General features: G+C 41.3%; 5 protein-coding genes and 1 long non-coding RNA gene across 12 annotated transcripts in view; 5 read left to right on the forward strand and 1 right to left on the reverse strand.

The window, feature by feature from the left end:
* The first annotated feature begins 34,076 nt into the window (after positions 1 to 34,076).
* Positions 34,077 to 39,005, forward strand: LOC125301237 (N-acetyllactosaminide beta-1,3-N-acetylglucosaminyltransferase 3-like). The gene is made up of 2 exons (XM_048253655.1): positions 34,077 to 34,285; positions 37,291 to 39,005. The coding sequence occupies exon 2, from the start codon at positions 37,295 to 37,297 to the stop codon at positions 38,471 to 38,473; it is 1,179 nt and encodes a 392-aa protein (XP_048109612.1). The 5' UTR covers positions 34,077 to 34,285; positions 37,291 to 37,294; the 3' UTR covers positions 38,474 to 39,005.
* Positions 39,006 to 43,169: 4,164 nt separating this feature from the next.
* Positions 43,170 to 80,695, reverse strand: jak3 (Janus kinase 3 (a protein tyrosine kinase, leukocyte)). Of its 2 annotated transcripts, none has more exons than XM_048253226.1 (24): positions 80,644 to 80,695; positions 79,756 to 79,963; positions 79,253 to 79,370; positions 78,731 to 78,848; positions 75,642 to 75,787; positions 74,980 to 75,277; positions 74,624 to 74,746; positions 73,984 to 74,141; positions 73,587 to 73,698; positions 73,062 to 73,242; positions 72,691 to 72,815; positions 71,429 to 71,560; positions 71,112 to 71,199; positions 70,572 to 70,696; positions 70,250 to 70,373; positions 69,896 to 70,047; positions 69,622 to 69,772; positions 69,339 to 69,475; positions 66,993 to 67,182; positions 45,069 to 45,193; positions 44,791 to 44,963; positions 44,382 to 44,499; positions 44,140 to 44,253; positions 43,170 to 43,719 (listed from the first exon to the last, which is right to left on the reverse strand). In XM_048253226.1, the coding sequence occupies exons 1-24, from the start codon at positions 80,647 to 80,649 to the stop codon at positions 43,600 to 43,602; spliced, it is 3,342 nt and encodes a 1,113-aa protein (XP_048109183.1). In that variant the 5' UTR covers positions 80,650 to 80,695; the 3' UTR covers positions 43,170 to 43,599. The 2 variants fall into 2 exon arrangements, with proteins under 2 accessions (XP_048109183.1, XP_048109182.1); XM_048253225.1 differs by having other exon boundaries at positions 71,112 to 71,202.
* A 5,942-nt stretch (positions 80,696 to 86,637) lies between these two features.
* slc5a5 (solute carrier family 5 member 5) lies at positions 86,638 to 110,310 on the forward strand. Of its 3 annotated transcripts, none has more exons than XM_048253042.1 (16): positions 86,638 to 87,140; positions 93,138 to 93,560; positions 93,833 to 93,898; positions 96,633 to 96,684; positions 96,847 to 96,914; positions 106,321 to 106,475; positions 106,975 to 107,115; positions 107,280 to 107,409; positions 107,633 to 107,721; positions 107,817 to 107,929; positions 108,088 to 108,158; positions 108,329 to 108,415; positions 108,667 to 108,869; positions 109,214 to 109,317; positions 109,512 to 109,579; positions 109,800 to 110,310. In XM_048253042.1, exons 2-16 carry the CDS (start codon positions 93,192 to 93,194, stop codon positions 109,881 to 109,883), a joined length of 1,800 nt encoding a protein of 599 aa, XP_048108999.1. In that variant the 5' UTR covers positions 86,638 to 87,140; positions 93,138 to 93,191; the 3' UTR covers positions 109,884 to 110,310. The 3 variants fall into 3 exon arrangements, with proteins under 3 accessions (XP_048108999.1, XP_048109001.1, XP_048109000.1); XM_048253044.1 differs by having other exon boundaries at positions 93,352 to 93,560; XM_048253043.1 differs by lacking the exon at positions 86,638 to 87,140 and having other exon boundaries at positions 93,008 to 93,560.
* LOC125300881 lies at positions 98,172 to 99,728 on the forward strand. Its single transcript, XR_007194626.1, has 3 exons — positions 98,172 to 98,721; positions 99,110 to 99,233; positions 99,511 to 99,728. It is a non-coding gene; the product is annotated as an uncharacterized LOC125300881 (long non-coding RNA).
* Positions 110,311 to 115,221: 4,911 nt separating the features above from the next.
* Positions 115,222 to 127,024, forward strand: ccdc124 (coiled-coil domain containing 124). Its single transcript, XM_048252845.1, has 5 exons — positions 115,222 to 115,347; positions 117,160 to 117,347; positions 122,688 to 122,898; positions 123,894 to 123,999; positions 124,329 to 127,024. The coding sequence occupies exons 2-5, from the start codon at positions 117,189 to 117,191 to the stop codon at positions 124,528 to 124,530; spliced, it is 678 nt and encodes a 225-aa protein (XP_048108802.1). The 5' UTR covers positions 115,222 to 115,347; positions 117,160 to 117,188; the 3' UTR covers positions 124,531 to 127,024.
* Positions 127,025 to 138,318: 11,294 nt separating this feature from the next.
* kcnn1b (potassium intermediate/small conductance calcium-activated channel, subfamily N, member 1b) overlaps positions 138,319 to 144,179 on the forward strand; it is a 42,565-nt gene continuing 36,704 nt past the window's right edge. For all 4 annotated transcript variants that reach the window (XM_048252642.1, XM_048252644.1, XM_048252643.1 and 1 more), the window contains exon 1: positions 138,319 to 139,551. In XM_048252642.1, the coding sequence (XP_048108599.1) occupies positions 138,445 to 139,551 (1,107 nt within the window). In that variant the 5' untranslated portion in view covers positions 138,319 to 138,444. The remainder of the gene's footprint in view (positions 139,552 to 144,179) is intronic.

The raw sequence follows: 144,179 nt of genomic DNA on the forward strand, positions 1-144,179 counted from the left end.
ACATCTGCACAGTGCCTAGGGCTAGCTCTCCCAAGTTACCTGTAGCTCTCCACTGTTGTGCTGTAGAAGTAAATGGGCGGGAGGTTGGGGCCCTGTTAGACACAGGAATCATGCAGTCTTTAGTCTCCTCTGACTTAGTGCCATTAAACCTTAGGAACTATTCGGTGATAACGCAACTGCGGTGTGTACATGGGGAGGAAAGGCAGTATCCAACCGCTAGTGTACATGTACAGGTATTGGGGCAGACTTATCTGTTAGAGGTTGGGGTGGTGGATAATTTGCCATATTGTATGATTTTGGGCCAAGATTTTCCAATTTTGTTTGATCTGATAGCTGCTAGGAATGATTGTAACATGGCGTACATGTACTATAGACATAGCCATAGTCAATAAACATTAAATTAAAGTGCAAGACTGAAATATAGAACATGTATGTATCAAAATAGAAATATAGGACATATATAAAAAAAAATAGAGGTAGTTGTGTTGTATATTTATATAGTCTTAACAGTTACATGAAGTTTAAACTTGTGCTTGTGTGACCTGTATATTTACATTGATATGCAGTATGCAGTAATTTCAAGTATATCAGGCTTGATGTGAAGCAGCAACACGTTAGGCTGCGCAGTCACAGTGCAGTTCCACAGGGCGGTGTTGGGGGTTAGGGTATGATGGTGGCAGTTTTGAAAAGTGATGGGATGACTACTTGCTCCAGAGAGGTGTTGAAAATGTCTGTAAAACATCCTTCAGCTCTTCTGCACAGTCCTTCAACACTCGTCCTGGTATGTTGTCTGGGCCTGCTGCTTTGCGTGGGTTCATGGTGGCTAGTGTCCTCTTCACGCTGGCAGAGGACAGGTACAGGGTTGGGTGGGGGGAGGTGGGGTTTTCTGTGGGTGAGTGTCATTTTGTGCTTCAAAGCGGTGAAAAACTGTTCAGGTCATTTAGCAGAGAGGTGTTGTTCTCACAGCTCCGTGGCACAGGCTTGTAGTCAGTGATGGCCTGTATGCCCTGCCATAGGCTCTGTGCATCTCTGCTGTCTTTGAAGTGTGTTGTTATTTTGTCTGTAAAATCCTTTTTTGCCTTCCTGATGCCCTGGGACAGGTTAGCCCTCGCTGTTCTTAGGCCAGCTACATCTCCAGCTCTGAAGGCTTTGTCTCTGGCCCTCAGCAGTCTGTGGGCGTCTCCTGTCAGCCATGGCTTCTGGTTGGCCCAGTGGTGATGTGTTTTATTTCTGTAACATCATCGATGCATTTGGTGATGTAGGAGGTCACAGTGTCTGTGTATTCCTCAATGTCAATGTGGTTGTTGTGGGTGGCAGCTGTTTTGAAGATATCCCAGTCTGTTGTTTCAAAGCAGTCATGAAGTTGTGAGACGGCCCCCTCCGGCCACATTCTCACCTCCTTCAGAACCGGTTTGGTGACTTTTGCTCTTTGTCTGTATTGGGGCAGCAGCAGGATGCTAATGTCGTCTGATTGCCCGATGTGGGGGAGGGGTTTGGCTTTGTAGGCTTCTTTCTGTGGGGTGTAAACAAGGTCCAGGGTGTTTTGTCCTCTTGTTGGGAAGTTTACATGTTGGTGAAATTTTGGTAGTACAGTTTTGAGATTGGCGTGATTGAAGTCTCCAGCGATGATTGCGAAGGCATCCGGATGTTCACTTTGTTGTTCACTGACGGCCCGATACAGCTCATTCAGTGCCATGCTCCTGTCACTGTTTTTGTTGCTGGGGGGGATGTACACCGCGACCAGCAGAATTGCGGTGAATTCCCTGGGGAGGTAGAAGGGTCGGCACTTAATTATCATAAACTCCGCCAGTGGAGAGCAGTGTCTGTGTACTACCATAGCGTCTCGGCACCAAGCATCATGTGTGTAAACACAAACTCCTCCACCACGTCTTTTGTCTGCTAGGGCTCGGTCAGCTCGATAGCACGTTAGCTGCTCCAGGTGTATAGCAGAGTCGGGGATGTTATCGTTGAGCCATGACTCAGTGATAACAGTCACGCAGCAGTTACTCACTGTCTTGTTTGCTGATCTTAGCAACCGAATGTCGTCCATCTTATTGTCCAGTGATCTTACGTTTGCCAGGAATATGGATGGTATTGCTGGGCGAGTTGGGTTGGCTGCTAGCCTTGTTCCGACGCCAGCTCGCTTGCCTCTCTTCCTTGTCCTGGCACACCGCTTGCGGTGACACCGGCCAGGTGAAGCAGATGGGACCGATGTTGTGGTAGGCAGGCGAAGTATTCCCAGTTCAGCCAGCGTCTCTGTTTTTATGTCCAAAACATCGATACTGTTGTTTTCCTTCCGTATCTGCAACAGTTGCTGTCGGCTGTACATGCGTTCCGACGTAGTTTCATGCGATAAACATTCCGAAAAACACATTTTAACAAAAAAACACTGCACGTTCAGGAGAAGCAAGGAGTCGCTGCATCTACATGCGCCACTCAACCGGAAGAAGAGTTGTCCCCAGAACAGTTGGAGGGGCCTCTAGAGATACCCCACGATATTGGTAGTATGCAGCAGCAAGATCCAGACATTGGGCCATTATACCAGCAAGCTCAGGAGGGGGCACAGTGCAGGGGTGATAACAGTGGGGAGGCAGGACATGGGTTTTACCTCAGGAAGGGGGTGTTATATAAAGGGGGTGGATCAGAGGCAAGGATGGTAGTCCCTCAGAAGGTTAGAGGATTAGTCCTTGAGTTAAGCCATTCTATCCCCTGGGCAGGTCATCTAGGCAGGCAAAAGACCAGTGCCCGTGTTGGCCGCCATTTCTATTGGCCGAATATGACCAAAGACATTGCTGAGTTCTGTAGGGTATGTCCAGAGTGCCAGAAAACCACTAGCAGATGTCCCCCTAAGGTTCCCTTAGAGCCTCTGCCCATAGTAGGAACACCCTTTGAGCAACTAGGAATGGATGTGGTAGGACCCCTTGAGCGTAGTAAAGCTGGGAACCGCTATATGTTGGTCATCACTGATTATGCCACAAGGTATCCCGAGGTTTTTGCTTTGAAGGCAGTGAAAGCTAGAACTGTAGCCACCTGTCTCATTCAGCTGTTCTCTAGAGTGGGTTTCCCTAGGGCCATAATCACAGACCAGGGAACTAACTTTATGTCAAGGCTCCTTAAGCAGGTCTATATGCTGTTAGGGATAAAGGGCATACGGACTACACCTTATCATCCACAAACGGACGGCTTGACTGAACGGTTCAATCAGACCCTCAAACAGATGTTACGCAAGTTTGTGAGTGAATCCGGCGCTGACTGGGACAACTGGATCCCCTTAGCCTGGCGGGCCATCCTATATCATTGAAATGTATAGTCTGGAATCGAACCATTCACCTCGCTTAATCCAAGGGGCGGGCAGAGAATTGTCTTTCAAACTGCCTAGGCATGCAATAGGCCAGCGCTAAGACCATATCTGTATCCGGTCGGCAAAACGGCAAATACGTCCTTCTTTCAAAGTAATGACTTAAGTGCATTGTGTTGCTCAACTTTCAAAGAAAAGCACAAGTCCAACTCCTCTAAAGTTGACGCCAATGCCGATTCAAACAACCGCTCTTTGTTCGCCATAGCCACCTTCCTTGTTGTTCACAGTCGCAGGAAAGCCCTGTTAAGCCCGCCTTAAGACTCTCTAACAAAATAGAGCGCTGTGATTGGATGAAGTACACGGCGTCAGCCAATAGAAATCCCTATGGTTTGGTACTAGACGTACAGGTTGAGCAAATTAATTTGCCGCCGCTAGGGTGCGTCTAGATTTCTAGGCTAGGATCCCCTACCTTCTCTTTGCATATCGCGAGGTCCCGCAAGCTTCCACAGGGTTTTCACCTTTTCAGTTACTTTATGGCCGGGAGGTGCGAGGACCCCTGTCTCTGCTGAAAGAAGCCTGGATGGGAGACGAGGAGGCCCCCGGGCTCATGTTAGGGATGAGGAAGAGGTGGAGGAGCAGTACCTACCTATATCATCAGAGGGCGCCCTTGATCTTAACCATTTTTCTCCTGCCCAGCGAGCTGACATCCATCATCTCAGCAGTTCAGCCTCGTTCAGTAAGAAGCCAGGACACACCAGATTGGTATAGCACCACATCACACTGTGTGCGAGGGCAGTTCCCCGTCGCATGAGCTACCACATCCCAGAGCGTCTCTTGGTCGCGTTGAAGGAGGAGGTTGACCAGATGTTGACTATGGGCGTCATTGAACCGTCTAAAAGTGAATGGTGTAGTCCTGTTGTATTGGTGCCCAAGAAAGATGGGAGTCTACGTTTTTGCATTGATTTCAGGTATTTGAATTCAGTTTTAAAGTTCGATTCATACCCGACACCAAGAATTGACAATATCATTGACTGTCTAGGCTCCGCAAGATGGCTGACTACCCTAGATCTGGCAAAAGGCTACTGGCAGGTCCCTCTAAGTGATACTGCCAGAGAACTAACAGCCTTCCGGACCCCCTGGGGCCTTTTCCATTTTGCTGTAATGCCGTTTGGCCTACATGGAGCTCCAGCGACGTTCCAGAGATTGATGGACAAGGTGCTCGCTGGCACCGATGGCTACGCAGCGGCATATTTGGACGATGTCATTGTGTACAGTGGAACGTGGGAGGGGCATCTCCAGCATCTGGACGATGTGCTGGGGCGGATCAAGGCGGCCGGCCTTACCATCAACTCGACCAAGTGTGCCATTGCTACGAGAGAGACGACGTATCTGGGTTATGTCATTGGTGGAGGAGTGATCAAGCCACAGGTACAAAAGCTGGATGCAGTTCGGCGATGTCCCTTTCCCAAGACTAAGACCCAGGTGCGATCCTTCTTAGGTATGGCTGGGTGGTACCGAAGATTTGTACCCAATTTCTCTGTCAGGGCAGCTGCTCTTACAGACTTGACACGTAAAAGCTGTCCCGTCCAAGTCCAGTGGTCTGAGGAGGCCAGGAAGGCCTTTCAAGACATCCAGAATGCCTTGTGTAATGAGCCTGTTCTATACTGTCCTAACTTTGAACAGAGTTTTGTGTTGCAGACAGATGCTTCTGATAGAGGCGGTGCTTCTCCAAGGTGAACCTGGTCAGCGGCACCCGGTGGCCTACATCAGCCGGAAACTGTATCCAAGGGAGGTGCGATACTCTACAGTCGAGAAGGAGTGCCTGGCGGTGAAGTGGGCCCTTGATCCCTTCAGGTACTACCTCTTGGGCCGTGAGTTCCTCCTCGAAACTGATCACCGGCCACTGCAATGGATGGACCGCATGCGAGACTCAAATGCACGGATTACATGCTGGTATCTATCCATGCAGCCCTACCGGTTTACCATCAGCCATGTTCCGGGACGGAGTAATGCCACTGCTGACATCCTCTCCCGCCTGCCGGCGTGAGACCAGAGGAGGGGGGGTGTGTGACGGTCCCAAATGTGACCGCACATATCTAGCGCCCTGTCGGCATAGACTATGGGTTAGGATACGTTTGATACACGCACGCACACACAAACAAATTCATGAACTCTTTAAACAATGTCACTCGCGCCAAATACATGGAATTTACGGCTATACAAAGACTATTTACTATGCATAACATTTTATTTATACAAAGTTGGTGCACAAACTTTTGTGTAAGGTGTTTGCATGTTGGGTTACCGGCGGCTGCTGCTGCATTCTGTTCCGTCTGACTGTCCGGCAGCAAAAGGGTGCCGCCGGGAAACAATGGACCGTTTATTATGTTGGCCACGTTGAAGTGGGTAGCGCTAAGGGGGAGCAGGGCAATCCTGATCACGTTGCTCTGTATGTTTGTCCCTGTATGTACTCATTTGAATGTGTTTATTATGCCATGTTTGTTTGAATCTGTTATTAGTTTATAGAGGAATATTATCATTTTGTCTCAGAGTCTGTCTTGTGAATAATTGTTTGTTATGTGTTCACCTGTAATTAAGAATGGTGCTGGTCACCTGTATATATGTTCACCTTTTTGTCAGTCTTGGTCAGTGCTAGTCTAGTCCAGTCCTGTTTGTTTGACGTGTAGGCCTAGTGACTCTGAGATTGTTAAACAGAACTGTTTATTCCATATCTAAGTTTTTTTTTGCATAGCTATTTAGAACTATTTTCATTTTTGTTTAGTATATTCCCCTTAATCACCTGTAATTGCTTGCTGTGATTTGGTAAGCCTTAAAATTAAATTAACATTTTACACCGCATCGCTGCTGTTCCTCTGACTCTGTGGCCAAAACCCAAAAAGAAGACGAAACTCAAAACAGTTCCGTCACACCTGTATTAACAAGTAATAGAAGACAAGTGCATCAAGCTTACAGGGTAAACCAGTCAAATCTCCTACCCATACCACAACAACCCAGATTTCCCTGTGGATAATATTTCCACTAATATAACACTTACAGCAAAACTAACACTCTTAAATATCAGATCTCTTTCAAACAGATCATTCTTAATTAATGATTTGATTTGCACACACAACCTGGATTTCTTACTTTTAACTGAGACATGGTTAGATCAAGCAAACAGTGCCACTACTCTCATCGAATCAGCTCCCCCAAATTTCAGTTTTTTTGAGTGCTACCAGAGCAAATAAAGGAGGTGGGTGGATAGCCTAGCTAAATTTAGAGACTCGTGACTTGACTTGGACTTGAGCACTGAATGACTCGAACTTGGACTCGGACTCGTACATTCAGGCCATTCAGACTCGGAAATTGAGACAAGGACTCGACCTTTTTTTTTTCATTAGAATATTATTTGGTATATGATTTTAATGTCTACATTATTTTTAATATTAATATTAGTGCAATGGAATGTTACTGCTTCATGTCTATCAAAAGGAAAAAAGGGTGGAATGTCTGCACACTTGCTCCCATCAGGAATTTTGATTTACTTTTACCAGTGTGTAACGTTTCGAGCTGGCTTCATGTCATACATCACACGTCAAACCAATTCCTACAATAACGGACGTTAACTTTAACAGCGCCAAATGCCTGGAGACATGAATGCCCCGAAGGTCGTCCGTTTTGCATTTAATAGTGACTGGACTCGGAATTGACTCGGATGAGTAGTGGACTCGACTCAGACTTGACTTGGAATTTTTTTTAATGACTTGGACTTGACTCGGACTTGAACACTGGAGACTAGAACCTGGACTCGGACTTGAAGCATAGTGACTTGACTACAACACTGCCTTGTCATCACAAAGGGTCTCAATGTCACTACAGCTGTTAAAGACCTGGCGTTATTCCATCATTTCTGCATGTTCTTTGATGTGTCTATGTCACCACACACTCAGAACAGATCAGGGGCGGAGTGGGGCACTAAAATCCACCGGGAAAATTCTGACGGCACCACCCCCCCCACCACCACCACCCAAACATGCACACACATCAATAGCACAAACAAAATATTTAGTGCTAATGCAATACAACAAGCCAATCAACCACAAACCAGGCACTTTCAATAAATGTGTAAGGAACTAGATATGCAGTGCAGTATAAAAACAGCTTTGTGGGTGGATGGAAATTTCAAGCATCATGCAAGGACATATCTGGGTATCATAGCACTCCAATAGTTGCCTGTATACATTTAAAAAAGGCCTAGCCTACAGACAATGTCAACCTAAAAACACAGGTAATTGAATAATTGAAGAAAAAAAACAGGCACCACTTTGAATAGGTTTGTACGAGAACGATTAATGTAGGCCTATATAGGCTTACATATAGACAGTTCCAACGAGTTCCACAAACCATTTACCAGCCTGAGTGGCCCACTAATTAGTCATTAGGCTAGGCCTAGGCTACATATCAACATAAGACTAGCTTGTGCTAGTTTCAATAACGTCAATGCTTTAGCTCCGCTAACCTTTCTCTCTGCCTTCCATCCATATGTAAAACAGCAAGCAACCACGCAAATCCGTCGACTGTCAAAACTCCTGTAGTTTTCCTCGAATTTGATTGTTTGTAGGGTCATGGCATTAGAGGGGCCGCTCATTTATCCCCCTACATTTCTGTAAATAGACTTGACCTGCAATCGGTTCATTGGATAAACCAGAAACACATTCGCCATTCCCAGGAGGCTTTGCTCCATTCTAGCCTAGGCTTACGTTAATTTAACCCTCTATGGCATGACTTTTACTTTTTGGTGAAAAAAAATGTTTTACCCTACTTTTAGAGAGCTTGGGAGCTCTATTGACATAAAACAAAAACAAAAAATTGACCCCCACCCCCCACCGCCAGATAGTTTGTTGCCTCAAGGCAACAATGTGCCACTAATGGTAGTAAAACGCCTAGCTTTTCTATATATGGCTGTGTTGTGAAACTGATAAAAAAAAACACAGATTAATGAAAAATTAATGGAAAAAGTTCATTTATTCATTCAGTTTATTCAGCCTTCACTAAAACAAGTGAATTCTAACTTTTATCTTGTCACAGAAAACAACGACCAACTGATTGTAAGTGTGTTTGCACAAACAAGTGTGTGTATCATTTGTGGATGAGCAACATAATGTATGTATGATTTGTTTCAACATCTCTTTTTGAAATGCTGATATCTATTCAGTGTGGAACCGCAGAAAGCAGTTGCTTGATGCTGTGAGCAGAGATGGACATTACATTTCTGGCACTTTACTTTCGGAGTACCACTGCATCCTGGGATGTTTCATCGGCCTTTCTTCTCCGTCATCACCATCCAGTGGGCTGTGGCATCCAGACGTACATTGACAACAGGGATGGGTGCAGTTGGGCCTCTTTTCTTTTCTGCCTCATATTCTGCAGCAACAGAGGAACTGGCAGTTACCATTGCCATGTCCAAGAAGTGGAAATGAGGCGATGATACCATTTCTTGGAATGGACTTTTGTTCTGTAGAGAGCTATGAGTGAATCAAGGAGGTCCACTCCACCCATGTTCTTATTGTATTCACTCACAACAGCAGGACAGGGAACTTTGAGGAAGACCTTTTTCTTGCGATCCCATCTCTGAACCTCAGTCAACGGGGATGCTCCGATGTAATTGCTCAACAGTGTAACTGAGCGGTTATCAAACCACCGCACAACATTCAGGGTGGTTTCACCAACAACAGCTGACTTCTGGTCACAAGACCCATGTCCTGTTTCCTTTAGTTCAGAATCCGACTCAGGTTTGCCCCAGGTAGCATATTGCCGCTAACAGTTCCAGTGCAGGGGATTCCCTGCTCAGCGAGTGTCAGAACAAGGGGTACGCTGGTGAACCAATTGTCAAAGAAGAGCTTATAATTCTGGTGCACAGGCACAGGTTGGGCCAGGCGGAGGACCACATTCCACTTTGCTCCAATATCCCTCAGTGTAGGGGGCTGTATAACTTTCCCAGTGTACACCTCAAAGTTGTGAGGGAGACCATCAGAACCAGCTAAAACAAAAATTTTGTATTTTGTTTTTTTGGCAGGTATTGCTTTAATTTACTCTTCCCTTTGAATGGCACCATCTGCTCATCCACCGCCAGCTTCTCAACCATGGGAATGGACATCAGATCTTGAAGTATTCAAGAGGTGACATGAGGTCATTTGGCCTTGGTAGGTTGCCTTGCCATTCTGGGTAAGCAATGGGATTGGGATTGTAGAGAGTTCTCCAACGGGGTAAGATTGGACCATCATCTTCAACAACTTCATCAGGTTGCTCTTCCTCAACCGGTGCAGGCTCAAGGCCATCTCCTTAAATCAACAGGAAAAAGTGTCAAACCTAACTTCACTGTACCGACACCGCTTCAAAGCAATGAACACATATAATCCCTTATAAACACTTACACACTCACAAATGCATGCGCAGTCGCGCACACAAACACCACATAACTCACTGACCCTTGACCCCTGATCTGCTAACTGTTTCAAACCTGTTTCTGGAGTCCATTCTTCCTCACTGTCATTCTCCTCAATTTCACTGTCCTCAGGAATGACCCTGCACTGCAGCCTTTCTCCCATAAAAATTGTTTTGCATCCATTTCCTGTAAGTTAATTCAAGTTTCTGGTAATACATGAACAATAACAATCTTGGCTAAATTCAGAAATAGATCTATGTAAATATCTATCTGCTATATCTGTGTATCTATCTATCTATCGATCAATCTGTCTGTCTGTCTGTCTATTGTTGCATCTGTATATGTGAGGATATCTAAAACATGAGTTATAAAGACCAGAATTAAGAAGCACCATTTGTCTTCATTTGTCTGAAAATCTATTCCCTGGCTGCATATTGTTGCCCCCAGGCAACGTAAGGAAAAATAGCTGATTTAATACATTAATTTTATAAATATATGTTTTTAGACAACAAAAAATGCGTCTTTATGTGTTTATACACATGCAAATATTTTTTAATTGAAGATATTTCATATTAAACATGTTTAAATATGTTTTATATCTTACCTCTTGTCAGTGCTGCATACCATGCGGCTGCATTTCCTGGAAAGACTGTCCCACCCCCTAGTCAAGGGTCAAACCCCCTTTTCCCCATAATTTTATTGGATAGGAACATGTCTTGTGTTGATGTAATGAAAGAAATGTTAAAAAAGTTTTAAATGGCCAATGCATTCACTCAAAAAGTGGTTTGTTGCCTGAGGGCAACACCATGCCATAGAGGGTTAAGTACAAACAAACAAATTAAATTGTCGTTTTTTTTAATTTGTGATGAAAGTTCTGTAACGCCTGAATAAGACAAAAATGAATTAAGATAAAAAAATTAAGGCTAGCCTACACAAAAATCAGCATGGGAGAGATGAGCGTGCAGGGTAACCATGAATGACATATAGGCAGTGAGCGAGTGGCATAAATATTGGTTGGACTTCAAAAACATTAAAGTGTAGATCTCGGAGATTTTCGCGGAACATTCTTAATGCATCTCTCAGGTCGATGGCTGCGTACGACTCACGGCCGCGATAAAAGCTCTATAGGCCGGCCCACACCGCGCAGACTCATCGGCCGGCCCACCGGGAAAACTCCCGATCGTCCCGATTGCCACTCCGCCCCTGGAACAGATCTATGATGGTAAAAAGAATAATAATAAACGATCAGAAAAATGCTCTCTTTGAGCAAGCACTTTCACAGACGTCAAGTCAACTGTCAGACTCGGTAGAAGACTTATTTGATCACTTTAATGCAAAAATGGCAAACATTATGGATGACATTGCTCCATTACAATTCAAGTAAGTTAAGGACAAACAGAAAGCACCATGGAAGCAAAATCCAGCAGTTAAACTCCTAAAAAGAGGAAAAAAGGAAGACCGAAAGAAAATACTAACTTCAGATCCACTATGAAATCCATAAAGAGATGCTCCGCACATATAACTCCGAAATATGCAAAGATAAGTTAACAAATTTCCCCTCACAATTAGCGCCTGAACTTCTCTCAACTAATAAATGCAATGAGTTCTCATCTTTTTTCAAAGGTAAAATTGACAAAATCAGACTCAAAATATCTGCTCAATTACTAATGCAACATCCAGCTTCCAGCTACAAATATAAGGAAACTTAACTTGATGTCAGAGTTCAGCTTGATAGACCACGGCACACTTGAAAAAACGGTACAGAATCTCAGCTCTTCCACATGTGGCTTAGACATTTTGCCAACCAATTTCTTTAAAACTGTTTTCACCTTATAGCAGCAGATGTCCTTCACATGGTAAATTCATCATTGCTGTCTGGCATTTTTCCTAAGTCACTGAAAACAGCTGTTGTAAAGCCACTTCTCAAGAAAAATAACCTGGACGCCTCCATGCTAAACAATTACAGGCCCATATCAAATCTACCTTTTTTGGCAAAATTATTGAAAAAGTAGTCTTTAATGAACTAACCACCTTCCTAACATCAAATGGGTATTTTGATTACTTTCAGTCGGGTTTTCGGGGAAATCACAGCACTGAAACAGGTTTTCAATTACATACGCCTCAATACAGATTAAGGTAAGACATCAGTCCTAGTGCTACAGGACCTTAGTGCAGCATTTGACACTGTATTGATCACAATATTTTATTACACAGACGAGAACACTGGGTTGGATTTAAAGGCATAGTTATCAACTGGCTGAAATCATATCCACAAGAAAGGTGTTTCTTTGTTGCCATTGGAAACTGTATCTCAACACCAACATCCTTGACCTGTGGTGTTCCCCACTTGGACAAATCATCCAAAATAATTTGATTTCATATCATAGCTATGGAGATGACCCACAAATTTACTTAGCTCTGTCACCATACGACTATGGTCCCCATGAATCTCTGTGTCAGTGTATAGAACAAATCAACACCTGGATGTCAGCTGAACAAAGACAAAACTGAAGTAATTATACTTAGTAAAAAAGGAGGACAGACTTAGGGTTGTCACTGTCCTTGACACAAAAGGGTTGAAAGCAAAGGATACTGTTAAAAGTATTGGTGTATTAATTTACAGTGATCTTAATTTCAACCAAATCAGCTTTTTACCACCTCAAAAATATTGCCAAACTTAGGGCTGGTGTCAAAAGATGATTTAAAAAAACTCATTCATGCATTTATCTCCAGCAGGGTTGATTACTGCAATGGAATTTTCACAGGCCTTCCTAAAAAGACTATCAAACAGCTTCAGGTGATACAAAATGCAGCAGCTAGGGTTCTCACAAAAAACTAAAGGAACTGACCACATTGCTCCAATTATTATGTCCCTGCACTGGCTTTCCAGTAAGTCACAGAATTGACTTTAAAGCACTACTGCTAATTTATAAATCACTAAATAGAGCAGGACCTAAATACCTCTCAAACATGCTTCAGCAGTACACACCCTCCAGACCTCTCAGGTCTCAGGAGATAAACCTGTTAGTACAACCTGCCGTTAGAACTAAACATGGTGAAGCAGCTTTTAGCTGCTATGCGGCTCAGCTCTGGAGCCAACTTTCGGATGACATTAAAAAGGCCCCAACTGTAGCCAGTTTTAAATCTAGACTTAAGACCAAACTGTTCTCAAATGCTTTCTGCTAACTGCACTGAGTTACAAATTCTGAATCTGCCTTGAAAATGATTCTACCTTGTGTCTTTTATGGGTTTTTATTTATTATTATTATTATTATTATTATTATTATTATTACTCTGATCTTTACCTTTTAAACTATTCTTTCACTATTGCCCTTTTATGCTTTTATTTGTTATTACGGTTTGCTTTTGTTTATGTAAAGCACATTGAATGACCTCTGTGTATGAAATGCTCTATATAAATACTGTAAACCTGACTTGACTTGACTTAAAATGAATTGTCTAAACATTGGGTACTAAACATGTTTTTCATTTACCTTTGTAAATGAAAAACATGTTTTAGAAGGACTGAAATGTTATTGCATATTATTTCAATGTAATAAATTACAAAAAAAACTAAAAAAACAATTCAAAATACAAGCCCAAAAATTAAACAGTAGCCTATTCTCTACAAACAACCATGATTGAATGCAAGCATCTTGAATAAAACTAATGTATAAGAAGAAAATAAAAGTTAAAAAATAAATACACTAGAAATGCAATTCCAAGGAATTACCAGTTTTACATTACGTTGTAATTGTAAAGATAATTTATTTATTTCAGCAGGGACAGTGCACAAAAACACATTTACCTTGTACAAAACTAGGAGAGATCCATGGTGCCATGCTGTAGCAAATATTGCTCATTGCCAAGTAGGTGGAACAATAAAATACTGACAAAGACTGGTGAGAAAATAAAGGGTACAGGTGCACCAGTCATAACATTTTACAAGCATTAACATTCCCATATCTCACCCCATCTAAAACTATAAACTGGATTGCCCCACTCCCGGCTCTCACAGATTGTGCAAATACTGTATGATGTACTGGTATTGTAGGCACATGAAATTCTGAATCAACATTATATTTGTTTGAGGGTTAACCCGGCACATCATGGCGCCAAGTGTGATGCACGTCTTGTTCCTATCTTACACCATCATTTTACTGCCAAGGGTTCAAGTTTACAAGTTGTCAAATGAACAATGCGCTCGCACAGGCGTGTCAATGAAAAAATAGGTATGTTATTATTTTATTTTAAAGGTTACTCAAAATGATAATGCCACTGACCAAAAAACACCTGGTCTAAAGTAAAGGCTCATGTAATACAGCTACATAAGATTCTGATGTCCAGGATGTTGCTAGGGGACTGTGTCCAGGATCAGTGTTGGGCAAGTTACTTTTAAAAAGTAATTAGTTACAGTTACTTGTTACTTCTTCCAAAAAGTAACTAAATTAGTTGCTCAGTTACAAATTATAAAAGTAACTACTTACTTCAGAAAGTAACTTTCAAGTACTGTACATTTTTAAATGCTCAAATGTGACCCCATGCACCTTGTTGGTAAATTTTCATGTACCAAAGTTAGCTGGAAACTCAGTTAAGATGAAGGTCAATCAAGAAGCAGGTTTATTCTTGTCAATGAGGCGTGTCAAGGGAGAATACAGCCTTCAGCTCAGGAGCATCGACTACCATTCTAAAGACTACAGGAAGAGGCTGGCCTTTTATGCTCAATTTGCAAGGGTGTGGTTCACGTGGTGGTCATAGGTACAACGTCCTCTGATTGGCTTTCTCTTCCCGCCGGTTCTGTCAGCCACACCCAGACACACCTACACACACCTACACACACCCACTTTCTATTAACATATTAGGCCGGCTCCTCAGGTAGAAATGTTATACAGGATGTTCTAAACATTCTTACACTTAATTCATTGTACTCCTTGTATTGAGACTATAAAAATGATACCAAACATGAATACATTTACAGTTAATAACACAAACATATAATTCAGCTAAAGTTTAACCCATGGTCTTTGTCTACTCAGACAGATTGTGGACAGATGATAGGAGCAAAAGGTATCCAGTCAGTGGGAAGCCTTTCACACCTACATTTGCATTGAATAGATCAAAGGGACAGGGATAGAATACACTCTCAATGTAAATGGGGCTAAGCCTCCACCAAGTCTCAAAGTCAAAGTCAAAGTCAGCTTTATTGTCAATTTCTTCACATGTTCCAGACATACAAAGAGATCGAAATTACGTTTCTCACTATCCCACGGTGAAGACAAGACATATTTTACCAATTTAGGTCCACAGACAAACATAACATTCAAGTAAACAAAAAAGTAAGTAAATAAGTAAATAAGAGGGCACATATAATAATGAAAAAAATAAGAGCAGCAAAATTTGGTTGAAATTGTGCATAGACAGTCAATAAAATACTAGTGCAAAGTCAGGCCAATAAAAGGCTTGGGTAGTTCTGTTTGACCTAAGTAAGAAAGAAAGTGGCATAGTGGTGCAAGTTATGTAAGAGCAGCAGAAGTGTTGTGTTTTCAGGACAACAACACCAAGTTGTAAAGTGTACAAGTGTGCAAGTGGAGTAGTGCAGGCGGCCATTGTGGGTCCAATGGATGTTATGTAGCTGAGGGGGGAGGGGGGAGAGGAGGGAGAGAGTTCAGCATCCTTACAGCTTGGTGTATGAAGCTGTTGGTGAGTCTGGTAGTGCGGGAGCGCAGGCTTCTGTACCTCTTCCCAGATGGCAGTAGATCAAACAGATTGTGAGCGGGTGACTTGCATCACTCACAATTTTGGTCGCCTTTATGGGTGAGGTGGGTGGTGTAAATGTCCTTCAGGGAGGGGAGTGAAGCACCAATAATCCTTCCAGCTGTGTTCACTATGCGCTGCAGGGCTTTCCTGTTGTATTCAGTGCAGCTTCCGCCCCACACTGTAGTAACTGTAACTAAGTCTGGGGCAATAAATGGTCATACAGAATTATTCCCTTCAACCTCCACCCCTCTTTAAATACATGTGCATGTTATGATAAATCTGAATATTATAATGAAATGGACACTTACAATATATTATGGACACTTATAATACATTATTAACAGAAACAATGTGCACAAATCTAAACTATTGTTGTTAACAAGTTAGTCTACTAAACAAAGTGAGACTAGCCTCCAATCAAATGACATGTAGATATTATGTTTAGGCCCTATATAGTGGATCGATACAAATAACACAATATATGTTTTGGAACTTTTGATATTTATTGCCCCTCAAGTATATTGGCTGTCTATATACCTCGAAAACATTAGGGCTACCCCTCCTCTGACCCTCTCCCTCTGAACGGTATTTTGGCAATATATAGTGCCCTGAATGAGTCCGACTCAACCGTAGATAATGACCACATATCTTCCACTACATTCGGTTTTTGTCATAAGAAGTTAGGGTTAGGATTAGGGTTAGAGTTAGGGTTAGGGTTCATGTGTCATGACAGTGTCATGTGTTAATGACTGTGTCATGTCACTCTTATGTTGATACTGTCAAGTAAAGAGTTACCCAAATTTGTCTGCCAGTGCATTAAGCAAATTTGACCTAAAAACAAGCAAAATTTTCTGCCAGTGCGGTGAGTAAATTTGTCTTGATAAGACTCCTTAAAATAAGTCAAAGTCTTCTTAAATTAAGTCAAAATGATTTTTCGAGAGAACGCTAAGTCTCTTAATACTAAAAACAATAGATTTCAATATAAGATTACTAACACTTGGTTAGATTTTATTTTTTGCAGCGTACCCTGTTTGTGTATTGTGTGTGTGGTGACCGCTACCCTTGTGTGTGCTTTGTAATGGTATCAAATGATGGTCTGTGTTCCCCGCTTCTGCTAAGCTAATAAAACCTTTGATTGGACAAAGGGTCTCATCAATCTTTACAATGTCATTAAACTCTTTGCATGATGAGCTACAGAGGAAAACGTGAGCAAATTTGTTTTGTTTTTTCAGTAGACTGCAATAGAATGCACTGAGTCAAGTAACAGTCCCTGTATGAGCATTTGTATGATGAACTGGGTTAGGGCAGAACAGTCTTGGTCCAGTATATGATTAGCATGTAATTAATATTTTTTAAATATATCATTTGTATTTCTTTGTACATGTGAGCTGAATGAACTAGGCTTACGATAATGCAGTTGGTAGGATAAGATTAAAAACAACATCAATAGTGAGTTAGCTAGAGTGGAGACTTTGTTGCCCGGCGTGTCACATGCTAGCTAACTCTTCAGCCTCCTTTAGTGGACATGCTACTTGTAATAACTAATAGCTAGCTTGGAGGCGAGGATAGATGAACTAGAGAATCGCATCCGCACGCTGGATCAGATTAGCAAACAGCTAGTGGCAGAACCCCCGATAAATTGTGTGGATGCATCAGTTGCCAGCACAGTTAGCACAACCATGACAGCCCCCTCGCAGCAAGGGGATAGCGAATGAAGCCCACTGCTAACCACCAACCTACTCACGTTTCTAATAGATTCTCCCCCCTAGCTAGCCCTGAGAAACCTGCTACTCTGGTCATTGGCGCTTCTACTATTCGAAACGTGAGGCTAGCGACTCCATCGGTTATAGTAAAATCGATATCTGGGGCCAGAGCAAATAACATCGAATCAAATTTGAAAGTGCTGGCTAAAGCTAATCTTAAATACTCGAAAATAGTCATCCACACCGGCACTAATGATGTCCGATTGCGTCAATCAGAGATCACCATACAAAACTTTATCTCCGTGTGCAGGTTCGCGCAACAGATGTCTGACTCTGTAACTTTCTCTGGACCCATACCTATTAGAAGAGGTGATGAAATGCTCAGCAGAATTTCAGACCTCAACCGATGGCTGTCAAAGTGGTGTGCCAATAACAATGTGGGCTTCATAACTTTAGCTCATTCTGGGGGAAACCTGGACTATTGAAAAGAGACGGTATCCATCCCAATCCGAGGGGTGCTTATCTCCTTTCAAGGAACATAGACCGTCACTTAACCGAGGCTAGTTCCTGACGAACCAGAGGTCCAGGCAGCAGAGATATTGTCTTATACAGATCTCTGCCGTCCTAACAGCCACCCAGATATACAGGATATATAGGGCATACATAGCCAATTAGAGAGGGTGTCTGTACCAAGACTGTCAACTCTTATTCGACCCACGAGGGGAATTATTCGTAGCAATCTTATTACGATAAAAACTTCTTCGGCTAAGCAAATTCCTCCACAGACGCAACTTGCACTTGCTTTACTCAACATCCGATCACTGTCAAATAAAACTGCCTTGGTTAATGAAATTATTACAGACAATCATATAGATGTTATGTACCTTACTGAAACCTGGCTTAAACCAGACGAATACCTTCCATTAAATGAGTCTACACCTCCCTCTCATCTTAATTATCATGTACCACGCCACACTGGCAGTAGTGTAAATAGTAAATAGTGCCTTTTTACATATGAATAAAATCGAAGAATTATATCAGTCTGGTTTCAGAGCTTACCACAGTACTGAATCAGCCTTAGTTAAAGTTTTTAATGACCTCCTCATTGCTGCCAATAATGGACATATATCAATTTTAGTCCTCCTGGACCTCAGTGCTGCCTTCGACACCATAAACCATGACATACTACTTCACAGGCTTGAACATTTGATAGGCATTAAAGAAGACTCAGCACTCGCTTGGTTTAGATCATACCTTTCTAACCGCAGACAATTTGTACAAGTCCACAATAAACCGTCTATCCAGACTATAGTAAAATATGGGGTGCCTCAAGGCTCAGTACTAGGGCCCCTGTTATTTTCTCTCTATATGCTTCCCCTAGGCTCTGAAATTAGGAAACATGCCATTAAATTTCATTCTTATGCAGACGATACACAACTATACCTCTCCGTAAAACCTGACGAATTAACTCTGTTAGCCAAACTTGACACATGTATAAGAGATATAAAGACATGGATGACAAATAATTTCCTGCTTTTGAACTCCGATAAAACAGAAGTCATGGTTGTAGGTCCTAAAAAGATGAGGGACATCCTATCCTCATCACAGGCTACATTTACTGATCTTCGACTATCCTTATCCACAAGTGTTAAAAATTTAGGAGTTACAATTGAACAAGACCTATCACTAAGTAATCACATAAAACAGATTACCAAAACTTCATTCTATCACATAAGGAACATTTCAAAGATAAGGAAGTCCTTATCCTTACCAGACGCTGAAAAATTAATCCATGCTTTTGTAACCTCAAGGATTGATTATTGCAACGCTTTGTATGCTGGCTGCAATAACACCTGTCTAAAGAGCTTACAGCTTATACAAAATGCAGCTGCTCGCACACTCACTAGAACTAAAAAATATGAACATATTTCCCCTATCCTGGCATCTCTACATTGGCTGCCTGTTAAAAGTCGCATTGACTTCAAAGTATTACTTCTAACGTACAAAGCCATTAATGGCCAGGCACCAGAATATATTAAAGATCTCCTAGTCTCATATAACCCACCCAGACCGTTACGATCACAGAATACTGGCCTTCTTGTAATTCCAAGAATCTCAAAAACGACAGTAGGTGGCAGAGCTTTTAGCTATAGCGCACCCCTCCTCTGGAATAATCTACCCTCCTCAATTTGATTAGCAGACACCCTCCCTATTTTTAAGTCCAGACTTAAAACATACCTCTTTACTGCCTCCCATAGTTAGGTATGGTGCGGTGTGGAACTTTGTGGAAATTTTGGAATGGACCACCCTGTTGAGTCCTCATGTGACTGGCACCTCAGTCGCGCGTGAGATGGTGGTCACTGACCATACCTGCGCTGGTGTTGACTACCCCTCACCATGCCTTAGTTATGCTGCTATAGCATAGTGCTGTCATGGACTTCTCATGTGCCATGCCGTACAACCCCCTCCCCTCCCCTCTCTCTCCTACCCTCTTTCTCTCAACTCTCCCTCTCATGCCAATTTTTGTAATCAGTAACGTAATCAGTTGGATTACCAAAAATATATAACGTAATCTGATTACTTTAGGATTACTTTTAGATTACTTCAATAAATATGTCCCTTAAGTAAAAGACACCACCACTGAATTGATGAAAGAATTCTCATTCTATTTTTCTCTTTATTATTTCATTACATCTAAGAAATCTCTTTGCTCTAAGTAAAACATTCCTGTGTGAATTAACTGATCTTGTTAATTCCCTTCTTATATTACAGGGGACCTGGTGACTTTCTCAAAGTAAACGGTAACACTAAAACAAGACCTGCCCCAATAGTAAATAAGTTAGTAAGTAAGTATAGATACTCTTTTGATCCTGTGAGGGAAATTTGGTCTCCCAATCCGTGAATTAGTGAACACACAGTGAGATGAAGCACACAATGAGCACACAGTGAGGTGAAGCACACACTAACCCGGAGCAGTGAGCTGTCTGCTACAGCGGCGCTCGGGGATCAGTGAGGGGTTAGGTGCCTTACTCAAGGGCACTTCAGCCGTGGATGTGGGCATGTGAGAGCCCACATTTTTTCTACTGGTCGGGGATCGAACCGGCAAGCCCGAAGCTTGTCAAATTAAAAGATAGCTAGGCTATCATAAAAAACGTTGCATTGTTTGCATGATAAAATGTAATCAGGTAATCCCCAACAATGTAACTGTAATCTGATTACACATTTTTTTTATTGTAATCTGGGCTGATTATAGTTACTTGATTTTTGCAATCTGATTACGTAATCTAGATTACATGTAATCCATTACTACCCAACCCTGGTTGTGGTGCACTGTAACTTTAAGGGCATTGAGTCTACATCAGTGGTCCCCAAACTACGGCCCGTGGGCCGAATACGGCCCGCCAACTAATTTTGGGTGGCCCCCCAAAACATGTCCGTGGTATATAGCATCTGGCCCGCATAGAAGTACGACATCGTCAAACTATAACCTCCGTAATTTCCCCATTCATTCTCTATGGTGAGTCTTAACAGTACACATGTAATACTCCTTTTGCCCACTGGTGGTTGTTTTGGCGCTGTTTCGCATTTGCCATCGAAAACGGAATGAAATATGTAGGCCTACCTGCAAACAATGTAAGAGGCCTATGCTGACTGCATCAGTGCTCAAAGTATTCTAAACGTTTATCAATTATTTGTTAATAACTAACTAACTTCTATTCAAGTCATATTTCTGGGACTTTCTGGGATAATTATTCCTATTTTTTATTCACACGTTCAAAGTTCTCATCAGGTAAGTGAAAGTTAGAATGGTGGTCATTTCAGATGTGTTTGCCAGCACTTCATAAAACTGTCATAGTTTGATAACTTTAAATTATTTGTAGGATATTGCTTGTTCACAACTTGAGCTATGTATGCAAAGAAACAGAGTCTTTTTATTAGTATTATTTCATTTGAGCTACATTTTACACTGATATGGCATGGTGGCAACATAAACACAGCTAGCAATGGTATTAAATTGCAGTAGCCTATGATTAAATGTAATGGAATATTCAACTAAGGTAGACTGCTGTTGTTCACAGCACTAAGCTATTTATGGTTGATATACTCCGAGTCTCTGGCCCTCTCTTAGAGCCAGGCATAGTGAGCTGGCCCTCGGAAGAAAAAGTTTGGGGACCACTGGTCTACATAATGACCTTTTTGCCAGCTCCATTCAAATATAGACTATGGCTGATTTAAACAAACTCTAGTATTGTTTGTGCCACATTTATAGCATAATATTAACAATGATATGCATAATATTAAGTTGGTTTAAACAGCCTTCATTGCTTTGGAAATGGAAGCATGTCATGACATGACATCTAGACATTTTCTGTTTGCAATTAAAAGTGAATTATGAGCCTGGTATCCACCTAGCCTGTGTCGTGGAAAAATCCACCTCCGAATCCTGTTAGCCAATTAGCACTCTGGAACCAAGCATCCAGAGGACAATGCAGTCCGACAATGCAGACAGAAGATTCCGAAGACTGTTGATCTTGTGTAATTCCAGTAGCCTACTATTCCAATCCGATGTGGAATTTTATCCCCAGTCTCATTCTGACCATTTCGCAAGAGATGGTCTCCACCTGCTAATTCCAGCAATTCCCGTACCGGCTAGTGTCATACCATTTCGCAAGAGATGGTCTCCACCTGCTAATTCCATCAATTCCCGTACCGGCTAGTGCCATACCATTTCGCAAGAGATGCTCTCCTAGGGTTGCCAACTTTCTGATATGAAAATAAGGAATGGGGGGGGGGTTACACTTCAGTCAGTACACCGGCTTAACGACTTCAGTTAGTAGAGGGGGGTATTGATATAGGCTGTGTGTGTGTGCAGGGGTGTTGGACTGGGGGGGAAAGTGGGACTGATTACTAGGGCCCAAGTGGAAAGAGGGCCCTTGAAAAGTCTGGAATATCTATTTTAATTTCCAAATTGAATGCCATAATGAATGTAAGACGAAATGTAAAGTTAATTTGTAATTGTAAAGTGTATTTGCTGCATAACTTGGTTGATTGACTGACTGAATTTTGTATATAAAAATAGTGAAGACTGTCTAAGGTGACTTACCCCTTGCTAAAGAGCAAAATGGTTTAGTTTGTCTGCAGGAGGATAGGTAGGCTATGCACTTTTTGTTGTCAAATTGATGGAGATATATTTTTAAGTTGCTTGTGTTTTGTCTAGCGTTTTGTCTATTTGCATGTGCTGTCATAAATCGCAGGTTGTTTGCATTCGTCAGCCACCGTACTGATTTGCTCTGATGAGAATGGCCCTTGTAAGTCGCTTTTGATGAAAACATCTGCAAAATGATTAAATGTAAATGTGGTGAGGATTATATATAATGTACTTATTTCCACACAAATAGGAAGGCTGTGGTTCTATGTCTACTTTTATTTGAATTTGTGCATGCAGTCACAGTCTCTGTATGTAGTCACGTAGTTGTAAGTTAGAGGAGTTAGAGGACTAGTGACAAGATATACAGTCTCTCTCTCTCTCTCACACACACACACACACAAATATAGGAAGGCTGTGGTACACCTGCTTTCATTTTGTGCATACTGTCACATAGTCTGTGCATGAAGTCACGTAGCTCTTACAGGTAGTTTCATGTCCCATCCTGTAATGGGTTTTCAGCTTTGGGTTTATATAAATTTTTTCACCTTCAGTAAATGTCATGCTGAGGTGAGTTTAACAGGTGTCACCTTTACATTATGCAAAGCTGCTAGACTAGTTGCTCCGGAGCTACTGTATTGATGTTGTCTATGTGAAAATCAAACTCCCAATGTGTGTAAAAAATCTGTTAGGAAATCAATGTGTTGAAAATTGTGTTAGGAAAACAATTGTTGAATGCTATAATCAATTAATGTAGTATATTTTAAGTCTTATTAATTGCGCCTGGACCCCCTTGCATTTCAGGGGACCCAGAATTATTTCTGTTATAGGGCCCACATTTTCTAGCAGCGCCCCTGTGTGTGTGTGTATTGGAAGATAGGCTATATATATTTTTTTACTAAATAATGCATCATTTTGCAAAGTTGTGGGCCCGCTTACTAAATTGTGTCAAACGAACGCACTAAAATGAGCGCATAATATACATTGTATTGAATTAATGTAGCCTACTAGCCTATCTGGTGCAAAACAAGAATCATTTTGATGCAATAACACTTAATAAAGACATAACTGTTTGTATCCTATACTCAAACCAAACAACTCTGAAATGTATACAACTGAACTGGCATATATTACAGAACAATATCTTGTGAACATCACAAACAGCTCCAGAAGCACAGCACTGAATTTGGTGAAGCCTTATATTATCTCTTTTTTCTGTCTCAGCAGCAAGTAGGCTAGCCTAGTTGTTTATCCTGCACAGATGCACTGTAAAACTCTGAGCAAGACATGTCGTCTCACACCACTATCAGCGTTATATAGGGTTGCAATATAGGCCTACGTGAGTCACAGTGGCTCAAACGAAAAGTGCATTCTCTCTTGGGATAGTGATGACACAAAAACCGAGAGGGATAAAAGATAGCAGCAAGGTTTATCTCATACAAATGCTTGCTTCGTGCATGCTTCGTTCATAGTCTAACTTATTATACTGATCTGTCATGGATTTGCACTGAGTTGATTCTCAATAATACGGAACAAAATGCGTTCCTTATCAGTTCAATACAGAACACATCTTTTTCCTTTCAAATATGGGATGATTCTGTATTTTACGGAACGGTTGGCAACCCTGGTAGCAGGTGTTTGAAAAAATGATGCCCACAGCTTTTTAGTTATCAATTTACTCTATTTATCTGAGTGATGGTTCAGACCGGTGGTTTTGTGCCTAATCACAGGTCAGCATCTCCACCGTGGGTTATGGCGACGTGGTGCCCGTGTCAGTACTGGGCCGGCTGGTGGCATTCGCCTGCATCTCCTTCGGCATCATCCTCAACGGCATGCCGATCTCAGTCCTCTTCAACAAGTTCTCGGACTACTATGCCAAGCTGAAGGCGCAAGAGTACACACAGGCGAGTGTGCAGCGCGGCCTGCAGCTGAAAGCTCGGTTGCGCTGTCGGCTCGACATATGCTTCCAACCCGAGCCAGACGTGAGCGGTGGCCCCAGCTGAGTTTGGATTGGCTTCTTTTCTGTCCACTGTGTGTTTTTTCCTTTGTCACAATACCACTCTTTTACCCTTCTTTCCTACCGTTTCTTTCTCTCCTCTCCTGCCGTGTCTTCATCTTTACCTTCTATCTTCTATTTTTTTTCCTGTCTGCCTTCATTCTGTCTCTCTGTTCTTTCACTGTGGCACAAGCCTTGAAGCAGGGTATCTAATAATAACAGACAGTTCAAAGCAAAGATCTTCTATAGGAGTGAAAAGGAGAACACAAACAGGAAACCCTTAGTAAACTTAGTCTTCTCCTCTCTGAACAGTAGAATGACACGCCCACTCCGGTTCACAGAAAAAACAACTTTTTTCTGGTCCAAGCTCCGAACCAAAGTGCCATGCTTTTTTTTAGCTCGAAATGTTCTGAACGGATTAAACCGGTTCTCTGTTGGTGGAAAAAGGCTACCACAAGAGAACCACAAGAATTGAAAAGATATACCCTAGCACACTGGCCTACTTTCAATATTATTCATCATGACTTTCATCATCAAACTTCACAAGAATATTCACCTGTGTCCAACCAACCTCATCTTAATAAAGATGTGATGATACAAGAAGCTCTGAATAAAAACCAGAACGCTTAGCCCATCCAGAAGACCTGAAAACCTTACCCTGTTAGTTTGAATGAGGCATATTCTCTCAAAGTATGCTATAATGTCTCATGATATTTTGCTTCCCTAATAAGTGTCTTTATATCTATGCATTTTCACAATACCTAAATGTACAGTAGGTACAGTACATTGTCAGCTTTACACAGCATTACAAAGTAACAGTTGTCTTAATATCCTTGCAATATTGTTCATATATTCTAATCCTTATCCCTTTTAATATCAGTAAGATGTATAGTTTATCCTGCACTCCTTGTTACTGCCTGAGGACAATCATTTTTTGGTCTCTTAGTTGCATCAGCTGTCTTTCAACATGGACTTTGCTTGCGCAAGGATTGGTGTGTGAAAGCTGATGGTTACATGACAGCCTGTGGGAAATTACGCTACCTTCTTCTGCGTGCACTGCAAAAAATAAAATCTAACCAAGTGTTATTAATCTTATATTAAGATCAAACAATCTACTGTATTTAGGATTGTTTTTAGTATGAAGACACTTACAGTACCTAGCGCTTTCTCGAAAGATCCTTTTGACTTAATTTAGGAAGACTTTGACTTATTTTAATAACGGTATTTATTGTTCCGATTAACCTTTGTTTGAATATTATTCAAAAGACCGGCTTGGAAAATCAACTGCCCACACAGTGTTCCCCAGACCCCATATAGGATGAATGTAGTCAGATTTTTCTTTTCAGACCCCATATAGGATGAATGTAGTCAGATTTTTCTTTTCTTTCTGAGGAGACTAAAGAAGGTCCACCTGTCTCCCTAGATCCTGGTGAACTACTGCTGCACCATCGAGAGCATCCTCGCCAACTGTGTCACAGTTTGGTACAGCAACTGCTCTGGCCACGACCGAAAAGCACTGCAGAGGGTGGTGAAAACATCATCAAAGACTGTTTTCTCACCCCAACCACAGACTGTTCTCCCCACTACCCTCCTGGGGGCGTTACAGGTCTCTCCACAACCGAACCAGCAGGTTCAGAGGAAGCTTCTTTCCTATGGCTGTCACTTTACTGGACTCTAACTCTGGATCCCGGTGACAACCAATCAACTAATCCTCCTTGCCTGTGCCTGTTGAGGTGTCCACGACTTGGCAACCTTGACAGGGACAACAAGGAGGCGGACATCAAGGAGCCCCCCACCCATAGTTTTCTATTTATTTACAAATGTAATTACACTTATACATAGCCTTATTCTACTGCTCTTCATACTCATAATAGATTCATTAACACAATTAATAACTCATTAATACACTGCATATATCTATATTATTCTTACCACTATTATATTGTTACTGCTACTACATTGCACATATCTGTACATGTTGTTCATACATTGTTCATATCACATAGCCATATTTATTCTGCTCTTATAAAGTAACTGCTAATACACTGCACATATTTATATCTAATATATATTACTCTAAACCACCTTCTGTAAACCAACTGCATACTACTGTCTACACGGCACTACATTTCTTGCCCTGCCTATGCACCACCTGTCTATACTTTGCATATCATATTGCACTTTTCTGCTTTTTTGCACTTCTGGTTATAGACGCAAACTGCATTTCGTTGGCTTTGTACTTGTACTCTTTACAGTGACAATAAAGTTGAATCTAATCTAATCTATAATTTTATGAATCAGTGTCTCCCCTGTATAATAGGCTAGAACTAGTTGATAAAAAGGATTTATCCAACACTGTCTATGCCTTTTCCAAGTATGTAGCCTAAATTACTGCAACATTCTGTGAAATAACATGTCATAGGATACCAGAGGCACTAGGAAATCTATAGGCCTATCATACAGTTGGTAGCACCACACATAGGTTAGGCTATTACAGGGCTTAAAGCAAGGACATACTTTCAAATGTCGGCCCACGCCTGAATTCAAGCACAGTGTTTTTAACAGTTAGCCTTCGCGTTGTTTCGCGTAGTTTCGCGTTGTGAGTCACTAGTAGTCGCTTCCATAGACATAATATACATAGACGCTGCATCGACCGCTACTCCTTACTAACGCTGACGAGATTTGGAGCCGCCATCTTGGACCGGTCATCCACTCCACTCAGTGTAATCTGTTTGGCCGGTGAGATGAGCTGTCAGCGCAGTTAATTAATCATATCTCACTGAATACCGAACAGATTCTCACACGTTTTTTTTTGCTGCAAAGGTCATACATGTAGCTATGATACAGGACAATAACGATTTAAGCGTATTTTAATATTCATAGTGGGTTTAACAGTGATAGAATATTCTGATATATGATAAAGTGACCTGACGTCCGATATCAAAACTGGGAACATAATCCATGTTTGACAGCATAGACAAAACTAGTTTGATACAAGTTTAATGAGTTAAATATAGTTCACAGTTGACAGCAAAGTTCCATCAACAGCATTATTCACAGTCCACAGAAAGGTTCCATAAACATTTAAGTGAGATCAGTGCCATTCAGACATCTGAGGGGTATTCCAAGTAGGCCTATGTGGTTTAGTGACAAACTTGGGTAAATTGACTCAGAATAAGTTGTAAACCTCCCAGTAGAAAAGCTGTATGATACAGGAAACATGGTTGTGTGTATTTTAATATTCATAGTGGGCTTAACAGTAATAGAATATTCTGATATATGATATATTATAAAGTGATGACATCCAATATAAAAATTCTGTTTCCTGTAGCCTAATTGTTGTCAGTCATTCTTAATATTCGCAATTGGTGCACTGGCATGTTTAACTGTTAGCTGCAGTATAATGTTAGAATATGTGTATAAGTTAAGTACAGAACTACGGAGCCCTAGAGGGGTCATCGCAAAATGTTTTGCATGTTGAGAGAATGTGCCCCTCGTTTTTACTACATTTGTGCCCTCGTTTAACTATATTGTACTTTCGTTTTACTAAAATCATGACGCTCGTTTTACTAAATTGTCTTTCGGTTTACTAAATCGTGTGCACAATTTACTATATTGTGCTCTCGTTTTAGTGTGAGCTCATTTTACTAAATTGAGCTCTCATTTTAAGCATAGTAAAACGAGGGCACAATTTATTAAACGAGTGCACTATTTACTAAAACGAGCGCATGATTTACTGAATCGAGGGCACGATTTATTAAAACGAGAGCACAATTTGTGAACATGGTTATAGAACATTGTGCACGATCTACTTAAACGTGGCCACAATTTGTAAAACGTGCACTCAATATTGTCTTGACACATGTAAACATGAGCACGTTATAGTATATTCGAGATCTCGATCTACTAAAACGCACCCACGAATAATTAAAACGTGAGCTCGAAGAAATTAAATTGTGTGCACAAAAACATAGTGTGGTGTCAAGTGGTATCCCCGAGGATTGACGTTGGGAGGTGTGTCGCTTGTAGTGACATAGAGGGAATCTCAATAGGCTTGTTCGACTTCGGCTGAGTCTGACTTGGTCTGGCTTTCTACGTAAACGTGATCTTCAGAGGCTAGCCGGGAGGAGCTACAACAGAGGGCAGCTCATCCCGGACAGGCATGACGTGACTCGCGGGAGATATCGCGGAATTTTGTTTGCAATAAACACAGCAGAACTTTCATTCTTACTCATTAAAATGAGCATGATGACTGACGATATAAATTCTTATGATGTATTTTAAATAAACCACTGTTGTCATACATAGTTGCTAACCAGTGGGCAGTTGTAGCCTACTGGTTAGCACTTCGGACCTGTAACCGGAGGGTTGCCGGTTCGAACCCCGACCAGTAGGCACGGCTGAAGTGCCCTTGAGCAAGGCACCTAACCACTCACAGCTCCCCGAGCGCCGCTGTTGATGCAGGCAGCTCACTGCGCCGGGATTAGTGTGTGCTTCACCTCACTGTGTACACTGTGTGCTGTGTGTGTTTCACTAATTCACGGATTGGGATAAATGCAGAGACCAAATTTCCCTCACAGGATCAAAAGAGTATATATACTTATACTTATATATACAGTTAACAGGCCTGCATTGTAGCACATAAATTCAATATCAAGTGTTTCCCCTATATGTGTGTCTATCTATTTAGCCAACAGCAAAAAATAACTATTTCAGTAGGCTAGCCTACCATTGTTGCAGAAAGTAGGCTAGCCTACCATTGTTGCAGAAATCACGTATAAGAAGGTATCCCTTCGATTTCTGTTTATTTTCGCATATTCCAACATAAGGAAGCAGCAAAAGCCTCTCGTCATAATTGTCATGAGGACATTCCTCCCAAATGGCCCTATCACGTCTTTGAACTGACGTCATGAGGGCGTGTTTCAGCTTGTGCAGCTCGTGGAAGACAACTGCAAGATCTGTCTGCAGGCTAAGACTCACGCGATATTTTAAGGCCATGTGACATGGTGTCACGGTGTTAAGTCCCTCCCCGGCTGACAGAAGTCGGACAGAATTTCTAACCAGCAAGCATTGCGTCCATCCCAGTATGCATTGTGTTCAACCCAGCATGCATCACATCAAGTCAGATCTGCACAGATCTGCCGCAAGTCGAACTCGCCTATTGATTGAGAGGGAGTTAAGTCATTTAGAGACGAATGACCGCGTCGCAGGAAGTGCATCATAATAAAGGGACGCCAGACCCTCTTGTAACAGCTGTACTCAGTGATACTGCAGACTCGTAAAATTAGTTAGAAAATAAGGCAGAAAAACGACAAGTTTCCTCATGCTGCTTCCTTATGTTGGAATGTGCAAAAATGTACAAACAATCAAGAGGATGCCTTCTTGTATGTGATTTCTGCAACAGTGATACCAAAGATCCTTGATTACTAGCAAGATAGAGCAAAGTAATTCGTTACTATGGGAGCACAACGGGACAGTTCCGGTCTGCATAAGTGGGAGTGTCACCTTACGTCACTAAATAAACTTTCTCTCTTAACAAGCAATAAAAACAGATAAACATAATTGTGTTCACATTATTATTGTCTATAATCATATATGATACCAATGAATCATTCTTTAGGACATGATATGAATAATTTAATTAGTCATGTGAACCGAGCTAGCTTGCTAGCTAACGCTAGCTTAAAAAGCTATACAAGTGGATGGCAATACAGCTATGCGCTAACAAGTGACTAGTAGTTGAAGGACTTCGCTTAAACTTAATATACTGTTGCAAATTCGCTTGAGTATAAACTATCCACTTCAACTAATGTCAGTAATGTTATTCAGCTAGTTGTCATTTCAAAGAAATTACACTTCTCCGTTTAAAATGTTACCTTAGCTAAGAGGCTAGCTAGCATGCTAACAACCGGACAGTAACTGGCAGCAGCATGGTTTGATATTAAGTTATTTTATTACAAATCCTAACACTAAAAAATTACACTTTTAGGCTTGAAATGATCCCAGACACTTACAGATTATGAAAAATTTCCAAAAAACCCTCAACAAATCCAGAAAGACATAATGACCAATGTATTGGTAAAATTCCACAAGTCTCCATTGACATTAGTGCAGCGAGGGTTTACTCTGGTCTGCATAAAGGGGGATTTCCCCCCCCTCCCACTTGCAATAATCGAACGCGGAAATTGTCGAACGTTTGCGCCTCTCGCTCCGCTTTAACCCTCTCTGGTGATACTGCAAACGTGTTGATAGCCTATTGTTGATTTATATCCTGTAGCCTAAAGCATGTCACACACTAGCGCCACCACTTCTCAATGAGACGTGGTCTGGGAACCAAATGTTCATTTTCTCGTATTTGAAAAAAATGCCCAGATCCGTTTATTGGGTGCCACGGATGTCTATCAAATGCGTCTGTGCATAGCTCATCATCGTCTTGCTTTCCCCCCTGTTCTGTGATTGGTTCCCTATCTCAGGCGAAAATTTGCTCCATGGTCTCCAGGCTGCCTGGCTCCAAATCGCGCGCAAGGCAACATGGGAACACCCAGGCTATCACACAGTAGCCTAGCCTACAGAAAACTAGGCTATGTGATGTGATATAATGATAACTTGTATGCCTACAATGGTTTATTAAACATCATAGTCATTTATTTAGTCAGTCATCATGTTCATGTTAATGAATAGGAAGGACACCTAAACGATAGCCATAAACCAAAATTTCGCGCAGTATCTGCCGTGAGTCCCTATGCGTGAATCACGAGCTCCTTCCAGCTGACTGGCAGATCTCGTGGACAGTCAGTCACGATCGATTATTTAATAAATAAATGTGAATTACGAACAATAATAAAAAGCTTCTACCTAATGTGACTATTTTTTCCATGAACTGTAAAAGAGTAAAGTAAATTATGTACTTATTTCCGGATTGACGTCACTTCCTGGACTCGTCTGAGGCTGGTCTAATAGGGAGGGAAAGTAATCTCATCGCCATCTAGTGGTTCCATTCCTAGAGTTTAGCGGAGTGGATGGTTTTTTTTTTTAGAAAAAATATATCTCGGTGCACATTGGGATCTTAATTTAATGCCTGCCATATGTTAGGCACGGGGTCACCTCTATTGCTTCAAGTGGTCTTACCTTATTTTTAGGATCAGTTGAATTGTTTTGAGTTTTTGTCGTAACATGGTGATAAGGAACTACAGCTGCATGTGACGTCACATGTTTGGGCGCTTAATCTCTAACTGATCAATACTCAATTTGCTTAACTGCCTTAACATATTTTTGTAATAACGGAACGTGATGTAAACCGCGTGGTGATAACCCTAATGTCAGGATAACTGGTGTTGTGCTTCTACTCACATGAAGAGCTAGCTCAAAGTGTTAAGTGTCAATGCTAACCAGGCTAATTAACAAACCATGCTACCGTGAGTAACGTTGAAGGGTAAAGTCACGTGACTTCTTTTGTAGTTCGTTTATGAAACAAAAGGAGCAATTTCGATGTTCTTAACCCTTAGAACCCGATTGACGCAAAGTGCGTCAAAAAACCCACCCTTTCTTCTCTGTTACATTGCTCCGCGACTGTTCATCACAACGAGATAAAACCTTTATTTTATGACAGAGAAGAAGTGGGGCTTTCCAAAGAGACTACGCACTTGCCTGTAGGATCAAGTATGAAAATTAAAAAAAATAAGGAAATTAAATAAAATTGCATCATATTTAAAGTCTATACTTCTCTGCATTCACCCACAAGCACCCATTACTCTCGTTTGAATTACTCTTGAACCCGCGGATCGCATAGATATGGCAAGCATATCAGATGAAAGAGGAGAAACAGGGCTATCCATTGGTACCATGGATATCGATCTTTCTGGCTTATAAAAACAGACGAAGTGACTGCAAAATATTAACGTCATGTACACAAAACCAACGCTGCACACCCATTACTCTTGGAGTAATTACTTTCGCCGGACCCGTGATCGGGATATATATGCCAATGTATGTTAGATGAAAGAGGAGACACAGAGCTATCATGTGATACCAAATACATCCTTCTGGGTTATAAAACAGACGAAGTGACAGCAAAATAATAACTTCATATAGCTGGACTTACCCCACGTTTTTGTGGCAAAGCATGTTTATAATCCAACGCTATCTTGTGTTTCTCTATGGCAAAACATGTTCATAATCCGGTTTTGAGATCCTAGCAAATTCCTGCATGGCATCCAATTCAAGGCTCACATTGCATCCCAATTTGTTCAACAAAGAAACACCTTTTTTTGCCTTTACTTTGTTCATGGCAATGCAGTAAAAAGTTGAGAATCATCACGAGTGCATACACCATAGTCACACATGCTAACAGGCAAACTTGGGTCAAGTCAGGTCAGATCAGTTCGTGTCACAGATATGGAGCGCAGAATGGTCATTTTTCATCGCTAAATAAAAAATGGCATTTATTTCTGTAAATCACACACCATATATTTCTGTAAATGGCTCAGCCCCAGAGTATCCCTCCAACATGGCAATTATATTGCCCATTTCAGGACAGCCTGCCCTACACACACATGAAATGCATGTAGAGCTATGAGCTTGCTGTGGTGAGATATAGGTCAAAATATAAGAATTTTTATAATATGATTTTAATATTTTAATTCTTTAAAAATCAAAACAAAATCAATGCTAGTACTAATACATGAAATTATCCGGATAGCCTAGACTCTGCTGAAAAAAACAATATATAATATGTGTGTGTGGCACTTACAATGACCAGAATAAATCCTTATGAATAAAGGTAGTGAAAATGCCCTAAAAACAGCTTAGGGTTCTAAGGGTTAAATAAGGCAAAATAGGGTCTGACATTTTCACAGTTAGAATATTATTACTGTATAGACACTGAAAAATATTTTTGGTGGATAACATCGCTGACTTGGCTTCACAATATTTTTTTTAAAAAAAAATAGGTCTATGGGACTTAACATTGGAGCTGCTCTTCGATAGGAACGCAACCACTTGGGGCGCTGGTTTTCACTTTCCCTCCCTATGGGTCTGAGGTCTCTCAATGACTTAACCCCTACTGGAGTTATCTCGGACTGCCTGCTCACTCAGTCAGTCGCTTGAGTTGATTTGTGGAGTTGTGGTTGCCTACGAAATTGTTACATTTTTGGCAGCTACGATGGCTAGGGCTAGGAGGCTAGCTAATGTTGCAAGAGGTTTGTGTGTGGCGCTGTTTATCGTTTTAGATTGAATTGTAGTAGGACTCAACTGATCCGAGTTAATAATACTAGAGACTCGCGACTCATGGGTTAATTTAGACACTTTTGCTTCCCGGTATCGATCAACCGTCATCGTCCATCGCCCCAATCCTATTTTCAGCCCTGAGTTTTGTTGTCTTCACACTACACAACATTATAAGAGAACGTTAGCCGAACGTTTACCTTCAGTGAATCTTTCCTTAATGTTGCATGTTTGTTGAGGCAGTCTGGTTAACCAGGCTAAATTAGAACTTGTTTGGCCTAGCCTACAACATCGCCTCTGTGATAAACTAAATAGCCTACTCTACCCTGTGTACATACTTATGCGGCATCGTCTGCAATTCAGGGAAAGTGGAAGTGTTCAGAATGTCACCCGAGCTTCACGACGAGGCTAGACATAGACATAGCACGCAATGGCTCCCGCCCCTGAGCGTGTAGGAGTGCGCCTGTAGGCGTTGCACTGCGTAACAACGCGCACTTGGGGATTGGGGTTGGCGACCACGAATATGACAACTTCGTTGGCAACCGGGATTAGGCTACAGGGATGGTACTAAAGATGATGGTTGGACGCGGGTAGCCTATATGAAGGATCAAACCAAGTCATTTTTTTAAACACAGATTTAATGGACAACGGATTATTTTAAACAGGGAATTATTTCTGGCGGAACTGCTTGGAGGTGGTCTTACCGTCGACAAAACAGGTAATCAGTCTCTGACATGTCGGAAATCAATCAGACATTAAGATAGTTGTCGTCTGTTTTTAACGAATGAATTGATATTTTTACTTAAGTCATATTCGGTTAACTGTTTGTCAGTCAGTGGCAGTGCATATGATACCCTACATAGATTAGTCACATCAATGCATTATGTAAACAGTTTCCATAAGACAAATCCGTCGGAGAAAAAACCCCTCAGAAAAGTAGGCTACTGGATAGGATAAGATATACTATTGTTGTGTGTTAATCTTAATCGTTAGTGAAGTGCAAGCGAAGAGGCATAGACTATTTTTACAGGAAATAAGAGGTTTCCAGTGCCTGTTGGCTTTGCTTAGATAATCGGACCTGTGATTGATCTCGAATTGTTGGCCTGCATGATTTAAATAAAATGTTTTTATTCAAATAGATTCACATAGGGCCTAAATGAAAGCGCAAACAAAATATCCAAGTCATATAAAAGTCATTTCTGAAAAAAAAAAAATAGTTTCTGAATTAGTTGACAGAAAAATAACCTACAAGCCGTAGCCTAATCGTAACTGCTGTAGAGTTGTAAAGACAATACATGTAATAAAGAAAAGGGTTCAGATGCAAAAGCCTCTAAATGCCACCTACGTCAAAAATGAGATAAAGATGGTGAGTGAATGCTCTCCTCACATAGTATACGTTAATCAAATAATTTAACTTCAAAACACACCAAATAACACTCTTCCTGGTCTGAAATGTCGATTTCTATGCAAAAACCTATAGGAACCGGATTTTAAATGCTCATTTAAAAGAAATGTGGTCAGACGGATTTAGAGGGTTTTGCATCTGAACTCTTCAATAAGGAAATGTAATGAGGAAATAGAGCACATATGAGGACCCCTAATATTTCCTGTGCCTTGATGAGTCACCGACACGCTTGGGGATGTAGGCTAGACTTTGGCCAATTTAATTAATTGCTTGGTCGTTTGCCGGTTTAAGGTTTAGACATATGTCTAAATTCACTCCTTTTCTTTAAAGTTTGATGTTGGCCAGCGCACAGCTGTATTCGTGTGCCCTCCAGCTGCAGCCAGACATTACTCCATCTGGTATAAGGGTAGAGAAATGGAATAACTTTCCATTCGTCACTTTTCTGATCCAATCCAGCGCCTCTACTGTCTCAAACTAATGTGATACTAAAGCGTGTGTTGAGCACAATCATAGACTACATAATATAGACATTTATCACCACACCTTAACCCTCCTGTTGTGTTCGCGGTCAAAACCGATTGACAATTATTTTCTCTCAAAAATATTGTTAACTTATTCTGACTACTACGAGGCTCAGTGACTTTGTTAGCACAGGGCATCTGAATACACAAAACAAATGTTGATCATTTTCATAACAATTTGAGTGTTTTATTTGGCAAATGGAAGTTAAAAACTGGTTATATCCAATAGAACATAAGTTGATACAAAGGTCTAACACCATTAGATGATAATATATGTGTTAGGCCTACTATGGATTTATAACCAGCTATAATGCAGCGGTCATTTCTTATACACAACAAAAATATATTTGAAATATCACACAATATATATATACAGTAGGCCTATGTTACCTCTTTAGCCTTTTTTACTGACTTCTCTGTGGCATGTTGCCGTACCAGTTTGCCCACACTACTTGGCATCCTGTTACTAGTCTACATGAAGTAGATGTAGTGGTAGACCTAGACATACAGAAAAACAATATTGAAATATATTTTTAAGTGTCAAAAAATATTTAAAAAATATATTGTGAAAATATATTTCAAATATATTTTTGTTGTGTATGGGCCCATACACAAAACATATTTGAAATATATGTTTTATATGAATACATAGCCTTATGGCTAATGCTATTTTAGGGTACACAAGAAATAATAAATTGAGTTGTTGCACCCAATGTGTCATAGTCTCTCTCTCTTTCTCTCTCTAGTATGTCATGTTCTAGAATGTAGATGATGAAATTTTAAGTTAGTAGGCTGTAGATGATTATGCCAAGAACTTCCTTTACAGATTTAAGTGTAAGTGCTTTGTTGACATCTTTGTTTGCCTTGGTTGGAGCTGCTGTTTGGTGTAACCTTGCTTATGATTTGTACTTTTTTATGATATGATTTTTTCGTAAAGGCCTAGTTATGATCTTGTTTGTGCGCTAGAATGGCACTGACGCTTTGGCCCTTGTAATTTTTGTTAAAGCCATTTGGATCTACCTGATACATTAGCAATAGTGATTTAGCAGTGATGTAAAGGCCAAGTTATCTTTAATAATGCCCAAATGTGGGAATGTACTCCATTCCCAGAGCAGTGAGCCATTACGAGCATGGGCATGGTTTCTGACTTGAGAGTCAGAGAGTTGTCTCACTTTTTAAACATCAAAACTTATTTATATATGTAAAGCCTGCTGCTTTGCCCCTTTTTTATAAGGGCCATTCATCATTCTCTGAATTGTTTGTACCAGTAACAAATAATCTTAAGTGGAAATACATTGGAACCCTAGAGTTTACCATTAAAGACTGATAGTATATCCTGCAGACCTTTTGAGTATATGCTCGCCATGCATGTCAACTCACAGTAGCCTGATGAGGTGTAACTGTACCCTTGGGCTGGATGTCTGGATGATAGTCTGGACTCATTGCTCATACCAGTTCTGATCATTGTTTCAGGCTAAAACAATGCTGCTACAACGGCGGCGCTCGGGGAGCAGTGAGGGGTTAGGTGCCTTGCTCAAGGGCACTTTAGCCGCGGCCCACTGGTCGGGGCTCGAACCGGCAACCCTCTGGTTATAAGTCCAGAGTGCTAACCAGTGGGCCACGGCTGCCCACATGTGTGACACTAGATGAGGGAGTGCAGTATGTAGAAACATTCATTTATTATCTAAGCTGTATGTTACCTAGAGAAGCCCCCCTTTCACTTACTTAGAGAGAGAGAGAGAGAGAGGCTTGGCATAACAAGTGTTTGACTTAACTTGTTTATTTTCTTTTTTACAGAGCAATGAGGATATCTTTGCGCAACATTGGTGCTGCGACTTTAGTGGTTACCACCCTTTGCCTGGTCGTAATTTTGAACAGGGACAACTCCTCCTATGACCTCAGTACAGGCATCTCCCAGAGACAGCTCCCTAGTGTACTGAAGGCAGACATGATTCATTCCCCTGATGATGACGCCCAGAACCCTGCCCCGACTGAGGTCCCACCGCAGCCATACTGCGAGCGTAATCACTCCATGGTCAACGTTTCGGACTTTGACACGCTGCCACACCACATTCAGGACTTCCTGTTCTACCGCCACTGCCGCCACTTTCCCATGTTGCTGGACGCCCCAGACAAGTGCGGTGGGCCGGAGGCCTCGTCCGACGTGTTCCTGCTGCTGGTCATCAAGAGTTCGCCGCCCAACTACGACCGGCGGGAGGTACTGCGCAAGACATGGGCACAAGAGCGGCAGCACCACGGCAAATGGATCCGCCGCGTCTTCATCTCGGGTGTGTCAGACACAGGTTTCGAGCAGCAGCGGCTCAATAAAGTGCTGCGGCTGGAGAGCCGCGAGTACGGTGATGTGATCCAGTGGGACTTTGCCGACACCTTCTTCAACCTGACACTCAAGCAGATGCTCTTCCTGGAGTGGATGGAGCACCGCTGCCCCAGCGTCCGCTTCCTCCTCAACGGTGACGACGACATCTTCGCCAACACCGACAACATGGTGGACTATCTGAGTGGCCTGCCAGATGGCAACGACGGCAGCAAGCACCTGTACGTGGGCCACCTGATCCGCTGGGTGGGCCCCATCCGCGAGAAGTGGAGCAAGTACTATGTGCCCGTGCAGGTGCAGGAGTCCAATTCCTACCCGCCGTACTGTGGAGGGGGGGGCTTCCTTCTCTCCGGCTCTACGGGGCGCATTATATACAAGATGTCTCACTCCATCACCCTGCTGCCCATCGACGACGTCTACATGGGCATGTGTCTGGAGAAGGCCGGACTGGAGCCTGTGTCTCATTTTGGGGTCAGAACGGCAGGGCTCCCTGTGCCCTCGTCCAAGGTGGACTCCTACCATCCCTGCTACTACCGGGAGATTCTTCTGGTCCATAGATTCCTGCCATACCAAATATACCTCATGTGGAACAGGATAAATGAACCCAATTTGAAATGTGACGGTTCGCAGGTCTCCAATCTTTAGCAAAAACCCACATTGAATTTATTTTATCTCTGTTTCTATCTCTCTGGGAGCACAATGATGTTTGTTTTGTGTTTGTTATGTTAAAAGGAAGCTCAGGTTAACAATTAGTCATCCATTTTCTCTCTGCTATTCTCTTGGCAATTGAGGGATCAGATATTTAGTGTCTGGCACAGGTAGTGTGGTGGATATGCAAACTTGATGAGGCCTCTTCTTTCATGCCCTTCATGTAGGAGGGACAAAGAAATCCCCTACGCGCCTCCGCCTGAGTCCATTAATGGACTGGACACACCTCAAAGGCTGTAATCCCACTTATCACCCGGTTGCCACTGTAAAGCCATGCCTTTATAACACGCAAAGGAAACATGCAGTTCCGTTTAAAAAGAAGCCCACTAGTTCAGCTTGTTGTACAACTTTCATAGGCCCTATAATAGGGATACCATGGACAGTTAGCTTGTTTACAGTTGATTCCATTGTTGCGAAGCCTGCCTCCAGGCTCAACCGTCATCCTACTATGGTTGTTATAATTACCATTCATAAGCTGATATGGAACGGCGATTAAACTTTTTTTTACCAGATCTACTTCATAGGTGTCCCGTTATTTAGAATTAAAAGCCACCCCGCCAGCCAATCAGAAAAGAGTATTTCTTCTCTCCGGGTGATAAATCAAAATAATGTATTGACAATATATCATATTATAAATGACAGGGTGGTAAGACTGGAAGGGTGTTTTTTGACAAATGTGAATATTTGTTTTGTTTTTTCTATTCAAAATTAAAATTATATTTATCTAAAATTAAATGTATATACAAAGTAATGGGTTCTTGCCTCTCGTTTCTTAAGTTACTAGAGGTATACATTGACGATTGAATGTTGAAACTGCAGTGATATAATGCACTATCCTCTCCCATCCTTGGTGGGATGCTGTTTTCATTTGAACATTCAACTGCAGAGGTTATACTAGGTGTAGATGTTTTTTTTGTTAAAGCCATCTTATGCAAGTTTTTTTACCTTAATAACACAACTTCAAAGTTATTTTGATGGTAAACTAACTTATAGGGAGAATGGCACGCCTTCCTAGCCCTAGCCTATCCATCTAGAGAACCAGCCTTGCAACTTAACTCTCCCTTGTCCCAAAGAATCATGAATTTAACAGCAATACTACAATAGCCTACTATTTTTATGAAAATGTGAAATATTATAATAATTTAATATCAGTAGACATGGGTCTTTGGAGAGTATCTTTGACATGTTCTGTGTCCAGGGGTAAGGGTGCAAATGAATGATGAGTGGTATTTAGACAGTTGTGTAAAATAAAATATAACTATAGGGGGAGTAGCAAAAAAAGAAACAGAAACTTCATTGGATAGCTTTAATGCTCTATACAGCGAAGATATCCATAGTCATCATCATAAATAGCTATACTCTTATAGCTATTTATTATGATGAATAAATAAATAAATAAATAAATAACATTAATTTGATCATATCATTTGAAATTAATCAGTCTTGTCTGGACTTTTCTGTGCTTGGAAATGTCCCTCCTTTAAATAAAATGTTTTTTTCCCTCCAAAGCTTTTACGTGTAGACTCTTCTTTTGTTGTCAGACAGGTGGGATAGGCAGGCAGGTGACAATTGTTGGATTTACAGGGACCGGTGCACTCACACCTAGGTGATAATGTGGTTAGGCTTAAAGTTGTGGCTTAAAATTGATTGTCACCTGCCTGCCTATCCCACCTGTCTGACAACAAAAGAAGGGGTCTCAAACACCCGGCCCGCGGGCCAAATCCGGCCCGCGACGTATGTCAAAATAATAATGTAATTCGGCCCTTGAGGCTATTTTTAATTGCGACAAACAACGATACTGATTAAAATAGACGATAGATCCAAGTACGGTGACAAATCTCATTTGTAGCCTACTCTGCTCTACTATGTGCTAGACATCCAGAGCATGATTCAAACCCAAAATCGCTGCGCAAAGTTTTCAGGAAATACTTGTATTACACGCGAGAAACACAAAGACGTGCATTTGTAATGACGCGGAAGCGATGCAGGCCATAGTTTTGCACAAATTGAAGCAGAAATAGGCCTACACCTAATGTTGAAAAACGTTCACGTGTGATGAAGTCTTAGGTAGGCTATGTTATTCACCTATTCTGATTCTGAAGGAGAATATCCTTTTGGAGATTATGATCGATCGTCTATTGACAGTGATAGTCACAGTGCGTCTGTGAATGGAGGTGCGTCTTTGCGTGTATACGACGGTGTCCACTAACCATACCATGCTTATTTCGACCCTCTGCCCAACATAGCTTGGAGGTTGCAGTGGTAATCGTGATGAAAGTGTCCGTAATGGACGTGGTACAGACAGCAGGGCTAGTAAACGAACTATGCGAACTTCTGGGTACTCGGATTACCCGCGATAGGAACTGATTTGACCAGAATACTTTATTGTAGGCCTTGTGGTTTAGTAATACATCACTAAACCATATACATCTTAGGTGTTGGTATTAGGTGTTTCCCTGTTAATTTGTTATGTGGGTAATATGAAAAAAAGGAAAGTAAACCTGCTCAAACATCTTCATCCAGTATTTACTGAAAGGTGCATAATTTGAGGTGCTTGCCATCCAGTGATGGATACATTTAGCCCCTTCATAAACTTTTGTTTATACTCAAAGATTTTTACATTTACAGTAGGACTTTATCTCTGACCACTTTCAAGCCATGGCCTTTTGAAATTTTGATATAAAAATCCAGTGGTGTTGCTTTCTTCACCCTGACGCCTAGTTTGCCAAGTTTAGAAAAGTTATGAGAGGAAAATATTTTTATTTGGTGTGAAACACACACATACCCGTTTTTATGCTTTTTATTTTGTTTTATAATTTGTATTAATATTTATTTTATCATTATTTTATTTATATTATAAGCTAAGGTTGCTAGCACAGGTGTCTAAAACTAGATAAAAACACTTGCACTTTCTGTTTTGTGTGGTATTTGAAAAAAAGAACATTGCATTTTCAGAAATAGCCGGCCCTCCAATCAGATGACGTTGGCAGAAGTGGCCCCCAGCTCATTTGAATTTGAGGCCCCTGCTTTAAACCAACTCCATTGTATTGCATTTTATGGCAGCAAAAGCTGTTTTTGCTAGTTTTGAAGAGGTTAGGTCACATGTTTGCTGTTGCTCCATTTTAGGCCTAAAGATGTGCACACTTGAGTGTAACACATGCAATGTGTTTCTGCTTTTCACAATTTCACATAGGAAACCTCACAGATCTCACAGTGTCCTCCTTACTGGTTCTTTGTATGTGTAGTTGGCCACTGTTTATTATTCCCATTCATTTTCAGGTTTTAATATAAAATATCACCGTATGTGAAGAACTGAGATATGATACTACTTCTCATTCAGGCTAACTATAATTCTCAGCAAATCTTGGATAGAAATTATATATTTTTAATGAGTAGAAGACATGGGAGGAAGCCCCAAAGCCAGACAGATAGACTAGCATCCAACCACGTCTGTGCAGTGTCAGAGGGATAGTCACTTCCGCACTGGCCTGTCAAGCCACACTCCACGCTGCAGCACAATCCCCATCCAGAGTGCAACTTCATAGTCTATCAAGACTGATGGATGACTACAGGCATTTTACACAGGAATTGATTTTTTAGTTACTATGAGTGGCAGAGATTGCTATTAATTATATTGTTTTCTAATGTGTATGTTTTTATGTCTGTTTTATGTGTTTGTTTTATGTTTTTATGTCTGTTCATTCTTTCACTGGTTGATCAAGAACAGTGTTTTTTGGTAGGGCCACTGGCCACACAATCAATGTGGAAAATGTTTGCTGTGACTAATAAAAGCTTTTTGTCAACTGCAGTCAGATGAGGTTGACCATCTAGAATTACTTATTCTAATCAACAATAGTGATTCATTCAAGGTTGCTGAACATATATACGTGTGGGAGGAGAGTACATACATTAAATCATAGCACCCACAAAGCCTGAGGATTTGTCTTCCTTTGTTTGTGGATTAGGCTATGCTTTTTAGCTTGTATGTTCTAAGGCTGGATTTGTCCTTCCAGTCTATTATGTGTTTGCCCAGTACAAATAAAGCATTCTTATCTCCCCATATACATAATGTATACCAATGTGAGTGTGCGTTCCAAGGTTGCTGTGGAAATCTTAACACATAATGTGGACACAGTGTCATCATCAATAAAATTAGGACTATCGTGGGTTTGTATGTCTCTGTTTTTGTCTTCGTCCTTATGGATTTATGTATACTACATAAATGTGTCTGTGTCCTAAGTAACATCTAGTGTTGCTGAAGATACTGAGAAGCATTGGGAGTAACTTCAGAATTAATTCACTGAGGTTTTCTGCTAATAAATCATGTAGGAGTAACACACACACACACACACACACACACATAATGTGGACACAGTGTCATCATCAATAAAATTAGGACTATCGTGGGTTTGTATGTCTCTGTTTTTGTCTTCGTCCTTATGGATTTATGTATACTACATAAATGTGTCTGTGTCCTAAGTAACATCTAGTGTTGCTGAAGATACTGAGAAGCATTGGGAGTAACTTCAGAATTAATTCACTGAGGTTTTCTGATAATAAATCATTTAGGAGTAACACACACACACACACACACACACACACACACACACACACACACACACACACAACACAGTTCACATTCCACACTTTATTGCAAATGCTTTTCTCTTTTACAATTCCACCCATGTAAAAATCAGTGATATATTCAGAAGACCAGCTGATGTGTATGCATGACGTGGCAGTCCGCCATGTGTAAATGCACTAGCACTGTTCAGTCAGTTTCGGACAATGCAGATACAGAGGCAAGTTCTGTAAAGGTCTGAACACTTTTTCATGTCAAATCTCTGCATTTGGAAGGCAGGTATTAAAAGATTTGTTAAAAGTCAGTCAGTTGGACAGAATAATACAAAAATGTATATTCTATGTGATTCTTGTGCGTAAAGATTTTTTTCTGTCACAGAATTTTAAACTTGAAAACGACATCCATTTGACTGCATTAGCATGAATGTACAGGTGATGGAATTTACCACCAACACTAAAAGCAATGGCACTCCAAAGGACTATTAACCTTTGAGGCCTTCTCTGTCCTCCTGCAGGGTGACCTCGACCAGCTCCGCTAGGCTGGAGAATGCTGGCCTCTCCTCTGACTCCCAAGCCCAGCATTTCATCATTATGCTGTAAACCTGGGGGAACAGCTTATTAAAATGCAATGGATTCAGCATGGCTTGACTTCAGCCATTAAACCATCCAATATTCTTACTTTCCCAATGCAATAGAAACTCATTAAACTAAAATGGGAAACTTTGGCCGATGGTTAAACATTAGAGCACTAAATCTTGTTGTTAATAATTGACCGAATTTGGAAAGTGGATTACATGCAGTGTTCCTGTGATAAAATGATGGATTACTGATAATAATTAACCTAGATGAAAAGTGAGTGTCCCCTTCAATCTTCTAGTATCACCTTCCTACATTTGGCAGACATGAATACCATTCAAGAACACATTCAACTGGTGCAATACATTTACTCTAAACTATGATACAGATGTCATGTAGTTGGTTGTGTCATGCAGACACACATGTGTGTGAGAGTATTTACTCACTTTTGGTGGGCAAAATGGTGGAGCTGGCAGCCTCCAGCTGTCTTTGAGTATGTTGAAAAGATGCATCGAGGTGCAATGCCCTTGTATGTCACTGCCAATTCCCTGCATACAAAGCTTTACAACACATGAGAAATTACTAGTAAGTCTCTGCGCCAATCTATGCCGCATCATTCTTTGTGGACTTGGCCATTGAGGAAACAATTGTATTAAAGATAAAAATGAGTTTGGAGACCTTGCAGTACCTTTTTGGGATTCAAACTGAGCTCGCAGTAGGAGAACAGCTCATGTAGAACGATCCCAAAGCTCCACACGTCTGATTTGTGTGAAAACTTGGACTCGCTAATGGATTCAGGTGCATACCTGCATTTTTGCAGAGGATAGGTGACATGCCCCATGAAACTATCTCCAGTGTCATGTCATTTCAGTACTACTATCTATTACCTGCAAAGTACTGTACTTCAAACCCTCAGGTCTTAGTCAGCTCTTTCACTGACATTTTGCTACCCTTTAGTTTTTCATGATAATGAAGTTTTTAAAATATTTCACTGGAAGCACTGTATTTGAAACTATAGTCTACCAGCTAGAACTAGTGAAACAGATACATGATATGGCATTTAATGGTATGGCATTTAATTATTGAAAGATATTTACCAGAAAATAGGACTCTCGCCAGGTTGGGACACTTTGTAGTACTCCTTGTCATAAGGTATGATCTTGGTCAGGCCAAAATCAGCGATTTTTACAAGCATGTCGCTGGCCACCAGGACATTCCTAGCAGCCAAATCCCGGTGTATCAGACGCATACTCTGAAGGTACTCCATTCCCTGTGAAACCAGAGATAGTGTAATTCTAATTGTTTTCAAAGGCATCAGTTTTTAAACAACTAAAGCTTACAAGATTGTGAGGATGTGTATGGATGTATGAGGTACTTTGCAGATCTGTGATGCAAATAGTAGGAGTCTCCTGTGGTTGACATGCGAGGGTCTCTTCTCAAGATAACCTATCAGACTTCCATGGGGCAGATACTCCATCACCAGACTCACGCTGCAACGCCCTGAGAGGATCAAGCAGATGTAGGGATATATGTTAGTGCATGCATTTCCATTATTTGCAAATGTTAATTTTCGAAGAATGGTTGTATTGTCTTCTTAGGTGAAAAATTATGAATTAATGTGTAGATCCAAAGTTGAAACGGTAGGCCTAGCTGTGACGTGCAGTCACCTGACATCACCATCAAATGAGGATAGAGGATATTTCAGAACTATTGACGTGGACAGCTCCCCTTAAGAATGTCTTAAGAGCAGTGCACGCACGTTCACGATGTCCAGCATGTTCGAGAAACGGTTGGAATAACCAAACGAACGATTGTAAGATGAATCGTAGAAAACCCTCGTGTCTCCATCGTTATCGGGAAACGGGGCCCAGGGCCCAGTTCCCCGAAAGCATCTTAAGCCTAAGAGCGTCGTAAAGTCCCTCTTACGAACGTCTTAAGATTTGCCGACTGTTTCCTGAAACCATCGTAGCTTAAGAGCGTCGTGAAAACACTTGTAGATCTACGAGTGCTCCAGAGTACTCGTTACCGGCTAAGAGCATCTTAACAGTACTTCTCACTGAGGTCACCAACAGGACATACAGAGGAATTACAACTTAGAATACATAATCCAACTTACGTTCCCATTCTTTATTGTGTTTACCTGTGATGAATCAGATTTTAGCGTGCAAAATAGCCTACATTTAATGGTCATAATCATGTGATGAAAAGCGGACAAAAATGCAATCAAGTTATGAAACGAGACGTTGCCAGCATAGTTTGACATTATCTTTGCTAAGTGAAGGCTATATTTTATTAGGCCTATGAGGTAAAAAGCAGAGAAAGCAACATGTGGTTTAGTCTGTAGCCTACTGCATCAAAATCTAAGCCTACACATTTCCTCTCTTTCTTACTCGACTTCTTTATCTTCAAACGTGTTCTTAAGTGACACCGCGAAAAATTATTGCATGGTGCAACAATCTAATCTTAAAATAATTACAATTATTTATGTCTCTGGTGTGGTACATAACCTACTTGGGATGCTTACATGCAGATGTCAAAGTATTTCTATTTTCGTATTGATGTGAATTAATGTGTAGATCCGAAGTTTAAATGGTAGGCCTATAGCTGTAACGTGCAGTCACCTGACATCACCGTCAAATCAGAGGATATTTCAGAACTATTAACGTGGACAGCTCCCCTTCAGAGCATCTTAAGAGCAGTGCACGCGCGTTCACGCTACTAGAATGTTCGGGGAAACAGTCGAAAAAACCAAATGACCGATCGTAAGATGAATCGTAGAAAACCCTCGTAAGAGCGTGTCTCTGTCGTTATCGGGAAACTGGGCCCAGGGCTGGTTTTAGCCTAGGCTACATTTGGGTGGGCTGGTAGTTTTGGGTGGGCATTCTGGGCAACATAGAAAAGCGGTCAAATTGGATCAAAAATTGACATAACAATTTATGGATCAAATTGGATCAAATAATTATTTCAAATACAAAAATAGTATTTTGTCATTTGTATTTTATTTTTGTTGAAGAAAATGGTTTTGTATTTTGTCTCAAAATACTTTAAAGCTGTATATTTTTGTAGTTTAAAAATACTGCCAAATATTTTTGGCAAAACCAATAGCAGAGGTGAACGAAGTAGCCCGCAACAGATACACCCTGTCAAATATTACTCCAAAACAAGTGAAAAATGAAGGTGAAACTGTCACGGTTGCAAGGGCTTGACCCAAACGCAGGGCAAAGTACGGCAAGGCAATCTTAAGAGTTACAAGAATCTTTATTCCCAACTAAACAAACCTTGTGTAACACAACACACATTGACTAATAACCGACAAAGACTGAGGGGAGACAGAGGGTTTAAATACACAGGGGTAACAGGGCACAGGTGGACAATGAACAAGGTAAAACAAGACGGGTGGAAACCATAATTAACAGACTAACGCGGATCAGGTGAGGGGCGGAGACACGGGCACAGGGAACAGAAACACATGGCAAAACAAATAAAGAAACACATGGAACAGGACACAGGAAGTAAACAAGAGGAGCAGACATGAAGGAAAACACTAAACAGGGAAAACAAAACACGACAGGACCCTTACAGAAACAAAATGTTAATTGAGTTGAAGTAGAGAACTATTTGCTTTTTAAACATAAGTATTCAAAAATCAAAAGTACAACCATTTTTCCTTTTTAATGTAATATTTTTCATACACAATAATAATATGTAAATCCTTTGGTTAGTCACTAGCACTGTGTATTTATTCACATGCGTGCATTCACACTGATAATTATGACAACAAAGTGCGCTGCAAGTACACGGATGGTGCACTCATAATGGTAAAAAAGTTTGCCCTCAATGATCACATGACCATGATGAAAGAACACTAACCGATTTTGTTTAATTACAGTTATTATATTGGTATAACATATGACTGGACATTTTTATATATTGTAAAAGGGGGGCATTTACGTTCAGTTGTGAAGACCAATACCCTATTTTGAATGACAAAACAGCTTTGGGGTGTGTAACAGCTTAGAATGGCTTACAATGCAGTGTAGCCATCAACATATTTGGGGACATTGAGCACTATGGCTCCAGGTATTCCAAATTGCTTGGAGGAGAATGCAATGAATTCTTGAATTGTCAAGGACCTGTTGGGGCAGTTTCATGTCTCTGTTGCTCAGATAGTTTCGATCGTCAAAAGGTCAGCATTGCCAATAATCTTGTAGGGGCTGTTTTGGGCAGTTTCATATCTCTGTTGCTGAGATAGTTTCGATCGTCAAAAGGTCAGAATTGCTAAGAATCTTGTAGGGGCTGTTTTTAAAGAGTAGAGATTGTCTGTGTTGTGGGGGGTGAGACAAGGTACTCATGTTTTGCATGATATCTCAGCACCCAAAGTTGTTATAAATCCATAGTAGCACATATATTATCATCTAATGTTATGATGAACGTGTGTTCTATAGATATAACCTATTGAACTTCCATTTGCTATTTATGGCCTGTAGGCCTCATTGACCTGAGCTCATGCAAGTCAGAAAGGGGAAGATTCTATTGGGGAAAGGTTCCAGTGGGGGCTGGCATAGAAGCAAAGAGGGGGAGTGAGGGTGTTTTAATGTACAGAAGCACACATACAGTCCATCTAATCAATAAGTATGTGTCTGGATTCAATTTTATACACTGACCATTTTCTCACCCATTAATTTCTAATGGCCGGTGTGTTAAATTAAACACTCAAATTGTCATGAAAATTATCAAAAATTCTTTTGTGTGTTCAGGTGCCCTGTATTAAGTCATGGCGCCTCATGGTAGTCAGAATAAGGTAATAATATTTTTGAGATAAAATAATTGTCAATCGGTCACATTTGACTGCAAACACAACAGGAGAGGTTTTATAACTGCAGTCTTAAGTGCTGCTGTGAAAATGCCTGAGCTGAAAATGGATCACAATTTGCATAAGCTCAAATGCCAAACAGCTGAAAACACTTTTTTAAGAAGTTTGTAGACAGAGCGTCAAGACAGCAGGTACTGTAGATTAACTAAGTTGCAGCACAGTTTTTTTTAAGGGTTTGGCCATCATAGCAGTAAATTCAGATAAGGAGGCTACATTTTGTCTAGGCCTGTGGTGAACTCTAATATTTTTCATCAATTTTGTGATGAAAAAAAGAACCAAAGTCATTAAACATTTTTGTTGACTTGAAATCTTGAGGTAGCTCTGTTGGGGAATTTGTTAACGTATCAACAATGGCAAAAAGAGCATGGGAGTTATTAATGTGTTAATAATGTTACAATTAATGAAGAATGCCTGGCCCTATACCTCAGAGAGGCCTCAGAGTTATAAATGTGGAGTCTCTTTTTGAAGATGTCATATAGTTAATCTGAAGCTTAGTGTTTCTCCATTTACGTTCAGCTTTCCTACATTCTCTCTTCTGATTTGCTACTGTTGTGATATTCCTCCATGGTGTTTTAGGTTTACTGAAGTCTTTGTAACCTTGGCAGGTGCTATTATACTATATAGAGTCAAGGACCCTGAGAATATTAGAGCTAAATTGAGTAAGATGGTCTTCCTGCACACATGGTGTCATAGCTACATAGCTAAGGCTTCCATAAAAAGAGTGCTGCTATTCTCATTAATTTATTTGTGGTAGGCTAAGTTGACTATGATAGTTCATTGTAACACTGTCAACTTATGGATCTTTTACAGCTCAACCATGAAGTATTTATTAACAGTTCTACCATGACCGCTTTTGATGTGTTCATGATAAGTGATAATGGATGACACTGTGTTCTTTAATCAAAAGTTTGTTTTTCTGTCATGTTGTTAAACTTTAGTCGATACAAGTAGCCCAACATGTGAGTAAATAAACATAGCCTATTTGATGACCACGTGGTTCCAGTTTGTCGCTTTGTCAAAGTAAATCGCTGTCCTTTTTTATACCCTTTCTTTACACTTAAAAAGGGTAAATATTGTTCAGTTGGCAGATACCCCCTCCATTATAGCATAGATGCATAAGCATTTTTGAGCTTAATTAATGGCTTAAAAGAGTGATTTACTTTGACATAGTGAAGCTGCCCACAAAGGCTATGCTATATGCTATTTATCTGAAAATGCATATTTTGGTCTTACTCTTCCACTGCACTGATTAACGTTGTTTTAGTCCCCAATAAAAGTTTACACTTGTTATCATCCAAAAATAGACAAAAAAGGAAAAATAGAGTTGTCCTGTTGTTTAATCACATAAAGATAAAGATAAAGCTTATTTTTCTACTCAAATACACAAATGTGCATGTATTTTCTAAATTAGAAATCTAAACACTACATAAAGTCAGGTTAAAAAATATTGTTGCATTTGTTGACATATTATAAATACAATACAATACAATTTTAAGGAAGGATTTTTGCATATGTTTGTATCATTTAAAAAAATCTGAAACTACTGTAAGTATACAGGTTTTTTCCCATGTTGTTAGGGATAAAATGTAATATAAATGGCTGTTAAACCTTCAAAATATAACTAATGAAATTGGGAGTTTTGGTGTTTGAAAGTGCTCCTGAAAGGCAGTTAAGCACAAAAATGGATCACTTTGTGAGAAAAGCATCAAATGTGGGTGAAACTCACTAAAGGAGTCTGATCAGATTTAGAATCATAGGCGCCTCGGATTTGGCCCCTGGAGGCCATGGCGGCCATTTTAAAAAATGGCCGACAAATATGGGTTTTGTTAGGTGAAAAGATATTGAAATCAACTAACAACTAATACATATTTTACCATAAATGTAATTCTTCACACATACACATAAACAAGTCCCTTAAATATTTAAAGGTGCCATGTGTAAGAATTCAGGTAAAAATATCCCAAAAATGAGTTACACGCATCAAAAGAATGAGAAGAAATAAGGGTGATGACGTCATTAAAAAATGACAAGGTATAGTGCTGCATAGACATCAACCTGAATTAGCATGCTAAATTACTAGCCACAGCCCGACAGGTGTCATAATACCAGTTTCGGCCATGGGAGGCGGTATGCAGGCAACATAACTGCCAGCCAAACTGCAATACACGTGTTTCGGTTGTTACTCTAGGGTAGACCAACTCACTTTCTGGAGGTATACTGCCCCCATCTTTTATGGAATGTGGAGTATGAATTGATTTTTGGTGGACGTTACACATGGCACCTTTAAACAATTAAAAATAAAATATAATCCATCGCTTCTTTCAATTTGGGACCTTGCAGTCGGAATTGTCATTTGTCTCAAGTCCAAAGTAGCCTGGGCTATTTGAAGTGTCAGTTTATTGCACATCATTTTTACGTCATTTTGAATAGCCACTGCATAGCCTACCGTGTTTGTTGGTGTGTTGTGCAAAATCTGCGGAATCATTTTATGCAAGCAAACTGCATACAGGTAATCTTTATTGTTGATGTCAGACATGATAATCATTCAAACATCTTGCATCTTGACCCGTCCTGTGCCCTGATTCAGTGCTGCCAAAACTCCACTCACCCTCTCTGTCTCTGGCCTTGTATGAGAAGGGGAGTGGCTACAGTAGAATGGAGAAAGCCAACGTGTGCTTCTTTTACCAATATATTTAACGATATCTTTTGCATTACTTATCCAAACAACGTCAAACTTGGCACTGCACTTATTCGTACCTGTAGCAAGACACCTATCAAGTTTGAAATCAATCGGACTAACGCTTCGACAGATATGCAAGCCTACAGTGCTGTGTGCGAGGGGGAGTACAGTAGAGCGGAGAAAGCCAATGTGTGCTTCTTTTACCGATATATTTAACGATATCCTTTGTATTCTTATCCAAACAACGTCAAACTTGGCACTGCACTTACTTGTTCCCGTAGCAAGACACCTACCAAGTTTGAAATAGAATGGAAAAATGGTTCAACAGATATGCGGTTAACACACAAACATTGATACACACACAGACAGACAGATGTTCCTGTAATTTATAGATAGATAGAGTTATAGCTATACAGCATTGGAATAATGTTTAAACAACAGTACAGAGGAGACTATAGTTAGGAGTTACCACTGCATCTGTCAATACTAGATTCTAGAGCAGGGCTATTCAATTACAAATTCATTTGGGCCACATTTTAAAACCACAGACTTGAGCCGGGCCACACATTTTCAGCGACTAGAAAGCAGGAGGTAATTATTCAAATTACCTTTGCCAGGCGACGCGCAGAGTCTTGGGGCTTTCCCAAACTAGCTACTTGGCCCTTATTCATTTCCCCTCGCTTTGCCCATAGCCAGACTGCATGAATCCAGTGGAAGTGAGTAGGGCTAGATCGAAGTAACTAGCTTCGGAAAGGGCCCTCGCCTGTCCGTACAGTGCGTAGCGAAGCCTATATCTGATCATGAACGGTGTTTTCCTTACTGTCTGGACCATCAGCCGGGCCACTCGGAGGCTGCGTCTGGGCTGCATGCGGCCCGCTAATTGAACAGGCCTGTTCTAGAGGATAGGAGTGCCTAAATATTATGTGTGTTAAGTGCATATTAAGTGTGTGAGGTTGTCATAAGCGCTAGAGAGGAGGTATTCTTGAAAGAGTTGTTTATTCTTGGAAAAGGTACCCTGTGGCAAGGCATTGATATGCAAACTTGTGTCCTAGCCATGACACATTGAACAAACGCCCGGTGAGGTAGGATTTAAACCAGGAGAGAGCGTTGTCTGAAATGTCCATGTTTGAAAGTATGGATATCTGGTGGTTGACTGTGTCAGAAGCAGCTGATAAGAATTGAGGACTGAGTTGCTGCTCTGGCAGATTTTAAGACTTCAGTCACAGACAACAGAGATGTTTCAGTGGAGTGGCCACTTTTGAACCCAGACTGGTTAGGATCAAGGAAGTGATTTTGTGAGAGAAATTCTGTGATTTGTTTGGAAGCTGCCCTTTCTATAACCTTAGAGAGAAAAGGTGGGAGTGAGACCGGCGATAGTTCTCCACCTGGGTGGGAGCAACAGAAGGCTTTTTAAGCAGCTCTAAGTTAGCTTGAAAGCAGTTGGAAATGTACCAGAAGCCAGTGAAGTGTTATTGTTATATTATAGAATTGTTATTTAGATGAGGTCAACTTCTCCCTACTGTGGAATGGATTCAACAAGAAAGGGAATTCCTTCTCCTACTCTAACTTAGCCACAAAAGGCTAATACATTGTGCACATAAATCATGACAGGGGAAAGAAAAAACATTTCAATATAATAAACAAATGGTTTGGTTTGTTCTGACAAGCAGCATGTCAGGTCGAGTGCGGTGGCTGAATTAAGGGGTGGGGCTATGTCGTCATAAAATTGCCGGCTTTGCTGTCTACACAAAAGTTAACCGGCGGTTTCAAAAAATCTCACTTTGGAACACGGTTACAAAAACTATCGGTTACAGCCTCCTAAAATGCCGGGGTCGTGTTGTAGAATAAATTCACCAGTTTAAAAAAAAAAACAGCGTTGTGTAGACGGGCCCTTAGTTGATTGCGATTAGCTTAAACCATTGTTGCCTAATTACCAATTATTCATCACTTGTGTGTAGTATCTACTATTTTTTGTGCCCACACTCCACTCACATTATTTTTTCAAACAGTAATAGTATGAATAGTATTGTGGCATGATATGAAATTATTCAATTCAATAAATATACCATATATTTTTATATAGTGACATTCAAATGAGTCGACGGTCATATTCAAAAAAATTAAGAGACCGCTGCAAATTTGAATATGACTGTCAACTCATTCGAATGTCACTCAGCAACCATAGGATGACATCAGAAAAATGTGCAGTTGTCTTTTATTTTTTTCCAGAGCTGTATGTATTGTAATTGACCAGTGTCACTTAAACCAACTGGAGACATATTTTTATTCCAGAAATAATTCCGTGGAAATGCATGGATTCCAGTTGCTGCTACTGGAAGAAACTGGAATCCATGCATTTCCACTGAATTATTTTTGGAATCTGATCCCTTATCATACCTGTTCATCAGAGGGCATGAAAATGCACTCTACTGTTATCCGATTTATTCTTATTATATGTTATTATTATTCTGCTGACGCTTTTTGTGCGTTTAATGCGGCTTCCACTGTTTAACATCTTCAGTTTGAATTTCAAACTTCATTCAAACTGCGTTGCGTAGGTCTTACTTAGGTGACTTCAGCTATGTATTTTTCAACTTTGTAACTTTTATACTTTTTAAACTATTAATTCAAAACTACTAAAATTTCCCCATAGACTTAACATTGGCGATTATGACATCACAGTAGGGCACTTAGAATCCTATGCAAAGTGTTCCGGGCACCTCCAGCAACTGTCTGTCTCAGGCTTTAAAGGTGCGATTTGTAGGATTGTTACCTAACGTTCTGTTGGCCAAAATCAAAACACTGGTGAACGTTCTCAAGACTACCAGACGCGAGCCTCTTCTGGGTTGCCAGATGTAATGAAGACTTAGCTAACGTTAGTTGACCTGCAGCTGCTTTAACGTTTCTCCAACCATGACCCAGCTACACATTACGGAAACAGTGAAAACAAAAAATACCTCTCTAACCAACGTAACATATGTAGCTGAAGTTAGCGATGCAGATTAAGTTTAGCATAGGCTACCTGTTGTGGAGAAATATGGCCAGCTCTGCGTCAGACTTGATATTCTTCGTTTGACGAAGACGTCACCATCTCAGGAAGCTCCTCCGATGTCCACTTAATTTGTTTCTTGTTTTCATTTTGGAAATGTGCCTGCCTCTTGTAGGCGTTCATGACTACAACTGACAGCTGTTGACAGTTGGCCTTTGCTAATTTGGCAACCCAAATAGGAGGACGCGCTAGCCCATTATTAATACGCTATTCTAGAATTAATCGTTCAAAACATAAACGAAAATTCCAAGAGATTCCGCCCTGAGATTCCGTAACTGATTTTATTTCATGGGTTTTACGGGGTTTCACGGGTTAGAGTAATGTTGTCAAATAAGCCATTACTTCAATTCATCATGTTTCCTCACTCTCTGACAACATATGGTGATCATTTTTGGAATGGTTACAGTTTATTTTCCATTATTTCCTACATACTGGACCTTTAAGCATACAATCTGGCTCTTTTAAGACTACAGATCCTGTTCAACTGTTTCCTCTGCCCACAACTGTTTCAAAATAAAAGTCCAACTATTATCCAACTATTTAACTTTGTAACTATTCTAACTGTCAGTTATCATCAACTATGCCTCTAGCCTACTATATTAAACCGCCACCTACCTAGCAACCATTGAAATTAAGCATCTATGTCAGTTTCCATAGCAACCAAGATGATTATACTAGCAAACCACTGTAGTAACTCCTTTATTTCTGATAGTAGCCACCATGGACACCCTAGCAACAACCTAGCAATGACTTCAAGTACCCTAGCAACAGCCTAGCAACCACATTCACAGTTAAAATCTAGCAACCAGCATAGCAACCACCAACAACAGTCAGTTGTCATCAACTTTGACTCCCGTCAACTGTTTCCTCTGCCCATAACTGTTTTAAAATAAAACTATACTTACAACCGGACCCGCGTCACACAGAGCAGGTTGTTTGCGCCATGCCCCTTTTGAGGGGAAAACATTCCCTCAGAACAAGCCAGAGTGAACCGGTAGACATGTACCAACCACACAGCTAGAACCCCTCCCTGAGTTTCTTTTGCCTACCATGTCCTCAAAAAAATCCTGACAGAAGAAAATTATGGCTACAAGCCATAAGAAGAGAAGACCGTATGACACTTCTGGTCACTGAGTGGGGTTGTTGCACCACTTCGTACTTTCGGGGAGACTGAAGGGACATGTTTTTATATTAATTGAATTAAGCTTTTGTAGGTATCTTTCACGGTCAACGAATCGCAAAGTGGTTATGTATTGAGTGGTCATATTGATTTGTGGTATTTTTTTGTTATTATTTACTCCTGCGATTTCTGTATGCAATTCACGTTTATTGACCCTAATTTGCGTTGGAGTTAATGAGAGGGTTGTTTGTTTTCCCCGAAGCGGGAACGTTTGTCGAAGTCAAGTTCGGAGTTCCCGGATGTAACATATCCTGCCAACTGTTTCCTCTGCCCACTACTGTTTCAAAATAAAAGTCATCACTACAATAATTCTATATTAAAAAATGTAACCATTTTAACTATCAAACTATTTAACTGTTCAGCCTTTCAAACTGTCAGTTGTCATCAACTATGACTCCCGCCAACTGTTACCTCTGCCCACAACTGTTTCAAAATAAAAGTACTCACTACAATAATTCCCTATTAAATAACCTAACCATTTTCACTATCCAACTATTTAACTGTTCGGTCATTCCAACTGTCAGTTGTCTTCAACTATGACTCCCCGCCAGCTTTTTTCTCTATCTGACCTCCATTATTTTACTTAGATTATATTTAAACAATATTCAACAATATTTCATTCAGAAGCCATTTTTGCATTTTCATGCACTCGTAATTCCCTGGAATTACATTCTCTAGTTCTTACTCGTCGCTCGACTTATCGTGACTAAATTCAAGATGGCTGCAAACGCTAAACTTCGTGAAGATACTGTCTGTATAAATCGTCTTGTAAGTAAACTACCAGTGCTTTTTCAAAGTTCTCAATGTCTCGTTTTAAATGTCAGGGCCCTCGGAAGTCTACCAATGAAGTGTGGAGATACATTGAGCCTCGTAATTGGTGTAAAACAGTGATTTATTTGCATGGCTAGCCCGATGCCGAAGAACCACCATTGAAAAAGCTGTTGGTAGCATCGGCTAACTAGCGCCAGATTTTGGAGTGCAGGGGACAAGACGAGATGGGCTATGAGACATACGTTTACACTCGGTATCATGTTTCAACACACTTTAGGTCAATATCACACCGGAATTCTCCTTTAAGAACCGCAAGAATAAGGATATAACAGTCTGCAAAAATTAACAAATAAAAATGATGAGCTTCAGTGAACCCAGATGATCCTGTTAGTAAATCTGAATGAGCTCTGAAGGTTCGCCTGGAAAGGATCCAATTGACTAGTTGCACGAAAAGCTCTCGGTGGGCTTGTTAGTGTCTACATGGACCAGGTAGGGTGTTGCACCTAGTGAATCAGCACGTTACGATAAAGAAGGACGCTAATTACATTCAGAATAGCGGCAGGTTCAAACACACCTGGCTCCACAGGAAAGAAACAAGCTCACCGAGAGCCTTCCGTGCAAGTAGCCCATTGACGCCTGTTTCCAAATCATGGAAAAAACCCAGGATGCAGTCAACAGGGAAACTCACAGCGACACCCAACAGAGTAGTTAATGGTTGACAGATAAACATTTCATTAGGTACTTTCTTTTCAAGCAACTTTTACCACTTTTTTTACTACTCCATAGCCCCATATATTTAGTAAAATGTACAATGAAAAACCTTGACCTGAGTTAACACCCCTGGCAGCAGTTGTGTAGTGGGGTAAAGAGTGAAGTAGAGTTAGATTGAGGGTAGCTATTGATAAATGTTTCACATGGTGTGTAAAATTCAAAATAGAATAGATGTAATGAAAGGGTGCTCCACAAAGGCTGATGCCTAAAATATTATATTCAAATAGAATATCATACGCCAAATAAGTTCAAGGACCTAGCCAGTGGTTAAAGTGGGATTTGGCAGGTGGGAGAACTTTAAAATCCAGTGTCGGTGCAACGGGGAAAAATGACTCACCGTTGAACAACATATTGAGTATCGTGGTGTAGCAATACTTTTTGGACAATAATTGCTAGCTTCTTGGTCACCTCTGTACACACCAAAAATTAACTTAAACTTTTTTGAACAATTTCGTGCTATATTGTTGGTATGAAAGAATATATTTACGGAGTGTCTATTCGTATCAGGGGTACGAATAGCCTTGGCCACACAACTGGGCTATTCACACCCTGTTACATAACAACAAAAACATGTTGCTCGCGCGCCCAAAAAACATGGCCGACATTCGTTTTTTCGTCATTAGAAAGTGAAGAATTCTGAATGGTTTCAGCACTAATATCTGTTCAAATTAAATATGAGATGGAAAAGTTGTGTTTTATTTTCATAATCTTTGTTCAGTGAACACATACAACTGTCAGTTTGTTAGCTAACAGAAATTTCGTGAATATGACGTTCAGGCCTATAAACTATAAGTTTACCTGCAATCCACACCTCTTTGTGGAAGCAGATGGTGCAGAGGTCATAGGTTAGGGCTGGCATGCGGGAGACCTGGGTTCAAATCCCATGTGATGTGTTTTGGCAGAGTGAGTGTGCATGTGTACCAACGTCTCTAGAGAAAAGGCACGCAATTTGAACAAGAAATCGGTTCTCAAACGGAAGTTTTGATTGCAACAATTAGCTAGTTCTTGCACCAGGGTGTAAATAGCATGCAGTACTGTACATTGATGCAAACAGCATACCTTATTCAGAGTGTCTATTACACAGCTGAGCTATTCACACTCTGTTATGTAACAACAACAAAAAAGCATGTTGCTTATATATATATTATTATATAATAATATATATATATTATATATTATATATATATATTATTACATTGTGTGATTAATATGCCAGATTAAATGCACAGGGGTGCAAATAGCATACACTGATATTTGTTCCAGACGGGGTACTAATATAGGACACATTGCTGTGTGCACCGGGGTATGAATAGCATACATTGATATTTGTACCAGACGGGGTACTAATAGGACACATTGCTGTGTGCACCGGGTATTTAATAGAATTCACTTCTTATTGCACCAGGGTACGAATAGCATACACTGCTAATTGTACCAGGGGTGCAAATAGCCTTACCCATATATTTATTATTAATTTATCTGATCCCCCGTTCGTTTCTTCAATACATGGGTGTGAACAACTGAAAGGGAGGCTGAGACCCTTGTACTGTTCACTGACGTGAAATATTATTAATTATAGCTCTGGTGCACAGAGAAGCTGTGTCCTTGCCTTTCACACACTGACAATGATTTTTTTTGGTCAAAGCAGAATGTACTACATGTACTGCATGGTGGTGAGTAATATGACCACCACATAAAGTGCAGAGAAAACGAGGCACACGTTATCCATTGAGAGTGTGAGAGTGACTGAATGCTAGTCTGGGTTTAGGCACACAAACTTTTTCTGTTGTTTGTGTGCATCTGTAGCCTGGGAGAACCCATACAGACTTTTAGCCAATTTTAATTTGCTAGGTCCGTCTAGCAGAGGCCATTCTCCCATTTCCGATGTTCCTAAAACCCGGGCACCAATCACAACCGTTGAGGCCAGTTTTTGAAAAAAGCTTGTTTGTTGAGATATTTTTTCCATTGCTCTGCATGTCATCGCCTTCATTACTCTGATTGGTTTTAGGTCTATCCAATTGCATCCAGAGACATTTTGATTGCCATCCGTTGGTGACGGCCCTCGGAAGTTGGAGATAAATGAACCTTGTCCAGACCTAATCTCAATTTAGATAGGGATAAGATAAAGTCTGGTGCTATTTAGGCTACCACATCAAAGTCTATCCTAATAAAATATGTGTGTGCGTGAGAAGTTGAGTATAAGTTACTGAGAAACGTCCCACCAGTTCCTAACAAGTCTTTAGAGAATCAAGTTTCGTTTCTTCAATACATGGGTGTGAACAACTGAAAGGGAGGCTGAGACCCTTGTACTGTTCACTGACGTGAAATATTATTAATTATAGCTCTGGTGCACAGAGAAGCTGTGTCCTTGCCTTTCACACACTGACAATGATTTTTTTTGGTCAAAGCAGAATGTACTACATGTACTGCATGGTGGTGAGTAATATGACCACCACATAAAGTGCGAGACTGAATAAAAAACAAGTATAATAATGAGATTTTTATCCAATGGTAAATTCTTTGTTCTACAGGTGGGTGACTTCCCATAACACTCAATGTACGATACCAAACGACCTGCTGTAAGTTATAACAAAACAGGGAGTGCTATCATGATGCCATACAAAGGCACAGTTGTACCGTCCGGACCACCACAGTGATAAAGAAATCCACTGGAACAATTTCGTGCTATATTGTTGGTATGAAAGAATATATTTACGGAGTAGACACTCCGTAAATATATTCTTTCATACCAACAATATAGCACGACGAATAGACACTCCGTAAATATATTCTTTCATACCAACAATATAGCACGAAATTGTTCAAAAAAGTTTAAGTTAATTTTTGGTGTGTACAGAGGTGACCAAGAAGCTAGCAATTATTGTCCAAAAAGTATTGCTACACCACGATACTCAATATGTTGTTCAACGGTGAGTAATTTTTCCCCGTTGCACCGACACTGGATTTTCACAAAATTTGACATGTGTCCTAAAGCGACATACAAATAACAATAATACAAAGTTAAATTTAACAGTAAACTATTTAAAAAGTTGGTAAGACTACATTATGGAGAATAGCAATAATAAACAACAATGTAAATTAAATAAAAAGTCTAATGAAAATAAATAAATACTATAATATACAAACCATAACACATAAGAAACGCTTAATAAAATAAGTGCATGTTGAACAGATATGCCTTTAAGCCCAATTCACACTAAAGATTCGAGATGAAACCGTTGCGGAAAGAAGTTGCAGAATTGTGAATTAAATGTTAGGCTGTTGGGGATACTGTATATATCTTGATTATTGAATTAAAATAACAGGGAGCAGGGAGGGGAGGAAAGCGATATATTTTCATTATAAAATGATCCAGTTCTTACTGACTGCTCTGATATATTTATATAGGCTATTATTCTGTGTCTTTGTTGCATTTCATTATTGTGGTTGAGGGTCAGTTTATGGAACATAGTGTGTAGTTTAATCTCCTCTTCTGTCTGGTTGTCAGGGATGCAGTATGGAGAGCCGGACTGAGGCGCAGGGCAAGTCGAGAACGAGGCACACTTAAACTCGAAACCAGGAATCTTTAATGCAAATGCACACTACAACCACAAAACAACATCAATGACCAACAGGGGACTGAGGGAGACAGAGGGTTTAAATACACAGGGGTTAAACAAGGCTAACAAGCCACAAGTGGACAAGAAACAAGAGACAGGTGAACACAGGGCTGGACATCATAATTAAACTAGCAGACTAATAATGAGGAACAGGTGAGGGGCGGAGACACAGGGAACTAAGACATGGCAAGACAAACAAAGGAGCACATGGCTGACAGGAACTAAAACACAGGGACAGGAAGTAAACACAGGAGCATATGGCACAGGAGGTAAACAAAGGAGGGACAGCGAACACAGGATCGTTACACTGGTGTTCTTCTAATAGTACATACAGTACTTGGCTGCAATGTAGAACGGTGGAAACAGGGGCATCACTAGACCTTATTCACTAGGGCACGTGCCTTAGTAAAAGTCTCCAGTGCCCCAGTACAATTCTAGCGCTGCTCTCGCTGGAAACGGCATTCATGAGCGCATCTCCGTGCCTGCTTTAGTCATGACTTGAGCCTGTCACTTACCAGCCAATAAAAATAAACAAGGAAAAAAAGAAATTGGGCATAATAGCCAATCAGGAAATAGCACCTCTGTAGCTGGGTAAGATTGAACGCAACAACCAATGAAAATCGTTCACATGATTCTTCCGAGTGTTTCGTTGTACAGTGGAAACCGCTGGAGCTCATCACATCACTTTGATCGCAGAGTAAGTCGTCCCCTGTTTTAATGTTATAACAAATTTACAACTTGTTTGACAGAAAAAATGACAAGTTGATCGCTGTTAGAGAATGTTGCCCACATTAGCATCTGTTTTTCAATGCTTAGCGTCATTGTAGCCTAAATTTAGCAACCATTTACCAGCTTGTGCTTTCTCTCTCGCACACACACACTCACACCATGCGTAGGCTGCATGCACACATGCGGAGAATTAATAATGATTTACGTATACTGTAGAGAGTCCTGTAAAAGTAGCCTATACTGTTTGTGAAGCTGTCCTACTGTAAAACTAAACATAGCCTTCTGTAAACATAGCCTCGTCTCTCCCTCCTCAGGAAACTGCAAAGCTTTAACACCAGCAAGCACACCCTGACCATGGTGTACAGGTCACTCACTGAGAGTGTTCTCACGTTCAACATCACCTCCTGGTATGGGAACTTCTCAGTGAAACATAGGAACAAGCTGGCTCAGGTGGTAAACCAAGCCAGCAAAATTACAGGAGAAAAGCAGTTACAACTCCACACTCTATACAGCCGTTCCATAACACAAAAGGCCATCCAGGTCTTCAATGACCCCACCCACCCCCTTCATCCATCCTTTCAGCTACTGCCATCTGGCAGAAGACTGATGGTTCCAATGGCCAGGAAAAATGGGTACAAAAAGTAATTTGTTCCCTCTGCTGTGTCTATCCTGAACCAAGGCATACTAAAATAACTCCCCCCTCCACTTACTCATGCACCACCCAGTCAGGGTGATGATGAGAAGGATCAGTAACGAGAACTGCACTAGTATTTATTCATTTATGTTTTTTTGTTTTTAACCATTTATGTAACTACAATTTAACTTACATTGTCTGTTGCTGTGTGTTTTTATGTCGCCAGAGTGCCAAAGATAAATTTCCAGTGTATGTACATTCAGTGGACAATAAAGTTTTTATCTATCTATCTATCTATCTAAACTATTCAGAGATGGACATCAGAAAATTCTTCCTGAACAGAGGGAGAGGAACAGTGAGGAGAGATGAGGAGGACGAGGGAGGTATGATAATTGCCCACATTAACGGTAACATTATGTTGGTAGCCAGTGCTATGATTTGATCTATGCTTTAATGGCAAACTTAAGTAAGTTTGCTGCATTTGCAAATGTAGCCTATAATAATCTATACAGAATCAGAGTAGCCTATAGGCTACATTTGGAAATTATCCCCAAAAGTCAGTATGAAGGCTTTAGTAGGCTATTTAAGCTACAAAGAACTGCAGTATTGCCAGAATGGCTATAGGACCCTTGCCTGGGAGGGAAGTATATCTCAATTTTGACTAAAAATAAGCTTCCCTTGTATTAGTAGGAAAGCCTATTAAATTCATGCAGTGAGTATAGGCCTACTTATGCCCATGTGTTTGAATGTTGCTGGATAGTGGCTGCTACAATTGAGGGAGAGAGTGCTGGTCCTACAAGATGACAGTGACAATAATGATTTTGAAACTTTTAGCCTACCCCTAGGCTAGCCATTTATTTCATATTGCGGGCACATTTTTTTTTTTTATGTATTGGGAGTTGGGGGCCTGTGCCCCAGCAAAGCTCTAGATCTAGAATCGCCCCTGGGTGGAAATATGATTATCCATTACAAGTATATTTCAGGTTATCTGAACTGATATGACATCTAACGCTAAACAATGTTTGGTCTACATGACCTAATCAAATGCCTAGAAGCAAACCAAGAAATTGATATTTGATATGTGCATGGGTGACAGCAGACTGGCTATTACTGGCAGGCAGGAATGTGAAGTGTTTTCTAGATTTGGCTAAGCTGTGTAGAAGTGTTTTCTAGATTTGGCTAAGATGTGTAGAAATCCATGGCAGGCCATTTAGATACATTGTACACGATCCCAAGTGAAAATAAAAGTGTATTTTATTATTAACAAGTGAATTTCTAGGACATTAATGTTTTATGTACCAAAGCATAAGTGCCAAAAAATAGTAGTGCTTTAGTGTAGGCTACATAATATATGTAGCTCTAATTAATAGGCCTAATACTTCAACAATTGATAAGTATAGTATCTCCAAAACAAAAATGTTTTGTTAGTGCATTATTTAATATAATTTTGAATGCATTGAAAATTATTTAAATTATATATTTATTTTTTTTTCGGTGTACCTAATTTCACTATGCTAGTTAACATTCCTATGAAGCTTGATTGTGTATTCAGTTGGGGGTTTTTTTGGTACTCAACATTGATGTAAAACATTCATTTGTTTTACATTTCTGAAGTAGTCTAGAGTGTCCCAAAATAACCTATTAAAGAACATTTAGGATATTTACTTTCCATTAATCTGTTAATTCATTTGATTTAAAAGCGACTGAAAGGTTCAATTAAGTTGTCCCAAAATACGGTATTTAGCATGACATACAATTAAAATATTATATTATATTATATTAAAATATATTAATAGTACACTTTTTAATGTAGCACATTTCTTTCCACAAGGGATATAGTATGTAGTCCATGTACCTGACTAAATAGGCCTAACTGATGACTTTTAAAATTAAACTATGATAGCCTATCAGGGACGTTGGAAGTATTTTTTAAGACGGGGTGCGGATCAGTGTGGGTCCAGGGTTCTCCCCCTGAAATTTTTTGAAATTCTGGCTGTTACAGTTTTTTCCAATTGCTAACACACTAAAATGACACGCATAGCACAATTATTTAAACTGACACACAGAGAGCAAAACCTCATCTCAAGTCTCCAAAAGTCTAAACACAATTTCTGCTTTAGTCTACACACATTTTGCAATTCAAAATAGCACTTTTATTGCACAAAATGCCCTGAAAAGGGTTCTCTGCATATGACACAACAATCTGACATAAAGTCACATGTTTGCCATTTCAAAACACTGCCATTCAAAATGACACTACATGAGCTAATTGGCCTATATGTGTGCCACCAGGCCAAACACCTCAATGATTAATTGTTACCACGTCAGTCACTATGAAAAGACCACAGGTTAGCACCTTTAGCAACAACAATGGAAGACGTTACAGAGAGAGGAAGAGGGAGGGTGAGAACGAGAGGGGGAGAAAGTGAGAGCTGGTAGAGGTGTTCATGGCCAAAGAAGACAACAACATTTTTCTGCAATTTTCTTTTTCAGTTTACTGTTTTTTGTGAGCATATTTTTGTTCACTCCAATGTAAATATATCTGCTGTGCATATGTTGCACTGACTTGTTTGGTGAAAAATAAAAAAAAGAAATGTTTCAACAGCATGTGTGTGTGTATATGCAAATATTTCTGTGCATGTGAACAATCTGAATCATTTTCTACAATTTTAACTATTTTAGTATTATGGCAAAACATACTAAAGATGAGAGTGCTTTCTATTATGCTCAGCAGTGTGTAGTTGACAAAAATCTGGAAATATAAATGAAGTGTGTGCCATGTGGTGCAAAAGTTTGATTCTGACCATGCTATATGTAGTTTTGGTTGCAGTGGTTCATTTTGCAGGACATATGAGGTATTTTACTAGCCTAGAAATCTAGACGCACCCTAGCGGCGGCAAATTAATTTGCTCAGCCTGTACGTCTAGTATCAAACCATAGGGATTTCTATTGGCTGACGCCGTGGACGTCATCCAATCACAGCGCTCTATTTTGTTAGAGAGTCTTAAGACGGGCTTAACAGGATAACGACAGTCCTGCGACGGTGAACAACAAGGAAGATGGCTATAGCGAACGAAGAGCGGTTGTTTGAATCGGCGTTGGCGTCAACTTTGGAGGAGTTGGACACAATGCACTTAAGTCATTCCTTTCGAAGAAGGATGTATTTGCCGTTTTGCCGACCAGATACGGATATGGTCGTAGCACTGGCCTATTACATGCCTAGGCAGTTTGAAAGACAATTCTCTGCCCGCCCCTTGGATTAAGCGAGGTGAATGGTTCGATTCCAGACTATACATTTCAATGATATAGGATGGCCCGCCAGGCTAGTATTTTACAGTTTGGGTGTGTGGCTTTGTGAATTGTGTGTGAATTTTGATAAAACACGAAATGCCATGAATAAAGTTGACATATCATGTCGACTTTAATCTCGACATATCATCTTGACATAGCCATCAAAACTAGTTTGGAGAAAGGGCGGCCGCTCCAAAGTAGATATGTCAACTATTCTCCAAATTTCGAGTGTAATGTCGACATGGCGAGTTCATGGGAAAAATATTTTTTTTTCTTCATGTGTGGCCCTAATACTCCGTCGTAAATCGCTATGCTGTTTTCATGGATAGTTACAGGAATCCACATCATTCGTTGTTAAGGTCGTAAATAGGTCGCTTCTAGCCTACCCACAAGTGGTTCAGTTTCACTTTCACAGACGCGCACATTGAATGGGCACTCATACCACTAGGCCACCGCTTAAATATGCCTCTATATTTAATGACACCAAATTAAGTATATCTTGATCGCGGAAACTTTTTCGTTCCGCGGTTCCATAATAGGCTATCATGAGATTGTGCCGCAAATTAACAGACTCCATGGACCAGCAATCTATTAGTGGAGGAGGATCATAGTTTGAGAAACGGTGCAGATGATAGACAGAGAAAGCCTATGCTCTGGGAACTGAAAGCAGTTGCGTATCCAGTTATTTAGCCTATAGCGAGGGGGGAGTGGCCACCACCACCAAGTTTCATGTCCCCTAGTGTTTCAGTAACCTGGAAATCATTGACCAAAATTGATGACGGTAAAAGAAAAAAGAAATAAAAAAAGATTTTTTACATTTTAAATTACTTGTTGTCCTGATTCTTCCTGTGCATCTTAGTGGGCACTGAGGATGCAATCATTTTGTATCAAAATGTACTATTTAAGTATATGTTTTATGTAGTTTGTGGAGGACTGGTTCAGACACGTCACATTCATAATGCCCAGGCAATTTTTTCCTATATAATGCATTACAAAAATGAGGTATAGTTTCAAAAACACGCTTTTTGTGTTCATTCAAGTCTCCTTCATGCTGCCTATATCATGGTTTCGTCAGTTTCCTTTAAAAGTCACAGAGTTTGTAGAAAACCCGTAATCGCTCATAAAAGTGTGTCTATTTCATGTCACATCCATAACACTTACAAAATGCCTGTTAGGATGTAAATGGTTATATGAAATTTGAGGATTTGTCAGTATTTAGAGGACAGAGTTTATATTAAAAGTTATGCAAATGAATTTACTGATACTAATTTTGTCCATGCATTTTGTTTACCAATATGAGTCCAACTGTCACATCTATAACTTACTATTACTTCATTGTTTCTGTAATCTCGGCTTCATTGAAAATGAGGGCTTCCCTCAATGACCCTCCAAGAATAAATAAAGGTTGAATGAATGAATAACGCTGGAACTGCCCTATCATATCTTTGAGAGGGGAAGCTGTAACTCCAGTCAACTCCACACCCAGCCTCTGGAGCATCTGTGTTCTGTGAAACCCCCGGACCTTGCTCTGTGTTTGAGGCTTACCTCAGCTTCTGCCACATTATGAATAACAAATCCAATAGCGACCACGTCTTTAATTTCAGGTTTCAAGTGAACGTTCTTTAAGTGTACAGGTTTCAAAAAACTATTAACCGATCACCAGCAGTGCTGAAGTAAGTGAATGGGGAGGTGTCTCCTTACCCATGCTGTAGCAGACTCCCCGGTACTTGACGATGAAGTCGCAGTGCAGGGAACTGATGGTCTCGATCTCTCTGCGGAAGTCTGCCAGGTTGCCCTGCTTGTTGGGCTGCAGCCTCTTGATCGCGATGAGCTCTCCAGTGTTGTCTCCCAGTGGATCGTAGCGGCACAGCTCCACGCTACCGAAATTTCCCTGTAGGAACGCAGGTCACTTAGCCTGGGAATACCCATATGAAAATTTGGCAAATTGAGATTTGCTCTGCAGGTCAGTCTGGCGAAGAGGATAGAGTCTACTAGTCCTTATTGACTATTAGGCCTACCTGTTTCACTAGTATCACTGTGTAATCATTCTTCTATGTTGTTTTTTATATCTTTTAATGATTACTTTTTAAACTATTGCCCTTAATTGAGGTACTATTACCTTGTGTGTTTTTTTTTGTAAACTATTCTTTGACTATTGCCCTTTTTTTGCTTTTGTTAGCTATTACTGTTTGCTTTTGTTTATGTAAAGCACATTGAATTACCTATAATAATTCAATATAAACTTGACTTGCCTTGACTACATAGAACTATCTTCCCACAAGATAAGTATAAATACTCTTTTGATCCCGTGAGGGAAATTTGGTCTCTGCATTTATCCCAATCCGTGAATTAGTGCACCACACAGTGAACAGAAGCACACACTAATCCCAGCGCAGTGAGCTGCCTGCTACAACAGCACTCGGAGAGCAGTGAGAGTCTGGTTAAGTGCCTTGCTCAAGGGCACTTCAGCCGTTCCTACTGGTCGGGGCTCAAACCGGCAACCCTCCGGTTACAGGCCCAGAGTGCTAACCAGTGGGCCACGGCTGCCCCTGAGATAGTTCCCAGTCCAAATTACTTGACTCCATAGATATGTCATTTTTGTCTCCCTTTCTATCTTTGATACTTTAATGTACTATTGTGTGCATCCTTGTTCTCCCAAATAATATCTCCTCCCATGTGTTATTCCAACCCATCTTCCCCTCTCGCTCATTGTAGGCTACTCTTACAACTGGTCATGGGAGGCAACAAGTGTTGCTGGACAAACAGAAGCATAGTGCCATCTGCTGGTGAGGACCTGTAGTTGTCTCACTGTCTGCAGTGTGTTTATTTAAAAGCACAGGTGCTTCCTCTTAGGAGCACAGTTCCCTTCCATATTTTTCTCCTGTTTCCTCTTTCCTCCATTCTTTTCTTCTTTAAAGCAACACCAAAGAGTTTTTTGTACCTTAAAATAGTGTTTCCAAAAACGTTTCAGTGGTTTATCAACTCTTAACAGGGTGAACGGCACTTCTGCATTCGCTTTGCAGCCCTCCATCGGCTATAACCGCACTATGTAGGCTAAGTTTGTCAGATTGGGTAGCGGATCTGTAGTTCGAAGGAATGAGAGATGAGAGAACTACAAATTTACTTGCTTCTGATGTTGCAATACATCATACTTTCGTAAAATCATGCAAAATAGTCTAGGCCTACCTTGTCTGTGTAAATTGTTTTTCCAAAGCCGGTGCTGGATAAACAAATAGTGTGCGTGCGACAGAGGAAAAGTGCTTTGGTGTTGCTTTAAAGAACATCGAATGGCTTTTGTGTATGAAATAAATAAACCTTGCATTCATGGTGTCCCCTTATCGTATTCTCATCCCTCTCTGTTATTTTGCTTTCATCTTCTTTGGACTGGCCAGTCTGACCAATTTATCTGTAGATTTTGACTGGTAGAGATACCATCCTCTAGTCCAGTGTTTTTCAACCTTTTTTGGGCCACGGCACACTTTTGACACTTAAAAAGTCCCACGGCACACTAACATCCTGTGTGAAGAAAAAATAAACATGCCATAGCCTAGAATTTCAAATAATACACAGATATGGCCTTCTATGCAAGACCTGCTCAATTAAAAAAGCGCCCTCTGTTTCATTTGTAGGTGACTATATCTAATTTAATTGTTGTTATGAACTGGATATGTGATGATTCTGTGAATACTGGATATGGTGCCCCCGTTGTACAATGCCTGCATACCACAAATAGTGCAATCATACAATCAATGAGAGCATGTGGTTATAAATTCTTTGATGCAACAGTTGCTTTTCTGGACCAGTGAGTGACATTTGGGTAATTTTCTGCGGCACACCTGATGATCTCTCACGGCACACTAGTGTGCCCCGGCACAGTGGTTGAAAAACACTGCTCTAGCCTACACTGTAGGCTACTTTGTTCTGAATAAAATAGAGTTCTACATAAAAGACTGTTATTTGATTAATACCTTAATAGCCTGCTCTCATATAAACTCATCTCATAGCCCCTCCAGCCTCTCAGCCCTCTCCCTCCCCTCCTTCCCTTACCTTTCCCAGGGCAGAGATGTAGCGCAGGTGCCTCTCCTCATACACCGTCTGTTCCGGGTGGTATGACTGCAGGCTCAGATCTCTCCAGAAGGTGTCGCTGTTGTTGGTTGTGCCGGCTGCATGCAGAATCTCATAATCTACAGAGGAAATTGAGCAGTGGAGGACCTAGTCAGACATGAAACTTCACACAGGAGGTGTTATGTTTCTTCCTGATTTTAAAACATCTTCTTGTTACTGATGGTGTCTTCCTTTAGCATGTCACAAGTCTGGTTGTCTGGGATACCTGACGTTATGAGACTGTTGAGGTGGCGGATGATGCTTCGACTGGATGGTCGTAGAGCGGGCTGGTAGTTCATGCAGTGGGTGATAAGGTCAGCTAGCTCTGTCCACTCTGGGGATGGTAGCCGGTGGTTGTTCTCATAGAAGTGCAGTTTCTGGAAATCACATTAAACTCCAGATTTAGTAATATAATTTAGTGAACTGGTAATGCAGGACCCAAAATGAAATTCTACATAGGGAAGTTGCCGTGTATCCGTGATTGATTTCTACTGCTCTACCTGGTGGGGGTCAAAGCCTTGTAGGGGCACCTTTCCTCCGTTGAAGACTTCCCAGAGAGTCGTCCCAAAGCTCCACTTGTCACTCTCCAGCTCTAGTGACTCCAACTCAGCAAGCAGCTCAGGTGCCACCCAAGGGATTCTGTCCAGTTTTACTGAGTTTTACACACACACACACACACACACACACACACACACACACACACACACACACACACACACACACATAAATACACATATTCTCTCTCTCTCTTACACACAAACACACGTGCACACACACATGCACGCATGCACGCACACACACACACACACACACACACACACACACACACACACCGCTGTTTTCAACCCCCTCACCATCTGTCCCCAGCGTTGTCACACTGATCCCTGGGTCACTCAGTTTAATGAATGGGGTGGGCTCTCCCCTGGCCAGCAGTACATTTTTGGCGCAGATATTCCCATGGACAAGGTTTTTCTCCTCCTACATATAGGGCAGGACATGACAGGAGACGCATCAAAACACTCACGGCATGAACATGGCATGCTACACCCTTTCACATGATTGAACACCACTCTATTTACACCACTCACTACTTCCAGCACCTTTAGGCACAATTTACCTTTCACTTTACACAGAACAATATCAAAGTGCACAAACTTCGCTGTGCAGATGTCTCACCAGAAAATTTAGGGCACAGGCGAGTTGCTTGGCCACCTCTAGTTTCCAGCTCACGGACACAGACGGAGTTCTCCTCAGGTACAGGTCAAGGGCACCACACTTCACAAACTCCTGTACCATGATATCTGCAGGGTGACGTGAGGACAGACACAGACACTTAGAGGCCTTGTGATAACAAACCACGAGGCATTCAATCGAGTCAGCAGCACTTACAGCTGAAGGTTAGCTTGAAAACACATTTGCGCTCAGGGAGGTTGTCAGCTGGCTCGGCTGCGGTTCATCTGTGGTGTTTACCTTAGTGGTGCTCAGCTGAGAGTTATCATGTGTTGCTTGGTCAGGTTGCATTGCATGCATGACAAGATGCAGGGGTGCATGCATATGTCTGTTTGTCTGTATATTGCTGTGGGTGTGTGCGTGCGTGAGAGTGTGTGTCTGTTTGTGTGTGTGTGTGTGTGTGTGTGTCTGTCTGTGTGTGTATGTGTGTGCGTGTGTATCATTTGCGTCAAACCGCCAACTCCCTGAGGTGTAGTGGTCACTCACTGCTGCTCTGGTACACGCTGATGCCGTACACATGGAGGAGGTGCTTATGGGAGACCTGGCTCATCATGCTGGCGGCTTCAAAGAAAGACTGCTTAGAGAAGACACAAAGCATTCAGTGAGAATGACCACCACCAGCCTTCCAGTTGCCTTGAGTTTGTGGGTGTATTCATTGTGATTTATTATTTATATTTAGGATTTTTTCAGTGTTTGTGTGTCGTATGTGGGTGTGTGTGTCTCGGCACCTTGACCACCTGAATTTCCCTTCTTGGGATAATAAAGTTGACTTTGACTTTGAATAGTGGGGAAATGTGGCTTACCTCCCAGCAGGTTTTGGGGTTGGCATCAAGGATTTTAAGTAAAATATCTGTGACGTATTTCTCCCCATCCCGGGTGCCTGTCTTGCGGCCCTTATGAATCCTTGTGAAAGAGCCTCGACCTAAACTTTCACCCTGCCAGTGACACAAAAACAAACAAGTTGAGTAGGTAAAGCCTTTGAAATGATATCTCTGTATTAGGGGTGGGCGATATGGACAAAAAATAACATCTCGATATTTTTTGTGATTTTGACGATAACAATAATTAGTCGATATCCTTTAAAAATGGTAAAAGTCTGAGTTACTTTACAGCTCATTATGAATAGCATCAATACAATAATAACCAATAACCTAACCTGTGACTTTTTAACCAAATCAACCAATGCACTGTCACTCTATGACACATTTCCAATTTTGCCCCCCACTTGTGTGTGTGGCAATGACATGGTCTAGCCAGCTACATTAGAGAAGATGACTAGGCCTAACAGTTTCCTAAGAGAAAGTCAAAAACCTTTACTTAGGATTCACTGTAAAACTAAGCAGACCAACAGAGTACATCTCAGTTATTTCCTTCAATGTTTTGTTTAAGAGAAATCATGTAGGCTAGCATTCCTAGTTACAGAATAGAAACTAATGTGTTAGCTTATGGCTAATGTATATGAGAAATCCCATAGAGATGCTTAATCCCAACGGTTAGCATAATCGATACGCGTAGATATTTAGAGCGAACTTCAGTCCATTTACAAAAGGGTTACATGAGAAGAGTTCTTTGTTTACAATTACAAGTTTCAATGCGTGATTTCGAGAGTTTTTTTCCCCATAAGTAATTTAAATACTCGATAATGTAAATTTGCACATCGTTAAAACAACAATCATGATATTATCGCAGACGATGTATATCGCCTACCACTATTCTGTATTATACGACTATTGTAACAATGAAGTAGGCTACTTTGACAAGGTTGATTTATCTGGTCAACATTGCCTCTAGCACATTGCCTCTAGCAAGTGTAAGCAAACAATGTTTACTCTGTGGCATGAGGGTGCTTTTCATGACAAAGGAATGTTAGTACTGTGGCACAGAGTAGACGTCCTTTTGACTTAGACTAGAGTAGACTTGGTCCAGGAGGCCATTAATATTTGGCTTCTGGTGTGTCCTACAGGGAGGACTGTGCTACAGCTGTTAAAGATCTGGAATGCAAGACACGGTTTGATCCCTGAGTGTGTCTGGACACACACACACACACACACACACACACACACACCAGCTCCAGCTCCTCATAGCGGATCATCTGGAACTGGATGTGACTGGGCTTGTGGTGCTGGAGAGTCGGGGACCCCTGCAGCTCCACAGAGGTGCTCTGACGAACGATGATCAGGTTGGTTAGTTCTAGAAACATCAAGGAAACAACACATGATGATTGGTTGGTTAACAGAAACAATTGAATGTAATGTTGCCTAGGCTACAGTTGTCCATGTAATGATCATCTTCTGTGGGGGCAGCGTAATAATGTGGCAACTGAAAAATGCATGTGTTCAATCTCACTTACTTTTCTAATTACCATGAACAGAATTACAAGTGTTATACATGACAGAATAACAAAATGGCATTTAGAAGCACACAGACACACTGTACCTTTGGGGCGAGGAGGACATACTGTCTCAAGCTTGATGGCATCGTCTCCCAGGTAAAACTTATTCTTCTGGTAGAACTCAACAAGAGACCTCAGGTTTACAAAGGAATTGTGGACACCAGACAGTGTGACGTGTTCATTGCTCACAATGAGGCAGTCTTTGTAGTCCTTTCCCAGAGATGTCTGAAAAGAGGGGCATGTTCACCACGGGTACATGATTTCAGAATTACACAGGTTACATACTCAATTCCTTATGCTATAGAGAGGGGATTTCCCACAGTGGCCGATCAACAACCAAGCCTTTTTGACATTGCGCATGATGTAGAATACAACAGCAATGCATAATTGGCTGGCAGCAGTTGCAAACACACTGCATGTTGTACCTGGGATCTCTAAAAGCCCTCCTTTATTGTACTACATGAAATGCCAGAAGCCTGAATGGCCAACCAAAGAGCCAAAGCAGCCAAAACCACCAACAAAGCAGCCTTTGTGACCATACATAATGCATTATGTTTATGATGCCCCACCTGAACACACACAGTGAGGAAGTACTTGTTGAATTCCCGAGTGCTGTGTCTCAGCAAAAATGAGCCATGTTTTGCTCCAGCCTTCTTCAGCTTGTGCACCGCAAACTCAGGCCTATGAAAACAGACAACAGGTTCATGTCATCACACACATGCCTGCTGCAGGACTCTGCTTCCGTAGAAAAGCCACATCCTGCTGCTTATGGGCGCACTGTCCCAGAGAACAATGAACCACCAATACTGTTGCATAAGCATGACCTGATTTTAATACATAATACATAATCTTTGTTATATATGATCTGGCCATGGATGTTTCAACAAGGGGCGGTAGAGTGATTATCTTGTCCAGCATCAATGGGCAGAAGGGGAGTTCAAGGATGACACTTCTACATCTACTCACGTGATTGGGCCATGGCAGTAGTTTTGAAGGTCCTCCAGCAGGCTAGGGGGTGCCACTTCCTGACAGAAGTAATGACTGGAGTCGGTGGTGAGTCTGAAGTAGCCGTCAACAAGTGAAACGAAGGACAGGGCTTCTGTCAGACTGGGGAACTCAACTTCCTGGAGTGAAAAGAACATAAATCTCCCTTAACTATACCAACCATCCCAAACCAAAAGACATATTATGAGGATGTTGCCATGCACACACTTGCTCAAATGAGACTTGCTAGGATTTTGTTTCACATTTCCACATAGAATGATAAATCACCATAAAATGCTCATGATAACCCACATAACGTGTATTAAAGGTACAGTCCATGATTCTGGTGACAGTTTGTTTTTAAGCTCAACAGCCAATCAAAAGGCATCCTTCCCCTATGTGCTTCTGAAGCGATCTGTTGATTGGCAAGAATTGTTTTTGTTTGTGTACTGTGTACGAACATCAGAGTTTTTTTCAGCGCACACACACTGAATGGATGATTAGACGACTGTAAGGAGTATTTCACCCAATTTGACAAAAAGAGTACTGGACTAGAACCACATACTGAACATTTAAAATGGAAGTGTTAATCCGTCACGTGGGAATGCCCTGCTCTACTCACCACAGACCTGTCATCCTGCCGTGTGAGAGTAACCACACGGCCCTCCTGTGGCACCTGCTCGTGGCAAACCTGCTTGATGCTGATGTCCGTGATCTTTGGGAAGTCACAAAATGTATGCCACTCCTAAGGAGCGGAATTGCCATTTAATTACTTATGTTTAAAGAAACACACAGTTTAGAGCTCCTGCAGATTTTACGCACAATGTCAGTGAATTTCAACCAATTTCTACTGTCATCATGAAGTGCCTCAGTTGTGTTTGGCTTTGGGAGAGTACTATACTGTAATCTCATCTCTCAACTTGAATATAATTTATTGAATCCAATCACTCCTGTAGGTAAAGTAGAACATTCACATACTGCAGCCTCATCTGTCCTGGTCTGGACACCTGTCTCCCCGGACACGCGGATCAGCCTGGTGGTGGCCTGCTGGCCCTGTCTGTAGCCGGCGTCCTGGCCCTGGAACGTCTCGGTGCCAAGCATGGGCTCGATGGCTGCCAGCTCCATCAGGTACTTGAGCTTTAGGTTGCATTCGCTGGCTTGGCAGTGGCCCAGCCTCTTGAGGAAGCGCTTGACCGTCTTGCGGATCTGATAGCGGGCCAGGCGGCTCAGGCCCTGGATCTCCTGCCGATGGACCTCCGGCAGGCAAGACTTATACCTGAGGTAGAAGGCAAGAGTGTTGTGCCACATTCTATACAAATATGGAAATATATCTAAACAATTTAACAGGTTGTCTGTCATGCTCATATGAAAGTTCTGGAAATGCCCCAGTTTCGACATCACAATCACCCAGCATGCAGGTTACTTTGTTGTATATAATTTCTTCTTAATTCCTGCTTGGGGACCTTGGAGAATCACATGAAATTCTCCAAGGTCCCCTGAGAGAATGAAGGGCCTTGGCTTTGGCTTTTCTATCCCTTGAGATACTGTTTATAGTGTAACATAAATACATGCTCCTGAAACTGAACAGATGATTCAGCTATTTCTTTTTTGTTTTGTCTAAACAAGGTTTCGCAACATACCCAACTCTTTTACAGATGTCCTTCAAGCTCAGGCCTTGCTCTTTAGCATGACACCAAAGGTCAAGTACAGCTAAACCCAGGCACTCTTCTTGGACGCTGAGGGAGGGGCTCACTCCAGCCTGACCATTCACAAAGTCACTGCGTGACTGCAGTCCATACGGGAAATCAACCAAGGAATGCAAAGAAGACAAGCACAACAAAAGTTACCTCTAGATTCAGACTGCAACTGAAATGAGAGGTGTGGAAAGTTTGAATAAAAATAACAGCAGAACTCTTTGTAACAAGCCTAACAACACCCCTAAGCTGTTCTAAAATCACTGGGAACTACGGCCCTAGGTCTTATTCTATTTTACAGTCAAAGGTCTTACTGCAGAAATTGTCTGATCCTCTCACATCAGTGGAATTGCAGATGACCTACAACAAGCCACTGTTTAAAAATAAATAAAACTGTTAATAAATTGCAATACGCATATTTTAAATTGCAATAAATTGGATGTTTAGGTTGCACATTTTATCACTACTGTCTAGAGTTTAGATTTATTGCCCTAGCCAGAGCCCCAGCCCGAACTTGACCCGGGCCGATATTTCCCGCCACTATCCTCGGGCTGGGCGGCCGGGCCAGGCCCTTGATCAAGCATTTCTGTGTTTTTTTTAATCATTACTTTATTAGCCTAACTGGGTGGGGAGAAAGCTATGCCATAATCAGAAATATTATATATATTTTTAGCAAAGTAGGCCTAAGTAACAAATGTGTACAAAGTTGCACAAGTTACAAAATGCAAGTTGCACAAGTTGCAAAATGTCTCATGCGCAGCGTCTCCTCCACTCACACGCATCACACTGCTCTGCTGTATACAGTAGCCTACATGGTGTAGCCTAGCTTAAGTGCAACATGGAGCTTGAAGATATAAAGAACAAAATTAAATCAGGAGAATTAACTTTGAGCAAGTCTGGAGGAAAGTCAGACGTACGGAATGATTTCAAACAAGTCGTGGGCAGCAACATTTGTGTTGGCTTTCTCGAATGCATTAAGTGCGGCACGCGGCTGCTCGCCTATGACAGCAAAAAAACGGGGACTTTGACGATGAACCGACACGTGAAGCAGGCTTGCCATGGCAGAAGGGAGGATAGTCAGCCTTCAATGTCGTTGTTTGTTACTTCGCCAAGCATACCCGAGGGCGAGGCAAGCCCTCACAGAGAAATGCGTTAAGTTTTGCCTCAAAGACATTAGGCCGTTTTACTTTGTAAGTGGCCAGGGCTTCCAGGTAGCCTGGCTAGCGCCACCACTTCTCAATGAGATGTGGTCTGGGAACCAAACGTTCATTTTCTCGTATTTGAAAAAAATGCCCAGATCCGTTTATTGGGTGCCACGGATGTCTATCAAATGCGTCTGTGCATAGCTCATCATCGTCTTGCTTTCCCCCCTGTTCTGTGATTGGTTCCCTATCTCAGGCGAAAATTTGCTCCGTGGTCTCCAGGCTGCCTTAGCAGCGTGAATCAAATCGCGCGCAAGGCAGCATGGGAACACCCAGGCTAGCTTCCAGGGGCTAGCTCAAGAGTTGATCAATGTTGGTACATATGGTGAAAAATGGTCATGTATCGGCCCAATCCATCCTGCCTCACCATAGCATTGTTTCCATGGCTTGCCTAGAAAAGGCCGATTAGAGGAGGGAAGTTCTGGTACAGACGCTCAAAGATGCTCTGAAGAATGGAGACGTAGGGATGAGCACGGATATGTGGACTGATGACAAAAAGCTAAGTTACATCGCAATAACGTGCCATTATATCATTGACGACTTTACATTAGTTGATAAAACTATCACCACAGCAATGTTTCCCTGCCCTGGAAACTCCTTGATATAGGTGGGCCAGAGGCGAGCTATACAGATGACAGTCGTAGTGTTATCCAATTGCATCGAAGTTCGGAATCAGTCATTACATTATTCGTGGCCAAACCCTTAATCTTTCTAGAATCTCCAGGCTAATGTTTCCCTTGGAGGATTCCAAAACGGGGAAAAATATCAGACGCCTGCTAGTCAACAAATTTGGCGCTCGACCCTAGCTCCCTCAGCCGAATAGTGTGGGCAACAGATTAAGGCAGCAACATAATAAAAGCCCTGGAACCATATAGGAGGCTTTCTTGTCTTGATCACCTTATTAATACTGTCCATCGCCACGGTCTGCATGCCAATGCACTGGCCGACAAAGCACCGGATATAGGAGAGACCATCTCTGCTGCTAAAGGACTTGTGAGATATCTGAAACAATCTGGCCTGGTTGCACAATTATTGCACAAAGACAGTGCTACAGATGGGGGGAGACACGATTTGGCACAGTGTACCTCACAGCCCACAAAGAGTTGGAGGGCGACAAATATGCAACCATAAACCTGGTCTGCCTCTGGCTTGAGAGGCTGAAGAGACATTGTCAGCCCTCTCCCAACGACTCTCTGCAGCAAGCCTTTGTGCGCCAGAGACATGCCGAGTTCATAGTGGAAAAAATCCAGGAACATGCTGCACATAATTGCTTTTTTCCTCTGGCCCACATTCAACAAATTGAGGATGATGTCTCCTGAAGCACATCTGTAGTACATGCCCACATTCGCACCCTACTCTTGCCTGTGGAAGAAGATGCTGCAGCGGCTGACAGTGAAATGAGCAGTACTGGCTTTACACCATCAACAGCCAGGCCCAGGAGAGACTCCGACTTTGCCGAGTGGGAGAACCAAGACGATGTTAACGAACCCGCTGAGGATGAAGTGGACATGTACATTTCACAGAGGCATGCCATGGATGACGACGGGGACCTACTGAAATGGTGGAAAGTCAACGGATTGGTATACCCAAAACTAGCCAGGCTGGCAAGATCCGTCCTCTGCTTCCCAGCAAGCAACAGCAGCAGCGAGCGGGTATTCCGCAATCTTATTCTTGCATGACAACATGTAGAAGGTTCATACACACTACTGTCTAACTGCCCATTTAGTTTTATGGTTGCTCCAGCACCTGCACAGATTGAGAATGATCATATAATTGTACAATTATTGTGGAGGACCCTTTATTGTCAACTTTTATTGTGTTGTTATCTTTTACCTGGGCAAAGAGATAATCGATGACACAGTAGTCCAGTACTGCACTGACTTTTCCCCTTGAGAGGCTATAGCGATACGATGTTTTTGAGCCTTGGCCAAACCAGTTTGAGAAAAAAAACCTAAAGAGCCAAGAATAACAGAACAATATTGCCAGATACATGTCTGAAATGTCTACACAGTAACAGATGCCAACTGATATGAAAATACATAATCCTGTCTGAAGAGAATTTTACACTAGACTTTGATAAACATACAGTAGTTAATCAGTGTTTAGATTTTCATGCATTAGCTAAAAGAGCAAACCATGCACATTCAGACTCGTAAAAAATGACAAATGATGGCAAATATATTCTTCATAGCCTCATTAGTGCATCTGCACTTCGAATCAATAATCTATTCAATAAGATAACTTGTAGTCATTGTTAGTTGTTTTGTTAACATGTATTCAAATTTGCTGTTATTTTAACAGGAACCATCATGTATCTGATGAATGACGGGTATGTCTAATTGAAATTGACTTTACCTTACTCTATAGTTCACCACGGTGCCCTCTTCAGCATTAAAGACATGTGTAGGTGGGTACCAGAAAGAGAGATCCTCAGAGGCCAAGCCAAAAAGACTGTGAAACACAGGGAGAATGCCTAGTACGGACAAAGACACAGATGCACATTTAGTGACAAACACTAACTGGCAACAACTCATAAATTCACCAATGCAAGCTCAATGGCAAAATGTAACAAAGTATTGTATAGATATTAGGTGAAATCAGAAATCTCCCACCTAATAACATTCTATTAATGTTATGTAAACCCATCAGGCCAAATACTGCATGACCACTGCAAACACATGTTGCAGTCATGGATACAATTCTAGCTCCTAATGTAGCACTTCCATAAGTCCTCACAGGCTTCCCTTCCTCCCAACTATTTGTTTAAGTTTCTATTAGTTTGCATTGAGTGCGCTCAGCAATGAAGAGACAGAGCCCAGCATAAACGAGCAGGAGTGGACAAGGCAGACATGTCTCACCGCATGTCTTTGCTGCCTGAATGCATACGTTCTCAGCTGAGATCTGCCCGCCGGGGATGCAGAAGGTTGACTCTGTTTTGGTGATCGGCAGGAAGTGGAGGTTGACCTGCAGGCCGGACCTGCAGCTGGACCTGTGGCTGCCTTCCCTGTCCCTGTACACCAGTGGGGTCGTTTCCTCCTCACTCAAATCCATGGCTGAGGCGCTGGCCTAAGTCAATGAACAGGACAATAACAGGAAAAAGTCTGTAACAAAGAGACTAGAACTTCCTATTCCTGTCATGTCAACAATAACATGCCATCATCTTGTTTATGTAAATATAGGCTATGGTGGTCAGCAAAAAAAAAAAACAGTGTCTCAATTGACATAAATGTATATGACATCGTGACACTTTTTTCGCTTAGGTCTACAGCATGAGATTAATCCTTCATTGTTATAAAAGTTGCAGTTGTAACGCTACTGATGGCAAGTACGTCACAAGCTTAATACTTCCTGCTCAGGGACTTTCCAAGGCATACTGTCATTCTAGACTATACATCAAATAATTATTTGTAATTTATAAAGGATTTATCAAAATATGCTGGAAAACATGGTCAGGGAACAGCGTGCTCATGTACACACACACACACACACACACACAATAATTTGAATAATATGTCCAGAATTTGTTTTACTGTGTTATATTTTATTTTAATATATTTTCTGCATTAAAGTTTAACACGTGATTTAACTTGTGATCTAACAAAGTAGTTTATTCTTCATACAAATACACCACATTATGCCATAAACAAGTTTTGGCCATATTTTACAATGAAATCATTGTGGTGTAACAGTTATATTTGATATGTTTGATATTTTACTTCGCTGTTGTTTAAATGGTAATGTCTTACCGTCATGTGCTCATGTTTGTCTCTGTAGATCCTGTGTCTGTGTGTATTTGTGTGTGCATGTGTCTGTAAAGAACATTTGACACCAGGCTTCCTGTATCTACGATACCCCTTGTCCTCTTCGCTTTACTTTGACGTCATCAGTTATCATTTCCCTTTCTTCTATAAGTGATGGTAAAAGGTTCACTGGTTTGCTCTGCACACATTCACACATACATATATACTCCCCTCCCCAAACACACACACTGACATACTTTCTAAATACACAGATATATAGAGGTAGTAATAGATCTGTGAAACTACTGCAGGTCATGGCTCTATGCTGAAATTGTGGTTTCTTGATAGCGTGGCATGTTGCATTCTGTGGTTTAACACAAGTTCCTGTGTAGAACAACGGGTAAAACTGTCACTCTGCAACTTGAGAACCCTGTAATGAAGACAAAAATAAAATATCAGACAAAAAAATTCTGAAAATGATTTGCTCTAAAAAAAAAAAAGAGAATAGACATGAAACTTTCAAAACTAGATGTACCGCATAGCGGTACAAAATATGACCACCGCTCAGTCCTGTACATCCGTTCCGCGAAAATAAATCACACTTCAATTTGTCTCCATATTTTACTCCATCCCCCACTCTTGAAACTTTTGTGTATGCTTGTTTGGCATGCCTGAGTGTGTGTGTGCGGCTGCACAGAAAGTACCCTACTGGTGCTGAAAAGGTGAATAGATTGTAGAATAGCCAAAGAAGATGTAGAATTGTTATAAAACCTTTAAAATCTCTAAACAATCACAAGTAGGGCAGTTCATCACAGTTCATCCATTGCAACTGGATTGATGAAAGGTCACTTACACCTGTAGGCTACATTGTATTTGGGAAAAGCAAAAGGTATCAGCATAATGTTATTTATTTATTTATTTTTTATGTATTTATAAACAAAAACATCTCTGTCAGTTCCATGCCGTTTTCAACAGCTATCAAAAAAAACAAAGGTCATTTTTTGGATGGATGGATTTTTTTTGTGAATGTTTCTTCTTCTACATAAGATTTTAGTCATCTTTAGTTCATGTAATACTTTATTGTCAATGCACAAATTAAGTAACAGTAGTCTGAAACGTTATTGTTAATGCACAAATTAAGTAACAGTAGCCTAGTCTGAAACGAAGTGCTGTTTTACATCTAACCAGTGGTGCAAATAACTGACATGTCCAAATGGGCCTTGATGAAATCGCGCCGCTAGACTGTTCATACACATTTTAACGGGCCAAAGTTGAAGAGCTTTTGTCCGTTATTGTTAGTGCAAATATAGGCTGATTCATGTTCCCTTGCATTGTTTAACTGAGGTCCATGGCTAGTCTGGCTTTCATCAGACCAAGCTCAATCTTTTAAGAAATCAAAAAATAAATAGCGGGGGCAGATCAGGCTGGGTTCACCCAGCCTAGTCCATAGGCACCCGATATTGTTTAATTTTCCGATTGAGATATACACGCTCTGGCTATTCTAAATGCAAAAATGCATCAGGGAGTTATGACAAAACGGTAACTAACAAACTAGATCCTAATAGAAAGTTGTTAGCTTCCCTAAGCTACAGGTAGGATTATAAGGTAGGCCTATTGACAACATAAATTGTCAATAGGCTATGCTGGCGACACAAATAAAATCTCCTTTGGAAACCAATGGCTTCGCCTTACAGTATCAAGCGGACTTAAACTGTCATATCGCGGGCGAAAAGTTGTAATAACATTCACGCAGCTCCATGAGTCAAGGAAAGCGCAAAATGAAGTAGCCACTTCTAAATGGGACCTACTACACAGTAGCTTAAGGCGTTTTGCTAAAACAGCCATAATGAAATGAAGGTGTCATTGTTTGGATACTTCACACACACGTGCTTTTTAATTTCACAGACTACAACTACCAAGCTGTAATCAAAGCACATCGATTCCCCTCTCACACCCTGCACGCACTTAAAACAAAATAAACAGGCGTCTCAGTCTCACGCATGTATAGGCAAAACTGCATCAGACCCGGTGTAGCGTTGGTAAATCTTCCATTGCACAGAATGATTTTGTAGCGCGTGCAATAAATGACAGTCGAAAGATACAAACAGTGCTGCTATACATTTGTTTTGGTATAACCGCATTTATAGTTTTCTACAAATGCAATAAATCAAATGCCTCCATCACTCAACCAAGCTTAACGGTAACATTACCTAGGTCCTTATTGATATTACAAGATTAACGCATTACCTGCAGTAAAACCAAGCATGTCCGATAAACATCCTCAGATTTATTTAGGCTTCAAGAAGAAATTGGGAATTACACTTCATGTGAACATCGTCCTATCCTTATTAGATGTTCGCTGCGGTAAATTACAGTCCTTGTATGAAGCGTCCATTGTTTTTTCCAACCCTTTTAACTTCCAACAAAATTACGTCTCACTGCAACGATGCGCCATCTAGTGGACAAACGACTACTTCTCGCCAATACTGAAAAATGCAGCCATGATGATGATGATGAATATTTATTTTGGCTTTCTTTTAATCCTACTGATTTTCATTTTTTACCGGGGGCAAATCACAAATGAGTGATTATGAGCCAGGTTTATGTGGGCCCTTGAGACCAACATACCATAAAAGATTCACAGAGAACTGTGTCTGCCCTACCCTCCTTTCGGGGGTCCAGTCCAGCGGGGGGGCTGCAGATGAAAACGAAAAATGACGGTTCCATGCTATCCATGTGGGGTACATGCTCACCAAGTTTTGTGTACCCCGGTCTTTCAGTGTCCGGGAATCCTTGTTGGTGTCGTCACTAAATGTACACATAAATTATTTTATTGTAAGGCCCCCATGAACGAAAGTACACAAAACTTGGCATGCATTCAGAGGGTGTCATAATGATCCTACACTTTTAATTTTGTGCAGTTTTGACCTTGTCAGCCAGAGACATTGAGATGAAAACACCTAATTTTATGCTTTTTAATTTTTAACTAGGTGGCGCTATACATGAAATAAGTGGTAATGGGATGGGTTGACATGCCCCTTAAGACCAACATACAAAAAAAGGTGGACCTCCTAGGCCCTACGGTTCTCGAGATATTCACAGAAAACTGTCTCCGGCCACCTACAGGCCAGTTGGTGTATAGTAACATAAATTAATTTATTGTGTGGCCCCCCCATGAACGGAATTCCACAAAACTTGGCGTGCATACAGAGGGTGTCATAATGATCCTACACTTCCAATTTCGTGCAGTTTTGACTATGTTAGGTCACAGATACCTTCAATTACACCACCTCATTTTTTACTTTTTTTGTGTTTAACTAGGTGGCGCTATATACATGAAATGAGTGGTTATGGAATGCGTTGACATGGCCCCCTTGAGATCAACATACAAAAAAATAATGGTCCTCCTAAACCTTACGGTTCTCGAGATATTCACAGAAAACTGTGTCTGCCCTACCCTCCTTTCGGGGGGTGCAGTCCAGCGTGGGGGCTACAGATCAAAACGAAAAACGATGGTTCCATGCTATCCATATGGGGTTACATGCCCACCAAGTTTTGTCTACCCCGGTCTTTCAGTGTCCCGGGAATCATTGACGGAAATTTGGACATATAAAAAAAAAAAAAAAAAAAAAAAAAAAAAAAAAAATCTGACTAAACCTATATGACCGCCGCTTCGCTGCGCGGCGGTCATAATAATGGTACAATCAGAAAGGTAATGCAAGAAGGCAAAAGTCTCTAACTTTGTCTGCCTCCCTTTGAGCAGGTTTAGGGCAATACTGTGGGACCAGAAGCCCAGTGATGGATATGCAATTCTATTTTCTTTCACTGGCCTGATGGTAGAAACACGGCTATTGACTGATGTTCGGCTATTGACTGAAAGAACTGATGTGCTTTATTGGCGTTTTGATATATTTTATACACCGTATGAGAGCTGGTAACATTTTCATTCTTTCTGGTCATATCTTTTATATCTGGAATGTCATGCCAATTCAATAAATGGGAATATGCAAAGGGAGAATAGATCAGACGGTATGTGTGCTCCCTCCTCTGGTGGGTTTTGATATTACATCTAGATAGATAGATAGATAAATAGATAGATAGATAGATAGATACTTTATTGATCCCCAGGTGGAAAAAAAAATCTCAGTTGCTTCCAAATAAGCCTCTCGGTCACATGCATATTATATTATAGGATCATATTCCATTTGTCCTCATTACATAAGACAATGTCCTTAATCATTTTTGCAATCAACACCAACAACTGTAACATTACTACATCTCGTGCACTTGTGGCACCTCCATTTACTGCATGATGATGTCATAATCAGTGTAATGGCTCAAAGCAAAAATGAAAGAAGATAAATGTATTTAATAATAATAATAATAAGATTTATTTATATAGCCCTTTTCAAGCATTGAGCACAAAGTGCTTTTCAGACAAACATGAATAGCACTTTTTCAATGCACAACAAATGTGCAAAACAAGGCAAAACAAACAAATAACACATATTTCTAAGATGCTGAAGGAGTGGCGTACCCTTGACACCAAGACAGACAACAGACAAATTAACAAATAATAATAAAGTCCAAAATAATAATAGGAAAGTCCAAAATAATAATAGGAAAGTCCATGGGCAATGACGACTGATGGGCACAGACCAGCCCGGTGGATTTGCTGGCAGTCTGGAGAGCAGTCTGGAGAGCAGTCTGGAGAGCAGTCTGGAGTCATGAACAGAGCCCACCCAGGCAACGTCATAGGGCAATGCTAGGCCGAACTTATTGAACTTCATTAATCCCTTTATCATGAGGTATTGAAACAATTAACTACAACACAAAAATGACGATGGCAGTGGAAAAACAGCCAAACTGAGCTGACCTCCATGGCTGTGGATCGTCTGATTTATGATGATGAAAATATAAATGTGACAGCCTGTAAACTGCTGGGCCCACTGTCAACACTGTTTGTTGTGGGATGGAGAAAGCTCACCATTTGAAACAAGCCCTGTGTGAAATGAACCCACACTGCAGGAGACATAGGCCAGCTGCAAAAGTATAATAACAATGATCCAAAGAGCCAAAGAGCCCTGGCCTTTATGAAGATTCTCAGCCGTGGGAGACCAAACAGTCCCTATTTCATAACAACAAAGCAATGCTTTGCAGAACTAAATCAGTATTTAGACTCAATAGAAAAGTGCTTCCATGCCAATTAGATACAGCAAGTCCGAGGTAACAGACTCTATACAGGTAGACACCTGAGCCATAACCTTGGGATCAGCTCATGATTAAGGACTGCTGAGTAACTACTGGACATTGCTGATTACTGGCAGCAAATGATGGAGCATTAGGGGAACACGTCTGGATGTGAAGGACATTAATCTTAAGCAATGACCCTTCCTGTGTAGGATACATACACTTATGCTGATAAATGTAATATCAATATTAGCATTGCATTAGGCTCCTTAATCCTCAGCCCCAGTAGGGGACAGAGAGTGTTGTAATCAGATCCGTCTGTCTGTCTATGTGTTGTCCACTTACATTACTTAAAAAGTATTGGTCTGATTTACACAAGGTAGAGGGTCATAATATCTTGGTCCGATCATCAGGTTCTGGATGCAGGATTTCTCTCTTTTTAAAGACCAAATGCTTGTTTCAAATTAATATCTTTAAGTGTGTAGAATAACTGAAGTAACCTCCTCCCCACTGTTTTGAATGGTCAACATGAAACACTTCCCTGAGCAACTGTTGAGGCCGAGGGTAGGTGAGGATTTCAGGTTTTATTTTGTCCATTTTGGAAACCTAGCCCACAACACTAAAGACCAAAGCTTAAGGTCAAAGGTTGAAATCTAATGACTGGCAAAACTATGACTCATTTTTATTTATTGGAAGGAATTCTCTGGTTCCTTCCAATAAAATAATGCTCTGCTTCCTGATGAGAAAATGGTCAGATATGGATTTGTTCCTTCTTAGTTCTCTTATCTCAAATCTCTCATTTTTAAATGAGATAAAATGATATCTCTTTTCAGTGGAAATGCTGATCAAACAATTTTTTTTCTTGCAGCCAAGTACCAATAAGCGTCAAGTGCCTTGTAGACTGAACCAAGCAGAAAGTTTTGCTTACTCTTGGACATCCTTGTAGAGGTCCAACAGTAAGCAAGAGAGGAGAGAGGAGGTGGAGCTTGTTTACTCTATGCTTGCAGCTGATTTGATTCTTTAAGGGCCACTAACACCTGGAGGAGCACTTGTCTCATTCCCTCTTCACTTTTTCTTGGTTTCATCTGGTCTCTCCTACTCTCACTGCTCTCCCTTTGTCTTATAGTTTCCAATGCATTTCAAACCAATTTCTCTGTTTGGTTCTTTAATACTTCTATGGCAGTGGGCCCTAAGTAAGTAACAATTAACTATTTTGCCACAAGTGGATTTGGACTTCAGGGGACAGCTTGAATAACTCACAGCTCCTTGCGGTACACGAGACTGGTGTGAGGAGCCAACATCTCCCTGACAAGGTAAATTCAGGCCTGTAGCCAGCTAGGATATATTTTTAAAGGTAAATATTCACCCGAATAACCAAAATCAGCAATTGAAAACATCTCCGTGGCAAGTGCACTTAATTCAGCTCAAAAATGTAACCGATTAGTGTCGGTTGTGTGTGTATGTGTGTGTGTGTGTGTCAGAGTGAGCAATAGCATCCTGTATAAAGACAGAAGGTCACTCGCAAGCGCACTTCACTGAAACCATTACGAATTTACGCACGTTGTGCGCGTGTGATCATTCAGTATTGCAAGGAAGGGTGCATGATGCGGTCAGCAGCATCTCCATAAATTGAAGGCATCATTCGGCAGAGATTGGGAACTCGATTCTTATGACTTCCAGTTTTAACAGATATTGATAAAAGACCTGACTTGAATGTTTAAACACTGAGACGTTATGTTTTGTTTTTGAAAAGTGACGGAGTGATTCATGCAATGTGCGCAAAAACCTGTATGCATTAAGACGCAGAGGGAAGCCAAGCAGTTCAAATGGGACTCGTTCAAAGATAATCTACATTCATCATCTAATCCTGTTACCTATGATAGGCTACCTTAATAGTGTGCGCTGTAGTAAAAAAACAAAACAAAAAAACAGGACTGAGTAGGCCTACAGTCTGAATTTTAGTGTCTTACAGAACCGTTTTCTCTGCTTCGTGTCGTGCCTAACAAAGACCCTGTTCTTAAATCACTGGAATCTACAGCTTATTGGGGCTTAGGCTATTGCTTAACAAAATAATGTATGCAAACGGAAAATACCAACCAGTTTAAGTGTTCACAAACATTGCAAAACAAAATCTAGATAATTCAGGAAAAAAGACGAGTATAGTGATGAAGAAAAACACTTGACGTCCATGAGTGACGTGCGTGAATCTTCGGTTTTAGGAACTGTAGTCTGTAGATCATGAATATTTTGCATGACTTGACTTGTCATGCAAAATCCTCCATGGCTGTGGATCGTCTGATTTATGATGATGAAAATATAAATGTGACAGCCTGTAAACTGCTGGGCCCACTGTCAACACTGTTTGTTGTGGGATGGAGAAAGCTCACCATTTGAAACAAGCCCTGTGTGAAATGAACCCTCACTGCAGGAGACATAGGCCAGCTGCAAAAGTATAATAACAATGATCCAAAGAGCCAAAGAGCCCTGGCCTTTATGAAGATTCTCAGCCGTGGGAGACCAAACAGTCCCTATTTCATAACAACAAAGCAATGCTTTGCAGAACTAAATCAGTATTTAGACTCAATAGAAAAGTGCTTCCATGCCAATTAGATACAGCAAGTCCGAGGTAACAGACTCTATACAGGTAGACACCTGAGCCATAACCTTGGGATCAGCTCATGATTAAGGACTGCTGAGTAACTACTGGACATTGCTGATTACTGGCAGCAAATGATGGAGCATTAGGGGAACACGTCTGGATGTGAAGGACATTAATCTTAAGCAATGACCCTTCCTGTGTAGGATACATACACTTATGCTGATAAATGTAATATCAATATTAGCATTGCATTAGGCTCCTTAATCCTCAGCCCCAGTAGGGGACAGAGAGTGTTGTAATCAGATCCGTCTGTCTGTCTATGTGTTGTCCACTTACATTACTTAAAAAGTATTGGTCTGATTTACACAAGGTAGAGGGTCATAATATCTTGGTCCGATCATCAGGTTCTGGATGCAGGATTTCTCTCTTTTAAAGACCAAATGCTTGTTTCAAATTAATATCTTTAAGTGTGTAGAATAACTGAAGTAACCTCCTCCCACTGTTTTGAATGGTCAACATGAAACACTTCCCTGAGCAACTGTTGAGGCCGAGGGTAGGTGAGGATTTCAGGTTTTATTTTGTACATTTTGGAAACCTAGCCCACAACACTAAAAGACCAAAGCTTAAGGTCAAAGGTTGAAATCTAATGACTGGCAAAACTATGACTCATTTTTTATTTATTGGAAGGAATTCTCTGGTTCCTTCCAATAACATAATGCTCTGCTTCCTGATGAGAAAATGGTCAGATATGGATTTGTTCCTTCTTAGTTCTCTTATCTCAAATCTCTCATTTTTAAATGAGATAAGATGATATCTCTTTTCAGTGGAAATGCTGATCAAACAATTTTTTTTCTTGCAGCCAAGTACCAATAAGCCAAGTGCCTTGTAGACTGAACCAAGCAGAAAGTTTTGTTTACTCTTGGACATCCTTGTAGAGGTCCAACAGTAAGCAAGAGAGGAGAGAGGAGGTGGAGCTTGTTTACTCTATGCTTGCAGCTGATTTGATTCTTTAAGGGCCACTTACACCTGGAGGAGCACTTGTCTCATTCCCTCTTCACTTTTTCTTGGTTTCGTCTGGTCTCTCCTACTCTCACTGCTCTCCCTTTGTCTTATAGTTTCCAATGCATTTCAAACCAATTTCTCTGTTTGGTTCTTTTAATACTTCTATGGCAGTGGGCCCTAAGTAAGTAACAATTAACTATTTTGCCACAAGTGGATTTGGACTTCAGGGGACAGCTTGAATAACTCCACAGCTCCTTGCGGTACACGAGACTGGTGTGAGGAGCCAACATCTCCCCTGACAAGGTAAATTCAGGCCTGTAGCCAGCTAGGATATATTTTAAAGGTAAATATTCACCCGAATAACCAAAATCAGCAATTGAAAACATCTCCGTGGCAAGTGCACTTAATTCAGCTCAAAAATGTAACCGGTTAGTGTCGGTTGTGTGTGTATGTGTGTGTGTGTGTGTCAGAGTGAGCAATAGCATCCTGTATAAAGACAGAAGGTCACTCGCAAGCGCACTTCACTGAAACCATTTCGAATTTACGCACGTTGTGCGCGTGTGATCATTCAGTATTGCAAGGAAGGGTGCATGATGCGGTCAGCAGCATCTCCATAAATTGAAGGCATCATTCGGCAGAGATTGGGAACTCGATTCTTATGACTTCCAGTTTTAACAGATATTGATAAAAGACCTGACTTGAATGTTTAAACACTGAGACGTTATGTTTTGTTTTTGAAAAGTGACGGAGTGATTCATGCAATGTGCGCAAAAACCTGTATGCATTAAGACGCAGAGGGAAGCCAAGCAGTTCAAATGGGACTCGTTCAAAGATAATCTACATTCATCATCTAATCCTGTTACCTATGATAGGCTACCTTAATAGTGTGCGCTGTAGTAAAAAAACAAAACAAAAAAACAGGACTGAGTAGGCCTACAGTGTGAATTTTAGTGTCTTACAGAACCGTTTTCTCTGCTTCGTGTCGTGCCTAACAAAGACCCTGTTCTTAAATCACTGGAATCTACAGCTTATTGGGGCTTAGGCTATTGCTTAACAAAATAATGTATGCAAACGGAAAATACCAACCAGTTTAAGTGTTCACAAACATTGCAAAAAAAAATCTAGATAATTCAGGAAAAAAGACGAGTATAGTGATGAAGAAAAACACTTGACGTCCATGAGTGACGTGCGTGAATCTTCGGTTTTAGGAACTGTAGTCTGTAGATCATGAATATTTTGCATGACTTGACTTGTGGCTTGCTTATCTTGCAATGACTTGACTTTATATCAAGGACGCGACCTGATTGATTTTCACCACTTGAGACATGATGGTTAGAACTTGAGAGTTGTCTGTAGCCTAACTTGCACACAGCTGACATACTCCCACCTCTATCATTAGGTAAGACAGATGATCATTAGATTCTGTAAGACATGTTCCAATAGTGCAACCTGGTATAGCTAATGAATATAATAATGAATATAATAATGAAGATAATTGTATGAAACATATAAAATGCATTGACTCTGCCCATGTTAATATTGGGTTTAATTTACATTACACTTAATAGGCTAGCCTAGGCTAAATCAATGCAATTTCTAAAATAAATTAATTAATAAATAAACAGCTTATTAAGGGGATTGTATCATTAACAGTGTCCATGGAATCATTTCAAGTCAAGTCAAACATGGATATTAATGGAGCACAGTCCCATTTTGAGTTTTTTGCCCGACATTGCACATCATCTAGGAGGGCACTGCTCCTCAAATCAAATCCCTGACCTCTTTAGAAAGCTGAGACATTGTAGTTTCTGAAAAGCAATCAGAAGAACTGTGTGATGTACTGACACAGAGTTACAGAGGTTAGAATATTGTTTTCTCTTTCTCTCGGATAACAAGCATCTCTGAACTGTAGGGATGGGGACGAGACTGCCTATGCCGAGTCCGAGTCAAGACCGAGTCTTTGAAGGGTCGGGACCGAGTCGAGACCGAGTCTGTTGGTTTCCAAATACAGTCGAGTCCGAGTCAAGACCGAGTCTTTGAGGAAGCAAGTCCGAGTCGAGACCGAGTCCTTTAGGAGTCGAGACCGAGTCGAGACCAAGACCATAAAAACATGTCAGTTTTCATATTCATAATTTAATATCACCCCAGTTAATAATCAACCATTAGGCCTACAGACTAAGCTAGACCGTGGCCCACTGGTTAGCACTCTGGACTTGTAACCGGAGGGTTGCCGGTTCAAGCCCCGACCAGTGGACCACGGCTGAAGTGCCCTTGAGCAAGGCACCTAACCCCTCACTGCTCCCCGAGTGCCGCCGTTAAAGCAGGCAGCTCACTGCGCCGGGATTAGTGTGTGCTTCACCTCACTGTGTGCTGTTTGTGTTTCACTAATTCACCGATTGGGTTAAATGCAGAGACCAAATTTCCCTCACGGGATCAAAAAAGTATATATATATACTTATATTTAGATTGGGAATTGTTTAGAGGAGCAGTCTTAACGTCTTAATATGGACTATGCTGACCTACAGACACTCACCGGCAGCAGAGCCATAGAGATAAATAAACGGCTCTGACGGCAGTATCTTTGCATTGCACCATGGGATGTCATTTTTAAATAATGCCGGTCAACATTGCATTTTATTATTATTGTTGTTATGTGTTTTTTTTATATGAGCATAAAAAATGCGTTGGTCTCGAGGACTCGGTCTGAAATTACGAGTCCTTCTCCTCCCACTGTGGTCCGAGACCGAGTCAAGACCGAGTCTTTGAAGGAACGAGTCCGAGACGAGACCGAGAAAGCAGAAATTGGTCTCGAGTCCGGTGACCAGACTCGAGTACTACATCACTACTGAACTGACCACATTTCAGCCCTCTAGGTCTCTTGATATGACTTAGAAACACAACTGAGCCCTAGCACCAGGTCTTGTGAAGCTGTGTGCAAAAGTAGATCAATGTAGAATGAAAACATGAGTACTTCAGACCATTATTTGCTAAGGTGTGCTCATGTGTTTTGTAAAATTTTGTTTTGTTTCCTTTGGAAATTCCCCATAGAATTTTTGGTTACCAAAAATGCATACTGACAATCAAATGATTACTGCATATTGTGTAGAAGCATGATCTTGGTCTCAAACATGAGAAAGATAACACTCTGAAAGTTTCATGCTTGCATTTGAATTGTTCTTCAGGGGTTCTGATATGGAATGAGTCAGAACTCATTTCCGTGAGTGAAACACAGAACATAAGGTTTGCTCTGGGTCACCTTGACAGAGCAACAAGCATACTCCACTAAAAAGGTGTTTATTTTGTACTTGTACTCATATCAAACATGCAAACATCATTACCATGGTCACCGGGATGTGGGAATGTGAAGGTGAAGAGTTCTAACTTGATACTAACTCTAATATAACACTGCCCACAAAAAACAAGCTGCACAGAGCAAGGCAGACAAAACATTTAAAACAAAATATAGATGTATTTTACACACACACACACACACGCATGCACGCCCGCGCACACACACACACAATGTACTATATGGTTAGTGGAGTATGTTTCTGCTCTGGCAAGGTCATCCAGAGTAAACTTTAACTACTTTTGGATTTTGTGTTTTTCAGATTTTCAGTTGAAACACTAATGAAGATATGTTTCTCGCAAATAGCAATAGGCCAAACATTGATTAATGGAATGTTGCAACTTGTTTATTTTGCATCAGGCATAAGCTGAGACTGAAGGGCTGATATATACAAAGGCTCTTTCAAAGAGGCTTATGATGGAAAGTTCAGTTGGCAGTGACACGAAGAGGCCTGGCTTCTCCATTGGCGATTATGCCGTTTTTACTGCCATGCTTGCAGTCTCAATGAGTGTTGGGCTCTACCAAGCCCTGAAGAAGGCCCCCCGTCAGACCAACATGGATGACTTCTTCACAGGTGGAAGGAGCATGAGCGCTGTGCCGGTTGGACTCTCACTGTGTGCTAGCTTCATGTCAGCTGTCCAAGTGTTAGGTGTACCATCTGAGGCCTACCGGTATGGACTGAAGTTCCTCTACATGTGCGTCGGGCAAAGCATCAACTCCATCATCACAGCCCTCTTCTTTGTCCCTGTCCTCTACCGCCTCAAGATCACAAGCACCAATCAGGTTTGTTCCCATCTCGCCAGAAAAAAACACCCTTCAAGCATTAAAAATAGCCACTGCAGAGAGACAGGTGCGGAGGCCAGGTGTGAGAAAATTCTTCGCAAATGTTTGCAGAGGTCTTTTATATCAAACATGCTAGGGTTCGATTATCACCATGGCCACAGGCATAATGTGGAGGTGAAGAGTGACCGATGACAAAGAGGCTCTTTCATGTGATGAAAATGTGGAGAAGTCCTACACATTCCTTGTGTACTGACCATCTGTTCCTGTCACAGTATCTCCGAAAGAGATTTGGCAGGGGCATGCAGCTGCTGGGGTGTGTGCAGTTTCTTATTGCAACAGTAAGACCCGCATGCCAAACAGCACACGTCTTCACACATGCATTACACATTATCATGACCCTTTAGAAAACAGATTAATACACTTTATTGTATGTTTTAAGCTGTCATGTAAACCCACAGAGCGAGTTTTATTTAGTGAGTAGTAGGCCTATAAAAGGATTACTTACAAGCAGAGGTGGGCACAAATACATCAAAAACTATTTTGTTACCAACTACAAATACTGGCTCATGAAATGTAATAAAATAAAATACAAAATCCTGATTTGAAAAATGAATTTAATTAAATGTTTTTAAAATACAAGTAATTAATAATTTAAAAATAGAAAACTACCCACACAATAATCATGGTATTCCAACTTTTATAAGAAACTACAAGGCATATTATTGAAAACGTAAGAGAAAGACATACTATTTTCTGATTGGCTGGGAGGGGGCTATTAATTATGTACAATGGGGCTCCTATGAAGTAGATCTGGTAAAAAAAATGTAATCACCATCCCATATCAATGTAAATGATGATTGAACTGACAACAAGCAGGCTTAGCAACTGTGTAATCAACTGTAACTACCCACCATCATTTTCCGTAAACAATGAAAGTAGTACAACCAATTGAACAGGTCAGCCTCCTCAACTGAACTACATTTCCCTTTTTGTGCTATAAATGCATGCCTATTGCCTACATACATGACTGGCAATATGGGGGTGAAACAGAACTAGAATTGCATATCCAAAAAAGTGGGCTGCAAAAGTGGGCTTGATCAGGTGCAGTTCGCCAAAACAACGTTTGTAAGTTGTTGATAGGGTAATCAAGATGGTTGCTAGGGTGTTGCTAGGGTAATTAGGATGGTTGCTAGGGTACATATGGTGGTTGCTATGCTAAGTAATGTGGCTCCTATGGTGGTTGCTAGGGTAATCATGTTGGTTGCTATGGTGGTTGCTAGGTTGACATGATAGTGGTGGTTGCTAGGTTGTTGCTAGGGTAATTAAGATGGTTGCTAGGGCGTTGCTAGGGTACATATGGTGGTTGCTATGATTGCTATGCTGGTTTCTAGAGTTAAAGCCAAACCATGTGTATACAGGTTTGCACTGTCACATCTTTAAGGCCAATCCAAGCCAATCCATGTGTATACAGGTCATGTACAGTACATGGTCAACTGTGGATCTACAGATTTGTTTGACATGGATTGGCTTTTACATGACCTGTATAAACATAGATTGACATGGATGGGCTTAAAAAAATCTGCGCTGTCCCATCTTATTTTAAAGCAACACCAAAGAACTTTCCCTCTGTCGCACGCACGCTATTTGTTTATCCAGCACCGGCTTTGCAAATAACGATGTCCACAGACAAGGTAGAATATTTTGCATGACTTATAAAAGTGCGACATCAGATGGAAGTCAAATTTGTAGTTTCTTATGTCTCATTCCATCGAACTACAGATCCGCTACCCGATCTGGCAAACTTACATAGTGCGGTTATAGCCGATAGAGGGCCGCGAAAGCGAATGCAGAATTGCCGTTCACCCTGTTACGAGTTGATGAACCACTGAAACGATTTTGGAAACATTATTTTAAGGTACAAAAAACTCTTTGGTGTTGCTTTAAATTATCTGTATACACATGTATTGGCTTTCCGCGCTGTCCAATCTTTTTTACATGACCTTTACAACTGGTGCTGGCTAGATATGCAGTAAATCTTGATCAAGCCCACTAATAATATGTATAGTTAAGAAGAACAATAGTGGGCTTGCTTGATCAAGCCTACTAATGACATCCTGTAAGGTGTCCCGATAATTAATTAACTTGATGGAAAAAACTCTGTTTTCCATCGGGGAGGACTTTGCCTCTGTCTCATCCATTATTGACGCATATCAGGCCACATCGGTGGATGTTATCCCTAACATGAATCCTCATGTCAAATGGTTTTAATACTTTTGGCTCCCTCAGTTGATTTTCTTGTAATTTTTTCCCCTTCAACATGTGTAGGATTGTAAAAGATTATCTAACACTTTTAAGTTGGTCACAATGTAGCATAACCCTACAGGAACAAGGAAAATGGGTTTAGTATATAGTATATAACATTTCATGTTGTCCTTCCAAAAGGGTAATGAAATTGACATTTTTATGGACAACTTTAGGGCTGAAAATAGGGAATTGCCCAAGGAATATCACTGGGCACCCTCACTATTCTTATTGAGTAATACCCCTAGGCATCAAGAAACAGTAAAGAAAAAAACTTTAACCAACAAAACCAGGTTCAAGACTCTGGCCTTTGGCTCCCGGACTATGATAAGCATAACCTTGTCATGGTTATAGTTAGAATATTTAACTGAGCGATGACATTTTGGCTTATTTAGGGGGGAAAAAACAGATACTCTACTATACATCTATAATACTATGAATGCAATCCCTCAAAGAATTTTCTTACAAACTACATTTATTTTTTTCCAATCCTGCAAAATAAAAATGACAAACTACACTAAAGTAATTACATACGTATTTCAAATTCATATTTTTGAAATACTGCCCATGTCTGCTTACAAGTACTTACACATGCACACTATTCAGAGGAGTACTAATGTCATCAATGCAGATAAAGTAAGTACTTCACACAGAAGAGGTAACAGTAAATAGGAAACAAACTGTTTGATTAGAAACTATCCCCATGAGTAAAATTGCCGTTAATGACATGAGTGAAAGTGTATTAATCATAGTCCACTTTTTTCTTTACAGCTGCTCTACACAGGAGTTGTTATCTACGCACCTGCCCTTATTTTGAATCAAGGTAAAGAGTCAGGTCATGCAACATTGTTCAAAATTATGTGGCGAAAGTCTATAGTGACTCTTTTTAAAAATAAAAGGATGTCCATTTCCTTTTTGAATGGTTAATAAATAACAAATAATTTGTATTGGTCAATGACAAACAGATAACTCTTTTATGTTTCAGCCACTGGGTTAAACATGTGGGCTTCCCTGTTTTCTACTGGACTCGTCTGCACTGTCTACACCACCATAGTAAATCCACTCACAAGAATCACACATACGAGTATCACTTAATAGGAAGTGATAGCTTCAGACTAATGTTTATTTTTCTACTGTAACGGAATCAAAAACTATTAACTGAGTTGTATGTCAGCAAAACACAGGATTCCAGGGTCAAACAAACATCACAAAACAAATCAATAACCTCAGCAAAACTTACTGGTTACCAGGCACTAACAACAGACAGAAAAGACGACGATCCGACAGAAAACAAAGGCAGGCACAAGACTTAAATACAAGACAAGTTACAGACAATGAGGATATAACAGGGCACAGGTGACAAACATCAAAACAGGAGGGCAGGAAGTCCAAATATGGCAAGGGGTGGGGACAGGCAGACAGGACAGGAAAATGGAAACACTAAGCACATGGCAAACCAACAAAGAACAGGAAGTGAATCTCATGACAAACATAGCACAGTAGGGGTTAAGTCATTGAGAGACCTCAGACCCATTCGCCTTATTCACCCAGCGGCCATTACGAGTCTGAGGGGTACACTTGCCATTACACCTCAGTCCAGCAGATGGTTGTGGTAATGCACTCCGTTTGCAGACCAGCCTCAGACGAGTCCAGGAAGTGACATCAATTCCGAAAATAAGTATTTACTTTACTCTTTATGGAGAATACAGCTGGAAAAAACATGTTTTCTTTTACAGTTCATGGAAAAAATAGTCACATTAGGTAGAAGCTTTGTATTATTATTCGTAATTCACATTTATTTATTAAATAATCGATCGCGACTGACTGTCCACGAGATCTGCCAGAGTCAGCTGGAAGGAGCTTGTGACTCACGCATAGGGAATCACGGCAGATATTGCGCGAAATTTTGGTTTATGGCTATCGTTTAGGTGTCCTTCCTATTCATTAGCATGAACATGATGACTGACTAAATAAATGACTATGATGTTTAATAAACCATTGTAGGCATACAAGTTATCATTATATCACATCACATCAATTAGGCCTAAGTGTTTTCTGTAGGCTAGGCTATGTGACATGCTTTACACTAGGCTACAGCATATAAATCAACAATAGGCTATCAACACGTTTGCAGTATCACTGTTGCAGAAATCACATACAAGAAGGCATCCTCTTGATTGTTTGTACATTTTTGCACATTCCAACATAAGGAAGCAGCATGAGGAAACTTGTCGTTTTTCTGCCTTATTTTCTAACTACTTTTACGAGTCTGCAGTATCACAGCTGTTACAAGAGGGTCTGTGGCCGGTTGCACAAAGCACCTTAAGTTTTTTCCCTTAAGTATGACCCTTAAAGCTTAAATTCTCCTTAGGTAAGGGATTTACTTAAGAGTGTTGCACAGAATGCCTTAAATTGTTTCCTTAGTTAAGAAAATCGTTAAGGGATTTACTGCATTGAAAGAGATTTTCCGACACGAAAATTCTATAGTTTCCATGGAGACCTCGCTCGCACCTGTGTAGCCTACCTGTAACGGTAACGTTACCTGCGATAACATTAGACAAACACTTAAACTATCAACTCAAAATGGAGGAAAAGAAGGCAAGGAAGCCAAATTGGACAGAGGACGAAAAAGTTATTCTTCTTGAAGAATACAGAAAACGAAAAACTATACTAAAAAGTAAATTCGACCCGACAATAACAGCAAACAAAAAACAAAGAAATTGGAAAGAAATCACTGCTAAAATTAATGCGAGAAGTACGGTGAAGAGGAGTGTACCAGAAATACAAAAAAAGTTAGAGAATCTAACTGTGATGGCCAAGAAAGAGATGTCCTGCTTTAGGAGGGAGTCCAATGGAACTGGTAAGTTAAGAATAACTTTTAAGATATGTTTTAACTGCAGACTCAAGATAAATCAAGTCAACGACTAGGCCTAACTTTTCGTTAACTTGGCCCAGTTCAATTTGTCACTAATGGTCATTGACATTGATATTTCTGTTCTGGTGTCGTTCATAATAACAATTATATTTCCCTAACGAACTATTAATCTGTGATTGCTTTCATTATGCTACAAGATATGAATATTAACTTAATATAAACTAGACTGTACATCATCCGCTGTTAACGCAGCTAGTTAGCTAACTAACGTTAGCATGCGGCCGTTTAAAATTGGCCTTGACCGCCTATAACGTAATTCACGTTACCTGATGTTACTAACAAAGTTTATTTCCATACAAATATAATTTTTCAGGTGGTGGATCAGCTCCAAAACCAATTTCAAGCGATGCTGTAATGGTTGCCGACATCATTGGTAGGGACTCACCCACAGTAAAGGGGATTGCTGGTGGACAGGAGAGCGGTGTCATATTGGAAAGGTAGGCTAGATAGCCTGATAATATTCTTTAGTTTGAGCTTAATTAGCCTGTTCAGTATACAGGTTCATGATAGTATTTCCTGCTTGGCCTCCGGTGCCCTTCGGGTCAGCTCAAGGTCGTCAGCTGGTGCCACCTATCACCGATGTTTCGCCCCCTAGCCAGTACATCTCCAGGTGGGGGGGCAAGTGGCTTGTCAGGGAAGTCTCCCTAATCTGATTATAATGCAGGAAAACTTTTTCAATTATCTGAATAAATTGTTGAATTTGTCTTTTAACAGATATAAAGAGAATAAACTCAAAGGGGAACTGCAAACATTCAGATTGAAGCCTACCATTGAGAAGAGAAAAACTCAGGGAACCCAATAGCTATACAATATTTGGTGGCATTCTGTTTTGCACAGTTGTGATTTCTAAAAGTGAACCTTTACATGATATACCTGTCTTAAACTGTCTTTTGTTGCTTGTGAAATACATATAATACACATTTTTGTATTAACAGATTGTTTTGTGGTGTTATTTATCATATGGCGTGACACCATATCATTTGGTGTGACATCAAGAAATTATGAAAATAAAAAGGCTTTTGGGGTCTGTATCTCAATGGAACAGATAGAAAATAGGGTCCGCAAAAGTCACAAGCATTTTCTTTCTTTTATATCAAGGTATGTCAAAATGAATATGACGTTTATTGAAAGATTGAGGACATATGCCTTACTCTGTGTATTGATGAAGAAATATACTGTAAAATGTAATACATTTGCACAAGGAAATGCTAGATCTTGATGAAGTAATGATAGAAGATTATAATACATTGCTCACATTAAAAACAAAATACCCCATTATAATTTTACAAACAATAACTTTCATGTCACGCCATATGACAATTTTAGTCACTACCACAACTAATTAGTGAATAAATATGAATTTCAACACAAAATCTAAGACCATGCATATTTTGGGGAATGGAAGGGTCAGTACAACAGGACTAAGTGATTTCCATGCCTAATATCTGAATTTTTTTTCAAAAACTTTTTTTTTGCCTAAAACGTCAACCACCCATTTACTCACGTTACTGTATTGAGTATTTTTTTCTGTCTATTTTGTATTTTTTTAAGTAGTTTATAAAATTGGTATTTTAAATTTTACTTGATTACATTTTGAGTGAAGTATTGTACTTCGCTACATCAAAAATCCCATCCGTTACTTGAGTAAAAAAAAAGACTAACGGAAAGGGAGAGAAAAAAATCGCGCCCTAAACCACTAGCCTAGTGATAATGATCAGCATGTAGCCTACAACAGGACATGAATCAAGCTGGCGCCATGCAGTCTTTCTGAAAGTGATGGAGACTGGATCACGAAATGCATCAGATTAGCCTATGAAAGTGTATTTTCCGCTATTCCAATCGGTTAGTCTCAGTTCGTTTTAGCACTAATGATTGCGGAGATATTTAAGCAAACACCATGGGATTTCGTGTTTTGACGTTTGTGCTCACCTTTCTTTGGAAAGAAGTTTATTAGCAGTTGTTTCCCCTCATTTTGATGTCTCTCTTTTTCCTGTTTTGGCCTTTGTTTTTAGTAACCTGACTTGGCTTTCTTGGAGAAAGACGGTCCACTACTAGCGATGCTGAACTAAATAAAAACAAAGACTATAGACTAGCCTACCTTATGAATCGTGCAGGCGGACTAAACCATTTAGCTCTTTAGCAAGGGAGAGTGAGAGTGACCTTACACAGTTTTCACTATGTTTTGTATACAAAATCCAGTCAGTCAAACTTTAAATCTTCAAGACATTTCCTGTATGACAAAACTTATTGGTCGCAGTATCAGGTCTGATTTTGGCCCATTGTTCTAAACAGATTCCAGGGGTCCCTCTTGTGAATCTTTAGTTACTTCCAGAACTATTTCATAGAATTGGCTGCCTTCAAGTCTTTCTGGAGCTTTCTCCGAGTGGTCCTTGGCTCTTGGAATTGACTATCCTTCTGACTCCCTGGTCAGAAATATTACGAGGAGATCCTGTGCATGGCCAGTTGATGATGCAGTGATGTTTCTTCCACTTGCAGATAATGGCTCCATGCTGCTTACTGGAAGATTCTGATGTTTTTCTGTAACCAGTTTCATTGATATGTTTTGCTAGCCTAGAAATCTAGACGCAATTTGCTGCCAGGGCTAGTCTAGCAACTCTCCGTTGGCTTGTGAGCTCCAGAAATCGAAACTTAATCAGGACATTGAAATCGTGTATAGAGTCGTTTGGTGGGCTTAACATAATGATTGATGGCAGAGTTGCAACGGTTTGGCTTGAATTCCCTGCTACTTGAAAACAAATATCCTATTAAGGCCCTATTAGTGCAGAGGGAATTTGAAAGACAACTGATTATCCCGCCCCTCGGACTGAGCACTGCGAACGGTGAGTGCCCAGACCCTACATTTTAATGTGGGTCTGGCTCGCCAGGCTAATGTTTTGCAACAATAAGGTTGCAAAGGTCTTGGGAGAGCTTTTTGCTTTTTTCATGAAATGTTTCTTGTATGACACCTTGGTAATGAAAAACCTTTTTATAGCCCATCAATATGTACTAACCAAGCTTATATTAATTTGCACAGATAGAAAGGATAACTACTCTCTATACAGATTCCAGCTCGTTCCTTCCCTTTCCTTGCCTTAGTGCTTTTTCTTAGCGTGTTTAATACTTTTCCCCTGTGTTATTCCACTTCATTACATGACTCTACTTATTGAGTTGTTTGTATTTTTTTTATTATTACTAATGCCTGGTGAAAATATTGTGCCCCCTGTATTCCACTTTTCACGGGCCCTCTCCTCCATTGGGGCCCTATACTTCCCATGCACTTTCCCCCCCAGTACGACGCCCTTTAATCTGCTGAACCTTCTGCTCGTTTCCAAATATATAAAAAAAACTCTCTGCAACTCAATATTGGCCTGCCTGCCTCAGCTGCCTGTGAGGGGCTTTTCAGTTGTGCTGGATTACTGTTCACTGCAAAGCGACCCAAGGATGAGTGCAACTAACTTTGAAAATTAACTACTGCTCAAACTTAAAGGAGAACTCCGGTGATTTTTCACATAGATCTCCATTTCTCAACGTCCTTTTCAGGCAAGTACCTCCACTCGGCGGCCATATTGCAACACTTTTTAGGCACTTATCGTGCATCTATTTCAGCAGAAATGCGTGTGCGTAAGGCTTCACGACACCAATCTTGCTCCAGCAGCGAGATCACAACAGATGATGTCTGTTGGCACGATGTCTTCACAGCACACCACATTATTGGCTCAATGTATTTTACAACACACCACATGATTGGCTCAATGTATTCACATGTCGACGTTTTGCCGCGGAAGGGTTGTGATATGTGTAGACATATGATGTGTAGGCAACTGCCATATTGGCGTTACAAACCAACCCCATGCATTACTATGGAGGATTTTTTGAGTGCTGTATCTCCTCATTAGAAAGTCTTTGGTAAAACTTGTTGTTCTGGTACACCCCAAAAAAAAAAAAAGTAACTAAGTATCTTTTACTTAAAGTACATTTTAAATGAACTACTTTTTACTTTTACTTGAGTACATTTTCAGATTGGTATTTTAACTTGTACTTGAGTAATATTTCATCAAGGTATTGGTACTTTTACTTGAGTACAATATTTTCATACTTTTTCCACCTCTGCAAGGGAGTGTGTCATACGCTGCCCTCACTCTGAAGCTGAGCCGAGCCTGTGGGGCTTGCAAGATGTCCTGCCACATCATGACCCTATGGATGGTGTCCTCCCACCGAGTCCTGCCGCCCATCCTGCACTGCTGGGTCCTTCCGCACTATGGTTTTCTACCTGGCGTTGGGTCCCTTTCGTCTGACCTGCCGAAGCAGTGCGATTGTGCTGTCCAGGCTGGCTGCTGCACTTTGTCCGTCCTTGATGGATACGCAAGCCTCTAAGTGAAGTCACTTTCTGCCACCCGCAACTGCATGTCCGGAGGAACTTCTTGTTGCCGTTATCCGTTCCGTTTGTTACCGTGTGATCCGTCCTGGTGGGCCCATCTTCCACCCCGCCTCTCGGAGGGCCCTCGGGTTGGCACCCTCTTGGGGAGCCAGTGGGTAAGGTGACTAACCGCCCACCCCTGGTGCAGTCTCTCCTGCTGTCCTCCGGTCTTCCCCGGATGCCCGCCAGTCTTCCCTGGCTTCCAACTGCTCTTTTACAGTAGTCACTGGTCGCCCAGATGTATCAGTTCAGTATACAGGTTCATGATGGTATTTCTTGCTTGGCCTTATGCTTGTCGCACCTACTCCGGTGCCCTTCGGGTCAGATGCAAGGTCGTCAGCTGGTGCCACCTATCACCAATGTTTCGCCCCCTAGCCAGTACATCTCCAGGTGGGGGGGCAAGTGGCTTGTCAGGGACGTCTCCCTACCACTCCCTGCATCTGACCCTACTGGGGTGTCTGACCCCATCTACCATCCTTCCTCCTTACCCACAACCAAAAGCTAGCTTTCTCAGCCTCTTCTGCCAGCTCTTTGACTGCTCGCTGCAGCCTTGCCCCTGATGTTCCTGTGGCACGGAGGAGCTGCATCACTGACCGGCCTACAAAGCCCCTGCACCCAACCTCCACTGGGTGGATGGATGCTGCCCAGCCTGCCTCCTTGCACTCCATTGCCAGCTCCGTGTATTTGTCCCGTTTCTGCTCATGGGCAGCTGGTATGCCCTCTTCCCACGGAACGGTCAGCTCAATTATGAGGACTCACTTGGCGGCTGTGGACTAATGACATTAACCTATCTTTAATGGCATGATTGTATAGTTAACCATCAAAACCTTCTGCAGTGAGCCAGATAAAGAAACGAAGGGTGAATGCGATGTCCCCGTTGTCCTGCATGAGGTGAGCCCTGTGCCAGCCCAAGCGCATAAGAGACGGAGAGCGGAAAAGTAAGTTATTGATGACACTTTGATGTTTCCATATTCAAATGTTACATATGGTGTTATAATCCTAAACATGGTAGTCTTATAAAATACACATGTTCTATATAACTGCCTATGCAATTTAGGCTAGGCCTATCAGCAAAAAGCTGACGTTTAGCCTATGTAACCACCAGACCTAGGCTACTTTTGTTCTTTTCTTTTCATTACAGAAACAACAAAGATAACCTCGGACGACGTATTGGCCCTGCAAAAAGAAGTTTTGCTTCTACAGAAAAAGAAATTACAATTAGAAATAGAAAAATTTGAAATTGAAAAAAATAATTTGACAATGCAAAGTGTTTTGCTGCAGCATAAATTAAGCAAATTGTCTGGGGAATCAATAACATTAACCTTGACTGAAGAATAGGTCCAGTTACGCAATCAATAAAATCATATATTAATAATTAAATGTGTATCACCATTTCATTCCATGTAATCAAATGAGTTAGACTGACTGATTCATAATAGTTATTTATTCATTGTTGTAGCCTAATTTAGCTAAAGAAATTGTTGACCATGGTTTCCCTCACAATGTTCCCACTAAGTTCAACTCCTCCCTCCCCATCCTCTTCGACCTGTTCAATGGCCTCAGGTAGGTCTTCCTCAACTCCTGCGAAGTCCTTTGACAGGTTAAATAACACTGCACATGCAAGAATGATTTTGCATGCCCTGCCCGGTTCCACGCGTAGCTCACCATGTATTCCACTGCCCGTTGACACATTCAATAATTGAACGGGTTTTGCACAGACTGGCGTTGTAGTTCTCCTGTTGTATGGGATTGGAGATGAACATAATGGCATCAGTCACAACTAATTAGGATACATATTTAGGTCAAACTGCCTATCAGGCCTAGGGCTACAATTTAGACAACTTGCCTGAGGTCTGTTTTCCGGATTCCTAAAAGGTGTCATCAGCCAGGAACGACATGGGTAGCCACTGTCACCCAGAAGGATGCCCTTGTGTCTACCCTCCTCAAACTCCCGTGCAAGGTTGCTTTCTTCGAGAATGCGTGCTTCATGCGTGCTTCCAGGCCACTGTGCCACGATGTTGATTATTTTGCTTTCATGATTACAAACTAACTGTACATTTATTGAATGGTAATTTTTTCTATTTACAAATTGGTCTTCATACTGTACAGGCGCTTGGATCCTGATGTGGGTCCCATCTATCACCCCACACACTCGTGGGAAGCCGGCAACATTGAAGAAATGTGCTGCTATTTCGTCCTCCTCCGGTTTTGATGGAAATTTCACCTCGGTGTTAACGAGCCTAGAAAGGGCATTTGAAATGCGATGGATTGACCGCTGGTCAAATTTGTAATCCAGCAATAACTTCACATCAGTTAATGTATTCAGCGGGTTTTCTCGGTCGCGGAAAACACGTCTCGGAACATGTTGATTATGGTTTACAATCATGAACTCGGCCATATTTCGATAACGTTTAAGGGAGCGCTGAAAGTACCTTAAATATTTCCCTTAGTTTTCTCGTTAAGGGCTTTTGTGCAACGGGTTTAACGGATTACTTAAGTATAAGACCAAGATAAGGATTAACCCTTAAATACTTAAGGGAAAATCTTAAGGAGAAAACTTAAGGGTGTTTGTGCAACCGTTTTTATTTTAAGGGACCCTTAAATCAGATTTTAAGGGAAAAACTTAACTTAAGGTGCTTTGTGCAACCGGCCACTGGCGTCCCTTTGTTATGATGCACTTCCTGCGACGCGGTCATTCGTCTCTAAATGACTTAACTCCCTCTCACATGGCATCACATGACAAACCAGGAAATACACAAGGGGCAAGAACAGAACACATGACCAGGTAAACATGAACACATGGCACAAGGTAATAAGACACAAACACAAGGTAATACACAGAATGACCACCAGGATGGCCAAAGTCCAGGCAGGTTCCTAACAGAGAGATTAAAGGCTCAGGAAACCGTTGGTGGTGTTCTGATTAAATTAGCTGACTAGAGCTCATATCAGGTCAACAGTTCTGTATAATACACGGTTAGACAAATGGTGATAGTTCAACATGTACTGTGATCTCTGGTGAATAGCTTTGTATCAGCACAGGTGCAATAAAGTAATGGCTGTTTTACACAATAACATGTTAATTAAAATATACTTCTATGAAACAGGGTGGGATGAAGGCAGTTATCTGGACAGATGTGTTCCAAATTGTGGTCATGTTGTCTGGTTTCATAGCCATCTTCATCCAGGGGACTATTCTTGTGGGAGGACCTGCTAAAGTGTTTGAGATTGCCAACAACGGCTCACGGTTCAACTTTAATGAGTAAGCTCTTTGGCCTAACTTCACTTAAAACATTTGTTTTCTCCATTTTAGAGAAACGAGTATACTGTAAGGTTTTCTTCATCCTTAGTCATAAGGTGACTGGATGACATGCGTGTTCAGGGGCGTAGCACAAGATCCTGGGCCCCTGCATAGGTAGTTCTGATGGGCCCCCATGTTCCTCATGCCCCCATAAATAATAAATAATAACAGTGATTGGGCCTCTGTACATGGATCTGTAGGCCTAGATGTTGTAGTCATTCAATCAACCAAGTTATTCAGCCAGTACACTTGGCTTTACAAACTTTACATTTCATCTGACATGCAATATGAAATTTAAGGACATGAGAGTGAGTGTATCAACAAAGTTAGGGAAGGACACAGGGATACACACAAACTGTACCATCTTACATTAAATTAGCTGCCAAGCTACCAGTAAAGACATGTTTACAGTCATTTGCAGGTACCTTAAAGAAAATTGCTGATAGTGTGTTCCTTTTAGTTTTGATGTAGACCCAAGGAAGCGCTATACCTTCTGGAGTTTCATAGTGGGGGGCACGCTTGTGTGGCTCTCCATGTATGCAGTGAACCAAGCACAAGTGCAGCGCTATATCTCATGCAAAAGTGAACGGGAAGCACAATGGTAAGTCTTATGCACTTTGAGGTCATATCACTGACCTGTTAAATGATTGAAATGGCCAATTGTCAATGAACACTGGCTTCAACACTTACGTCGTTAAAAGGACTTTTCTATAATGGCTGCCTTCACCTACATCTCGCATAGTGTTTCTTCATCTGTGTCTGCAGGGCCTTGTTAGTCAACCAGCTGGGCCTGTGGTTGGTGGTGGGTAGTGCTGCCCTTTGTGGAATTGCCATGTTTGCTCTCTATTCAACCTGTGACCCTCTGGAAGCTGGTCACATATCTACACCTGATCAGGTAATCAATCTTTGAATGATGGTTATTCTAATGAATAAAAACAGTATAGCGACACAGTGCAATCAAATGCATGATTATTTGCATAATATTATCTATTATTATTGATTTATAAACATTCATTTAATTAAGTTTGTCTGCATGCAAACCAGTTAGTTTGGAGATTCTGCATGTGTATTATCCCTATCATAATCAGTCATGGATACTCTTTTCTGTTTTGGAACAGTATGTGCCTTATTTAGTCCTGGATATTTTTAGAGACCATCCTGGCTTCCCTGGCCTCTTCTTAGCATGTGCATACAGTGGGACACTCAGGTATTTACCCAGTCCATGTCATGCATCACAGACATGTCCATCACACGGTTTTGGCAGTACATTGTGAGGACGCTGTCTGCTTTCATTTCCCTTAGTACTGTCTCAACCAGCATCAATGCCATGGCTGCCGTGACTATGGAGGACTTGCTGAAGACACATTTGACCAACACATCAGAGAGAGGACTTGTTTTGATCTCCAAGGCATTGTGTGGGTTTGCTTTGAGCTTCTGTCGTCAAAACAAACATGTTGTATACTTTTCTAAGTTTGTAAGACATGTCAAAATGTCTGTCCAGTGTCACACTGGCCACCCCATCTTATTGTTGTTTGTTTTCAGTTAAATAGACTTTCATCATTGTGTGTTCCAGCTCTATTCTATGGCCTTGCCTGCATCACTGTTGCTGCACTCTCTTCCCTATTTGAATGGGGAGTTCTTCAGGTATGTTAATGAGTTCTTATGAAGAATTAATTTGCTTACAAGCTTTGTATATTTGCCTACAAGCTTGCCTGCAGCTTTGTCTATTAAGAGCATTTGTAAATAATGTCTTCGTCTTCCTTGACATTTGAACTAATCCCTATGTCTTTATTTTTCATTTTATTTTGCTGTAGGGGTCTTTTACCGTTATGGGGGTGGTCAGTGGTCCCCTACTGGGTACATTTATACTGGGAATATTTGTACCAGCAACAAATAAGACAGTGAGTATTCGTTGCCCAAAACCCATTGACACCACAATGTTGTCTGCTGAATAACTGTGTCTGGTTCACCGTTTAAAACTGATTTGATATGTTTGTTAACACATGCAAAGTTGGACCTCCTCTGTTTTTTGATGCATCATATTGTCTCCAAATACATTCTACATAACTAAGCATCTTGTAGGGTGATAGTTTTGGACACATGAAATGCTGCTTCCTACTTTAACTTAATGCCCCTGTGATATTTTACACAGGGAGTATTTTCTGGTGTAGCGGTGGGATTCTGCATTTCTGTGTGGCTTGCAATTGGATCTACTCTTTATCCCCCTACGCCACAAATGATGGGAGTTCTGCCTGCCTCCGCAGAACACTGTTTGTCCATTATTAATACAACGGACAATAACAGGACAGGAGGCATTCACTACACCAGGCCACCCCTCTACTCTGAACCTTATGGGTAAGGCACCAGAGCAGGTAACGGCACAGTGAGTCGAGGTACCAACGGTCATATGATCTGGTTATAAGAGAAGTGCACAATATTCAAAAAACTAAACAGAAAATAAGCCTCTGGTGATATCTGAGAAGTATATTAAGCAGCCCAAAATTGACAAAAAAGGGTCCATGTGTCTTCCAAGTTTTGTTCCTTCAAGAAAGATTAAACAAGGGCAGTGGGGTCTCTGTTAATTTTCATTTTTATCAAAATAACATCAGTTATAAGAACCTCAAAAAAGGTTGTAAGTATAAGAATAATAAGGTAATATGTATTGTTTATGTGTGCAAATTCACTCTTTTTGTTTACAGTTCTGGAGGTGTGCACGACTTCTATTCAATGTCCTACCTATATTTTGGGGCCTTAGCAACAACTATTGTTGTATCGGTTGGAGTTGCGGTTAGCTACGCAACAGGTGAGATCACACTCCCATAAAGGAGGATATAAACTATAAGCGCTATGAGAAATGAGAACTTTCCACCTTGCACCAATGGACACTTTGGTGTTAGACATAGCATTGATCATAAATCCAACATAACATTTCCCTACAGGTTTATTGTGAAGAATTCTAATCTTGGTCATTTGTTCATGATGCACTGCATTTCGCAGGGCCAACCAAAAGAAGTTCCATCAGTCCAGGGTTACTCTTTTGGGATCTAGAGAATAAGACCATTGAGGTAAGTATCATATATGATATAAACAACGATAATATAGTCACTTATATTTCATTGGTAACACTTGCCTTTAATTTAAATGCATGAATTGAAAAAGAAAAAAAGTATAGTGCATAGCAGGCCAAAGGTTGTCAGTTTCACATCACAGACTATACAGTTCTCAATACTACATAATTCCCCTACTGTAATGAACTGAAAAATTATCCTTTTCATTTCACCATAGGCCAAACTGATGGTTCAGACTCCTCAGAGTACTAACCTCAGACCTGTTGATGGCCTGAAGGTTGATGAAGAGGCGTTCCTTTGAATGCGTTTCCTTTTTTTAAGTGTGGCAACGAGCTTCCATAAACATTTCATGCAGCAAGAGGACATACTTTTATTGAACGGTCCCAATAATCTTGACTAAATTTTGTGGGTTAAATTACTAGAAAGCTCCCGCACACTGTTTTTATTTGCAATTGTAACTTTTCATCAACGTTTCGGTCAGATGACCATCATCTGACCGAAACGTTCTTTTCTGCTTATTTTGATACTGGTGACCCTGTGGTCCTCCTTGTCCAACGCACCCGTCCCAAGGAGGTGTGCAAAAGTACTCAACATTTTCATTGGGTTAAATTACTAAATGTTGTTACTTTTGTATGTAGGCTGCATTTCATGCAGTCATTGTGCATACTTTATTTGTGACATGAATGTCTATTTTTGTGAGAACAAAAAATATACTATCTTTCACTGCAGATGGCTGTATTACTGCCTGATGTGCTCATGTGTTCACTACTAAACACAGTACTACTACAAGCCAACAAATGCCTCCCAGTATTTTATGTCTCAAATTCGCCTCTGTTGAGTGACCTGTCATGTTTTAAAAACTGAAAGCCACACCATCTACAATCTCAAGGGCCTTCTGCATTTTCTTCCGAATTTTGTTGAAAAAGTATGAGTATACTGTGCCAAACTTTCAACAACTGATATTTTAAATTACTACAAACTGTCATGATTGAGATGAGTTCACTTGTCAGCTGGTAAATGTAGAATGAATTGCAGTCTGTACAACACTGACAAACAAGGTGATTAAATGCCTAGGTATCTATTTTCATTGCATCTTAGACTGATCCCATTAGTTTAGTAAACAAAAAGGCCTTCACAGTTGAATAAAATCACAAAACACTTTATTCAGAGATGATATTTACAGATCAATATATCTTTTAGAAATGATGCCCTTGAACCAATGACGCCATATTTATATTAAATGAGAACCTTCTTTGGACAGTTACATAGTGTACTAGTGGGGCAGCTGTGGCCTACTGGTTAGCGCTTCGCTAACCTAACCCCTCACTGCTCCCCAAGCGCCACTGTTGTAGCAGCCAGCTCACTGCGTCAGGATTAGTGTGTGCTTCACCTCACTGTGTGATGAGTGTGTTTCATTAATTCACGGATTGGGATAAATGCAGAGACCAAATTTCCCTCACGGGATCAGAAGAGTATATATACTTATACATTTGGTTCTTGTTATTTGTCTTTGATTAACCAGATGTGATCTGGTGGAACACGTTTGCCTCTAGAGCCGTACGGATACACTGTGTGACTCAACCATGATCACTCAACGCTTCGGTTTCTTTTCTTATCTTCTTGTGCTGTAAAGTAAAATGGGCCTATTAGTGCCAGTACGTGAACTGTTCCCCTAGAGGTTTGCCTGAGAAAAGAAAAGGATCCAAAGTATCAGGCTTAATGCCATTCTTTTGCCAATTTCATTATGAAATTATATGAATTGGTGATGAAATTAAGACGGTGAACTAGGTTTAAATATATATATATATATATATATATATATATATATATATATAAATAATCGAAAGATTCTTTCTCTTTCCCCTTGTGTGTGTGTGTGTGCTCATCCTTGATATCCAACTGCTTTCCGTAAGGGATTCTCACCATTCACCACTAAATATGTTTGTGCAGTTACATCAGGTTTCCTCCCTTATATCTCAGAGCCTTCAAATTATTTTGTCTCTGGTTGAACACTTCTTCCGACTCTAAACCGATTCACTACATTTCTCCTCAGGTTCAGGACTGGCTTTGGTGCAACCTGCCTCATTTGACCTGGCTTCTATAGGGGGAAGAGGTAGACCAAAGGTCTGACAGGTTTCTTCTTCTCAGATGCCTGGCTGAAGAGCTTGATATCTGCGTCAGGGCCGGTCTTGCTAGACTTGATTGATGCCTTTTTAAACTTTTGTCCAAGCATGGCCAGTGTTTCGAGGTCCAAGTTCAGTGATAACAGGAATGTTAATAACTTCCTCTGGATTTAATTGGTGGAAGTGGTTCGTAAAATACTGGTTCCTGTCTTTCCCTGTCAGATCTGAGGAACACACTAGATGTTATTTATTACTTCGGTGACAATAAAAACATTGATGAGCTCTCCGGAATAAATCCATTTTTCAAATGGATCTGATAACTAACTATAGGCTGTTCCATCACAGCTGTTTTCCACAGCAAAAAAAAAGCATGTGCAGCATCAGGATTTGCTTGAAGTGACAGTAGACAGTGAGGGTCATTCAAATAATTTCAAAATGTAGGCTATTATTTAATTTACTCCATTTTGGCGAGGCGAGTGGGTGCCTATTTTAAACCCTGTAGCAAGTGATGACGCTATAAACACTGTCTGCGTGCTTAAGTCGCTTACGCCCTCCTACCAGATCCTATGGCCACTTGGCCAGTGGGAATGCAAATGAAAAATCGGGGAGTAGTTAGTAGAACTGATTTAGAACTGGACTGTTCCTATAACTAAGTTCCTATAGTAACTACTTGGTCAGAAACAGCCTACTAATGTCTATGGGTGAGTTGCCCCAGTCTGGAAGCATCCTGACATCTGGACAGAACATCTTACCGAAGCTACAGAGGGTTCAGGGTGTGCTAAGGTTAGCTGTCTAATTCCGACTACTAATAAAATCAGTGACCCACCACAGTACAATACGATGGCCAGTTCTCCTGGTAGCATGCCTACTTTCACTGATTTAGCCCCACGGCCCTAGGGACTAATCCTAGCCGTTCCCCCTGACACATCTTAAACTTTGAGGGATATCTAAAGAAATTCTAGAAAACTATACGGGTCAAAGCATAACAATTTATTTGTGAGATACAAGCTATTCATCCAATACATTATAAAAGGTACATCTAAATGAATAATGTGAAAGTTCCGAAACAGGTTAAAGGAACATTTAGGAAACCATATGAAGCAATCACAGAATGAACATACCAGCTCAGAGGATGATGACTACACACCTTAGTGGTGTGGGAGATTCTGACTACAGAATGGCTCCCAGAATGCTCTGTAAACTTCACTTAAATAGGCTACCTAGTTTGTGGTTGGTTACATTGATATGGATCACATGATTGGAGGTCAGCTGATTTGGGATCACATGGTTGGAGGTCAGCTGATTTGAGAGTACTTTGATGAGACTTGAGACCATTGTTGTAGTGAGAGTGAATCAATCAAGACATGACAAGGTATACATTTGATTACATTTCCTGTCCCTTCAGTTAACTGCTCCTGTGGACATGACAGTAGGCCCACACTAAGTAATGGATCAAGAGTCAATATATGACTGAAAAGATTATCATCAGCCTAATTAGGATCCTTACAGAGGTGAATGGGAAATCCCTGCTCTGCCTGCAGATGTTGCTCACTGTGGGTCTTTTTGGCCTTCCTGTTTATTCCTGTGGACAGTGGAAGGATTCTTTGGAACAACAGAGGCAGTTGGCGAGGCAACCTGAGATTGTCCATCTGACGGTGAGCGAGGTGGAGAAGTGTTCTGGGGGGTGTGGCGCAAAGCTCTGTGGAGTGGCCTGTGATTGGATGAAAATATTGTATTTTTCTACTACACGTCTTAATGCTACACTACTTCTAAAGTTTTGATTCCATTAAATATCAACTTCTGACATTACAAAGATTACAAAATGGCAATAGGCCTACCCTTCTGTTACCCTGTACATGTTTTCATGTCCCTTGAAGTCCATTTTAACATCTACCCTTAGTTTTTAGATCTTAGTCTAATACTACCATATTTAAATTCACAAGTGTGATGTCTTCTCAAATTGTTGAATATAATTGTGTGTTCATGTGGCTGGGAAGTGGGAAGGTTCCCATTTTGGAACTCCCTACTTGACAACAAATGGGCAACGTTGTAATGTTCTGATCACCTGAAGTGTGTACTCGTACAGGCCTCTTAAGATGTTATCCCCTTGAGGTTATCTCCAATTTGATCAGACCGTTAAATTAATATTTTTGTTCTGCCAGAACATGGAGATGCCCATAATTAAAGATGACACGAAGATGCCTGGATTACGTTCGAAGTTTAATGAATACACAGCGGTAGAAGTGTTGCTCAGATAGGCTACACCTCATCATGGATAGCCTCAGTGGGTAGTCCGATAATGGTGGGAAACTTTACCCGAACAAAACCTAAGCAGGCTAAACGACATGTTCAGACACTGTAGATCACCGAACGGGTAAAGTGAGACAGAACTGAGAATAAATTCACAAACTATTGTAAATTGTAGCCCTCGGCGTGGCATGTTTTGCAACTTCGGGCCTGTTAGCCTAAGGTTGGACAAATTGTTGCCATGGCACGACATAGCTTACACGCCAAAGACCCCTTACAAAGGAGGACATTAAGAGTGAATTATGTAGATACGATTTGTCTTTTACTCTTGGGTGTATCATCATTGATTATATTTATGGACTATATTGGACCCAGGCCTTGTGAGTAGCCTAAATGGCGTGTCACCATTCATCCGCGGCCCGGTTTGAATCATCCTCCCCTGCGACTGCACAGTCCAACCGTTGGATTCCCGGAAGACCGACGGCAGTTTGGTTCAGTTTATCCAGAAAGGACAACAAAAGACGCTTGTTAAGGTGATCCGTAAGGGTCCTTTCTTCCTCTTTCATCTTGCTCTCGGCCAGGTCACACTGCAGTGCTGGCTCGTCGGGCGTCTCTGTTGACGAAACACCTGAAGCAACATGAGGCAAACCGTTCAAACATTCGCTGCCGTGGCAGTCTTGATCATCGACTCCGTCCAGCGTCGATACTTCTTCCGTCTCCATTCGTATGTTATTTAAACTAGTTTGTAAAACAACGTTTTCTAGTTCTTTCAGTCTTTTGCTATGACCATTACATGCACTGGACCCTGACTGACTGCTAGCATTGTTCATCTGAAAGTCCTCACGGGAAGACTCCATATCGTTGCGGTATTTTCCTAGTCAGTGACGTCATGAAGTAAATAAGTGGACGTAAAGTCACAAGTCTTTCCCTCTGCCTGTTTCTTTTATTGTGGCCTGTACACATGAACATTGTATGGGCGGACCCTAACGTGATTTATGTCATGTTATAACAATCAGCAAGAAATGCAGTATTTGAATAACTATTCTGACGTTAAGGCCTGCAAGGGCCTTATTTTTGGGCTCAACCACTGATCAGCAATTCTCTTAAACTACTACTACTACTACTACTACTACTAATAATAATAATAATAATAATAATAATAATAACAATAATAATAACACTTTATAACTTTAGATAGATAGTGAAATGTCAACAATGAATGTGAGTGGCTCTCTATTATGGTGTTGCGTCATTAAAAATTGTCATTTGGCACGAAGGACCCAAACAAACTGATGTCTGTTGCTGAACGGCTAACATTACATGCTATGCTACAGCAGAGCCCAGGCTGGTAACGTTACCTTGGAGGAGGCTCATACCGGAGCGAAAACAGCTGAGGTAAGTGCATACAAAATATCTCTCTTTATGTCACTCTCGTGTAAGTGTATCCAGTATTTTCCGCACAGACAGACAACTCGTAAACCCACTATTCAGCATTTGTCAGAGTGAAATACGACGAGCTAACTAGCCAGTGGTGAGGCTAACGTTACATCTAGCTTCTATTCCATTGAGCATGTTCAAAGGCTAATGCATTGCTAGTTGGCCTGCGCCAAATGAGACTGGTTATCATATAAGTTCTGTACATTGTCTCTAAAGTTATCTGGGCTTAATAATAGATAGCTGGTTGATGTTCAGTCAATGATCAATAAACCTCTAGATACAGAATATCATACGCCTTTCAAGTAAAACAAGTATAAGTTATATTTTGATAACGCTATCAAAATAAAATCACATGTTTGCACTTGATAGCTAGCTAGCTAGCTAGTGCTACGATCACCAATGTCAGCAATGCATCTAGCCATTTGAAACCGTTCATGATTTTTAAAGCTAACTTTAGCTTGAGGATTGACATGCCACTGTGGTTTGTGTCGTATAGACTGCGTATGTCTCATTTGTTTCCTAACTAAAAGTAACGACTTGCTCATTAGTGTGACATTCACAGCAGTGTGCGATTCACTTACTCTTTTGCACGAAACACATACTGTCCATGCCCATAGATGCATATATTTGGTTCGTGCCCATAAATTACCTAGCAAGAGAGACGGCGAACAGTTTTTAACATGAATTGACGTTATCGGTGTTATGCTGACTCAGTCGTGGAAACGGTTGCATTGTAACCCCAAAGCAAAGGCGTGTGTTTGCGCTGAACACTTTTAAACGATTTATCTAACTCGTGTCGTCATGTCTACATAGAATTTACAGTGACTAAACGTTTGGAAACAAGCTAGCAGTCTGGTTTCAGAAATGCTGTGCCAGCGTAATGTTTTCTCTGATGCCTTGCTTGCCTATATGCCACTGAAGAAACAATTGGCCTGTGACACGCCGTTAATGTTTTTGCATTCCAACTGTCAAACCAAATGTTAGGTATATGGTCAAAAGCGTCACATGCAGACGCAGTATACAGTAAGTCACAGACTGAGCTGGAATAACTTAAATTTAAAGGCTGGTTATGCCATTTACGTTTTCCTCTACAGATAGCCCTAAATATAATATTTTTGAAGCAAACCCTGATGTAATGTAACACCAGGGAATAATATATTTTATTTTGTCCCTGCTCTGTCAGTCTGGAGTCATGGAGATGGCAAAAACGATGTTTCACCTTATTGCACCTTATTTGGGACGTTTTTTTGTGTTAAACTACTCTATGTGTGATTGTGCTTATGTTAGTGGATAGGAGTGATAGAATGCCTTTAAGTATAATTGAGAGTAAGTCCCTTAACATAAGAGAACTGATTAGAGTTGGTGTGCGTAGATGCTCATTTAAAGCAACACCAAAGAGTTTTTTTGTACCTTAAATTAATGTTTCCAAAATTGTTTCCGTGGTTCATCAACTCGTAACAGGGTGAACGGCACTTCTGCATTCGCTTCGCGACCCTCTATCGGCTATAACCGCACTATGTAAGTTTGCCAGATCGGGTAGCGGGTTTGTAGTTCAATGGAATGAGACATAAGAAACTACAAATTTGACTCTCATGATGTCGCAATACATCGTACTTTCATAAAATCATGCAACATATTCTACCTTGTCTATGGACATCGTTATTTGCAAAGCCGTTGCTGGATAAACAAATAGCGTGCGTGCGGCAGAGGAAAAGTTCTTTGGTGTTGCTTTAATAGAGAAACCAATGGATCGTGTATGTTATGTTTCAGTCTTTTCCAGCACTGGAGTATTCTCGGGGATGCCGAAGAAGTTCCAGGGTGAGAACTCCAAGTCGGCCACTGCGCGGGCCCGAAAAGCAGAGGCCAAGGCCGTTGCAGATGCGCGCAAGCAGAAGGAGCTTGAGGATGCACTATGGGAAGATAATGACAAACATGTGATGAGGAAAGAACAGCGTAAGGTAAAACCAGTGTCCTCACATTGATTGCACACAGCATCACATCATTCAAAATGTTTGTCCCTTCCACAGGGCCAGTACTGTGTACGAACACAGGAGTTTCTGACTGCACACACTGAACTTACAGCTAGAGAACCATTAGGTGCAATTTGATGAATTCAACAAGAATGTATTGTATTAGAATCGAAGGTTGCACCTTTAAAGGGAGTGGTTGGGACATTTTTAACAGTGAAAAGTGCAGCTCCTGCACTAGTGAGGAAAATGGGCCTGTATCCAAATGAAGGTAAAGCAAATCCAAGAAACACTTGCAATGACCAAAGGCAAGACTATTTCATGACCATCTAACTAGCCCATACCTCTCATTCAGTTACCCCTCCCTCTCCACTTTGAGCAAGTTCAGAGGGCTTCTGTTGTGTATGGTAGGTAAGCATTATCATAACATTATATCCAGTCCAATGATGCTCACCTTTTCAGACTCACAGGCAAATGAGTAGTTTTGTTTCCACTCTCCTAAATGAACAACAAAAAAACTAAGTAAACAAACAAATAAAATAGTGTCGGCATCAGTTAACGGCTAAATTATTATTTTGTACATCTTATCTGTATCGGCCGAGAATTTCGCAGTGTATCCCTAAAAATGAATAATGCACATTTATTTTGAAGGGAGACTTTTTGCTGTTTGCTCATTACAAAAGCCAAGTTAGCTTCTAGGCCTTTTGTCAGTGTTGCTATATTAACAGATAAAGGAAGTAAGAGATTTGTATAAAATTATGTTGGAGCTCCTGAAGAAAATGGTCCAACAAATACACCTCAGAATATCGTTTTGAAAAACACCCACAGTTGGCACAATATAACACTGGCTGGCAAACCTGATGTAAGGCAATTCATGTGAAAGCATCTTAGATGAAATATCTGATGTGATGATGTGAAAATTTCCTATCCACACAAGGCGTGATGATACTTTTCCTTCAATGAACAATAGGAAAGCAACAGCAGTACAAAACACTCTTATGGTTCACACTACAGTGATGGTCAAAAGTATTGGCACCCATGCTAAAGTTGACTGAAAAGAGGAATATAAAATCATCTTTTGGAAATTGATTTTGACGCCTTAAGTGAAAAATGAGGAAATATCTAACCTTTAAGGACACCAATTTTCTTAGTGAATGAATAATATAGTATGTTATTAGTATCATAATAGTAGTCTTAGTATCATAAATAAATAAATGTTCTTCCTTAAAATACAGGGGTCATAAGTATTCCCACCCCTATCTTAAATTCCCATAGAGACAGGCAGATTTTTATTTTAAAGGCCAGTTATTTCATGGATCCAGAATACTGTGCATCCTGATAAAGTTACCTTGGCCTTTGGAATTAAAATAGCCCCACATCATCTCGCACCCTTCACCATACCTAGAGATTGGCATGGGTGTTATTTCAGTTAGCCTATTAGCTGGTTTGATTTGCATTGAGCTCAATGAGCATCAAACCAGCTAATATGTCTGTATGGGAATTTAACATAGGGGTGGGAATACTTATGACCCCTGTATTTTAAGGAAGAACATTTATTTATTTATGATACATTATTCATTCACTAAGAAAATTGGTGTCCTTAGAGGTTAGATATTTCCTCATTTTTCACTTAAGGCATTAAGATCAATTTCCAAAAGATGATTTTATATTCCTCTTTTCAGTCAACTTTAGCATGGGTGCCAATACTTTTGGCCATCACTGTATTATGACTGCTGCGCAGCGAAGGTATCTTTGGCTGACATGAGTGAGTCATGAAGAGTAGGATCATTATGACACCTTCTGAATGCATGCCGAGTTTCGTGGAATTCCGTTCATGGTGGGCCATACAATAAATTAATATACACTACTCACAAAAAGTCAGGGATATTCGACTTTCGGGGGAAACTTCAGGATGAACCTAAAATCCACTATATTAGTGATTGTACACCAAGTGGCCTGTAGATAGCCGGACACAGTTTTCTGTGAATATCTCGATAAGCGTAGGATTTATTTTTTTAGTGCTCTGCGCTACATCTAGTTAAACTTGGCCATTGATCCACAGTTCACATGCATGCTGACCTGTAGGTGATAGTCCATGTGTTACACCACTAGTTCTGACCACATGATGGCAGCATAGTTCAGTGTTGGGGACCAGCAGATGCTGATACTGTAGTAGTCACTCCAGAGCCAAAGGGGCAGATGATCAACAGCAGATCTTGAAACATCAGAACAGGCAGCGCTGTGGATCCTTGTTTTTTCCCTTGTGGATTTTTGTTTGTTTGGATGGTCTTTTCAGGATTTGTTTCTAAAGTATGTGATGGTTATTTATAAACGCTGTAGAGCATCCATATCGTGAAAAGTACACTGAATAATTGGAATTACTAGAGTACTAGAGGCAAAACGTAACAAAATCCTATATTAAACTAAAAGGGGCAAATGATTTGGGGTATTTGTGTAAATAACTGTAGGAATTTAGATATTTTTGAGGAACTTTAATATTACTATCACAGTATTGTGGGATGATTAGTGGTCACAGAGTAGGTAACATTTTGTGGGCCTGTGCTATCGGGCCATGGTTATGTTGATCCCTGAATATTGGGAGTTATTACTGAGGCAAAGCCAACATACAGCTTACGGTAGTAGAAAAACAGTGTGGTTCACTGGCCTCTCCTTTGAAGTTCTAGATGTTCCTGTCACCCAAGGGCTATTCTATATTGCATCACTGGCAGTCACCTCTTGTGTTTTGTCCCTGTTTGCGACACGGTACCCTTCTCTATTCTCAACCCATGCTCTTTGACACTGATCAAAGTGGGCATGCCACGTCTGCCAACTCTTTCCTCGAGAGCAGGCCTGGGACTGTGCCAAGGTGAGCCGCTCTGAACTTTTTGTCCGACTGGTACTACGGATCACAGGACACTTTGACTTCTGCGCTGGGGGGTGGGGGGGGGGGGTGGGGGTTGGAGTTGCACAGCTGTCGCACCCCAGTGGCCAATCCCAACCCTCCCACCGGCTCCTGCACGGTCATCACAACTGCCATCCAAGTCATTTTTTCCCCATCTTCCTCTAGTGTCTCAGGAGGCTCCTCTTATATTCTAATCAACTCGGGATCCCAGGGAGGACCATTCATCTAGAACTTAATGGGTCGATGGTAGGAGGGTGTGAGGTTACACAGGAAATTAAGCTCCATCAAAGCTAAAAAGGGAATGAGGAGAAGGATGGAAATAAAGGAAATAAAGAAAGAATGGAGGAATGAGGAGAAGCCGAAAGAGAAGGAGAAGAAGCCTCTCTGTCATAATGAGAACGGGAAGGTGATCTGAACCTGACAGTCACACGTTGTGATTGATGACCCCTGGAGACTGGCCTGCTAGCTGATCCTGCCACCGCGATGTGCAGAGTGGACTCTCGTGAGAGGTCGAGCAGTGGGCTGTTGGCGCTTTTTATCTTGGAGGTGCGCTTCTTCCCTTCTCCCGCTCAAGTCTCCCCTCACCCTTCTCTCCTTCACCTGCACATTTCTCATCCCTACCTCTCTGTCCTCCTTTGTGCATCTCTCTCTACTCTCACACTCTTATTTACATTCCATTTCTTTCCGTTGATCCGTCTGATCTCCCTCCTCCTAAATGCTACTGATGTACTACTACTATATACTACTCCGTTGGTCTTGTTCCTCCCTCCATCCGTTCTACCCTCCTCTTTCACCCACAACCACAGTGGCCCTCTCACCCACTCCTTTCTCTCCTTTCTCTCCTTGCCCCCGGTGTCCCAATTGCCTTTGCTCCTCACCCCCATCGCACTCGCTTTCCCTATCCGCTTTCCTGCCGTCCCTCCCCTCTCTGGGCTCCCATGCTCTCCTCCGCATGCATAATTCAGTCGGTGCGGTCCTCGCGCGGGCACCCGGGGTGAAACGGCAGCACCGCAGGCCGGCCGGTCCGCGGGCCTGGCCACTTCCCTAAGTGGCTGTGGTTAAAATGCTAAATCACACCCTGTTCCCGGGCCTCTTGTTACAGCGCCGCCGACACCTGACACCAGGCCGGCTTATCGGAGCCGCGGCTCGCTTGAGCGAGTGAAGGACGAGGAGGCTGCATTGTGGCTTTTGCGTGCGCTACTACTCTTTTAATTACATTGCCATATATCATTGGCCCACATGTGAGCCTGGTAACCTGAACCTCTCTCACACTCTCAAGTTAGTACAGACATCTCTCTCTGACCTGATTCTTTTCTCCCTCCCACCCCATCCTGGTCCTTCTTTTATTTTGCTGCTGTCTGTTGCAGTGATTCTCCTGGATGCCTGTGCTCACCGCCTGCCATGTAAAAATATCATTCTGTCTGGAGGGACAAGCACGAGCAGACTGATTGTCTGTCTAGACCTGCACCCATCAGGTGGGGACTAGAAGGTTTAGAAGTGGGGATGGGGTGTGTGTGTGTGCGGAGAGTCGTCTAAAGTGTCTCCTCGATTCTGTTGACCTGGATTTCAATTCTCAGTGCAGGCACTCTGGTGTAATCCCCTTGCTTGCTTGGCTCTCAGGTGATCTTGACCATGATGTCTTTAAAAACAGGACCGGATTTCTATTCTAACTGGTCAATCTGTCGTCCCTAATATACAGTATAGCCAATGGACCAAATGTGTCAGTCTTGATGGACACCGTGCCAGTGCTAGTTCCATGCATAGACCTATGTGACACTCACACATTTTGTGTATGTAGGGTTTTCGTCAGAAATATGAAACACATTGTGTGCACAAGGTACAGTACTGCCATTCTCCTCACAAATCAGGAACAAGAGTCAAAACATACTTAATGTCCACTCCTATTATTCTTGGATGAAATGAATTGCACACCTTAAATTAAATCTTCCAAGTAGACCTCTGCATGTATGGCACACCTATGGAGGAACTTGAAATTAATTTGCTGCGAATCCTACAGGTTTATTAGGGGAGCCATCTGCCATGTGGGTCAAATCTGCCATGAACTAATATGCTAAATCAATCAAATGATAAGTGAAAATATTGATTATGTATTCGTTATGAGGTTGTGCACCTTTCCGTTTCACCATTTGTGGCATACCATATTTTTTCTGTTTTCTCTAAGAATTTGGGTATTGATTTTTATTGATTAAACTTATCCTCCTCTCTTGGTGCCTTGGTGGATGCACTATATTCAGTGGAAAGGCAAGAAGGGCAATGTTGTGGAGACGTAGTTATAAGAATAGTTATAAGTATATTCTCGCTGTCTCCTTGTCCTCTTAGACACAGTCTAAATGTCTGCCCCTCATGCTTGCAGCCATTTGCTGAGTAAGTTCTCATGCACTCCTCCTATGATTGTGGTTTGCTTGCAGGAGGACAAGGAGAAGAAACGCCTGGAGGCCCTGGAGAGGAAGAAGGAGAACCAGAGGCTTCTGGACGAGGAGGATGCCAGGGTGAAGGGCAAGGCCAGGGAGGCGGCTGCAGCGGCCGCAGCCGCAGCAGCGACCAAGGTGACCCGAGCTCAGATCGAGGAGACGCTGCGCAAGGAGCAAGAGCCGAAGCCAGCAGAGGTCAAGGAGAAAGGTGAGGGGATTTTACTCTCTCTTGCACACCTATGTAGTTATTTAGAATCTACTACTTTGCTTGTTAACCTTATCTTTTTACTGGATTTCTTTACTTGCTCTATTTCTTTCTCTTTGTTCTTTTCGGACATTCCTTTTCGGACATTCCTTTTCGGACATTCCTTTTCTGACATTCCTTTTCTGACATTCCTCTGTTACATTTTGTAATTCCTGCTGAAAAAAAACAGCTAGAAACCAGATTATGCTGGTAGCTGGTTTTAGCTGGTCTCTGCTGGTTTTCCTCCAGCTCTTGCTGGTGTAGCTGGTTGAGCCACCAGGTGGACATGCTGGTGTGACCATATGAGGAAGCTGGTCATGCTGGTGTGACCAGCCTGTCATGTGGGATACAGCTGGTGTAAGTGGTCATGCTGGTGACCAACCTACCAAGCTTGACATTGTTGGTGTAAGATGGTCAACACATGCTGGTTTGCTAGAATGACCAACATAAGCTGGCATGACCAGTTAAACCAGCAACACCAGCTAAAATGACCAGCTTGAGTTGTAACGACAAGCAAAACCAACTGAATTACCATCATAAGCTGGGTAAACCAGCTGAAGGTATGTTTTTGCAAGAGTTTTGCTGGTCAACCATCATAGGATGGTCAAACAAGCTGGTCAGCTGTTTTTTTCAGCAGTGATCTCTTTCTGTGTCTTGTGAAATGTGAATTTACTGTTTTTTTCACATAACTGTTGAATTTGCTGTTTTAAATTTGCTAAATATTTGCTTTTAGTGATTGTAAGTTGATTGATAATGATTTGAAGACCTTTGTAAGTAAACATTCATCTAATGGTCTTTTTAGGGAAGGGCAATAATTGGATCTTGTTTTATCGAAGTGTATCCGGTAGGAAAATGACTTCTGAATGTTGCTGAATCAAGCAATTTTATTCAAGGACCTCCCTCAAGCCATTCATCCATCAGGCACCTTTTTGATCCAACCTCTTTCCTCCTCCCCACAGAGAAGAGTCACCTTGAGACACCCTTGGAGGAGAATATAAACCGGATCATCCCGGAAGAGGGGTCCGTTGAGGCCAGAACCATCGAGGATGCTATCGCAGTGCTCAGGTATGTGGCTTGGACCTTGTGGAGTTGTTTGTGTATGATGACTAGTCAAGGTCATTTTGCCCACAAAAGGAGAGGGTTTTGATGAGACTCTCCCATTTTAAAAGTATGCAGTATGGAATAGCATAGTGATGAGCTTAGTAGACATATGCAGAGTATGATGTTTTATGTTTTATTTTATTAATATTTTTAGTTAGTGACCATGAAGCCCATGACCCTGTGATGTAAATGCACTTCAATTTCATAAACTTTTCCTTCAAAGATGGAAGGTGAGCAGTTGAGGTCAGTAGAAACATTTTGAAAACGTAACCATTTATATTCTATTTCTGTAGCACGAAGGAAGAGTCAGACAGGCACCCTGAGCGGAGGATGAAGGCTGCTTTCGCTGCCTATGAAGAGGTGAACATGCCACGCTTGAAGAAAGAGAATCCCAACATGCGTCTGTCGCAGCTCAAACAGCTGCTCAAGAAAGAGTGGACCAAGTCCCCCGAGAACCCTCTAAACCAGCGCTTCACTTCTTACAACACCAAGTGAACAGGCAACCGATCGGCCCACCAATCAGGAAACGGTGGCAACAATGATGACTTAACAAGAACTGTTTAACAACTATGCACACAACACCCCAAAATGAAATCATCCCAATTGACTGTATTATTAAATTCCCATAGATTTCTAAAACCGGTTGCATGTTCACTGACGGTTCATCTCAATATAAGTAAACTGATCACACACATCTCTGCCGCATCTACCCAATAATAATTAGGTTAGCAAGTGCCATTTAAACACATACTCTCTCTCTCTCTGTCTATCCCTCTCTCTCTTTCTCTCCCAGCATTGGCATATATTCTGTATATTTATATATAATAGATGCCAAAATTACATTTGACTTATTAAGGTCCTATTGCAGTCCAATGGCGCTACAGAGAAACATGACAGAGAGAAAGGGAGTGAAGTATAGTTGAAGAAGTTCATACATTCTTACATAACACACAGACTATATTCTGTATATCTTGGATCTCTTCACCAAACCCTCCATTTGGCCTATTGAGAAAACACTGACTGTGGATCATCACTTATCTCCATATCACTTGTTCTACTTCACACAAGGCTACGGATGTGCTGCTGCCTAACAACCACGATCCTGGAAGAAGCCCATCATGGTTATGAAACCCCCCCCAACACACACACACACACACACACGCCGCAAGCGATAGGAGGTCTTTTCTCCGCAGGTCCTTTTGCACATGATGTGGGACTCCCCACTTTGCCCATAACATCCACCCTGCAGTATTTGTCAGTCATTGGGGACTCGTCAATATTGCAGAGGTTTGTGTAACACTTGCGTTGCATTTGTCCACTTGGGACACACGAAAAAAGAAAGAAAGGGGAACTAGACATGAAAGGAAATTGGTGACCTTTTTCCATCTCGTTGGGTTGATATGGGGGAGAGTTTCCATTCAGCGAGCTTTACAAGCCTGCGGTCGGCAGGTCTGCCATATGCTGGCGTTAGTCGTGCGCACCACCTGGCGAGATCCATTTGTCGGGGCATCTGGAGAGCGGCGCTACTGCCAACACTCTGCACAAGCTCCCCCTCATCCGCCATGTGCATCACTCGCTTTAGGTGCTCTTCTCTCGCCTCAGCCAATCCGCAAACAGAAATAATAAAAAGCAGCAACTGTACTGAGAAGATGGTGAAATTAGTGATAAAGGTAAAACCCAAGCGCTTATTATGTACAGGATTTTTATTATTATTATTATTATTATTATTATTATTATTATAATTATTATAATATTATTTTAAATGGTAAATTTTATTTGGGAATTGATTTGATTTTGCTCTTAAAAAATGGTGTGAGGTCAATAGCTAACTGGCCTCAACATGGCACTTGTATCAGATGAGCTCTTAGGACGCCGAGATTGGTGGAAAGGAGTAGAGCAGGAGGCGGTGAGTAAAACACATCCCACCTTGTCACGCCACCCCCAAACCCCCAACACACACACACACACACACACACTCTACTCTACCACCACTCACGGTCATCTTTTTTTAATTAAGCGGCCAAATCAATAATGTCCTTCAGTTGGTGCTCAAATGGATGGCGTCCCCTTTGAGGAATGGATAGCCTGTGGATAGAGATCAATGCTATCGTGACTGGACACCTCCTCCCTCCCCACCTGTTCACCCTTGCTGTGGGACCGTACCACTACTTCTCCAGCTCCAAACATCATCCGCAAAACAGGAAAACAAGGGCATTTTCATCTCACCCCCAAATCCAAAAACATTTTTCTTTCTGTCTCCCTTGCTGGAATGTGTTTTTTTCCTTTCTCTTCTTTTTCATGGAAGGAGCTTGGAGGATTTGCATGAGGTCCTGGCATGTAAATGCTTCATTCTTACCCCCTGATCACTGTCAGTGTCTATTAGTTGGAGATGCCTTCACACTGGCTGAAGCACATCCATAAAGCAGGAATAAGGAATATTCAATGTGATGTTTTAAGTTCAGGAAATGCCTTAATTTATTTACTATACATGGATTTAATCCATGGACTCACAAAACATGTTGGTGGAGTACAACACTCATTGAGTTTGGTGATTTCTAGTTAACAAATTCGGCATCCGTAATGAAGCTGACTCGGACGCTTTAAATGACAAGTGTGGAGAGTGGACTACTACCTGCTCCTTTATATTGACTGCATCTCATGGAAGCACCAATAAAGTTGATAAAGGTATCTCATCTCATTCAGCACAGTTCTGTCTCTATTGTATTAGTTGAGTGTGTTGTATTTGTTGATTGTGTTATGTATGCACTGCAGTGATCGGAGTTGCTCACCTCACACACTACAGGCCGTAAAAATATCACGTGTCTGGTGTTCACACAGAACAAATAGTTGATCAGGTTGACCTGGCTCATGGGGTAGGCATGACTCAAACATCTTTAATGTGATGGATCAGGTATCACTTGGATGATTGGTTAAAGGTTATTTGTGTGTCATTTGGAAACCTTTATTAAAAGTGTTTACCTTGATTTAACTAGGTTCGTTCACTAATTTTTTTTTTAAGGTTAGATTCAACTTTATTGTCATTGTGCAGAGTAAAAGTACAAAGACGACAAAATGCAGTTTGTGTCTAACCAGAAGTGCAAAAAAGCAGAAAAGTGCAATGTGATATACAAGTATAGACAGGTGGCGCAAAGACGGGACACTAAATATAGTGCAATGTAGACAGTAGTATACAGTTGGTTTACAGAAGGTGGTTTAGAGAAATATAAATGAAATATAAATATGTGCAGTGTATTAGCAGTTATTATTAGCAGTTATTTGTATGAACTGAACGGACTTCCTCAATATAAGGATTTAAACTGGTGTATCATGACTTCCATGGATTTAACTGTCCTATCTATATCTCATTGTCACATGAGAAAGAAGAGGATTGAAAATATTGCTAAAAATAGCTTTTTTGAAAGATAGACTGTTCAGCTTGCCTGACTCAACAAGGAGGTGCATACAAAGAGAGATGTAAGTGAATTGCTGTGATGTGTGTAGGCCCACATAATGACATGCTTGAAGTTATTCCGGTGAGGGTGTGCTTTGATAAATGATAAGCTTATGTAGCAATTGACAGGCTATTGTAGATCTGCATGGCTTGGTAACAATGTGTAAACAGGTTTGAAATGGATGGCCCCAACTGATAGCTGTTATAAGCATTTCAGTTCTCTGAGGAATATGTGTTGATTTTCCCTCAAATTCTTTTGCCCCCAGCCAAGAGGCAAAAAATAATCACACTTTGTGTCAGCCATGCAAGAGGGTGAAATGCAGAAATCTGGTTGTATTTGACAAATATATATATATATATATATATATAATGTCTGTCAAAGCAGTCAGATTTTCAGTTTGCATTCAAGAAACTCTCTGTTGATGACCTTGTTAGGACCCTGTCAGAGGGCAAGTCTGGGAGTGTCCATAAGCCTGTTCTGGGCTCTTCCCAGTGCTACACATGGGATGCTCGGTACAACAGCAGTGCCAAATGTTCCCACACTCCGATGACGCAGTAAAGATGCTACCTTGGCAGGGGCTGCAAACCTCCCGCAATTTCTGCGGGCCGTTAGCGGGCGTGCAGCTGAGAGCGCTGAGCTGTGCCGAGGATGAGTGGAGAGGAGGGGGGACACATCGGCGTCCGGTGGAAGAACACATGCTTTGATTAAACGCCTGAGCTGACAGGAGAGGCATGGGGAAGTGCCTGTTCTGACATTTTTGTTTGCTTCATTTTTTTCTGGATCTACAGACCTGATTCTTTAAATAGTCTCATTGCCCCCCATCCCCCCAGAAACACACACACACACTTTTATATAACCTACAACTACAGACTGGGTGAAGTACTAATCATGAGCAGTAAACCTTTAAAAAGCAGGGATGATGTCTGTGTATGGAGGGGGGATTCCAGGGGCCCTGGACTGACAGGGACCTCCCATTTAGAATATAATGATCAATATTATCATTGATGGGTGGGGGGGCAATGGTTTATTCTTTCATAGGGCCTGCAGTGGTCCTGTGTTAAAGCACAAAGATGTAAAATAACACAACTTTGTACCATCAATAGAAATTAAAATAATACATTTTAATAAAATTAAATAAATAAATAAAATAAGAGGCTTGAAAATGGAGAGTGAGTGATGTCATCAGTGGTGCTGACCAGGGCATGAGGCGGCTGGAACCATATAGACAGGGTGCAGTGATGAGAGTTCAGCTGGAGTTTATTGTTTATTGATGGACAGGAAGTGCCCAGAGATCATGGAGAGACTTCAAAACCACATGGAACAGCCTACTTTATACTGATTACAAAAGTGCACAAAAAGACTGAAGATGGGAGATATGTTTTTGGCTGAGTCTAGTGTGGACAAGAGCCAGTTGATTTTTGCCCATACTGCAGCCTGCAGAGTACTTCTCTTTCTGAGACTCAGCGCAAGATGTAATAAAAGCATCAAGGAGGCCTGAAGCATGGAATGAGGCCCCCTCTAAACTATTTTCTTCCTGGTTCCCCACAGGGCTGTGTCCTTTCATCACTGCTTTTTATCTTATACACCAATGACTGTGGGAGTACTTATAACAGGCACCTTGTTAAATGTGCTGATGGTACAGTCATTGTATGCAGTTGATGACTGATTGCCTGGTGCAAAGATTTTTGGCTATCAATAAATATGTCCATGACTATAGACATGATTATCGACTTCCGTAGGTCACAGCCTAATGTCACATATACTCATTCAGGAGAAGGATGTTGAGATTGTTTCTCATTATAAATATTTGGGAACCATTATTGATAATACGTTATTCTTTGAACCCAACACTGACGCTATTTGTGTAAAAGGCCCAGCAGTGGCTTTATTTAGTTAATGTGTTGTCTCTAATGTTTCAGTCTCTGGCTCAGTGTGGTAGGAGTTGTTTTGTTTGTGTTGTGGAATATGTATTTGTTGTTGTTGTTGTTATTGTTACTTCCTTTCTTATGTCTTGATGCCTGCTGCAGACCAAATTTCCTTAGGGATAATAATACATTTGAAGTTGAAGTTGGTCTGGCTGTGTTAGACTGCTCATGTTTTTGTTTTTATCAAATGCAGGCCAGTTCAACAGCTTCTTAAACACTGTTTAAAGTAGAGAGCGATGGGGTATAAGAGTGAACAACTGTCTGAACAGTGTGAAGAGTGAACGACAAAGTAAAAAGAACTTTAAAACTCTAAAAAGAATCTTATCTTGGCATATGGGACACTGCAGTGGAGTGTTAAAGAGGGATTCATAAAAACAGACTCTTTTGTGACCGCAGTCTTTGCCATCAAATTAAAATTAACAGGGAGGAGCTCAATTAGCTCTAATAGCCCTCCATCACCAGTGTCCTCCGTTTTATGAATGTTTTGTTTTGTCTTCCATGAAATAACCATGTAGTGACAGGATGAAGTGAAGGTAGTTCTGCCATGGTGGAGCAAGCCAGTGAATTTGACCACACATTGGTGGCCTGGTTGGAAATCAGAAGTGCCGTCTCCTGTGGGACTCTCAACGCCTAGACACGAAATTGCCTCAGCACCTGCCGAGAGACCGGGAACAGCTCTCGGCCTCCTGCCACTCGGCCCATCTGAGCTGCCCCACTGATAGAATCCATGGCAGTGAATGCCCTCTCAAACCTGTTGGGTATTAAAGCAATTAAGGACTGTTTCCCTGTCCCCAGACCCTCAGCTGGTGATTTTGCTATTGGCTGGACTGCCGCAAGGGTATGTTAAAATAGCCTATATCATCTTTGACCATGTGACAAAGTTTATTGCCTATATCTATCACATGTAAGTTGACATTTAACATGACAGGCAAAGTGGCTAGGATACAAGGATACAAGGATACAAGGAAGTGTGGGGGATAAAAAGTGCAGTAGAAGAGGGGTTTAGTAGATTAAGTGGTAAGGGCTGCATAAGAAAGGTGGGGGAGGATTGGGATTGGGGGGGGGGGCACCAACAAGGAGCACCCAAGAGCAACAGGGGCAAGGAAAAACTCCCTTATAAAGAAACCTTGGGCAGATCCACGGCTCAAGGGGCTAACCCAACTGCCAGGGGTCTTGGTGTGTGTGTTGGGGAGATGACAAGGGAGATGGGATAGTGTGCTGTGTATGTGGGGGGAGGGCAGTGTGCAATATGTGTGTTGGAGAAGCTTCCTCAATGTGCTGTGTATTGGGGGGGGAGAGGGGGGGCAGTGTACTGCAAGTATGGTGAAGGGACTTACTATTGCATACTTGCAAGCTAAGCTGTTTCATTTTCTAAAGTCTTCACAAGTCTTAGATAATGTGTCTCTCATGCCATATGTTCCCAAAAGTGCCTAACTTGTCTGTATTTTGTGCTCTACTTTATCAATTCACCCATGACAGAAATGACAAATTCCACAAAGTATTGCTGGAGGTATACCAGTCAGAAAGGATTTACTGTATGTTTGCATGTGACCCATTCCAGTAGTGTACTTCATGTTGGTCAGCGATGTTGATGAGAAACAGATATGGGTAGCATTACAAACTACTAGCACAGTTTCGGCTTCTTTCTTACATCATGGCACAGACATATCACTGCCAGTGGCATACAAGGTACCTCGATATTGGCAATTACATGGATGTAATTAAGATGTGTATGGTCCACATTATCAGACAGCTGGAACCTTCAGGCCTTGTGATATTGGCACTGGTAAACCCAACATTTATTCTGTCCACCTGAGCTGCGTCTTTAAGCATGAGGCCTCAGTTAGCACTTACACTGTGACTGATATTGATCCACTTCTGCCATTTGTCTCTTGCAAGGCCTTGAGTTTGGATAATTTACTATCATGACAACAGAAAGGCTCTGTTAGCCCCTCACAGGTTATAGATGTGACTTCAGCCCATTACCCTGTAATGTCTCATTGTTCACAAGCTTGAGAGCTGAGTTCATGTACATTAAAGCTATAAGTTAACAGGCTTGTTTTGCTTTGAAGGTTATTTGAGTTATAATGCAATCATGTAGAATAGTTCCCCTCAGAATTCTGAAAGATACAGATAAATCAGGACTCTTTTTTAGCATGGAGAAGAATTATTGGCATAATATAGGCTGGCAAAGACACCCAGACATTTTTCACTTTATTGGTTCCCATATGAGCAGACTATTTTAAAAACCCGAGAGTAACACCTTTGTATGGGGTTATATAATGTTCCCCCACTAATTTATTGCTAAACCAAAAATAATTAACATTAGCTCCAGATTGTGCATTTCCCATCGCCTTGTGAGGTTTTTCATAGCTTCCTGCTGTGTCTGTTAATTAAAATACACACCCTTCCTGTACACGAAGATAAAGAACAACATTTGGCTCTCTTTTGCGACAGTTTCAGAGTCACTGCCAAATTGTGTAGCCCTCAAGGACAGGGTGCACGGCTGAATGAGATGGTTAATCACTGGGAGAGCAATCTCATAACATGCTTAAGGGAGGAGATTTAAGACCAGTGAAGAGTACTCTCACTGCCATTTTATTAATGCTTTAAAGGCACCGTTAAGAGTTGTTTTACCTTAACATAACACTTCCAAAATAATTTAGATGGCACATAACCTCATAACTTAACGAACAGCACTTCTGCCATTGTCTGAATGGCCCTCTATAGGCGATTACCGACCTATACCAACTTTCTGTGCCGTACAGACTGCTGTTGGTGCATTCCCTTTATATTGTATCGGAGTTACATATGTTCATACTTTGTAACAAAAGACACATATTTAGTTGGTTTATTATTGCGGTTCTCAACTGTAGGGGGACAAATCTTCTTTAGTGCTGCTTTAAAGCCCCCCTATGCAGTTTTGCCAATTTCTTTGCTGTTTTCTCACTTTTTGCTCGTATGTTTCTCTGCAGAGCTCCCCCTAAAGCTTCAGAGTATATATTTTATAACACTCCTCAATCAGTCAGTCTGCAGTTTCCTCTTTCCCTGTTCCTCCGACAATGGTTTACCCGCTTTTTGCTTCTTTTCTTAGTGCAGTAAAGCAATTTGTTACATTGCGAGACCCCGAGACTTTTCGGTCTCTGAGGCCGGCGGCTCGCTGGCCTAAAGTTGCAAGGCGGGTCTTTCAGCTCACAGACGCTAGGGGGAAGCGAGACGGCCACTATTCACCCCAGAAAAAGTCATATAACCAATCCAATGACTCCGAAACTGTTAAGGTAAATTAAGCTAAAAAACGTGCATGTTCCCCTTTAAAACATGGGTAATGTTTCAAAAAGAAATTGTATCAGATTTGGTGTGTCAATATTCCCTCTGATTCAAACCAAATAGTGTCTATGAATGCATAATTTAAGGTCAAGAAATTTAAATGGTTTTGCTTCTTACAGCTCCGATCCATCTGGGTAGAATATTTCCACATAGATCTGGTTTTTATTCTCAGTGACCATTTCAACATCTTTAGATTGGTTTCTGCCGCAGCTGGAAGACTTTCACCGGGAAAAGCCCCTGCTGCTCAGAGCGAGAACACGCTTCTAAAAATAGAACGGAACTCCCTCAACAACAGAGCCTTGGTACATGACAAGGTCACGTTGCTCGGTATTCGATCACCCCTTTACACACACATGGACCCACACAACAATCACACACCAACCACATACTCTCTCCCTATCGCCCGCATTCCCACCAAAGCCATGATTTGAACATGTGGCATGTGTAGGTGTCTGGTAACTATGCAGACATGCTAAGCACCATGGGGTATCAGTGGTTTGGGGTCATTATCTCCCAGCTGAGTCTTCTGCACTGCATTCATATTTTAGAGGCAGGGACAGGGTGAATTTCCGTGTTTGTGATCATCTAAGAGTATTAAAGCAACACCAAAGAGTTTTTTATAACTTAAAATAATGTTTCCAAAATCGTTTCAGTGGTTCATCAACTTGTAACAGGGTGAACGGCAATTCTGCATTCGCTTCGCGGCCATCTATCGGCTATAACCACACTATGTAAGTTTGCCAGATCGGGTAGCGGATCTGTAGTTCGATTGAATGAGACATAAGAAACTACAAATTTCACTTGCATCTAATGTCGCAATACATCATCCTTCGTAAGTCAAGCAAAATATTCTACCTTGTCTGTGGATATCGTTATTTGCAAAGCCGGTGCTGGATAAACAAATAGTGTGTGTGCGACAGAGGGAAAGTTCTTTGGTGTTGCTTTAACTTCTATTGCAAAATGTCTATTTTATGAGCATTTGTGGAATTTTAAGTTAAACTGAATTCTTGGAGGACAAATTAGGCTATCTTACTAATATTATGCAAATTCCTAATTGATCTGCTGATCATTTGTTGTAGTTCACATCAAGGTTTAAAGGATTATCTCAGTTGTATGGATGTACATTTATGTAGATAACAGTTACTTGTGTTTTTGTTGTGTTACTGAGACATTGCATCTTTTATATTTTCATTCATTTTTGGCAGATTTCACTTTTTCGATATGCTTACAATCCAAACACATCAATACTTATCTTAAATTACTTATTACTATTACTATTGTTTCCCCATCACTAAAAATTACTAAACTCTAGGCCTGTAATTGTAATACATATGAAATATCTCTTGTTTACATGATGCAGATATGTTTTTTTTTTTATTGTTGTCAAGTGCGTAGTTTCTGATGCGAGTTGCTGCTTTGTGCATGTTCTCCTTGTGGCGGGGGAGATAAGAGGCTTTGTGTGGGCCTTTGAACTGCTGAGCATCAATGGCTTCTCTTCCTGACCCACCCCTCCCCTCCCTCCACCCACCTCCAGCACCATCACCAGCCCCTGTCTTCATTTACACATTCCCCATTCAGACTGACCAGCATCACTCCCCCTCACCTCAACTCTGGTCAACAATACCACCAGCAAGGCAATGCTGTGTAGATGACCGGTAGTCTATATTTTATTTTTCATCACTGACAACAAAAAAAGAACAGTTTTCCCTCCGAAGATTCAATGTCAGCTGCCTTTTAGGATTCTGCTGGGTGCCTGTTGCTTTGTGGTCTCTGCCCCCCACCCCCCACCCCCAAGGACCGTCCACAGTCCACACACCTCCACCCACATCACCACCCGACGCCCAACATCACCGCCCCCCATTTGCATGGCAGCTCTTAACAAGCTCGACTGCCCTTTCTTCAGCATGAATCCTCATTATCACTCTCAAAGGGAGGACCAGTCCTATGTCTAACGAGAGCCGGCGGAGGGGGGAAAGGACCACCATTTGCTGTCTCCATCCAGTCTCTTCAAGCTTATTCATTTTTATTTATCACCCATTTACTAAAGAGAACCATTCCTCCAACCTTTGCCAATATTGCTATTAAGTTTCTTTTCGGCTTCCAAGACAATGGAGTGAAGCTGACAAGTGACATAAATAAGGTAAGAACATCCTGTTGTCCTATGGTCCGTGTACAGGAAGTAGCTGGAGTAATGTTTTGTAAAAGTGTGACAGATTGGATGTTTGGGGAAAAAGTTGGAAATCTGGTGCCACATTTCACTATGTTGTTTACATTTATTACATAATGTAGGTACTTTGACACAGCTGATTAAGGGCTGAATACTCTCTTGTGAGAACAGTTTAGAATGCTTCCAAAACATTATGAGACACCATAAGGCAGTTGAAATTGTAAATATACTGTAAGGGTTATATGTTTAGCAAAAAAGGATAATACACATGCATCTGTGTGTTTGTGTGTGGTATCAGCATTTTGAAATGATTGACTGCACATACAAGCAAAGATTCCATGCATGCCTTTGTGTTTGGGAAACCTTGTGCAAGCAGGAGATACCATGCCAGAGTAGGATAGTATCCTAGAAACGGCAGTGCTCTTTGTGCAACCATTTCAAAATCAGGGTTCTCTCGTTCTCTCACCAGCTTCAAAGTTATCAGCATGGCCGCCATGTTCTGACAGCCTCCTGCCATCACAGTGCCCTTGTCACTCGTGCTCTCATTTCTGTCGACACCTTCTGTTGTGTGTATGATTTTGGTTCCTATTTCACCATAGACTTCCTATTGGATTTATCTTTTACCACCTGGTCCTCCTAATGACCGCTGTTATTCACCAATGTTGTTGTTTTCATTTTTTATTTGCTGCTTATTTAAGCCATCTATCATATTCACACTTTTAGCAAATCACACTGAGTGATGTCCATAGCATCATATATCAACAAACACATTGGTGTCACAGGGTAATGACCTCATTATGGCTAGCTATGCTTACCTGTTCCAGTGCACATGTTATCTTACTGTTGCTCAAACTCATATCAGACGGTGTAAGCAATGCACAGCAGTAATCTATAGGTTTGATGCTGATTACGGTCACGCTTGTTTGTTTGTTTATTTGTTTTTTGGCACTGCTTTCTGATAAACATGGCAGGACTCCCATACTCCCTCCCTGCGAGTACACACTCACTTGCCTCTTCCTTCCCTCCTTCTTTCCTTTTCTCTCTCTCTCTCTCATCCTCCACTTTTTTTTCTTGGCACTTCTCTTTTTTTCCTGGGAGGCACCAAATGAAAGTAGATCAGAGGAGCTCATCTGCTCCTGACAGGGCCCCTCCATCTCCCTAACTGCTGCGTGTCACGCCGTGCCGCCTCACAGTTCAGAACATGACCACAGATGTCCCTTTACACTAGCAACAACAGCAGTAGCCCTCCCTGCGTCAGAGATGCTCAAACAGGCACGACTATACAACCTCGCCTGAAATATGCAACACAAAAATGCTGTAACAAGTACCAAAATCTCTGAGTGAGGAGAGTGACTGTCATATAAGTAAGTTAATTACTGGGTTAGGTTTAATTTTGAGGAGGAAGGAGGTGGTTGCTTTTGAGAAGAGCATCACTTTACTCTTCTCCCTCCCTCTCTCTTCTCTCTCTCTCTCTCTCCCTCTTGTGTTCTCTCTCCTGTGCATATAATATTGTATTTGCAAATGAAAGTTTTTTGAAAAATCTCATTCTTACCATCACATCCATACTCCTCATTGCATTGTGTACTAGCTTCATACCTCAGATTTCCCCAGTGATTTTCATCTTCTCTTTGAACAGCCACGACAAGACTTGGTGAATTCACAAGAAATGGCTGTTTTCCATTCATGCTAACATATCTATGCGACAGCGACAAGGTTGTCTGTGCTCCTGTCACATCTGATCCTCTTCTCCTGCTGACAGTGTTGCTCCTCAGTGTGGCCACCCAGTGGTGGTGGGCCTTCCATGCAAACCATGACTGAGGAACAGGTGTGTGTGTGTGTGTGTGTGTGTGTGTGTGTGTGTGTGTGTGTGTGTGTGTGTGTGTGTGTGTGTGTGTGTGTATGTGTGTGTGTGTGTGTGTGTGTGTGTGTGTGTGAGAGAGAGAGAGAGAGAGATGGGGTATGTCCAGTCTGCATCAATAATGCAGAGGGAGAGTGCGTTACATAAGACCTCCAGGCTTGATTACCTGCAGGATTTCTGAAAATGCCAAACCCTCTTCTGTCTGAGGGCAAAAAAAATCACAGACGTGTGTAATTCAAAGGTCCAGAAGAAAAGTTATGCTTTCAGGTGTTATTCCTTCAGTGCCCAAATGCTCTCCAAAAGAAACTGAAAGCAAAAGGTTGCATTATGAATTCCTAATCATCTTAATGACTGGTGAAAACTGTGGTTCTCAGAACTCCCAGATTCCTTCTTATTAATGTTATTTGATGTTGGCACTAAATGCAGTGTTAAACCATGTGTTCACTGCAGTCACCTGACTTTTAAACATGTAGCGGCTCCAGATGAGATCCTTTGGGCCCCAGTCTTTCCTCTTAGTCTCTCCTTCCTTTCTCTCCCTCCCTCTCTCTGTCTCTCATTCTTTTCCTCTATGTCTGTTGGATCAGGAAATTAACAATTTATATAGTTGTAAGCAACGTTGCCTCCCAAACCACGAGCAAATGATACTTCATACTGTCCAGGTGCCTGTCCACAGCAGAGCCTAATTACTTAATGAAAATGATCAAGTTTCCCCCGCGGCCGTGTCCCAGATCGGACACAAAAAACATCCCTTGACCTGTTATGACACTGACCACTGGCTTTAATGACAGAGATCTGCCACATCCAAATATAGCGCTGCATTCTACTTGCCCACAACCCTGAAGCTATCATCTCTTTGTCCTCGCCCAGAAAGATGTTGATAGTTGTTTTTCTCCCTGCTCTATTCAAGCAGGGTGCCCAGTGCGTCTGCAGCTTTTGCCAGGCTCTCATTTTGTGAAATACGGGCAGAGACATTCACTGATATTTACTGGATGGTACATGGTCAAAAGATGGTAAAATAAGCCGCAAACAACAAAATCTATATGTTGTCTTTAACTTTTTTTAAGTGTATTTACTGTATATTCTGCGTCTCTTCTTTTACAGGCTTAAGATGGTGGGGACAAATCATGGCGTTTGTGGATGTTGCCTATGACACTGAGGATGAGACTTGCATAAATGAAGAGCAACTTGTCGATGAAGAGATCCTTGACAGGCCTTTACTAACCAATAGGAAGGATACCATTATTTAACAGACCACCTCTTCCTCATTTTTTTCTATTCTACAACAGCTTCTCATCTGCCAGGTGATTGCCATATGTGCCCATCTGAACTGGTAACTATTAACTATTAACTTATTGACTTGTGACTAACTACTCATTTGGGAAAAGGCTGAAATGATTTCGGTTGTAGAAGTTCATAAACTTTACATCCCCTTACTCACTCAGCCACTGCCACCAGGCTGTTCGCTGCTATTTGGGGGTTCATTCACGAAAGTCGTGGGGGTTTATTTTCTGATGAAGGCGGTGTTCCCTGTAACTACTCTGTGACGTGATGAGGTTGGTCCTGGTCAAACCTACCAATGAAACGCGCCGCCTCGACTCAACTGGGGCTGCACGCAGCGAAGGGGTGTCGGATCAGTGCAACACGGAGCCGCAGTCAGAGCCCGTCGCAGGTGTTGAGGGGATGCAGCATCACTGCTCGGGAGTTGGGAACCAGGCACCCACTCAGCAGCTGACGGGCGCGCAGAGCAGTGCAACTCCACCTCCTCAGGCAGGGCTGAGTCAAGTCGCCCCGGCGTGCAGTTTGCCGCCACCACCTCCAACGCACAAGCCGCGGGTCTCCACATTATCAAGACACAGTCAACAGGAACTGCCCAGCCCTCTAACCCAGGAAACCTGTCACGCCACTGAGCTGCAGCGGGGCGGTTCGCCAGCGGCTAAAAGTCCCGGAGATCACCATAGGCACTTAGAGCAGGGCGGCAAGTTGCACCATCACCACCACCAGTCTTGGGGTCGTCAACAAGGTCTGGGCACCACTGGAGAGCCGCAGGCGGAGCTACCCGTGTACCAGGACACGTATGGAAGATTGCCCGAAGAGGGAAACTCCAGCTGCCAACGCCATCCACTGCGGTGTGCCCACAATTCTCCTGAGCTGTACTCTCGAAGTCAGGCTAGAGGAGATCAGTGGCATAAAGCTGCGAATTGCCAACAGGAGCACCACGCGTGCCACTGCAGAAGGGAGCATCACCAGCTGTTGCAGCAACAGCAGCACCACCACCACAACCATTACAAGCTACATCAGCAGAGCGCTCCCTGTTCCTCGGTGGCAACAAACTCTCCGAGATCACCGAGCCTTGGTAAATGTCGGGTGAGTGACGGGAGCCAGCAAGTAGTTTTATTTCAGCCGGGAGACGCGCAACCGGCTCCGCTGCAGGTTCAGCAGCAACGGCTGGTTGGAAGCAGTCATCCAAACTGCTGCGCCAATGGATCGAGGGAGCTGAGCAGACACCAGCACTTCTCTCTGCCGCAGCAACAGCAGTATCAACAGCCAGACTCTCATGCACACTGGCATCACCCCTGTAACAGTGACGGCCGAAGAACTGGTGAACATTATCCGTCTTGTCCGCGACATTGCCACCAGTCCGCCAACTGTCCTCACAGCAGATGCCAGGGAGTGAGGAGCCCATCTGCGGGAAGTAGCAGCAGAAGCGGCCGGCCTCACTCTACCGACAGTCGGTTGTGGTTGGAAAACCACCTGCAAGAGGGGACGCAGAGTAGCAGAGGACAGAAGGTAAATTAAAATTTCATACACAGCCCTGTCAGCTCTTATCTAAACCAAACCTAATCATTTATTTTGCATTGCACATGTCACCTGGTTAAATACGTGACCTTTGTAAACGCACTGAAAGCTGCGTGTTAGTTGCTTTAAAGTTTGCGATTAACAGGTAGCTAATGGAAGGATTGCGGAGCCTGACGCGTGTAGGCTTTTCAGTGAGCATCGTCTGTTCACACGTAATAGGATATCATAACTGTATAAGTGTTTTGGCTATGTAATGTGTATCAATTGAACCAATATGTTTCGCCACAAGAATCATCGTGCGACATCACTGCATATAGCCTATCAAGTGAACGGAAAGCTCATATCGTCTGGAAATTTCAACAGGCTGCGTTGTATAGCCTACTGTATAATGGCGCTTGTCTCTACTAAGATGCATCGCGTCTCTACTCCTGTTTACTTATGTTTCACCCTTCGTTTATTGGCTCTTTTTTCATTTCCGTCGTTTAAGATCATAATTCTAGCTTCAAGTAGGCTATAGCCTATATGCGAGCGCAGGGGAGATGAGCTGTTCCATATCAAGCATTCTTTTAATTACCCAGTTGTGCTTCCAGAACGAGGACCTGAATGGACGCAGATTGTCTTTGGCACTTTGGTTGATTTCGTACTGTTAAAACATAGGACACTCTAGCCCACTGGATGTTAGCTATATTTATCCTCTAATTAAATTAATTAAGTGATCAGATGAGAACTGAATAGCCAGAAAGGCAGTTTAAAGAAAAAAGTATAGGCTAAGTATGCGAATCAGATGGTGGCTAGGGCACGTGTTTAACTTCTGTAAAAAATAGCCTGGTATTTCTACTGGGTTTGTGTAGGTGACACCGCCATGTCAGCGTCTGAGTAATGTTTTAATGTAACACGACTCTGATGAGCTATCCCGAGTTTCACACACCTGTCTTGACTCTTGAGAAAAAATGATATTTATGAGCAGATATTTGTTGTTTTGAAACCCATATTTATTCATTCTTGTGTGAATGATTCACTGTAAAGCAACTGTTTCAGTACCGGTTTCCCTGTTAACAAGTGTATCCCTTCTTTTATGCAGTTGGTCATATTTGTCTCTTCCGCCCTATACCTTTTCTTCTGATATTTCCACATTACTTTGCAATAGCCATGCAATGGGTAGGCCTAAGTCAAACATTTAGGTGAGAGGGTTTGTTCTGTTCTTACAGTAAACAAAAAATGATTATACTAGCTAATTTAATGAGGCCTGTGTCAGTATCATGATGGTGAGAGAGGGGTTTTCTGGAGAATATGATGTGATTTACCTCATCACAGATATTCACTGATGAACAGAGACATGCATTGTACAGGTACTGTACATTAAACATTTTATTTTAAACATGTAGTCCTATAAACCATTGTCATCAAATTTGTTGTTTTTATCACAATGGCTCTGTCCATTACAGACACATAGAGTAGCCCAGTCTTTTGAATCATTAGGAACATAATAAAGGTGTTGTGGAGAGTAGGGATCAACTGTCCAAAACACGCAGGTTTTTTGTGAGGATGCTTTGGTTTCATGAATATTGAAAAGGATAAGAAAGGGTCCATCATGTGAACAAATTTAGAGTGATATCTACTGTGTGAGTGATCCTGTGTGTGTCTGTCTCTGTGTGTGTGTGTGTGTGTGTGTGTGTGTGTGTGTGTGTGTGTGTGTGCATGCATGCAGAGTTTGTCACTTTAAGTTGAATGACAACTATAATTTGCAGTGAAATTTACATCATCTGCCCAGCTTAGTCATAGTCAGCTACAATGTTACAAGATGAATGTGGTTTTCACAATCTTACTCTGGCCGAACATTACCAGGATGGTATTTTAGAGATTTTGAATAATTTATAGCTGAATATGTAATTGGTAACCACAATTAGATCTACACATTTCTCAGGGTATTTCATTTATTCCCCAATAATCTTCCAGAATAGAGCCCTGGGCCTCTTGATTTTAGATGGTTGCTGGTCATTACCATTTCGATCATGAGGGGGAAACACTGACAAAATAATAGATTTTTCCGAACTGTTATTTTTTTCCGTGGTAGACAAGTCTTTAAAGTCTCTCGGTTACAAAAGGAGGCCATGTTTACCCAGACTTGAACAGTGCGAGGGTAAACAGAGCCGACACCTCGAAGGTAAACATGGAGAGAGGAAGTGCGTGTCAGCCATACTGTAGGCTGCCAGGGAAAATCCTTCCTGCTCGTCTGACTCCGAACACGTCCACCTGTCTGTCTCTGGAGGGCATGACACGACAGTGCAACACATAAGCTATGCTATCAGTATGGAGGGTTAAAAGTCTGCTCATGCACAGACCCACTAGTGCGTTAGCATTTTTGTGTCCTTGGGTGATCGTATCCAAAACAAAGTAAATTAAAGGACAATGGACAATTTTGACAATGACAATGAAAGCTCTTCCTGATACAGTCTATGGCCAATTGTCAAACTGTAATAGATGTGAAAACAGTATGGGGTTTGGTTGAGCTAGGTGTTTAGGGGTCCTTTATGGCACAGTGTTGCAAATGAGGGACATGAGATAGCATTACATGGCTTTTTACATGTATGCAAAATAACATTCGTTTGAGGGGATTTCATCACACATCCACACACACAGCCATGGCCTCAGCCATTGGTATTTTGCCACTGCAGCTGTTCTCGTACTGGTTAATCAAGTGTAATTTGTGGAAAGTGTAATTGGCTCAGCGCGCCCCCCTCCACCCCCACCCTAACCCGCCCCTCCCAACCCCCTCTCCCCCCACTCTTCACCCCCATTTCCCTGTCCTCTCCAGCATTTATTAGTATTGAAAGAGCTCCAGTGATTCTCGTCCAATATAATCATTGTGTATGGGAGACTCCTGGAAGCAGTTCAGTCTGAAGTTAGGACACTGTGAATGATGTGATGCATTTGGGTCGGGGATGGTTTTATTATTTTTTTTTAATATATTCTCTTCTCCCTCCACGGCCACTGCAGTAAATGGCTGAGTGAGCTAATTCTCTAATGGCACCATACGTATTCACCAAACACCAACCCACAGTTCTCAACTCGCTCCTTTCATCGAACACACTCAGTCGCTGGATTTTGTGTTAATATTACAGTGCATAAGCAGATGCACTACTAGAAGCTGTAGAGCTACAAATCGTGTGATATATAATTTGTTTTGTCATCACAACATTTTTGCTTCATTAAAATGTATAATGTCATTACTTCTAAGCTGTGTCTGTCAAGGTTAAGTCTAAACACTTTTCTTTGAGAAGAGAAATATTTGGTTGGAGTATAATCGAAGAGAGATTGTTAATGCTGCTCTCAAATCACTGTCTGATACAGTTTACTTTGATGTCTTCTTTGCCATTTCTTTTACAACACACCAAGTAATGCCTTGGTGTCTTGATGAAGACATGGTATGGACGTCATAGACTGCCACATCCATAAGTTCATGAATTCAAACAGATATGGTTTACATAAGAGTAATGTATTCCGATCCCTGTCTGTAAACACAAACAATGGTGACCGGAATGTGATATGCCATTGCCATTCCTCAGGGGCACTGTTAAGGAAGTGTATAGTGCATACAAGCCCGAAATCTGTTAAGTCCAACAGCCATGCACTCTCAAGTCGCTTATGCGAGGAGTTATTAGGTGCAAAGGCTGATTTTACTGCTCGGAGCTGCTGCAGTGCCATGCTGGAGTGCTGTTGAAGTCAACCGATAAGCTGTGTGAGGTGCCACTTTTTGATTGTTTTGTGACTGCCGTGTTTTTGTGTGTGCGTGTGTGTGTGTGTGTTTTTTATTTGGCTTCTTATTTTTCCACTTGAAGGGTGTCTCTCCCGATGTATTTATTTGCTCTCACAAGCCATTTCCTTTTAAGGCAAAAATCCATTTAAATGGAGGCAATTTTTAGTGTTGCTCCACAGGGAAATTGAGGCACTGCGCTTAATTTCATTAAAAATATTGCAGGGGAAAAAGTGTTGCCTGAGTCTGCCATAGCAGTTCCTTAGACTTGTTTTCTCAAAGGCCATAATCTGGGTAGACTATAAATGTCCTACAATTGATTGACCATCTACTGCTGGTGATGTCTTAAGCAGTTTTGTCTCATTTCATTGTATGCATATTCTATGGCCATGTAGTTTTTTGTCAGTCATACGGTTAGATAAGTGTGTTTTGAAAGTGTAGCCCTGTAATAGTGAGTTGTTGTTTTTAGGGCTTTTGTCTTTTCAATGTGCTTAGGATATGAACCTTGACTTGGGTTTTTTACATTATTGACTTTAAGTCCTAGTGGACCCAGTAACAATGGAAATAGAGTTTGTTGGAGAGTGATGGATGACAGTGTGCAAAGAACAATTCCCCATTACCTTCCAGGATTTCCTTGCAACCGGCTTTCTGTTGCTGCACCAATTTGAGACATGCCAGAAATTCTTTATCATAGTAACTCTTGCTCTGGTGATGTTTGGTATGCACAGAAATATAAGTTCATTAGTGGACCGAAGTCTGTAAACTGTAACATTTCTCTGATATGTTGTTGGAGATTCACTCAAACTTATTTTGTATGATTGATTGTTTATTCCTTATAAAACTCATTAGATGTTCATCTTTAAAA

This window comes from Alosa alosa, chromosome 9, assembly GCF_017589495.1.
Source record: "Alosa alosa isolate M-15738 ecotype Scorff River chromosome 9, AALO_Geno_1.1, whole genome shotgun sequence".
NCBI classification, from domain to species: domain Eukaryota; kingdom Metazoa; phylum Chordata; class Actinopteri; order Clupeiformes; family Clupeidae; genus Alosa; species Alosa alosa.

Coding starts and splice junctions, on each gene's coding strand:
- jak3 (XM_048253225.1), bottom strand. Junction 75,788..78,730: donor TCGATTATCTCTTTGCCCAG/GTAAAAGATAAC, acceptor TATGGACTGCAG/TCACGCAGTGACTTTGTGAA. Junction 69,476..69,621: donor CAACAGTCTCATAACGTCAG/GTATCCCAGACA, acceptor TTTCCTCTGTAG/ATTATGAGATTCTGCATGCA.
- slc5a5 (XM_048253042.1), top strand. CDS start 93,192: ATGATGGAAAGTTCAGTTGGCAGTGACACGAAGAGGCCTGGCTTCTCC. Junction 107,722..107,816: donor GCATACAGTGGGACACTCAG/GTATTTACCCAG, acceptor CATTTCCCTTAG/TACTGTCTCAACCAGCATCA. Junction 108,159..108,328: donor TTGAATGGGGAGTTCTTCAG/GTATGTTAATGA, acceptor ATTTTGCTGTAG/GGGTCTTTTACCGTTATGGG.
- LOC125301237 (XM_048253655.1), top strand. CDS start 37,295: ATGAGGATATCTTTGCGCAACATTGGTGCTGCGACTTTAGTGGTTACC.
- ccdc124 (XM_048252845.1), top strand. CDS start 117,189: ATGCCGAAGAAGTTCCAGGGTGAGAACTCCAAGTCGGCCACTGCGCGG. Junction 122,899..123,893: donor AGCAGAGGTCAAGGAGAAAG/GTGAGGGGATTT, acceptor TCCTCCCCACAG/AGAAGAGTCACCTTGAGACA. Junction 124,000..124,328: donor GATGCTATCGCAGTGCTCAG/GTATGTGGCTTG, acceptor CTATTTCTGTAG/CACGAAGGAAGAGTCAGACA.